Source organism: Papio anubis, chromosome 4, assembly GCF_008728515.1.
Source record: "Papio anubis isolate 15944 chromosome 4, Panubis1.0, whole genome shotgun sequence".
Classification (NCBI taxonomy): domain Eukaryota; kingdom Metazoa; phylum Chordata; class Mammalia; order Primates; family Cercopithecidae; genus Papio; species Papio anubis.
In genome coordinates, this window is record NC_044979.1 from 34,777,344 (window position 1) to 34,899,239 (window position 121,896).

The window sequence follows — 121,896 nt, forward strand, 5'->3', positions numbered from 1 at the left end:
CACAAAATCCTGCCCAAGAAGTTCAAGGTCTAATGTGTGGGGGCCATGTGTGTGTGTGCACACATGGAATGTATGTGTGGTAATGTATGTGATGGGAACGGGAAGAAAGGAAACATATACGTCCTATTTAAAATACCAAGGAGAATAGCATGAGTGCTAACTTTTTCTTTTTTTAAATTAGCTGTTACAAAATTAATGATCATTGCACAAAATACTGAAAAATATAAACAAAATTAAGATTAATTTTATTCTTATTACTCAAAAAGTAATCTTTTTCCTGTATACCCTAAAGTGCTGATTAAATGAGAATCTTTTCCCTCCCTTCCTCTAGGACTCTTCAAGATGAAAACTGAAGAGGACAATCAGGGCAAAAAGCCAGACTTCCATATGAGGGGTCTCAGAGCACTGGAATTTGTAGTATTGTTACACCTGTGAATCAGTAATCCCCAATGGTGGGTAAAGTCAAGAAACATATGTGCATAACCACACCCACCATATACTTCATTACAAAAACAGTGTCACACTATATATGCCATTTGCTACTGTGTTTATTCACATAGGTTGGGTGGCGGCTTGTGAGAATAATCAGCTTTGTTAGAGAGGGGAGAAAAGCTACATTTTCTTAGCATATATAGTATTGTGGGAGTAAATTGCGAACTCTAGTATGAGAATAAGACAATTATATAGATAACCTGTATATTATGTGGAGTAAAATCCGTTCCATAAGCTAGACATACCCAGAATGCCATGTGAGTTCAAAACGTGGAGCTATCAAATGTGGTTTAAAAGATCTGGATAAACTTCAAGCTGGAGGTGGTATTTAAGGCTTGAAACACAAGCAGAATTTCAACAAGCTGAAATTGCAAAGGGACTACAGATGGAGGAAATGGCAAGAGGAAAGATGCAGAAGCAGAAAGACAAAGAGCATGTACAAATGGTAACAGACACTGATTTGCGGGTGTACATATCTTCACATGCAGATCTGCTGCAGGCAGTTAGGAATTTTTCTAGAAGTATAAAATTGGGCATCTTCTGTGTTGAAGTGATGGTTGATGCAAAGGAGGAAAATATCTACAAAGCAGAGATGAGATAGAATTTTGAGAATCACCTACATTTAAATTGAAAAAGGAAAATGTCCAATAATAAAAGGAAAAACAGTCTTGAGAGAATTGGAAGGACAGTACAGTGTACCTAAAGATAAGGAACACAAGCATTTAAGGAAGGCAAGCTGTGGAAGATGAAAACCAAGAAAAGGCAACTTTGCTGAAGCAATTAGATGCTGATTAAAGACATCAGTATACAAGTATTAAAATATTGAAGGGGTTTATGAGTAAATCAGTCTAGTGAAGGTGGCATTCTTTTTTACACTCAAATGATGTCTCTGTGGCCCCCTTCTTAAAAATTTTTTAAAATTTTATTTTACTTTTTAGAGACATTGCCCAGGCTGGCCTCAAACTCCTGGACTAAAGCAATCCTCCTATCTCAGCCTTCCAAATAGCTAGGACTAGAGATGCATGCCACCATGCCCATGGAGTCTGTGGCCTCTTTATCTCTCCCTAGAGATCCTTCAGCTAGAGTAGAGAGAGGATTATTTCTCAAGAAGGGAATGCTTGGATGGTATAGCCTCTCAACTTTGTGGTACTTAACTGAATTTACTCCTGAAAGGCTAAGGGAATAGAACAACACCAGATTTAGAATTGTAGTACATAATCAGGTATATGGAGGCTAGTGTCTTTCAGTCCTGAGACACTAGCAAGGTCAGTCATGACAGATTTTAAGACATAAGGTTGACCTTACACTGTAGTGTAATATAGTAGTATACAATTGCATATGTTTCATAATCTTAAAATATGTATCCTATTTGAAATGGTACTACATCTCTTAAAAATTATTTATTAAGCTGTCTTATGTTTACAAGCAGTTGAAAGTATTTGTTAATACTTAGCTTTTCCTTTAGTATCTTTTGTTTCTGTCTTTAAAATTTAAGATTCAGTGCCATAAAAAGATTTATAGGGTGTTAAAAAGTAACATATACCCAAGCTGTATTCTTTTGTAGGGAAGTCTTCAAAAGAAAAAAGAACAAACAAAAATTTCCCAACTTGGGATCTACAATGTGGGTTAGATATTTAAATTTATATTAATAATAAATGTAGCCAAAGAATACACAAGACAAAGTAAATGGAACTTCATTTGTTGTCTAATACAAGCACTGCTGATGTGTGCCAAAAGGCATAAGTTCCATTTAAATCAAATTATCTTGATTTATTAAAAGTTGAACAGAGGATTGTCAGGAACAGAGAAGTCATCCTTGATATGGAAAAATGAGATGAAATCTCTCCTTTAAAAAGATCATCCTATCGGAAGATTATTAAAAGATTTACAGTAGAGGGGACTATGGTGAGGAAAGGGGTACGTTTAAATTTAACTTTCCAAAAGTCCAAATGGACATTTAAGTTAGAATATGAAGCAAAAAAAAAACCTTTTCATATAATATCAGAAACTTCTGCAACAAGTATCTGGGGAAATCTTTCTTTTTGGAAGCATCAGGCATTACATTGGTTACTTTGGCAACAGTTGTACTTGGAGATTATATGTTCAGTTTCTTCTCATAAACTCATCAATCAGAAAAGTCACTCCTCCTCCCCTGGAGAGGAATAAGAGAAAAGACAAGAAAAGATAAAAGTGTTTTCCATACTATTCTAGAAATTCTCTACCCTCTAGGACCAAAAACCATGGGGGAAAAAAATGCACTCCCCTCACACCTGTTTATAGGTGACCAGGCAGTCTGGTTTGCTGGGGAGAATCACAATTTACACCTGTTGCCCTCGTGTGATAATTAGTAGTGCACATTTTAATCCCCAAACTGTCCCAATTTAGACAAAAAATTATATGAGCAGCCTAAATATGTAGCAACGGTAGACTCAAGAGATATATAATACTGAAAATAGAAGTTTCATAATAACTTCTACTTAGCCTACAAAATGGAGGATGAGGATACTGAAAAAAGATAAAATCAAACATGAAATGAAATTGATGAAATCAAATAAATAAGATACATTTACTTACCTTATTTTTTGTAGAGAACGTTTTAACTGCTTAGAAATAAGAGTAGGTTTTTGTATTTTTTTAATTTAACTTTAGAATTTAAGTCATCTTCAATAAGTCAATTTTCACTTTTTCATCCGTTCTCCTCATGAGAGAAAAAGCCTCAGGCAATTTACGGTTTAAGCTAATGAGTACCTTAAAATAGTTTACTTATTTTTGAGCGAATATTAAAGTACATGGATAGAAAACAGATCAGTATTCCTTTTCTGGATTAATAACTCAATGCTATTCCCACTCCCACTCAATTCTACATAAATTTAAAAGACAATCATTTTTAAACATTTTTAGTAGATTTAACAAGATTTATTTAAGTGCCTCAATAAGAAAACCAAAAGTGAATCAGAAATAATATGAATAATGCCTAAATTGACCATATTCTCATTGGTAATTCTTTGTATTTTTAGTAGAGACAGGGTTTCACCATGTTGCCCAGGTGGTTCTCGAACTCCTCCGCTCAAGCAATCAGCCCACCTCGGTCTCCAAAAGTGCTGCGATTACAGACGTGAGCCACCAAGGCTGGGCAAAACTTCCATTTTTAATTAATAGTGATTTCATGTACCAAATAAAATAAATTTTATTTTGAAATTATATTGAGGCTGGGCACAGTGGTTCATGCCTGTAATCCCAGCACTTTGGGAGGCCAAGGCAGGTGGCTCTCCCGAGGTCAGGAGCTCAAGACCAATCTGGGCAACACAGTAAAACCCCATCTCTGCTAAAAATACAAAAAAAAATTAGCCAGCGTGGGGACAGGTGCCTGTAATCCCAGCTACTCGGGAGGCTGAGCCACGAGAATTGCTTGAACCCGGGAGGCAGAGGTTGCAGTGAGACGAGATCAGACCACTGCACTCCAAACTGGGCGACAGAGCTAGACTGCTTCTAAAAACAAAAACAAAAAACAAAAGACAAAAAAAAAAAAGAGAGAGAGAAATAAATTACATTTAGATTTTAAATGGCTATTACGCTAGATGGAATTGTTAAAGATGCAAGAAAATGAAGGGATTGCATTCTAATTAAATCATAGAAGATGATATACTTATTTGATATTTTAGCTACCAAAAGAAAAACTTCTATTTTTTTATTTTTTATTATTTTTTTAAATTTTGAGACAGAGTCTCTGTTTCCCAAGCTGGAGTGCAGTGGCGTGATCTCGGCTCACTGCAACCTCCACTTCCCCAGTTAAAGCGATCCTTCCACCTCAGCCCCACCTCCAATAGCTGAAACTACAGGCGCGTCACTATGCCTGGTTGATTCTTTGTATTTTTAGTAGAGACGGGGTTTCACCATGTTGCCCAGGTGGGTCTCAAACTCCTGCACTCCAGCAATCGGCCCACCTCAGCCTCCAAGTGCTGGAATTATAGGTGTGAGCCACCAAGCCCAGGCAAGACTTCTATTTTTAATTAATAGTGATTTCATGTACCAAATAATGTATTCAAACAAAAATTCATATTGGAATTGAAGTAAATAAGAGACCTTGTTTAAAATGCAGTCATTCCTTGGTAGAAAAACGTGTGTGATAAAAAGAACAAAAGAAAAAAAAACATGGAATCAAAATGAGTAAATGAAAAATTATTAACAAAAATGTTAGCAAAATGTTGCTAACATTTAAATTTATATATTTTTTATGTTTAGTAGAGAGATGGGGTTTTACCATGTTGCCCAGGCTGGTCTTGAACTCCTGACTTCAGGAGATTCACACGCCTCAGCCTTCCAAAGTGCTGGGAGTACAGGTATGTGCCACTGTGCCCAGCCTCAATATAATATAATATAAATTATTTATATATAAATTATGTATATATAATATGTAAATTAATATATATAAAAATTTAGAAATAAGAATAGGTTTTTGTATTTTTAATTTTTTATTTAATTTAATTTATATAAATTTATACATAATATAAATTATTTTAAATTTATAATTTATATAATTTTAATTTATAATTTTATAAATTTATAAATTACTTTTATAAAATACCATCCATAGTATTATATTTTCAAAAAGATTAGAAAAATGAGCCTACTGATAAAAGAGTAGGGAACTGAAAATATTGGCTTAAAAGGAGCTATGAAATTATTTGTTTTCTGATTGCCTTTTAACCAGAAAAATTAAAGGGAAATCTACAATGAAGAAATAATAATGTCTTTACATAAGGCTATGAGGAGAAGAAAGAGAGGAAAATATATTAAATATGAATCAGTCAGAGAGAAATGACATTACTTTATCAATACTAAAAGAGTTTGTAATGAGTCTACTGATATATACAGTTAACTCTGATAAATGTGGATGCCCTGAATTATTTAATAACCTCTTACAAGTTTCCCTGCTTGTATGATTGCCCCCTTCAGTCTAGTTGCAAGCATAGTGTTCTCTTAAAAACTTAAGTCAGATCATGGCACTCCTTTGCTCAAAGCTCTTCAATGGCTCTCCATTTCCTTCAAGGCCCTATCTAATCTGGTCACAGTTACTTCTCTGACTTCCTTTCCTGTTTCCCTCCCCTAGACCATACTCTAGAGTAATAGAATTTTCTGTTCCACACAGTCACTCAGAGGCTCAGGCTGCTGGAGCTGCCACCATCTTGTAGCTGCTTAATCCTAAACGTGTTGCTTCCTTGGGTATTCTATTAAAGGGAAAGAGAAACTTGAGAAATCTGCATGGATTTTTCACTACTTCAGTCTGGAAAGGACACACTTACATCCACAAACATTCTATTAGTCAGAACTTGCCCTATCCACTCATTTAATTGCAAGAGTGCCAGGAAGGGAGCAAATGGCACGTTTGATCTGTTTCTGTCGGCCCTTTGAACGTGATTCACACACCCAACTACCTGTCCCACTCCTAGTTTCAGCTTTGTCTTTCCTAAGGTTGCTTTTAAGTTCGTGATAATATGATTATCCCTTTTTAGAGATGGCTTTACATTTTGTGGTTTGAAAAGGATAGTGCAAGATCTTTATAAGTCTTTATTTAGGACTAAATTATGGTTCTAAAATCATTGTAGGTTCTCTCTCTCTCTCTTTAAATGAAGCAGTGTTTATGGGATGAAGGAACACACCCACTCTTTCCCTTATTAAGAATAAAGCACTAAGCAAGTAGAAGGGTGGAGGCTCTGATAATTGCATAGTTTCTATAACCACAACTGACCTGTAATCACTTGACCTTACTTCTAGCTTAAATACACAAGAGTGACTTAAAAGTTAAACATCTGACTGTGTTACAACTAGCTCAATAACTACCACTGACAGGTGTCCAATTACAAGATTCCTATTGCATTACAGAGTCTTGAATAACAGAAACTTGCCAATTTGAATATCAACACGGGGTACTTAAAACAATATAAAAATTTCCTTCAGAAGCCAGGACACATCTTTAGGAAATGTAAGGAAGTAGCACCCTCTGGTGGGTAAAATAAAAGGAAAATTTGTGGAATTGCTTATTGAGGAATGTGTAATTGTGGGCACTTTTTAAAATTATTATCATTGCCATAGGTGTAATTAAGTTTTCAAATATAAGCTTTTTGAGAATTTGGAATTGAGACCTGGGGAACAAACTGCTTTTCTTAGAAAACATAGATAAATAGAAAGTATATGACTTTGCAAATTGCCATTTTTGATTGATAGCTACTCATATGAATTCCAGGTGAGTTAAAGCAGAGTCTGGTAATGATGAGAAGGTTATTTATAACCTGAGACTATTATCATCAAGGAGCCATGTGCCTTAGTAATTTTAAAAAGTTTACATATGCTAAGCCCCAGCCTTAGTGTGGGACTCCAGTCTCCAATTTACTTAGTACTTATGATAAGCAGAGACCAACAGGGGGCCCTTTTCATATCTACTTGATCTATTTGCTAGCCAGTTTCAGAAATAATAGTCTTTATTTTTGTTTTGTTTTTGCAAAGGCAAGAAAAGTAAGTTTTTGGCTTTTCAGTTTTCAAGTATCTGGGCCCCATTTACTTAGCTGACATTTTTCTCAGAACTTTAATATTGCTTCCCTGAGCAATTAAGTTTGGAGTTTTATTTGACTAAAAGGTTGCTTAGTTCAACAGAGTAGCAATGTGATGCACCTGTTCTGGAATTTTACCCTGACACTTTATTATAGCTTTTTCTGTGATGTTCAGTAGCAATGAGAGAATAGAAGACCTTTTCCATAAAAAGAGAAGGGTACACGAATAGTCATAGCAAATACATGCTAAAACTTCATAGAATCTGTTACTCATCCATTTATAATTGAGTCTCATTAAGTCAGGCTTCTTTTTAACCTTTTACCTTAAGGATACTTTTTACCTGACTTTGCCCCCATATGAATACCAAAACCATATGTATTTTATGGTATGTGAATATATACAGCAAGAAGTCGTAGTCAGTAGGCTTCTGTGATCAAGAAAGATGAGCATAGCCCAGAGATTGAGAGCACAGACTCTTGATCCAGTTCCTGACTTTTTTTTTTTTGAGATCTTGTTGCCCCCTTAGCTATCACCTCCCCACTTCCAAGAAACCACTGATCTATTTTCTGTCTTTATAGATTTGCCTATCTTGGACATTGTATATGAATGGAATCATACAATATGTGGTCTTTTCTGACTGGCTTCTTTCACTTGATATAATATTTTCAAGGTTCATCCATGCTGTAGTATGTAGTATATATTGGCACTTCATTCTTTTTCATGGCTGAGTAATATTCCATTGCATGTATATACTACATTCTGTTTATCCATTCATCTGTTGGTGGACATTTGGGTTCTTTCTACCTTTTGGCTATTATGAATAGTACTGCTATAAACATTAGTGTACAAGTTTTTATGTGGACACATGTTTTCACTTATCTTGGACATACACCTAGAAGTGGAATTACTAGGTCATATGGTAATTCTGTGTTTAAACAGACTACCTGATTTTTAGGCGTGGTTCTGTTGGTGCTTGCTCTATTGTCTTGGGCAAATTATGCCTCAGTTTTTTAATCTATAAATGGAATTGACAGCATCTCATATAGTTGATTTAAAGATTAAATAATTATAACTTGAAAGGTTCATAGTATACTTATAAACACCATATAAGTGTTTCTTTTAAAAATTTTTTTACAGATTCTCTTCTTTAAAGATTTTGAGAGAATCCCTAAATCCAAGTGACAGAAGGAATTGTCTCAGATTTGGCCAGGTCTGGATGACTCTTCCTGTGAGGCTCCATGGTTTTCTGTTCCCATGATGTCTAATCCACGCTATTCTGTGTTTGAATTGTTGCTTGCCGCCTTCAGTGCCTTCTGGGGATTTGCAAATAGTGCTTATTCTTTGCATTGGCAAAAGTTCAAAGTTCACCTAAATACAAGCTTTACAGAGGCTTCATTTCCTGCAATATAGTTTGCAAACAATTGGCTTCCTGCTTTCTCATAAACCCTGAGGAAGGTTTTTATTTATTTGGTTGACCCTACTCTCTTAAACCAAGCATCCTATCCTATGTGTCTGTGTCAAACAGTGCTCAAGGAACCAGTTTTATTCTGCTCCATTGGGGTAAGAATCTTTCACATGTTGGGCCCAAGCTATATGGATCCCACCATGATGCAGTACTGTGACTATTCCTTGGTAACTAAACACTCCACTAGTAGCATTTCTGATCAACTCAGTCATACTTACAACTACATAGGTTTCATTGATAGTGTATCAGTCTGTTCTCATGCTGCTACTAAAGACATACCCAAGACTGGGTAATTTATAAAGGAAAGAGGTTCAATTGACTTAAGTTCAGCATGGCTACGGAGGCCTCAGGAAACTTACAATCATGGCAGAAGGGAAAGCAAACACACCCTCCTTCACAGGGTGGCAACAAGAAGTGCCGAGCAAAAGGAAGCAAAGCCCCTTATAAAACCATCAGATCTCATAAGAACTCACTATCATAAGAAGAACTTGAGGGTAACTGCCCCATGACTAAATTATCTCTCAACAGGCCCCTCCCATGACACATGGGGATTATGGGAACTACAATTCAACATGTGATTTGGATGGAGACACAGCCAAACCATATTATTCCACCACTGGCCCCTCCCAAATCTCATGCACTTGTGTTTTAAAACACAATCATGCCCTTCCAACAGTCCCCCAAAGTCTTAACTCATTCTAGCAATAACTCAAAAGTCCAAGTCCAAAGTCTCATCTGAGACAAGCAAGTCTCTTCTGCTTAAGAGCCTGGAAAATCAAAAGTAAGTTAGTTACTTCCTAGATACAATGGGGGTACAGGTATTGGGTAAATACACCCATTCCAAATGGAAGAAATTGGTGAAAACAAAGGGGCTACAGGCTACGTGCAAGTCCAAAATTCAGTAGGGTAGTTATTAAACCTTAAAGTTCCAAAATGATCTCCTTTGACTCCATGTCTCACATCCAGGGCATGCTGATGCAACAGGTGGGTTCCCACTGCCTTGGGCAGTTCAGCCTCTGTGGCTTTGCAGGGTACAGCTCCACTCTTGTGTACCTTCAGGGCTGGCATTGAGTCTCTGTGGCCTTTCCAGGCACACAGTGCAAACTATCAGTGGGTCTATCATTCTGGGGTCAGGAGGATAGTGGCCCTCTTCTCACAGCTCCACCAGGCAGAACCCCAGTAGGGACTATGTGTGGGAGCTCTGACCCCACATTTCCCTTTTGCACCGCCCTAGCAGAGGTTCTGCATGAGGGCTTCATCCCTGCAGCAAACTTCTGCCTAGACATCCAGGTGTTTCCATACATCCTCTGACATCTAGGCAGAGGTTTCCAAATCTCAGTTCTTGACTTCTTTGCACCCACAAGCTCAAAACCACATGTAAGCTGCCAAGGCTTGGGGCTTACGTCCTCTGAAGCAACAGCCTGAGCTGTACATTGGCCCCTCTTAGACATGACTGGAGCTGAAGTAGCTGGGACTCAGGGCACCATGTCTCAAGGCTGCATAGAGCAGAATGGGCCTGGTCCAGGAGACCATTTTTCCCTCCTAGGCCTCCAGTCCTGTGATGGGAGGGGCTGCCACAAAGGTCTCCGACATGCCCTGAAGACATTTTCCCCATTGTCTTGGTGATTATCATTCACCTCCTGTTACTTACGCCAATTTCTACAGCTGGCTTGAATTTCTCCCCAGAAAATGGGTTTTTCTTTTCTATCACATTGTCAGGCTGCAAATTTTTCAAACTTTTATGCTCTGCTTTCTCTTGAACACTTTGCCACTTAGATGGTCCTTCCACCAGATACCCTAAATCATCTCTCTCAAGTTCAAAGATCCACAGATCTCTAGGGCAGGGGTAAAGTGCCACCAGTGTCTTTGCTAAAGTCACCTTTGCTCCAGTTCCCAGAAGATTCCTCATCTCCATCTGAGACCACCTCAGCCTGGACTTTGTTGTCCACATCACTATCAGCAGTTTGGTCAAAGCTATTCAACAAGTCTGTAGGAAATTCCAAACCTTCTCACATCTTCCTGCCTTCTGAGTCCTCCAAGTCTCTAGGAAGTTCCAAACTTTTCCAAATTTTCCTGTCTTCTTCTGAGCCCTCCAAATGGTTCCAACTTCTGCCTGTTACCCAGTTCCAAAGTCGCTTCCACATTTTGGGGTATCTTTACAGCAGCACCCCGCTCTCTGTGGTGCTAATTTACTGTATTAGTCCATTCTTGTGTTGCTAATAAAGATATATCTGAGACTGGGTAATTTACAAAGAAAAGAGGTTTAATTGATTCACAGTTCAGTATGGCTGGGGAAGCCTCAGGACACTTACAATCATGGGGGAAGGGGAAATAAACACATCCTTCTTCACAGGGTGGCAACAAGAAGTGTCGAGCAAAAGTGGGGAAAGCCCCTTATAAAACCATCAGATCTCGTGAGCACTCACTATCATGAGAAGAGCATGAGGGTAATGCCTCCCATGATTAAATTGTTTTCCACTAGTTCCCTCCCATGATACCTAGGGATTATGGAAATTACAATTCAAGATAAGATTTGGGTGGGGACACAACCAAACCATATCAGATAGTAATCACCCAAGTCCTGAGATGTTCTATGTAATAACATGACCCAAACAACTTTGGGTCTCAGATTTTATCACTGTAAAAACAGTTAGGCATAAGGGCAAAATATTTACAGACAACTTTATAGCAAATACTTCAAATTGTTCTTAAGCAAAGAAGGCAAAATGGGTAGCTTATTGTGTGGCAAGCACTAGTTGCTTTAAGGAATATTTTGGACCAGGTTAAGTTTGGAGCATGGCATGAGGCCCTGTGTACATCCTGGATAGCACAGCTTACTGTTATACAAAGTTCCAGAGCTTCTTGACCATCATAGAATGCTTTGAAACACCACAACAAATGCCCAGACACATATCTTGTTTTGCATGGTCTTAGGATAGCTGTAGAAGAGAGCTCAGTCTAGGTCCACCAACTGTGTTAAGGCATCCACACACCAGTCTAGGGGACTGGGATTCTCTGAAAAAGGCTGGCCTGAAGGGACCTTAGAGCCTATGAGAGGAGGTCTGGAAGAGCAGGCCTGAGCTGATAGCCTGCCCAAATGTCAGAGAAGCAGTGGACCATGGTAGTAGGAAGCTTGACCTTACCTGATATTATTCCCTTCTCCCTGAGCATCAGTGTGTTATGACAGTAGAAGGCTAGGATGTCAGTTACATCTGTTTCTAGGGCCCTAACTGTTCTGTGAGAACCATCTCTGATCATGAGACTCTAAGGGAGTTTTCCTACTAGCCAGAGAGGGAGAAAAGCAAGAGATCAGCAGTCTGGGGATGAGACAGGACATGAAAATAAAGGAACTTGTGGGCAAACCTCACTCATGGGACCTCCCAGACAGAATAAATTAACAGGAAGGGCTTCTACCGAAAGACCAAGTCAAGCTGGTGTGGGCTCCAAGCCTTGAGATTTGGACTATTATTATATATGTGACTATTCATATGCCCTGGCAGGTAAAGCCTACAGCTATCTGTGTTCAGTGCATTTAACCTTCACAATTAATTTTACAGAGAAAAAGGTGAGGCTCAGCAAGGTAATTTACCTAAGTGCAAAGAGATAAGAGGCAAAGCCAGGAATCAAAACCAGAGCTGTCTGACTCTAAAAGCCAGGCTCTTACTTCCACACCTTAAAGCACCTCAAGAGGTGGAAGATTCAGTGGAGCATAACCAATAAACACGTACAGTGTTCTAAATAATGATAAAAAGCAACCTAAAGTGAGCAATTTCTATGTGCTATGTGATCTGCCTGTGTAACGGTGTGACTTCCTGAGGAATTTGTTGGTATCTTGATTTTTGCCCCCTATTTTCTTCTCATCCATGAAACAACGATATTAGGGCTCTATGCCCTTGAGGTCTAGAGTTCCCTTGTCCTCAGAGTGAGAGTTCATAGGACTCATTTCAAAGCTCTCAGCCAATGAAGAAATTAAACTAGACTGTCCCAAAGAAGATGAGAATAGAGGCTTTGGGAGAGTGGCCCAACCCTGCAGTTGATTTCACAGATGGAAACATTGGGAGAATTGTGAATTTCTTCATGTGCTTGGACTTGGCATTCTGGAGGTTGCAAGTCCTTGTATGGGAACAGGTGTTTGGAATAGATGAGAATTGGCCATTAAATGCTATGTCTTGGGCATCTTTTTAAGACATTTGTGACTAAGCAGTCAGCAGAGAGGAATTTTGAGGAAGTTTTGGGCCAGCTCACCCAAGGAGGCCATCGCCAGTGCATGGCAAAGAAACCATGCTCAACTACTGTTGAACACTTGGAAGACTGAGCTGCCATTCATGTCTGTGAAGGTTGTATACAAAATGGCCCTGTGCATAGCACCCAAGTGAAGCCAAGGGGTAAATGGCTGTCCCTGTGGACCAAGAACCAGGCCCTTCCCCATCTTCCTGGGAATATGTAAGCCCCAGGGGTTTTGTAAGTTCCAGTGAGGATAACTCCAGTTAATCACTGATCGTGGGCTTATCATTGACCCTGATAATTTATGATTTAGAGATGGCTTTATCTAGAAAATAAAGAAGCTACCATCTCTTGTATCTGGAGTGTCAAGAAGCTATTCATAACTTTACAGACAATAAATCATTTTCTATTTACATGATGCATTACTGAAGTTCTATTATCATCCTGTTTTTACAGATAAAGAAATTAGACCTTAAAGTTGAACAACTTGCCCATGTTGACATGACTCATAAGCCCTTTTAAATATAAGGAATTCAGGCCTTTCAGACTTCCCAGCTTTATGAAAAACACTGTGGCACCGCTCCACACGTTGTGAAAACTAATTCAAGGAGCCTATCACCACAAGCTGCATAAACAAATTGTTACCAGCATAAACAGAATATATAGCAGAATTTATTCTTTGAAAAAAATACTGACTGATATTCAGGTCAGGTGCAGTGGCTCATGCCTGTAATCCTAGCACTTTGGGAGGCTGAGGCAGGTGGATCACCTGAGGTCAAGAGTTCCAGACTGGCCAACATGTCGAAACCCTCTCTCTACTAAAAATACAAAAGTCAGCCAGGTGTGGTGGCGGGTGCCTGTATTCCCAGCTACTTGGGAGGCTGAGGCAGGAGAATTGCTTGAACTCGGGGAGCAGAGGTTGCAGTGAGCCAAAGTCATGCCACTTCACTCCAGCCTTGGTGAAAGTGCGAAACTGCATCTCAAAAAAAAAAAAAAATTACTGATATTGAATTATATGTAGTATATAATATGGTTGGCCATAAACAGACATGTCTTTGAATTTAGTTGGACAGATAGAATATATATCAATAAAGGTACTTTGCACTAAGTTTCAAGAGAGGGTTACAGATAATGAATGCTATAGAAATTTGGGTTGGAATTAGTAGATGGCGCAACAGAAAGATCACCAAATAATGAATCTGAAGACATCAGTTCTAACTCTGATGTCAGCTGTGCCACTTCTAGTGCCCTAAACTTCCAGATTATTAATTTCTCTGTGCCTCAGATTTGTCATTTAGAAATTGTTTATAATAATATACTCCCTTCTTTTCTCATGGGATTTTTAATGATTATGTATGCAAAAACATTTACAAAACATAATGAGCTGTGTAAGCAAAGGAAAGACTTTACTGTTTCCCTGTTTTCATTACTGCCATGTCTTCATGATTCATGACAGCTCTGATGGTCAATTTCATGTATCAACTTGAATTGGCTAATGTGAGTGGGCTTCAACCAATCAGTAGAAGGCCTTAAGGGAAAAGACTGAGGTTTCCCCCACCTCAAAGAATTTCTGCCTCCAAACTGCATCAGACTCAAGACTGTGAGATAAACGCCTGCCAGAATTTTCAGCCTACCTAACAGCCCTTCAAATTTCAGACTTGCCAGCCCCCATAATCGTGTGATTAAATTCCTTAAAATCTCTCTCTCTGGCTCACTCATTCTTGCTCTTGCTCTGGCTCTGGCTCTCAGTCTGTCCAACCAATAGGACATATATATACACACACCAACACACACACACACACATATATGTGTTTGTACTTATGTGTATATGGATGTATTCATGTATACGTCCTATTGGTTCTACTTCTCAGGAGAACCCTGACTAATCCAGTAGCTGAGCTAACAGCTTACTTTGACAAGAAAAATGTGGAAAGTAATTAAAAGGACTTCAGAAAGTATTATTTTACTCTCAATATATTTTCTGTTGGTCATTTTTGAGTATTTATGAGGTAGCAAATAACAGAACATATGTTCCATAATTATACCTTTTGATATTTCAATAAAATATGCCCATTTTATATACCCAAGCAGGAAATACAATGACACATGACTATTCACTATTGTTTGGAGCAGCTGATTTGCCTGTCCTGGTCGGAGTGTATGTCATTGTTCAAGGTGTTCCTTGCATCATGTTACCTCCCTCCCCAGTTACCCCTTGTCCAAATGGATTATAGTCCATTCTCTAAGGCATAGTTCAATGACCCTTCTAAACTGAAATGCTCAATTCCTCTAGCTGAAAGTGGTCACTACCTCTTCTAAACTCCATTTCTCTTATACTATTTATCACTTCAGGTTCTAAATTATAGTTATTTGTGTGTTTATGTTGTTTCCACCTCTAGAAATAACAATCTTCTTGAGAGTAGCATTTCCTGATAAATCATAGCTTTTATCAGAGCCCACTATGGCTCCTGGTGAAGATGTCTTCATAAATATGTGCTAGATAAATACACCTTCATGGGTCATTTCAGTCTCCAGAATTCAATCTCTTCTCTCTAATTTGTGCCATAACAAGTCCTATAAGTAATTTCTATCAGAGTGACTGTAATCTTTAATGTATGGTGGTGGTCGGGTGGTGAATATGTATTGGTTAGTGAGAGGATGAAAAGCAGTAGCATGGGGCTTTAGCTATCTAAAGAACAAACTTGAAAATTGGCTTACAATTACATTTTTAATGAAGGAATTTTTTGAACAGAGGTAGTAAAATAGCACAGATTTTGAAGTATGCACTGATAATTGCACAGTAACCAAGGTACTTCCTTGTTCTCACATGAAATGTTCTTGATATTTGTCAGTGATATAAACTAACTGCTAAATATGTAACAAAAGCAAAGTACAAGTGTCTGTGTACCCATCAAATATTTTACTTTCAAAATATTCCCGTACCCTCCATGAACAGTGTGTACTTTTCATCTAAATTCAGAACACTTTAGTAACTTCACAATATGCGAAGAGACACAGTGGCACAAAGAGATAGAATGACTTCTCAGGGGTTAAAAGCAGAGCTGAGATCTATTTTAGATCTCAGAATTTTAAAATTTTAATTTAGCATGTTTGATAACCAATACTCCTTGTTCATTTGGGAGCAAATTTATCAAAATGTTATGGTTGGAGAACAGAGATTTGTTCTTGAGTTCTATTCAAATAATTTCATATTTTAATGCATCTAAAAGTTTCTAAGACCAGAGTTATTCTAGAAGACACAAATAGTAACTGACAATACATTCAGTTCATTGAGCATTTGTTTTTGAGACAAGATCTCACTATGTTGTCCGGGCTGGGCTCAACCTTTCCTCCCAGCTCAGCCTCCTGAGTAGCTCAGACTATAGGTGTACGCTACCATGTCCAGCTTAATTTTTACAATTTTATTTTAGTAGAGATGAGGTCTCACTGTGTTGCCAGGGCTAGTCTCGAACGCCGGGGCTCAAGTGATCCTCCTGCCTTGGCTGCACAAAGTGCTGGGATTACAGACATGAGCCACCTCTCCTGGCCATTGAGCCAATATTTATTGGCTGATAACATGTACTATGTTGAGTGCTGAAGACCCATTTATAAAGAAACAAAGCTCTTACCCTCAAGACCCGTGTCTATTGAGAGGGGGTGGACACACACACCAAACCAACTGGAAAGTTGTATTTGTTCCTTAATGGTATTTTTGATTTCCCTGCTGTTGACTCACCACGGTTAAAAAAATTATCTCTTTTTCTGTCTTTCATCCAAAGAGGCAAAGTTTGCTGTCATTGCAATTGCCCCTCCTCCACTCAATAAACATACACTGAACTCTTTAGAGACAAAGTTAAACTGTTTGGGATTCTGGTCCATTGAGAAAGATTATGCTTCCTCAATCCACTCCTCAGAAGGGGAAGTTATTGTTTGAAATTGATGATGGGGTTGACTGGGCCATAGAGAGGATTTCCTAAGGTGGGTAGGGACTTGGGCTTATTCCCACTCAGAATCCCAATAGGTGGTAGGACTGCTGATAAGAAATGCATATAAATGGCTGGTGACTCAATATTGCCATGGCCTTGCAAGCTTTGGAGAAGGCTGCTAGGGCTGAGTTGGGCATGGAGGAGGGCAGCCTACCTTCAAACAGGCCACACGGGCTTGAGCAATGGGCATGACATTATGCAACTAGAGTGAACTCAAGAATCCTTTCCTCTCCTCAGTCGACCTGTCACAGAAAAAAGAAAAAAAATTTAAAGAATCTTTTCTTCCATGATAACATGGAATGAACTATATAATGTCCCAGGGAATCTTAAACAATGCTAAGGAAGGGCCCTCTAGTAAATCATAGGCATATTGACAAGGAAGTTCAGAGTGAGATACATTTTGGTTTTTCAAAATAAAATAATGTAGCTTTTTTTTTTGGTTTTTTTGTTTGTTTGTTTTTTGAGATGGAGTTTTGCTCCTGTTGCCCAGGCTGGAGAGCAATGGTGCAATCTCGGCTCACTACAACCTCCACCTCCTGGGTTCAAGTGATTCTCCTGCCTCAGCCTCCCAAGTAGCAGGGATTACAGGTGCCCTCCACCATGCCCAGCTAATTTTTGTATTGTTAGTAGAGACGGGTTTTTGCCACATAGGCCAGGCTGATCTTGAACTCCTTACCTCAGGTTATCTGCCCACCTCAGCCTCTCAAAGTGCTGGGAATACAGGCATGAGCCACAGCGCCCAGCCAATAATGCAGCCTTTATTCACCCAAGTCTCATGAACCAAATTCTACCCCTTACAGTTTAGATAGATAGAGTGTGATACACACTAAAATAGAGAATGTATTACGTGCTAGCGTTGCAACACAACAATTGTGGCAGACAAAGTAACTACCCCATTTACTAGATTTTAAAACTTGTTTGATTACTTTAGTGTTTTCCCATTGGAACATGTCTTAAAACTGATGCATACTTTTAATATTCTATTTGTTTTGCTTTGATTTTCAAAAAAAATAAAGCTGATGTTTTGGAATCAAGGAGTCATTGTAATTCCCTATATGGAAATAACAGAGAAAAGAAGGTATCATAGATGAATTGATTTTTCAAATGGCTCAAAAGATAAGTAGTGAACAAAGTGGAGTAAGGATAGTGTGTGTGGTGGTGGAAATATGTAGAAAAATCATAGTGAGTGCAAGAAAACCTCAGCATCCTTGGCAACCAAGTGATTTGACACCTCTTTCACCCATAGAGTATGAAAAATTATATTAATAAAAAGTTTTACATAGAAACAAATTTCTTTGCTGATTGACTTCTGCTGAAAGCGCAGTCTGTATTTTGAAAAAATATGACCACTTAGTTGGACGCATATTCAGAGATTAAAATTTTAAATTAAAAGGTGAATCATGTCCCTATTAAGCAGTATTATGGCCTGCATTTTGGACTTTGGGATTTTGGCTATTTGTAACTGCTTGTGTGCAAGAAAGCTCAGAAAAGAGAGGTGATTCTAGCAAGGAGTTGTAGTTGTTTTTTGTTTGTTTGTTTGTTTTGTTTTCTTGTTTCTACTGAAGGGCTTGCTTCTTTTGCCAGGCAAGGAACTGTAAATTTACATTTTGCCTAGGATAGCAAATCAAAGCCTGCATTATCTGGCAACGTATTTTCAATGGAATCCATTTTTATAGGTTGGCACTCAGCTGAGGCCGTCCATGCGTCCCATGCCTTAATCCAGCTCTGAGTTCAAAGAACTTAAAGAAGCAAAAGGGAAGTAAAAATGTGTTTGTGGAAGGGATGGGAGATGAAGGAGTACAGCAGAGTGCAGCACATTACTATTTTCATGAAATACGTGGCACATACAATCTCTTTTGATAACTTCTTTACATTATAGGTATCATCATCCCCATTCTTAAAGATGGTGAAACTGGGACTAAGAAAGTTAACTTGCCTTAGACAAGGTTAATCAAGTAGTAAATAAGTAGGACATTGAGTGCAGCCCTTCTGAATCTCAACTCATGGACTGTCCACTGCCTCATATAACAGGCGAAGTGGCTAGCTAGCCACGTGAGACATGTTTTATTTGCTTAAAGAAATCCATATACTCAGGCCCAGCACAGTGGCTCATGCCTGTAATCCCAGCACTTTAGGAAGCCAAGGTGGGAGAATCACTTGAGCCCAAAAGTTTGAGAACAACCTGGGCAACATAGGGAGACATTTTCTCCACAGATAATCAAAAAAATTAGCCAGGCATAGTGGCGTGCACCTGTAGTCCCAGCTACTTGAGAGGCTGAGGCCAGAGGATCATTTAAACACAGGATGTAGAGGCTGTAGCCTGGAAAGTGGAGGCTGCAGTGAACCGTAATCATGCCACTGCACTCTTGTCCCGGTGACAGAGCGAGACCCTGTCTCAAAAAATATATATATACTTAATTTTTCAATAATTGTTTATGGTACAAGTATTAAGGCAAATGGAAGAATGAAAATAAATTATCCAACTGGTTTCGATCAGAAAAACACCACTTCTCCCTTTGTTACACTCAGCATACGAATCCCCAATGCAGTAGCAGGATTCTAGTTGCTAGTTCTAGAGGTCACACAACTTGATATCTGACTTACTCTAAGATATGTACAGTAACAAAAGCAACAACCACATAATCCAACTTGTGACTGCCAAGGTCCTTCCCACATCCTGGAAGGCTCCTTGTTTTCAGTGGAATTGGTAGTGGTGGTGAAAACTAGCAAATTCAAATAAAAGCAAATGTGGTTTGTAGAGTTCTTTATAGAGTTAAGGTAAGCAAATTTATTTGTAGCAAAACACATGCAATGAAAGTCCTTTGAGATAAACATTGCTAAATAAAGTTACTGAAACACTGTGGATTTTTAACCACAAAGTAATTCCCTGGTAATCAGTTTTGAATGCTGACAAGCTTGTTTTCTTCCTGGTTTCCTATTTCTGACCTTCTAATTCCTTTCTTTAGCAACAGTAAGAATATTCCAAAATAATTCTTTCCAAGGACTCTGTGTCAGCAGCTGTGAAGCCTCTAAACTTCTGTTTTCCTTTTGCTGGTCATTAAGTGAGGTCAGTGTGAGGCTTATGTCACATTTTCTAGTTGGATTAAGCAACTTCTCAACTGGAGAAAAATGTAAAGTTCTAGATTATCAATATCTCAAGAGTTTTGAAAACGAATTATATTGCTATTATGTAGTATACAAAAACGCTGTGCTAAATTTCTGACTAATATGTTTGTTAGACATAGTTTGAACTCACTTATCTAACATCTTTTTTTAACAAATATACTGAAATTTAGGAGTTTCTTTTTAAATCAAGACTGGACGTACTTTAAAATACCAGGAAAAATGTTTACTATACAGATGGGAAACTAAAGGATATTCAAACAACAGGATTAAACTCTCGTTTACAAATATACTCTGTTGCTATTGCATGAACACACACACACACATACACAGTGACTAAGTACTTTCTGGAGGAAGTTCTTGCTAAAATAGTAAGATTAGATTACAAACACATTTTATGACAATTATTTTATTGAAAGGGAGTGGCCAAAAGCTATTTTATGTGGTGGTAACTTAGCATACTTTTTATTTGTTTGGTAGACATTTAACACGCCTATGAAAGTTTCTCATCAGGCTCTTAAAGAGTTGGCTGTCCAATATTGAAGGGTATTCACCAGAGTCATAAAGTCTAGTAATTCAAATCATAGGTCATTTCTTCATTCTCCTTAAATCATATTTAAAGAGACTTTACATTTGGTTCCCAATTATTTTTTTAAACTTATATTTGCCCCCCTGCCATCACCCTAATCTATTCCCAGCAGCACAGAACATGGGCTTCCATGGTCTCTACCGGAATTGTTTTGAATTATGCAAAAAACTCTCTTGACCTGGAAATATTTATACTCTCTCTGTGTCCGTCAGCATTTTAATTTTTTTTCAAGGCTCTACTCACATAGGACTTCCTCAGTGAATCTTTTTCAATGATTCTGGGGAGAACTGAGTAATTCCTTCTCTGTTTAATTACTACTTCATTTATATCTTGTTATATCACTTAACTATTCATTCTTAATACAATCATGTGTGTTCTACCACTAGATTAATTCTACTAACTTTCATAGACTGTTGGTAATATGATGAGAAGTAGAAATGCAATTATGAAAACAACCAATCAACACAAAATAGGGAAAAAGTCCCAACATAGAGAAGGCAAACTAATCCACATTTTCTATGCAACTTAATCCATAAAGGATCATGTCTGATTCATCTTTGCATTATCAGTACTAGCCCAGGGCTTGATGTGTAGGAAGCATGGGATGAATATTTATTGAAATTAACTGAAATTAGCTGAAACTCGGATTTCCTGATCATGAATTAAAGGAAAAAGTTTCCTTAAGCAGATACCTGCTCATATCAATGCTACACTTTAGAAAAAGTCAAAGGCTTATTATATAAAGATTATATATTTATTTACATAATGATAAAATATTGTTATTCCTCCTATGGTAGAAACCTGTTAGTTAAAAACCTAGCATTGAAAAATTCTGAATATGGTTAAACTAATTTTAAGTGTGTTCCATGGGATGTTATATGTGTCACAGGAAAAAAAGGAGTTTCATAATGAAATAAATTTAGGAAACATTGAGTTACACTAAGTTAAAAACATTTATTATATGACCTCTCAGAAGCTAGTGTGTGTTGTAAATTTCTAAGAGGGAGGTGGAATATGATTTATTTTCCAAGTTTATTGAACGAAGACATCCTACCATCAATGAGGATGTTATGAAAGGTGAACCATGAAACTTACTGTCCAAACTGAAACACTTTTGAAAGTGAAAGGGAGAGCTAGTTAATAATTATGCCAGGACAACAGGTGCAAACTGGGATCCTGCCAGGCAAATCAGGATGTATGGTCACCCTACTTTTACAGGATTTTGTTAATACACTTTGAAAAAAAACTAAATTATTATGGCCAAGAGATAAAACTATTTTATGTCAATACACGTCTGCTATTAGTATATGTGTTGATGATATCAAGAGGAAGATCACTTGCATTTTAAAAATAATGATACATTTTTATTTTTCTAGCTCAAGGATTCTCACCACTCTTACAGATTTTTTTCCTGAAACTATAATTTGAATGATAAGGTTGTATGGTTGGGGAAGAATAATACACAGTGGAATTTCTCATTTAGCAGTTAGGAATATAATTGAAGAATGCTGGCTTCCTGCCTAGAGTCCACCCCACCAAAAATACTAGGATCATATATGTCAACAACCTCTTTTTTCTTTTGTATTATTGATATTGACCACATTGTAAATGATTTCAGCTATGGAAAGGCAGCAGTATCTCAGGCTTTAATGTAAGGGGGAAAAAAGCGTCATATTAGCCCAGGGTGGTGGCGTGCCTATAGTCTTAGTTACTCAGGAGGTTGAGGTGGGAGGATTTCTTGAGCCTCACGAGTCCAAGGCTGCAGTGAGCCAGGAACGTGCCACTGCACTCCAGCCTGGGATACAAAGTGAAACCGTACCCCAGAGAAAAAGCTTCATAAAGGAATTACCATTTATTAAGTAACCCAGGTTCTAGACTAGCACTGTCCATAGAAACATGACAGTCACAATTTGATTTTACAGGTTCTAACAGCCACTTAAAAATTTTTTAATAACAGGTAGAATTAATTTTAATAGTATTTTAACTCAAAATATCCATAGTATTATTATTTCAACATACATGCAATATAAAAATATTAAAGAGATACTTTTCTTTTTCATACTAAATATTTGAAGTCTGGTGTGTATTTTATACATACAGCCCATCATAATTCTGACTAGCCACATTTCAAGTGCATATGTGACCAGTGGCAACCATATTGGAGTGAGAGTTCTAAAACTCCTCTTAGATACTTTGTATTTGGCTGTGCAGATGATTTCATATATTCTTAGGTGATGATTCTAAGGGAGCTATACTACTTGGTGAAGAAAAATGAATAATAAAAATAATCTTAACTGTCATTCCTTATATTCTTATGGGCCAGCCAATGTGTCAAGTCTTTTCTGTATATTATCTGAGGTAATCCTTGTGCCTATGAAGTGGATACTTTTTTTATCCCTATTTTATTAAATAGGGAACTAAGGCTGATAAAGATTAAATAACTTAAGCAAAGTACTTAGCTGATAAAGCAATGTAGTGCAGTGGGTAAGAGCAAGGACGATGATCTGGCATCCTGGTTTCGAAATCCTGATGAAATTCTTAGCGAATATATGATTTTAGGCAACTTATTTACTCACCAAAAGTAACTTGCAGTATGACTTAGCACAAAATCTGTCACATTTCAAGATCAACAAATATTGGATTTGTTAGTATTTCTATTATTATTACTGTTATTACAGGTGTTATAAAGTAGGAGAGCCAGAAATCAAACTCAAATTTAACTGATTTTAGGGCCTACAGTCTTAAGGAGAATTACACGATTTGCATCCAAGCAACATATACTATATTACAGCTAACTCCAAAAGTGCAATAATTTTATTTGTCATTGTATGATAGCTTTTTTATGTGTATTTGATGTGGTTTTTTTTCCTTTGCAAACTTCCCTAAGATGTTTCAAAAGATCAAATAAATAGATGAGTACTCATGTTTTAAAAGTCAGCCAAGATGAATCAGTTTGAACTCTACAGAAGAATGGTATATGTAAATCCAAGAATCCATAATTAACAAAATTTTTTTCTGACGGAGCTTTCATAGATTGATGCTTCATCGTAAGTCACGCCATTTTCTGCCTACCGCCGAGTAGTTGATCACATTGCCATTCCCGCCGTTAGTTTTTGTATTTTTAGAGACGGGTTTCACTGCGATGATGGTTCGGTCTGATCTGTGATCCGCTCGTTTCGCCTCAGTGTTGACAGGTTTGACCGCCACCGCCCAAAATTTTCGCGTCACCAGCCATTTGGGAAAATTGCTTTGATTCTCTCCTAAATTTATACTATTAAAAAGTTTACTGGCCGGAAGCATACCCGCCTGTAATCCCAGCACTTTGGGAGGCCGAGACGGGCGGATCACGAGGTCGTGAGATGGACACCATCCTGGCTAATATGGTGAAACCCCGTCTCTACTAAGAAATACATAAAAAACCTAGTCAAGGAGAGGTGTGTGGGCGCCTGTAATCCCAGCCACTCGGGAGGCTGGAGGCAGGAGAATGGCGTGAACCGTGGAGGCGGAGCTTGCAGTGAGCTGGAGATCCGGCCACTCGCACTCCAGCCTGGTGATGGTAGGAGCAGACTCTGTCTCAAAAAAAAAAAAAAAAAAAAATTACTCTAGAGATGAAACCTTTAAAACTTTTAATTTGAAAATGTACAAACATACTCAAATTGAGAGACTTTATAATGAACTCCTCATGAAACCAATCATGGAAGCTCAATAATTAATGCGGCCAATCTTATTCCATCTATACCCTTACCACCACCATCGCCATTATTACACATACTATTTTAAAACAAAATTGCGCTACCATTTTTCGCACTCTAAATATTACATTATGTACATTATTAAAGATGTGTTCTATGGAAAATCTCAGGCCTTTGGTTAAAGATGTGCTTTTTGTCCAAAGCGACGCCACCTGGAAATCCTCAGTTTCAGTTATCCTTATTGTCACTGCCCCAAGAAATGTCTAGGTTGTAGCATCATACCAGCATTTCATTTGGTCTTGACAGTAGTTTCAACCTTCCCTTTCCTTAAGCCCCTTTATTCCTCAAACTTGTTGAGGACTTTAGAGAGCTTTGGTTTATGTGGGCTGTATCTATTGACGTTTACCGGATAGGAAACACATAAATTTTTTAAAATCTTTATTAATCTATTTCAAAATAACACTAAAGTTTAGTTGAAATGTGGAATCTGAATCTTATATGTTTTTACATATTAACACATGGGTAAACACATTGAAGCAAAATAGATTTGCCTAAAAACAAACAAACCAAAAAAGCTAGTATACAGAGCAGAGCTTGTTTACATTTTACAAATCTCTTCAATGTCTGCTTAATAGGACCATTTGGATTCTCATATCTACTTTCGGCAATTAAACTGGGCTGCAATATATTGCTTTGGCTAAAGAGTATGAGGAAGTATAATTAATTCACGGTGGATTCATTATCTGGGCTAAAAATATAGGCAAAATATATAAACATTTAGATATTTAGGACAATGCTATTCTACCACTATCATGAATTACAAAGGGAAAACCTGGAAATTTTGCAGCCAAAAAATCTGTAGACAATTCATCTTTAATCAAGCTGGCATCACCAAAATGGAAGCTAACATCATGTGCTCCCCTGATAGGCGCCTGAGATCACAGCTTCAATTTCATGTTGTGCTCCTGCCAAAAGATTCATAACCCTGCATCTCATCACTAGGAAACTCACATCAAAAAGACATTGTACAAAACAATGAAAAAATTATTTAAATTCTAGTGAGGTCCATACCAAAAATGTTACTGTCATGAAAGACAAAAAGAGGAAAAAAAGGCCAAAACCGTTCTTGATTAAAGGAAACTAAAAAGATACGGCAATTAAGAAGCGCAAGACACATCTTGAATTGAACCCTGTCAATTGGCAAAATTTAGATATGTATTGTATAATGGATACTTGCACTGAATTAGTGTTAAATGTCATGAAATCGATCGTTTTATTATGATTTTATAAAAGAATACACTGGCCCAGGAAATGCTCATTGATATATTTTGAGTAAAGAAGTATAATGCACAATGCGGCTCAAGCCCGTAATCCCAGCAGACTTCTGCAGTGCCTTCCAGGACGGGCAGATCACGAGGTCAGGAGATCGAGACCATCCTGGCTAACACGGTGAAACCCCCGTCTCTATTAAGAAATACAAAAACTAGCCGGGCTGCAGGTGGTGGCTTCTGCAGTCCCAGCTAATGGGAGGCTGAGGCAGGAGAATGGCGCGGAACCCGGGAGGCGGGCTTGCAGTGAGCTGGAGATCCGCCACTGCACTCCAGCCTGGGCGACAGAGCCGAGACTCCGCCCCAAAAAAAAAAAAAAAAAAAGCATAATGCCTGCAACCTGCCCCCAAAACACCCTAAAATAATACGAAATTAGGTAATAGCGGTGATGTAGATATATGTGATGATGGGATAGATAGATAGATAGATGGATGGATATGGAATGATAAAGCAAATGCGGCAAAAAAAATGATAAATCTGCTTGAAAGGTATATAGGAGTTGTCTTGTGCTGTTCTTACAAGTCTTCTATGAGAAAATTATTTCAAAATAAGTAGTTAAAATAAAAAGAATAATTTAGAATTTTAGAACTTCAGTTAATATTTCTCTCAATTATAAATTAATAAAACCTTATAGAAATAAGCAAAAAAAAAAAAAAAAAAAAAACTAATGAAGAAATTTGCCCTGACTTCTTTCTTAAATATCTTATTTTAGAAGTACAAAACAAGGAGACGGAAAAATAAGTTCATAGTGGAATTAAAATAATTCTGTTATTCATTAGTACATTTTCTGAATTGAATGCTTTTTATAACAATACAAAATTCTGTTTATAATCAAAATGCACTTATCTAGACACCATCTAAAAGTGGTTCACAGTTTTATGGAAATTAAAAAAATCTTTTTAAATTAATTCAAATCAACGAGTACATAGTGAAATCAGGTGCTAACAGTGCTCAAGCATCTGGAATAATGAAAACTAGAAACACAGAACCTATCCTCAAGGAGTTTATAATTTCGTCAAGCCAAAACTTTTTGCACATGTGAATTAAAAAGTAAAATAAGCAGCAAATGATTGAGCACTTAAATGTTAAATATCAGTCATCTCTGTCTAACAAAAGTATAACGCAAGCCACATGTGTAATTTTTAATTTTCTGTGAGCCACATTAAAATGAAGTGGAAAGAATCATATGAATAATTTGTTATATGTTTTATTTAACCAAATATATCCAAGACATTGTTATTTCAATATGTAATCAATACAAAAATGAATATTTTACATTCTTTTTTATACTGTTTCAGAAATCCAGTATATATTTTACACTTATAGCATATCTCAATTCAAATCAGCCACATTTCAAGCAGTCAACAGACACATGTGGCCAGTGGCTATCATTCAGCACAGAGCAAGAATAAATAATGGTAAGAGAATTTCTTCCATAAAAATGGCACAATAGTGGTGGTGTATGGCTTAAAAATGGTCTCATTATCTGGGAGTGCCAAGGAGTTTTATTAACTGTAATTACTTGAATTTGGTGAGCTTCTTATTCTCCTATGTTATTTCCCAGGATAATGATCTGTTGCAAAATTCCCCTTCACCATAATTATTTTTTTGAGAGTTTTCAGGGGTATTTTGCCTGTAGTCACAATCAATCAATCCTTTCACCAACCTTGGTTGAGAAGCCACTTGAAGGGAAGCATCATCACTGTCAAAAGACATGTCTCCTAATACATCCCAAATCTGCAGTGTAAAGATGGAAAGAGCACCTCACAACTCTTTGTGCCAGTGCTGTAGTGTGTGCTGTCCCAAAATGTAGGACATGTCCCTCTCTAAAACTTCATCTTCCCTCATGAAAATGGTGCCTTCAGCCAGGCACAGTGGTTCACACCTACAATCACAGCACTTTGGGAGGCCAACGTGGGAGGACAGCTTGAGGCCAGGAGTTCGCAAGCAGCCTACTGCAACATAGCAAAACAACATCTCTACAAAACATAAAAATAAAAATTAGCCAGGTATGGTGATGCCCACCTGTAGTCCCAACTACTTGGGAAACTGAGGCAGAAAGATCACTTGAGTCCGGAAGTTTGAGGTTACAGTGAGCTATGATCACACCACTGCACTCCAGCTTGTGCAGTGATCCCTCATCTCAAAAAAAACAAAAAACAAAAAAAAACACACACCTGCAGCTTTCATGTAACAAACCTCTCCCCAAAGGGCCTTGATTTAATACAAAATCAAGAAAAAGACAGCATGTCGCCCTTTATTGCATTGATTTCTAGCTTCCAGGCTCCCATGCATAAAGCTTCCTCAGACTTCCTGCAGCCAGAAAGTCTTCATCTCAATCAATCCATGGAAATCACGCTCTTCTTAGGCTTGTCCTACCAGTTCTCAAATGTCACCCAGTCATGCTGAGTCCCAGCAGTAGGCACAGTACAGTTTAAAGCTGAGATCTTTGCTGTATAAGCAGAAGCATACAGAAAGATATCTTACTTTATGTAGTAGACATTTTCTTGAAACTTTTATATAAATTGAAACTGTCTAAATTAATTCCTATTTAAAATGGATTATAGATGGCAAGTGTTGGGTGTGCCTGAGAAAATCTTCTCTAATCCAATTCCTCTGATTTTCCAGATGGCTAAAGTGTCCAGGCAAGTTTGAGCTTGCAAACTTGAAATACACATGGTCTGCTCTATATTTCCAAATAGCTGCAGGTCTTCCAACTTCTGGTTTAGGGGGCTTCCTGTTACACCAGTTGCCAAGGGTAGTGTGTCATTTTAAAGATTCACCTGGAGAATGATCAAAAAAAAGTAGGGAACCCTTTAGGTGTGTCATTTAATGCAGAGGACGAAAAAAAGATAAAACCAAATTCAGAGATCAGAATGAAGAAGGCTACATCAAGTCCATCAAGTCCTTGTCACAAATGGACTGCACTCAGCATTTTATACATGGCACAAAGCAGAGTGACTTTGCTGTAGTTTTTGTCTTATTCTACATGTGGTTGAAGTCGTTTCTGATTTTAAATGTATATAGCTTTAGTATGGAATATAAAATAGGAACTCCCATGGCATTTTTTTACTTTAATTTTAATTTTAATTTTTATTTTTTAAGAGACAGGATCTGGCTCTGTCTCCCAGTATGGAGTGCCATGGCGTAATCACAGCTTATTGCAGCCTCAAACCTCTAGGCTCAAGCAATCCTGTCGCCTCAGCCTCTTGAGTAGCTAGTACTATAGGCATGTGCCACCATACCTAATTTTTAATTTTTTTTGTAGGGATGAGGTCTTGCGATGTTGCCCAGGCTGGTCTCAAACTTCTGGCCTCAAGCAATCCTTCTGCTTTGACCACCCAAAGTGCTGGGATTACAGGCATGAGCCACCATGCCTGACCTCTCCAGGCATTTTTAAAAGACATACAAGTATTCTCTTAAAACATTTCATGAGTGGTCTCATTCAATCAAGTGCTTATTTAGCACCTACGATGCAACAAACTAGACTCCAGGTATCCAGAGTGGAAAGGATATTTTCCCTGCTCTCAAGTTTCTTGTGGAGGGACGTAGAACAAGAAAAGAAGAAATTTTAGTACTGTCTGTGGTAAAGGAACACATAGAAGAAATACCTAACCCAGAGAAAGCATCCTGGAAGTAGTGAGCGCAAAACTGAGACTTAAATTTGGTTGGAATTAGCTAGGAAAAGCATGGCAAAAAAGGTGAGAGATAAAGTATATCGACATGAAGAGTCCGAAGGGAAAGCGCCTCCAGAGACCCAGAGGTGAGAGAACACATGTTCAAGGAACTGAACAGGCAGGTGAGATCTATGTGAGCCAGATCAGAAAAAGCCTTGAAGAACGTTAGTAATCTGGACTTTATAGTTATGGAAATGAAAAAATACTCAAGGATTTTTGAGTGGTTTGAGACAAAGTCTGCTTTGCATTTCAAGGAGATCCTATGACTGCAGCTTTGACCATGAATTAGCGGAAAAAAAGAGATCCATTAATTAGCAGTTGCCGCTATCCCAATTATAATAGATATCTGATCTAGGATGGTAACAGAGGCTGCTAAGAACAGCAAGGGACAGATTTCACAGGAAAAAAAGGGACAGATTTCATAGGAAAAAAAAAAAAAAGCAGAATTGACAAGATTTTGTGAGAAATTGAAGGCCAAGGCAAGGGAGCATACCACATCCAGTGAGCAAAACATAGGAGCAAGAATGAAGCATGTGACCAGGCGTGGTGGCTCATGCCTATAATCCCAGCACTTTGGGAGGCCTAGGTGGGAGGACTGCTTGAAGCCAGGAGTTTAAGACCAGCCTGGGCAACACAGCAAAACCCCATGTCTCTAGAAAGCTTTTAAAAAATTAGCTGCGCCTGGGCGTATGCACCTATAGTCTCAGCTACTTGGGAGGCTGAGGTGGGAGGCTCACTTGAACCCAGGAGTCGAACCTAGGAGTTTGAAGCTGCAGTGAGCTTATGATCAAGCCACCGCACTCCAGCCTGGGCAACAGAACAAGATTCTACCTCTTAAAAAACAGAAATTAAAAATTAAATTAAATTAAACATGCAAGACATGTCTCACTCACACTTGACCCCCCACTGCCTAGCAAACTGCCATGCATAACAGAGTGTAAAACAAATGTTTAATGAATGGATGGATGCATATGGAATTCTTGACTGATTGACTAAATAAATTCATTAAGAAGCAGGAAACTTGAGGGAGAGGTGAAAACAAAGAATGAGCATTGCTTAAGAAGAAGAAAGTTCAATTTGAAAAATTTAAAAATTCCCATTTAGATTGAGGTATTTTTTGAATTCTGAATCATGAGCTTGAGGGATTTAATTAAGCAAACAGTAAAGGTCTGACTCAATGAGTTGGTTGCTATACAGAAAATGCACACAAACGTACATGCACATGCACACATACACCCACCCCAAGGTAAAACTGAATTGTTAACAGCTAATACCATGTAAAAAATGTACATTATGTAAAAACATTCTGTGGGATTAACATCTATCCCTAAAGTATGTAAGTACTCTGTAGTTATTCTTGTTTGAACTAGATTAAATTGAGCTAGTATAAATTAATATGAAATTTTAAAACCAATAATGTAATTTCAGGTAGTAATTAATTTATTCTTATCTTAATCTTCCATAAAAAAGAGGAAATAGTTAAGGAAAATAACAAAGCACACTTATTATTCATAAATAGATAAGTATTAAATAAATGAAATAGTAAATATTTACTTTTTTAAAATGTAGAACTAGGTTAAATCTGACAAACCACAGTTTGTATGTTTTTTCTCATATAAGAGCACAAACAGGAACTCATACAAGAAGAGCACCTGGACTATTTGTTGCATTAACAGCGAAAACTCCTTAATTAACTATAAAATATAAAGAAGCAAAAACTAAGTGTGAATAAGAATCAGGGAAAAGTAAAGACTTCCAGTAGCTTTCATAGGCAAGATTAGACTTAAACCATCAGAAAAATATTCTTAGGGAATACAAGTTCCAATGATATGGGAAAAAAAAAGGAAACAAATCAAGGCCACCACTGAATCTTAGGAGAGACAATGTGGTGTGCCATGAATAGCTGGCACTATCAGTTCTTTTTCATGGGTGTAGTCTGGTCTGACATCAGATTCTGTTTTTTAACTGTAACATCTGCTAACAGTGTCCTTGTTCCTCACTAGGTGGATGGCCCTCTGCAGTCTTTGATCTTTCAGTCCCACCCCACTTCCTTCTGACTTGAGGCAAAAGGCGCAGAAGCAGCTTTCATCAGGAAGAGCTTGGCTTTAAGACAATTTTCTATAATTCCATTTCGAAGATGCTTCACTTTCTACAGGTTTCATTTACTATTCCACAAGTCACAATTTCTACACCACATGTATCAGATAATTGGATCACTGCTTTGTCCCTAATTCTTAGTTTCAGTCTCAGTTTTTTGTGTACTTACTCATTCCTACCACTAAGATGAAGCACCTTTTTGTCTATTTTAACTTTAGCCTCTGCGTTTGAAATTTTGTACCAGAAACATTGTTTTCAATGGTTGGAAATCCTGTTATTTGTGCACAAGCCTCTCAGATGACAAGTCCCATGTGCCACGTGCCTAGATGCCAGAGTGTCACATGCCTCAGATACATGGGCATTATGATTATGCTCTTGCCACCCACTGAGATGCCCACTATTGCCTGAACCACGACTGGATGTTGCTGTTGCCCAGGGAATCTATCCACCAATCACTCTGCTTCCAGCCTTAGTGACTTCTATCCAAATCCAAGTATGTAAGTCAAGGTTCTCCAGAGAAACAGAACCAGTAGGAAATATATATATCAGAGCTTTGAACTTCCTGGGTCTCCACCTTTTGATATATAAAAAAGGAGATTTATTATGAGGAATTGGCTCACATGATTACGGAGGCTGAGAAGTCGCATGATCTGCCATCTGCAAGCTGGAGACTCAGGAAAGCCCATTCAGTCAGTCTGAGTTCAAAGGCCTGAGACCCAGGGGAGCTGGTAGTGTAAATCCCAGTCTGAGGGCTGAGGAAGACGATGTGATGTGTCCCAGCTCAGACAGACAGGCAGGAAGCAAAAGTGGTTAATTTCTCTTCCCTTTCCCTTTTGTTCTACTCAGGCCGGCAACAGATTATATGATGCCCTCCATTTTGGGCAATGTACTTTACTGAGTCCATTAGTTCAAATGCTAATCTCTACATGGATGGGTAAGTTTAAAAAAAAAAAAAAAAAAAGACAAAAACAACAACAAAAAAACACACAACAAAGAAAACCCTCAAACCAACCAAACAAAAAACAAGTAAAGAAAACAAATGCTAATCTCATCCAGAAACACCTTCACAGACACTCTCAGAAATAATGTTTAACCTAGGCACCCTGTGGCCAGTCAAGTTGACACACTAACCAACAAGTCAAATAATTGGTGTTATGTACAAATTACCAATAACAAAAATGCCAAAATATCAAACAACTAAAAGGTTTCAAATTGCAACAAGGTGTTAGTAAGGAGATGAAACACTGTGGAAAAAATATATAAGATTGCCAATGTATGTGAACAATGAGCTGAAGAGAATAACAAGCTGGGTAACTGAAATCAGATACTAGATGCTACTGGCATCTAGTGGGTAGAAGCTAGAGGTTGCTAAACCTCCAATGCACAGACAGTCCTACAACAAAGAATTATGCAGTCTGAAATATCATTCGTGCTAAAATACAGGAACTCGGCCGGACGCGGTGGCTCACGCCTGTAATCCCAGCACTTTGGGAGGCCGAGGTGGGCGGATCATGAGGCCAGGAGATCGCGACCATCCTGGCTAACACGGTGAAATCCCGTCTCTACTAAAAATACAAAAAATTAGCCGGGCGTGAGGTGGGCGCCTGTAATCCCAGCTGCTCGGGAGGCTGAGGCGGGAGAATGGCGTGCACCCGGAAGGCGGAGTTTGCAGTGAGCTGAGATCGCGCCACTGCACTCCAGCCTGGGCGACAGAGGGAGACTCCGTCTCAAAAAAAAAAAAAAAAAAAAAAAAAAAAAAAAAAAAAATATATATATATATATATATATATACACACACACACACAGCAACTTGTACATATAGTTTTTGAAATCTGTATCCCTCATTTTGCATGATACCATGTTGACTGAAATTTGGAATTGGTGAATAATGAGGAAATAATTTCAATAAATACGAGATTCAGTTAACATCGTACCAAGCAAGATGAGGACTGCCTTTATTTATTTGTCAGTTGAAGCTCAACTATCCATGATATTATAGCAGGAAAGGAAAGGTATTTTTAGAAATAGATCTTCTCTTCAGCCTGTTCTTCTCAGGACAGATTATTTAAAGTTAGGATGCTTAGCACTAACTGGACATTTTATCTTCTTCTAAAACCTATCTCTTCCTCACTTTATTTTTCTGTTAATGAAACTACCATTATTTTTTCTCTTTCTTCTCCTTAAGCCCTCCAGTAAATTGCCAAGCTCTGGTTCTATTCCTACCGTATTTACATTCCTTTCCTCCTTCTTATTCTCAGTACCCCATCTCTAATTCACAGACTACGACAATTGCTTCCTTTTGCCTCTCACAGGCTACAACAATTGCTTCATAATGAGACACAGAATCTCGGCCATGTAATCCATTTTAAGCATATGTCATACATAAAACCTTTTTATTGATAAATTACTTTTCTTAAAGCACAACTCGGATTATGTAAATTCTTTGCCCCAAAATCTCTACTACTTCCTATTGTCTGCTGAATAATCTGACCCCAATGTACTCTAGTTTCATTTCTCAACACTCCTCTCCATGACTAATGCTCCCCTGAGCAGGATTACTACACTTCATTGTATGATTACGCCCTGTTCTTCCGCATCTCTGAGCCTTTGTTCACACTGTCCACTCAGCTAGAAACCTCCTCCCTGACTCATCTTGTTACCTATCTTTCCAGGTTTAATGTTACCTTTTCTCCCAGGTCTTCCCTGGAACTTCCAGGCAGGAATTTGTTTTGATTTTTTTGTTTGTTTGTTTGTTTTTTTGAGACGGAGTCTCTCTCTGTCGCCCAGGTTGGAGTGCAGTGGAGTGATCTCCGCTCACTGCAAGCTCCGCCTCCCGGGTTCACTCCATTCTCCTCCCCCAGTCTCCCGAGAAGCTGGGACTACAGGCGCCCACCACCGCGCCCGGCTATTTTTAAAATATTTTTAGTAGAGACGAGGCTTCACGGTGTTAGGCAGGGTGATCCCTATCTCCTGACCTTGTGATCCGCCAGCCTCGGCCTCCCAAAGGGGCTTTTTTTTTTTTTAAATAGCCCACTTACGGGTAATAATTTCCAAAAGCCAGTTCACAAACAAACCATCAGTGACAAACTTTTCTCCTGTCCATGATGAAATGAGGAACAATGTAGGTGAACGTTTTATAAAGGAATATTTATTTGGTTTAAATTTTATTCTGATGTTATGCCCAGCCTTTTATTATTAAAATATCCTCTCTTTTTAAATATTGTTTTTAAAAAAAAAAAAAAAAAAAAAAAAACCTTGGCAAAAATGAAACCTGATAACCACATGTTTGTTATTTCAGTTGTTGAGAGAAATTTCACTGGTCTGTGAAATCCAAGAGTCCTATATCACTTTTTTTTTTCCAAGTCTCTTTCACTTACAGATTTGAGGCAGTTATTATTACTCTATGAGGTTATTTACAAAAGGACTGTTTAAACTGTCGAGCAGACAGATGTTTGCATTGTGTAGTCTCTTGCATTTGATGGTGAATTGCAGTGGACACTGTGATGCATCACCCAGATCCTCCTTCCAGGAGGACTTGTTTCCTCCGTGCTGGAAGGGCTGTTGGCAGAAGCCATCAGCTGCCAGCCTTTTCGGGATTGCTCCAATTGCAGAGAGCCACCTCAGTCAAGGTCATGCCCCTTTCTTGGCAGCTCATACCCAATGACTAATTTACACAATGTCAGGAATACTCTGAAGGGTCATTCTAACCCCAGAGGTTTTCCTTGGATCAGCAAAACTGTTGCTGGGTCTGCTCCAAATTTAACTTTTCCTTCTGCCTACTCCTGCTTCCTCCTTCCCCTCTCTCTAACAGGTACCGGTACCATAAACACTCCTATACACAGCCTAACTGCTAAACTCCATCCCAAAGTTGGCTTCCTATGAAACTCAACCTTCTTTATTAACTCATTGAAATCCAAAACTGTGCTTTTAATCTTTACACCTTCCCAAGAGCCTTACGTTGTGTCTTGAACATGTACTTGACACAATTAGAAAGGTTAATTAAGACAGATCCTCTTGCTTGAACCCATAATTCTACTTAGGAAAAAAAAGAAGACTAAACCTACATAGGTAACGAACTCACTTGTGTTTCTCTCCCTGTGACGATATCATAAAAATTCTACTTCAGTACTGGTAGATTCTTATGTTGAATTTATAAGCTGACATGAGAAACACAATTTAAAATATCAAAATAATGTTACTTTTACTTAGAAATGCTCATGGGCCTCTGAAAACAGAAACAGACTCTGGCGTACAAAAAGGAAATTATTAAAAGGCTCATACAAATCTTAGGACAGAAACAGGGGCAACGTCATTTGCCCGGAATCATAGCAAAAAAAGGAACCAATGGACAATCTCCTCAGCTAGCTCATCCGAATGAATCAGCTCCTTTTTTGGCTCCAAAGTAATTCCTGTTGAAACTCAAAATTCAGGGAGAAATTGTTTGCTAGGCCTGAGTTGTGTCACATGTTCACCTGGTCAAAGATGGCAGGACACTGGACTGACAATACTACCAAGATTACATGCAACAGGAGATGTACCTCCTCAAATGGCAGCTGAAGTGCTGCCATAGGGGTGGTGCAGATGTACAGTGTACACTGACTGAGAATCGGCCTACTTTATACAAGTCTATCAGATGTCATAAGCAAAAAACATCCAGAGACTCTGAGTCTGAGGAGGAATCAAGACAATATTGTAGTAGCCATTGCCCAATAAATGTAATCAAAATGCCCTATAGTTGCACTTTTCAGGAGGGCTAAACAAATGGAAATATCCTAATGAGATAGGTCTTTACCAGATAAACCAGGAAGTACAAAATATAGATACTTCAATTATGTCAACCAAACCTATGTAAATAAAGTGAGGACAGATTGCTGAAATGATTGAGATCAAATTGTTGGTTTTTATTTTAATAATGGAAATTTGATTGTAAATGTTTTTATTTTTACTGCAGTTATGTAGTACGGTGGTTATGTTTCTAGCACCTATGATTCTGGATGGATGAAGTGGCTGCCTTATATGACATTACTTATTTTCCTATTCTTTTAAAGTTAATCTTACATTTTTTAAAAATTAAATTTATTTACATACCTTTGTGATAGGTTTGCCAGATAAAATACAGAATACTCACTTAGATTTGAATTTCAGATAAATAATAAATAATTTTTTAGTATAAGTAGTCTCAAAGGTTGCATGGGACATATTTATACTAAAAGTTATTCATTGTTTATTTGAATTGTAAATGTCCTCAGTTGTCCTGCTTTTTATTTCCCCTCTAAATCTGGCAACACTACTTTGTGATGCATACCTGATGTTTTTTTATTATCTGGCATTCATTTTCCCTACCACTGGTAACCAAACCTCTCTTTTCCTTTAAAGGACTATCCACTCTACTATTAATATATGTATGTGGGTGGAACTGACCCATCTCTTATAGGTACATGATTCAAGCTGTATCAGCCTAACTGCAATGTCATGCCACGGTGATTGGTTCAGTAATGGGGACAGGACTCTGGTCAGGACAATGAGAGCCAGACCTAAGACTTTGCTCTTTGTAGAAAATAGAAGAGTTTTTTTGTTTATTTGTTTTGTCTTGTTTTGCTTGTTTGTTTTTGAAAGTGTTGCTAAGCTTGTTGGTGATATGTCCTGGAGCTGCAGGGAGCCAGCGCATGGAAAGAGTCTGTCCAAAATAGTGACTTCAGAGGGTAAAGCTGAAAGATGAACAATAAAAGACTGAGACTTACTGATGTCATTGAGCCCTGGATCCAGCTAAGCCTGAAGAGGTCTATCTTGGACTTTTCCACTGTTAGAACAGATAGATCCAATTCACACACACAAAAAAACCCATAAGCTAGTGCACTTAAATTGTTGCCACCTGCAGCCAAAAGTTTCTTTTAGCAAAGACATTTTGAGGCAATGAGAGGCATATACAATAAAGTTATTAAATAGAAAAATCAGAACCAAATATATGAGGGCAAAATAAGCCAATCCTAAAAGTTAACATAATTTAATGTTTTCTAATATATATGTACTACCTATAGTAAGAAGATTTTAAACGTATATAAACAATTTTTTATTTTGATAGCTTAATACTATTTCAATGTGAATTAAATACATAGCTAGCACATCATACCCAAATGTTCTTATAAAAGACATTTGCTAAAGTAAAAACATGATTTGATTAAAATTAGAATATAAATTATTCTTATGGAAATATAAGGATATGGCAAACATTATGAAGGTATCATGCAAGGGTCCACAATTTTGAGAGCATTGACATAGTTAATGTGATTGTATATCACATTTTGCTTTGAGTAACCTAGCGGTCAGGGTTGGGGCAGGAAATGGGGAGAAATGTGTTATTTTATAACTATCATCAGAAAAGAAAAATCATGCCAATATTTCTGGAAAACCTATTTATTCTCTGCAGCCAAATTCCAAAACAAATTTCTCATTTAGTGCTTATATGAAGACTGTTAACCTTTATTGCTTAAGAATATCCTCAGCAATAGTTTTATAATCAAATAAAACCATCAATGTAAAAGGAAATTTTTAATGTTTTCTCTTATAACAATCTTCCATTAAAGTCAACAGTTTTAAAGATATACTTTAGTACAGCTGGTTCTATAAAATTTAAGTTAATATGGCACAACCTTGCAGCCTTTCAGGGATCTAATTTAACAAAAAAAAATAATAATAAGCTTAGGTTACCTAGGGGTTTCAATGAAGAAAATTTAGACTGAAAACTTTCATAAACCCCACATCTCTTACTGGGTTTTGAAAGTAGCTGAATACCAAACAATTAGCTATCTGAGGTGGCTTTAGAATCGTGGTGCTATATATTGCTAATGGATTCATATGCTTTGAAAATCAAGAGAACAAAAGACAAGTATTATTAATGAGAAAAAGAAAAAGGCTTTTGGTAATTCAAAGAATTCTGTAGCAATTACAATTAGGAATCTTTCATAATAGGTAAGATACCAGCATAATGTCCCTCAGAACAGAATGTACATTGTTAGAAATCCAAGTGTAGTAGGTCTTTTCTATTAGGAATTATAGGAATAGGAGTTGGCAAGTGGGAAATCAAGAATAGTTTTTGAAGAAAGAACAAGTAATATAATGGAATGACAGCAAGAGAAAAATGAGAGAAAGATATGAAGTTAGGCTTTCTAAAGCATATTTTGGAGAGGAAATTCAAATAGCTTACGGAAGAGTAAAACAATAATAAATGAAACCTAATCTCACACGAGAGAGTGATAGAACACATCCAGAGAATAAACACATCCAGGGAATAAATGTCCTTGGGGCAATGGTTTCTCTTACTAAGGAAGCAGGAAGAGTATATTGTTTGCTATTTTGGGGTATAAAGTAGTTTCAGTCATAGCCTTGGTTTAATAATATGAAGACTAAGATAAAGAGATGCACTCTGTTGGTAGTAGATTAGTTGAAATGCTGACGACAGAAAGGCAGACTACAAAAGCAGATGCTCCTTTAAGTGTTAATTTCTGATAAAGTAAATATTTAAAAGTTATTTTTTCTTTTATTGCATAAATATTTGCCTTCTACTGGATTAATTTTGAAAATACAAAGTATTCATTAGCAGATTTTACTTCTGAAAAGTTTATGAAAACTAAGAAGGGAATTACGGTCAGATTATTAGAGTAACAGACCTTGAAGTCCCTTTCGTACCACATTTCCCATAGAGGTAAGAGATACCTAATATTCTAAAGAGTGAGGATTTCTCTACCTGATTAAAGGTTACATTTTAAACTCTTTACTTGCAAAAATCTCTAATGTATAGTTAATTGTGTACTCTTTTCCTCCTTACCTACACTGACATGAAAACTCTTCCCTAACCCTTCTTAGAAACTTGCTTAGAAAATAAGATTTTTCTATACAGAAAAACCATCTGTCTGTTATCATCTTATCATCTTTCTTCACTCTCAGAGTGGCAATTTATTTTTGTTATTTACCGCTGACAGCCTTGTTAACTCAAAAGAGTTAAAATGCAGAAACTTCCAGAAATATATTTTTCTTTGAGAAACTGACGTTTTTAATTAAAAATTAATACATATTTTGAATGAATAAAATGTCCAAAATAAGTTACTCTTAAGTACTTAATGTTGCGTTTTTTTGTAATAGCAATATCTTTAGACAGACTATTTAATTATAATATGTTATTGCTGTGCAATCTGACACTTTGGTTGAATATATTTCTATCATTAAGCATCATTGTCACTTTCAGAAGAAAATTTTGTTGTCTTTGCTTATCAGATTGTTATGGATCAAGGGTGTCCATAAAAAGGAACTAAAACTGGAGTGGAAGCTGGTAGCTGGCAAAAGATCTTCCAATGAAGGTGGGAGAATTTTCAAGGCACTTACCTGGCTACAAAGGATAACTTTGGCATTTATATCCAAACAGGTGAGAACAGAGGTCTCAGCCATGATTAAAATAAAATATTTAGCATTGGGAGATCCAAGATTATTTAGCAGAAAAAGAGATAGAGAGCTACAAGGAAAGTTTCTTAAAACTCCGAACCATCTTGCCTTTGTCACTCACTCCATTCCTTTCTTTCCTCCCTTCTCCCTACTATATGCTTTAATCATTAGTCAACAAATTCTTTTTTTTTTTTGAGACAGGGTCTCGCTCTGTCACCCAGGCTGGAGTGCAGTGGCCGGATCTCAGCTCACTGCAAGCTCCGCCTCCCGGGTTCACGCCATTCTTCTGCCTCAGCCTCCCAAGTAGCTGGGACTACAGGCGCCCGCCACCACGCCCGGCTAATTTTTTTTTGTATTTTAGTAGAGACGGGTTTTCACCGTGCTAGGATGGTCTCGATCTCCTGACCTCGTGATCCGCCCGTCTCGGCCTCCCAAAGTGCTGGGATTACAGGCTTGAGCCACCGCGCCCAGCCAACAAATTCTTATTGAGACCCCCAGACTCTGTGCTAGGCAGTGGAGGATCATCTTCATGAAAAACACACATATACAGGGACATATACTTGTAAATGTCAGGATCCATCTCCTTAGAGTCAAATGAGGGGACAGATAAGCACAAATAAGTTCAATTCATTTTAAGCTGTGAGGGGATTAGATGCAAGTTGCAACGTGGGCACGGAGGAACAAGGGATGACTCACCCAGGAAATTCAGAGAAGGCGTCTCAAGATGGTAAACACCTGACATAAACACTGAAGGAGGCCAGGCACGATGGCTCACCCATATAATCACAGCACTAGGAGGCTCAGGTGTGAGGATTGCTTGAGCCTGGGGGTGCAAGACTAGCCTGGGCAACACAGTGAGATCCTGTCTCTACAAATAATTAGCCAGGCATGGTGATGCACACCTGTAGTCCCAGCTACTCAGGAGGCTGAGGTGGGAACATCACCTGAGCCCAAAGAGGTCAAGGCTGCATGAGCCATGATCTCACCATTGCATTCCAGCCTGGGCATTGGAGTGAACCTCTGTCTCAAAAAACAACAACAAACTAATTGATTGAAGGAAAGCTTGCCTGACAGACAAACTTGGGGAAACAGGAGAGAAGACATTCCAAGGAGAGGGAATAAAGTGTGAGAAAAGTGTGGCCTGTTCAGGGAACTACAAGTACTGACAGAGTATAAAGTTTGAGTGAGTGGTTGGAGGTGGGAGGAGCAGCTACCAGAGCATGAGTCTTAGGCTGTTGGAAGGAAGAGACATTAAAGGGCCTTATATGTCATGGTAAGGAACTCAAATCTTATATTACAAACAATGAGGAGCCTCTGAATAATTTTGAGGAGAGAGAGTAACATGATCAGATTCTCACTTGCATGCTGGCAATGATGTGCTGGATGAATTGTGAGAATAAAACCAGGGAGAGAAGTGAGGTGGTGAAGGATGCTTGATTTAGGGCACAGGCAGAAGAGATGAAAAGGAAGTGGTGGTGGAGGGCCAATAGGAGGTAAAATTGATGGGAGGTGGCAACTGAAGATTAGAAGGCAGGAACAATGTGAGCAGTAGGAGAACAAGATGGGTTTTGAGGTTTCTAATTGGAAAAGAGAGTGTGGTGGTATTAATCACTAAGATAGGAAACAGAAAAGATTTGGAACAAAGATCATGAGTACAGATGTGTACACAATGACTTTGAGGAAATTACCAGTTGTAGCTATAGTTCCAGGCCTCAGATGAGAGGTTTGGATAAATATTTGGGAATCACAAAGAGGGCAATAAAAGCTATCGACATTAATAGTGTCACTGTTAAGGACATAGGCTCTGCTGTCAAAAGACTCAGATTGGAGTTGGCTCTCTCATTGACCTTGTATAAGTTTCCTAAATCTGAAACGTGCTGTTAATAATATCTCTTACAAACCACTAAAGAATTAAATGGAAGTGTATCTAAAGCATTCAAGATGGTGTTAGGCATGTAGTAAGTGCTCGGTAATGCTACCTTATATTATTCTGATGAATCGGATTAGAAAATCAAAATTCACCTGGCTGGGCGCGGTGGCTCATGCCTGTAATCCCAGCACTTTTGGAGGCCGAGGTGGGCTGATCATGAGTCAGGAGATCGAGACCATCCTGGCTAACACGGAGAAACCCTGTCTCCACTAAAAATACAAAAAAATTAGCTGGGCGTGGTGGCGGGCGCCTGTAGTCCCTCAGGAGGCTGAGGCAGGAGAATGGCGTGAACCCGGGAGGTGGAGCTGGCAGTGAGCCAAGATTGCCTCACTGCACTCCAGCCTGGACAACAGAACCAGACTCTGTCTCAAAAAATAAATAAATAAATAAATAAATAAATGAAAAGAGAGAAAGAAAATTAAAATTCACCTATTCACTAAATTTTCTGGGGACCCCTGCTGTATTCAAGGCCAAATAAATGAGGCAAAATGATAGAACTCTTGGTGGAATTAATATTTAAGATGCAGAGCCATAGAGAAAGGCAAATGAGTGATCATATAAGCGGGATAGAGACACCCAACATAGGACAGATAGACACCATATTGATTGATGGTAGAGAGCTTGCAGAGAAGAAAATGTCCGATTCACATTTAGTTATGGGACACAAATGTCACACAACTAAAGCTTTCAATGTTTTCGGGTGTTTAGTAGTTACTAAGTCATTGGCAACTTTAGTCATTAAAATATTGGGGGTGGAAATGAGCTCACATTACTTGATAAGTGAAAGAGAAAGGAAAAAATGTAGACAATAAGTATAGGTTACTCTTTTCAGAAGCTTGGCTGTGAAGAGGAAAGACACGAATTAGTAACACTCAGGGTATTTATTTATTTATTTATTTAAATTGATTGTTTTAATGAAGGTAGTTTTTATTTTAATTTGAGAGATATCTGAACATACTTCTACAATGACCAGAAAGAGCCAATGGAGAAAACAAAACCATGTATATAGACGAGAATCACTGTTGGAGCAAAAGGAAACAGGGAAACGTAGAGCGCAGCAAAGCAGAAGGCCTTAGGAAGAGCAAAGTGCTTCACTCAGTGACTACAGAGATGCCAGACCTAATGGATGCTTGAGTTACCTTTATTGCCACTTGAAGAATTCCGAGACCATCAAAGAATTACTGAGTTCCACGTTGAGAGAGTGCTAACTACAGTAGGATAGAGAACACTATGAGCATCTGGGAAATAACTGAAAATCAATTCACCGCTGGGAATGAACAGGAACTGGTGGCATGTGCAGCTTCAGGCACTGTGGGAAAGTTCTGGTTCAGAAAGCAGATCTTAGCATTGGGGGAGATGATGATCTTAACAGTGGTCACTATAAAGGAGCTCAACATGAAATAACAGTGTTTAGAATCAGGGCACAGAGGAATTGGAATTACTTGGAAATCTACGAAATCAGCATCAGAAAAGTCCTTCAGCTGGTAGAACTGGAAGAGGAGATCTATCCTCTTAGACCAATATTTTATAGGCACAAAAACCCTTAACAGATTATCAACAAATGGAATTAAGCAATATTTAAAAAGGGATAATATATCATGATCAACTGGGGTTTATCCCAGGAATGCAAGCCTGTTTCAACATTTAAAAATCAGTGTAATTCCAGGAACAGAAAACCAAACACCGCATGTTCTCACTCATAAGTGGGAGTTGAACAATGAGAACATATGGACACAGGGAGGGGAACATCACACACTAGGGCCTGTGGGGGGCAGTGGGGGGGAAGGGGAGGGATAGCATTAAGAGAAATACCTAATGTAGACAACGGGTTGATGGGTGTAGCAAACCACCACAGCACATGTATACCTATGTAACAAACCTGAACATTCTGCACATGTATCCCAGAATTTAAAGTATAATAAAAATAAAAATAAAAATCAGTGTAATTCACTGTATCAACAGACTAAATAGGAGACAAAATATGAGTTTATTTAATACAAACACTGAAAGCATTTGACAAAATTTATGAGGAACATTTCTCAGGAAGATGGAATAGAAAAGAACTTCCTCAATTTAATAAATGGCATCTAGCATCATATTTAATGATCACAGATCAAAGAAATAGAAAACTGAAAACCATAAAGAACATCAATGATACAAAATAAGTTTCTGTAAAATGGCCAATAAAGTAATAGTAAAACAAACAAGACAATTGTTTGCTTGCCCTAAAATATTAAGAAAATAGTTTTTAATGCACACAATGTGATTGAATATGCTCCATAATTTTTGAAAATTTGGCTTAACACTTTCTGACATGGGATCCAAAGGTTTTTCTAAAAGGTGAATTTTATCTATACTATATTTTAGTGGCCATTACTGAAAAGGACACTTTACAAAAAACATGAAGGTACACCCACCTGGGAGAAATATACAAGGGTTTGCTTATTTAAGCACAATACTTATGTTTTTCAATTGTATTCACCTGTTATAAATTTGTTAAAATTTTGCTAGTTATTTTCTTGCAAACTGAGAAGTATTTCATTTCCATATTTTTAGCAAATAAGAAAACACGAAAACTTTTTTACTTGGAAAAATTTTAAACAGGTGTAAAGATTGCTTTTAAGTTTAGAAATACGTTTTTACAAGTGACGTGTTTTATCATTTTGAACTTTAAAGTCACATAATGATCGACAAGATTCCAAATGACTGTTTTCAAAACATGCTTTTGGCAATGTAAGTTTCTTTTGAAAAGTAGTTTCTTTCTCACTATGGTTAAAAATATTGAAGCAATATAGTAAATGTGTACTTCCTTTTTCTTTTTTTCAAAGATATCTACTAACAGTGATTTGTTGTCACTGGAAAGATCAGCACACTTGAACAGTTGTCTGTTTTGTTTTTTTATCCTAAGTTTAATGATTCTTGTAAGAAATTTACACAAAGATAGACTGTATGTCTTTGTTATAAATTATTTTCATGGTCATCTCCTATCTCATTACAACGTATTTAAGATACTTTAATTAATAAATTATTAGTTTAGCAACCCTGGATCAAATCATGGGTTTCACTTTTGGCTATCTCAGTCCTATAACTATCAAGGATATATTTTTTTTTCAGAATTATCATAAAATATCCCTGTAGCAGGTTATCCTCAGAGGTAACATTCACTTATTCTTACTGGTTAATTTATTTAATGCTATCTCACAATTCTTAAATTCCTCACCCTTATATTATTCGATGGCAAAAACTATGCAGTTACCTAAAGCAAGGGTTAGCAAACTTTTTCTGTAAATGGCCAGATAATAAACATTTGAGGCTTTGCAGGTTATAAGGTTTCTGGTACAACTACTCAACTCTGCTGTTGTAGCATGAAAGTGGTCATAGACAATGCTAAAAGAATGAGCATGGCTGTGTCCCCCCAAAAAGCTCTATTTACAAAAACAGGCAACAGGATAGGTAGAGTATAGTTTGCTGATCCTGGCCATACATCTTTCTAGAACCTCAGAATTTTCTAGGTCCTAATAATTAGAGGCAGTAATGTAATTCTCAGTTGTCTGATGCTAGTTTCCCATCTTGGAATATGAATGAGGGTTTCACCACCTCTTGCCTCAGTATAGCCAAGTAAACAGTGCCAAATGACCCAGTTTTCTGAAAGATCTGTTGCCTGTAACCACCTTCCTGGTACAAGTTTTAGAATACCTAAGGTTTCCAGTTCAGAATCACCTAGAGTTTTTGTAAATAACAGAATCTGACCCAGGCTAGTTAAAGCAAAAGGGAATTTATGGGAAGGATATTGTGAGCCTCACAGGTCAACTCATTTTTTAAGCAGAGGTCAATTATCCTAGACCATCTTCCTATTCCATTTGATATCAGACTAGTTCATTGTGCAAAATAACATCATGCTGAAATGACCTCTAGAGCAGGAATTTGCAAGTACACTATGTCCTTGGTCACATAAATGAATGCTGGGGGATATAAATGCCATGAAATATAGGAGCCTGATACCTCACGGATGTTTCTGGGGGCCTGTTATTCTGAGGCATGTAAAAATAGGTCCCTCAAAATGAAGGACATGTTGCTATTCCTTTCGTGCCTTTCCAGCAAGAACAAGGCTTGGTGGGCATCTCTGGATGATAATGACAATAAGGCACAGTTTTGAGTGCGTTGTTTCAATCACACTGTCCAATGTTCACAATGCTGCTATCTCTCAATGGAACTGAGAGCAAAAGAAGACCCTCTAGTAAGTTCAGGCTGAGGTGAGGCAATCTGTGAATTGTCCCTTATAACACAATAAATCCAAGGTTGCTTGGAGAGCCTGAGGAAGATTGGGTTGTTGTATGGACTTGCATTAAAACAGGAAATTGAGACAGGGTAACACATTTTCCTTCTGTGTGTCAGAACATTATAATGTGCATGCATATAGATACCATCATTATGTGGGAACTGAGTCAACATACCAAGTCAGCCCTGATGCTTGTTAGAGCTTTCCTCTTTTATCAGTTCAAAGTCCCAATCTAACAGAACATATCATAAACACACAATAGCTTCAGTATCAAGAGGATCAAGGTGAAAGAAAAGTGCCAATATTCTCTTATATCTTCCTAAAAGGAGGAAAAAATTGAATGTGAGAAAGCGAATATGTAATTTAATTTTTAAACTGATTCTAAGTAAAGATATTGAGCTGCATGACTCCTAAACTAGGAATGAGGAACTTATTGTAATGTGACCATCGACTCTAAGTCATTTGCTTGTTCAATGTGTTTCTTCCTCTATTAAAAAACAAAACAAAAAAATCAATGAATACTACTAACTTTCAGCCACGGGGAACTGAGAATCATGATTGATGTAACAACTATCAAGTATTATACAATCCAGTTTTAAATATAAATGACAAATATTAGATCAATAATTTCATGAAACCATAGTCACTAATTACCCTTCCTTCCTGCTCTGAGGTAACTAAAAGCAGGATTTTTATGTTCAGGGGTTTGTATTCTTACCAACCCCTCTTTCAATAGAGTAGGCTTATGATAAGGCTTATATATTCATTTTCATACCACCAAAAAAGGATTTGTAATAGTGAAAAAACATGAAATTGTTTATATTCCCCTATGCACTGCCTTTTACCCATTGCTTTTTAAAATGCAAGATTTTTTTTTAAATCCAAAAAACATGGGATTGATTATATAATTTTGAGCTGAAAAGGACCTTAGCAATCGTTAAGTAATTCGTTTCATTTTACAAATGAGTAAGGAGAAACATGCTGAAGTTGAGTGATTTTACTAAGATTACATGGCTAGTTACTATCAGAACTCAGATTAGAGAAACTATGGGTGATAAATAAATATCTGCTTGCCCTTGCGGCTGTTTTGCCAGATGTGAAGAATGAAGACATTCTACCTACAGACTCTATCATACTATCTAGGTCTTAAACTGACGAGAATAAATCCAAGTGGTTCATTACCAGTTCCGTCCCCTCAAAAGAATATGATTCAAACATAGTTTGTGTAATGCCATAAGCCTTATATGCTTGGGAAAGGGTGGAAGGTGGCTGGTGGGGGTGGTAAATTTCATCCCCTGGAAGTCGTCTTGAAGGTCTACTTATTGGAATCACCAGGAGGGCTTGTTAAAACATAGACTGATGAGTCCTATCCCCAGAGATTCAGGTTCAGTGGAGCCTGAGAGTGGGGCCTGAGAATGTGCATTTCTAACACGTTCCCAGATGATGCTAATACTGCTATGAGAACTGCTGGTCAGTCTCCCGTAGTCCATTGGGATGCCTGCCTACTTTTTGTCCTGGTCATTTTCACTTCAGTTTCCAAAGCTCTTGGATACTGAGCTTGCTTCCATATGCTTCCAGAGTTGCTTTCTAAGACCAAGTCAAGCCTTGACTTACTGTTTTTGCAATCACATCATGCGAAAAACTATTATTCCCAAAAATTCCTAAAATATGACACACATTTCTTTTCTCAGACTAGGCCCCTCGACACCTGAGCTCACTCAGGAGGAAAAAAAAAAAAATCACTTTATCCTTTGTACTTGAATTAGGTTGCTGGGTCATATCAAGTGGAGGTCATTCCTTTCTATTGCTGTTGTCACAAGCCCTGCTCCTGCTCCCATTAGGTTATATGCAATTTCTTATGTATCATGTTTTCTCTCCAGGTGCTCTCAGAATACCACATGCTTAGTACTGTGTGGAAGAGTTTGGGCAAGACTGTAGTTTCTCTTTATTTGATCTCAGATTCTTTGTACCTGATAAAAAAATTCATATATTTTTATTTGAATCAAAGGTGGTCATTTGATCAACAAATATACGTTGAATAATGCATAGGTTCAATGTTAAGACTAAAGATACAAAGATGAATAAGACATGATACCAGCTCTTAGAGAGCTTTGAGGCTAGTGTAGGAGACAAACATTTTAAAAGTAATTATAATTTACAAATGAAAAGCCTGTATATCACTGACTTTGACAATTTATTATATCAAAATGACTTACTTCAATTTTCTTTAATGAATCAGCTAAATAAGTATTTATAGATAAATGACATCAACGTGTATGAACATATAGTACTAACCCATTCAACCATTACCAACTTTCTAAGGACAAACAACCTAGTTAATGTGGGGGAAAAAACAATGTTAGTTCTTATTAAAGGCTTTGTATGGAGCCAAAAGTCAACAAATACTGCCTACTTCCTAGATACAGAGTTTTACAATTTTATTATATATGTAATATGCATGTAATTCAGTACACAAAAATGCTATCATCTTGATAAAATTGGAAAGCATTAATATTTCATATTATTGCTTTTTTTTAAACAAAATCCCTCTCCCCAGTCATCAAATGTCCTGAAGTTTCAACTGTCCCCAGTTGAATTCACTAGCTGCTGAGTACCTTTTGAATACCTTTTCTGTGTTCATGGAATTTCTGACCTTATGAATCTGCAGATCCTTAACACTGAGCCTGAAATGTACAGGTCTTTTGCAGCTAGGGTACAGGTATGTGACCTTTCCCTAATCAGACACACCCATGGGCAACTATGATTTGAAAACACATAAAGTCAAGAAGCCTGTGGCATAGGGCAGCAAGGGTGGCAGCAGAAACACCTCGCTTTTAGAATCTCAGAAGAGATTCTAGTTTCCAATTCCCAATGTTAGCAGTAAATTTATAGTATCTCTGCCCAGAGATGACAACAGTCAAGGACTCACTGGAGTAGTTCCACAGTGAAACTTGGGTATAGTTCTTAATTGTATAGAGTGAGTACGGAAATCTGACATTTGACCAACAGGCATTACAGAAAGAGAAAAGAAAAAAAATTAAGGGGAAGAAAAATATGAAAATAACAAAAGAAGAGTTTCTAGCACTAAAGTACATGAGTTTTTGGATAAAAAAAGGGCCTTTGGAATACCCAGTACAATAAATGTAAAAGTATTCCACTATGGTACATCATCAACTTTCAGAATTCCATAAACAAACAGAAGATTCTAAAAACCTTTAGAGGTCATAGAGTCACATACAAAAGATCAGAATCAGAATAACTTCAGATTTCGACAGCAATGTTGAAAGTTCGAAATCAATAAAATAACACCTTCAAATTCTGAAGAAAACTGGTATTCAACCTGAAATATTCTACCTTGTTAAACTAATCAAGGGTGAGATTAGAATAAAACTATCAGATATGCAAGGTCTCAAAATTTTACTACCTATTCACTTTTTCTTAGGAAGCCACTAAAGGATATACACTATCAAAACAAGGGAGTACATCAAGATGGATGACATAGATTCCAAGAAACAGAGGGTCTAACACAGAAAGATGAAGGGAAATCCCAGGATAGTAACTCAATAAAATTCCAGACAATAGCCGTGTTGCAACAGTACAGATTAACATGGGATGATGGATGGCTTTGGGAGACAGGTCTCTGATTAAAATTAGTGAGTCTAATAGATTCCTGATACACTTGATTATGTGGAAAATAATATGAGGAAGGACTTTATAGTTGTTAATATAGAAGAAATAAAAGAAAGAAAATTTAAGCAAATTATTGAGGGGGGAAAATCCAATAAAGTTAAAGTGTACAAGAATGTAACTTCTGTTTTATGCTGTTTTAAGTTTTGTACTACTATTTGATTTTTTAAATTATGTGCATTTATCATTTGCATAAAAATAATTGATTTTAAAAACATTATGTGGTAGCAGAGACCATATCCTTGACCCCAATAATGTCAATGTGGTAATGGGGACATGTGGCATCTTCAAATTTTCCGAAGTATCCAACCTGCCTACTCATTTATAACGTAGATTGACCTTGAGCACATTACAATAAAGGAATCAATGTTGTTCCTGTCTCATTTGGAATAATAATAAGCCAGTGAATATTCATTAAAGTTAAAGAGCAGCCAGAAAACCAGTAAGCAGCATCCTGGAAACTATAACATACTTAGCTCTTCAAATCATTTCTTGATTACAGGTAAGTACTAGATATTTGGAGACTAGGTCATATAATGGTAGTAACTATCACTGGTAATTTTGTAGCATGAATAAATGTTCAATTTTCCACTAACTTCAATAAGAAATCAGAATGATTTGTAAATAAACTGTTTATTCCTAAAAAAGAAAGCCCCAAAGAGGTTTGTAGTTAAAATGAATTTAAAAACGAGAGGCAGAAAAAAAAAATGGTGTGCTAGCTTCCTTTTCAGATTTTAGTTGATGAAAAAGAAAACAATTAACATTTAACTTGGGATAACATGTACTAGAACAAATTCTTGTAAGCATTGCTATATGCAACATTTACATAAAGATGTGCAGAGATATTTTACAAGATGAACATTTTAAACACATGACATTTGTGGAGGTTGAATGGGAGAAGTAGCACTCATTGTCCCTGCACTTGGTCTGCAAATCCAGATTTGCAATATTCAGATTTGCTGTTGTTCTGTCTCTACAAATCAGTTCTGCCATAGCCAAGCAGCAATTATGCCTACAATGGCTGCTGAATGCCGTGTGCATTCAGCCACCTTTATATTCCCCCACAGTAAAGGGTGTCACTACATTTTAAATTATTAACATTAGCAAGGGGAATAGGGTGTTTCAGAGGACTTGTAACAGTACATAAACAAAGACATTTGTGAAGAAATATATATAACAAAGAACCATAACAAGAGAAGCTTGCAAAGTACCCATAAGGATAACAGCAGGAATGTATCTGAAAATATGCCCTCATTTCCATAATGAGCTACCCTAATGTTTTCTGTTGAAATGAGGGCTTTACCTTAAAAGATCATACCAAAGAAAGAAAGAAGAAAATGAAGTACTAGATTAGATTCTAGCTGAGGTAAGGGAAGTCGAATGGAAGAAATGAAATGTATGAATTGCCTTTTTTTTTTTTGGTTATATTCATATACACCTTAATAAAGCTTTTTTTTTTTTTTCCCCCCACAGCCCTCTCCCACTACTCTTTCCTGTCTTCAAAATAGTTTGGTGGTCTACAAGTTCTAAAAGCTGGTATTTCTAGCATATGCATTTTATATGTATATTAAGAGAAAATCCCTAGTCTTCTTAACTGAGCTTACAAACTTCAAGATACTCTGTTGAAGGGAAACAGAATGCTTATGTCCTGGATAAAATCCAATCTCTCAAACTGGGTAAAAAGAATTTGAGATAAGGAAATAACTTGCCAAAGAAAACAGACAGAAAAGATGTCTTGTGTTCTGCCAAACAGCGGATATGCTATCAAAAATGAAAGAAAGGACTTGCTAAAACTTTTGAAACAAAAACAGCTAGTACTGCTTGGTTTCAGGATGAATATGGAAAAATAGAATCCTTTATGTATGGTAAGGGGGGAATCCCCAAATATTGCTTGTTCACAGGCTTAAATGAGTAAGGAAGTCATATTTCCAGTGAAATGTTCATGCTTACATTTTCCACATCAAGAGCTGGAAAAAGCCCAGAGAAAAACAAAAATAACAATAGAGGGTAGAAGACAAGAACTTAAATTGCAATTTTGTGGACAAAGGATTATATTAAAAATTTGGAGAAAATTAAAGAAAGGTTGGACCTGAGGAAAAAAGTCTACTGTGGTCATAATTTTCCAAGTCTAAAGGAAACAGAACAAGGGCAAATAGTAAAAGAAAAATTGCATTTAGATAAGTCATAAAATTTCCTGAAAGAAAAGAAAATCAATAAAACAATAGATAGTCTAGGCTAGTAAGAGGTTGTGAAATGATTGGAACTCAGTGATTCTCAGAATGAGATAGATTCTTCAAGGCAGCTACTGTCCATTCACCTATCATCACATGGCCTTTTTTTTTTTTCCCCCACAGCCCTCTCCCACTACTCTTTCCTGTCTTCAAAATAGTTTGGTGGTCTACAAGTTCTAAAAGCTGGTATTTCTAACATAAAATTTGCTAATCTTTCAGTTTTTATTAATTAGAAGCTAATAGGATTCTATCTCTGGATTTACAGTTTTAAAAAGTTTTATTTTGGCATACTGGGATATCTGTAACTTATTTGGCATAATATATGGCCTAATCAGAAATTCTGCTATTAAGTTCTTCACTATATTTTTGAAAAATTATGTACAATTGTAAATTTGAAGTACAGTTTTTGAAGAGACAGACTTAAAACAAGGTAAGAATACATATATTAAGTCTTGATCCCTTAGCTCAGGGAAAGCAGAACAGACCATAGGCAAGGACTGTCAGTGGCCGACAACTAATACTTGAGTAATCATTATGTATCAGGTACTTTACATATGATATCTTTTTTTAATGTCTTATAATTTTAGTTTAAAAAAATTTTAATAGACAATAACTGCACATATTTATGGGGGTACACAGTGATGTTGCAATACATATAACGTATAGTGATTAGATCAGGGTAATTAGCATATCTATCATCTCAGAAACTTATTATGTCTTTGTTTTGGGAACATGCAATATCCTTCTAGCTATTTGAAACTATATAGTATTGTTAACTACAGTCATCCTACAGTGCTACAGAACACTAGAACTTACACCTATCTAGTTGTAATTTTGTATTTTACAACTTCGAAGTAGGTGTAATTATCCCTATTTAGATTATACTTGTATGAAACAGAAATTATTTTCATTTTACAGATGAGGAAACTGAGACGCAGAGAAGTAATCTGTCCAAAGTCCACTGGGTTATAAGATTCATAACAAGAACTACAACTTGGGTTTATCTGAATCTTAAACTTCTGGCACTATACTTGCTCACAGGTTTGAAAAGGAGAGCTTTAATTTCTACTATTTCTCAAGAATTTGTAATGCTTTCTCTTGTCACTGTGCTTTCAACTTACAGGGGTTGCAGTTTTGATAAAAGACAAACTGATTTAGATTCTAGCTTTGTTAGATCTGTAATTCAGAAGCAACTCCAGGCTTCCATTTCTACTAATGCTTTCTAAATCTAATTATTTTATAAATAGTCCTGTTGCTTTAATTCACTTTTTACCCTAACGTTATTAATCAAGTTTAACTTTGAAATCTCCATATTTTATGTGAGACCTCCCAAGGCTATCCAATCTTATTTTCCTTTGTAAATTTATTGTTGCTCAGCCTATTTCATTAAGGACAGCTTTAATTTTAATACTTTATAATTATTTTCAAAGTGCATGATAATGGTTTATCAGTCTGGTTAGTACATCAGAGATTTCTATTGGCGCTATCAGAGATGTTAACATCCAACAGTTTTACCAAAGTGTAATTGTTATAGATGTCTTGTTTAACATATAACTTTTTTGTTTATTGGAATTAAGCAATTACCAGACATGAATTTATGCAACAAAAATGTTTAATGTGAACAGTGACATGCATATTTGATAGCTCACTGCAGTCTGCATCATTGTCTCTAGATTCCAAAATTTCATTTTAAGCCGTTTAGTACTTACAGAACAAAGGGGGTTATCTTAGATAACTTTTAATATCCTGGGCTATTTTCCAATTCACGATACAGGGGAAAAAAAATGTGTCCAGGGCCCTTAAAAGAAAATACTTTGAATTTAAATATGACACATACATTAAGCCCACGTGACACGCCAGGGAGGCGGTGGAAGTCAAGTGCATTTGTTTTTGTTACATCCATCAGGGCGATCTCTTTCACAATTCTGGGAGAGGCCTGTTTGTTCCTCCACTCCCACAGTTGAAGTTTGGACAAAGTTTGAGAAAATCCCAGGCACCTGCGGCTCCTAGCGAAGCCCGCGAGGAGCATAGGGGAAAGCACCTCTTCCCCAGTTTTCAGTCTTCAGATCGCAGGCCTCTCGGACCCGCAAAGCGAGCGTCACGCTGCCGCGCCTGAGAAATAAGAGCTATTTCAAGGACGGGCCCTGGGTCCTCACTGAGGCTTCGCAAAGGTGTGCGTCCGCCCAAGGAAGGCCGGCGGCGCGGCGGCGCAGCGACGGCGAGGAGTCTCCACCCATCTTCTCTTCAAGCAGCAGTAGCTGAGTCTGGGTACCCAACCGACGAGCCGAGACGCCAGAAGCCAGAGGACGAAGTTGAAAGCCTGCGCCCCGAGCCAACCGGAATTCCACTTAGCTCCGCGCGGTCCGCGCCTCGGCCGGAAGGGGGCGTGGCTTCGGGCCGGCGCGGCGAGGCCCGCCGCCGAGTTGGGGGGGTTCCTCCCGGGCCCCGGCCGCGCGTTTCCGGTGCGCTCCCCCGCGCCCTCCGTCCTGTGGTCTCGCCCGTCCCCGCTGCCATGTTGGATTGTGCGGCCGCCGCCGCCGCTGCGGGAGGGTTCGGGGAGGAGTTGGGAGTTTAGCGCAGTCGCTGGAGTGCGAGGACAACGACCATCCGGTCCTATCCTGGCCGGGCGGGAGCTGGGAGCTTCCCTTTCTCAGCGCGGCCCGAAGGTGGCTCGCCGTCGGCGCCTGCGTCGCTCGACCTCCTCCTCCTCCGCGCTCCGGAGGAGCTGCGAGATGTGGCGCCTCTGACTCCGCTTCTCCCCGCCCCTGTCACCGAGAGGGGTAACGAGCTCTCGCCCACTCGCGGGAGGAGACGGCCCTGGACTCCCAACCCTGCCGGCGAAACCATGAGCTCCGTCCAGCAGCAGCCGCCGCGGAGGGTCACCAACGTGGGGTCCCTGCTGCTCACCCCGCAGGAGAACGAGTCCCTCTTCACTTTCCTCGGCAAGAAATGTGTGGTCAGTGGACAAGAACCGCGTCGCCACCCCTGACATTACCTCACGGGCCCGGACTTGGGGGCCGGGAAGTGGGAGTGGGGAAGGAGGCGGGAGCGGCGCGGGGAGGGTCCCGCTTGTCGGCCAGGCCTCCCGCCAGCCCCGGCCCCTCGTCGGCGCCCTCGCCCTGCTCCCTGGGTGCGGGCTGTGGCGGTCGGGCGCCGCCTCCCCGAGCTTTGGGGAACAAGGGAGTGTCACCTCCGCAGGCCTGTCCTCCAGCCTGGCCGGGCCTCGGTCCGCGCCCTGGCTGCTGGTTAAAACTTTACTCTCAGGCCACAAGGGGATTTTCTTGCAAGAGTCGCTTGGTCCCAGAATCTGGGCCCTTGTTCTAGCTCTCGCGTCACCTCCTCCTGCTGGATCTGGGGGTACCTTCCTTAACAATGCCAGGTTTGAGGAGTGGATAGGTCGGGGAAGGAAGGTGGTTTTCACTCTCCCATTAGGATTCCAGGAGGGAATGAAGTCGAGTGCAAGAGCCTGGGCTCTCTTCAGATTAGAGAGGGTAAAAAAATGTTACTGCTCTTCGTTAAAGAGAAACAAGATTTATTTCTCCAGCAACCTTGTCTAGGCCTGGTTTCTACTCTCCTTCCCACTGATTTTTTCCCCCATTGGTGGGAGGGGGTGCTGCTCTTCCCGCAGCCATGCGCAGGGAAACCTCAATCTCTGGTAGTTCTTGGTTTTTGGGGCCGAGAATGATTCTTAGTTTGGTGCTGTGCGGCCAATTCCAACCCCAGATGGCCGGTTGGGAGCGAGCAGTTCTGCTGTGGGAAGGGGAATGTGTGTTGTTGACGGAAGCATTCGTTACATTGGCTGCTGGCACTTCTGGGGGTGGGGAGGTTCTGCTCTGTGGTATAGGCCTTGTCGGAATCATACTGCGGTGCTGGGTTGAAGTGTGGTTTGTTGAAATCCTGGCTGGGTCTCTTTCTCTCCACTTTGTTTGCTAGCACCTGCAGAGTATGTGCCACTGGAATCCAGAAAACACGGAAATTTACAGAGCAATACCATTTTATAACTCCTTTAATGTTAGGTATGCCAAACCAGATTTCACCTGCTTCTTTACGAAGTTAGGGTTAGACAATTTCTGGAAAGTTCTTGGATTAATTGTTAACTTCGTAGGAGTCCACCCTTTGTATCTTGTGCCATCCGGTTGGAGATTGAATCGTTCCATTCAATTTCAGATGTGTTTCAAATTTCGGAACTTAGACCTTAGGGAACATTGAGTTTCGTGATTAGAAGGATGAAACGAGAGGAGTGGCTCAAAACGAGAATTTTGGGTAACAACTTTAAGCCCCTACCCATACACACACTTTTTTCAACAAATGAGAAAACTGATCCAGTGAGCCCAAGTCATACAACAGTTTAACGATGTAACCAGAACCAGAAAACCGGGACTCCTCATGCCTAGTCCTATCCCATGGTACTTTCCACTACATCATGTTGTTTTAGAAGGGTGTTTTTTTTTTTCTTGTTACCGATTTATTTCCAAAAGTGGTGTTAAAGGAATAACCACTTTGCCTTTTTCACCAAAAACTAATTAAAATACAAGATTCTTAAAGCACCACTAATGTTTGCATATGTTCAGTTTAGGAAAATCTCCAGCACTTTGAATGTTACCTCCAATGAAAAAAAAATTCAGTTGTTGGTTTAGTAGATTAGCTGTGTAACCTGTATCAAAAAGGAAGTAGTCGTACTGTGTTCTACATACCACACACATTAACTTTACGCAGAAAGAACATTACATTTATACACAAGTATAGTAATTGTCCTGTGCTTACCTATAGTTTTACTGGTTTCAAAAAATGGCAGATGGGGAAAAATACTGTGATGGGGAAAAATGATGTTGCACGTTGGTTAGTGTAAGTGGATTGCTGAATAGGCTGTCAGTATTCAGTGCTTAATTTCTTTATGCCATCTTTTATTAATTAACTTTACCTTTTGCATTTCTGTCATTTAAAAACCACACTGTGTCAGTTGCCTGCTTTTGTAGGATAAGTCGTTGCATATACTAATTTCAAAATTTGAAGTCCCTAGTTAATAGAGAGTTGAGTGATATTTTAATTTTTGAAATAATCTTTTCCTCCCTTTGCTGATTATGCAGGTGTTTTTTTTTGTCTTTTAAAACATTACCGAAATACATTGTCTCATAATAAATCCAGCAGTAAGTTTTACAGGTCAGACCAAATGTGTTAGGCAGAAGAGTACTCAGAGCTCTATTTAAGAATTCAAGAAATGAAACAGAAGCAGTTACAGTCTTAGCTCTGGAGGAGCTTCGTATCTTCTTTCATTCAACAAACATGCATTGATTAAATGTTGAGGTCAAAAATCTAGAAGGGCTGAAATTTGTCCTCAGGGAGCTTACTAGGTCTAAAAAGGGAAACGTGTAAACTGATAAATAAGTCAGTGCTTCAGAGTGATGTGTAAGAGGCTACTTTTCACAATAGAAAATGTCTTGGCTTTGTAATAGCAAATATGGGTTCAAACTGGGGGTCACTTTGGATAAGTTTCTTAAGCTTCCTATCCTAGATTTGGTTTTCTCATGTGTAAAAGAAGGATACTATCTCATGGGTGGTTGTGTGGATTAAGATTGTGTGTAAATATGTGGAAACTATTTTTATAAAGGTTTAGGGGATTAAAGGAGAGAATGGGGGGAGAGAGGTTGAGTAAAAGCTTGTTAAAATGGGTAACTGAATATTTATATTTAAACAGGTACTCCCTAGGCTGATGAGAGGTATGAAACAACTTGAAAAGTTAGGAGACCTACTAATAAGTTTATTAGGTTTCTTAGGGAGCAAGGAGGGCTTCTGCTTGGGCTCTCAGATTTAGGTATGCATTGGAATCATTGTGGAGATTATGAGAAATGGATATGCCTAGACCCAATTCCTAGATAATATTCAGAATCACTGGATATGAGGTGAAGCTTGGACATGTCTATTTTTAACAATTTTAACAGAAGATTTTAAAGTATATCACAGTTTGAAAACCACTGCTGAAGACCACGTCTGATAGGATAATCCTTGAGCACATTGGAAATCTTAATAGATTTTTCTTCAATTTTTGGTCTATATTTTGCAAATTGAAGCTCAATTAAGTTAAATCAAATTCTTTTAGTACAGCATTTCTCTGACCGCTTAAGATATCAGTGTACATTTCACAACTAAGAAGGAGATACAGTTGAGGAAGTATTGCACTCTTTAAGGGGGACTCACAAGATCATATTTGACTTAGAAAATTTTCAGGGGAAAGGTGGAGGCAGTATAGAACGTGGATTGAGGATTGTGAGGGAAAGACAAGGGAAATCAGATAGTTGTTTTATAGTAGTGCAGGTGAAATATGATGAGGGCCCAAATTAAGAGAGTACTTTGGGAATTCAAGAACAATTAAAGTCTCCAGCAGAAATTAGTCCCAGTTATATATAGAAGGTGAGGGAAGGGAGTTTCAATAAAGGCAGGCATTATAACCACCAGCAGAAAGAAACATATTTTTATTTTCATTCACTGCAAATATGCCTAAATGTTAATGAGACTCTGGATTGGTGATTGGCTTCATGAAGGAGGCAAATCATCAGTAAATCTTTTGTTTTACCACAAAATTCATTTTGTGGAAGTTGAGATTTCATTGTGATATGTAAATACATGATATGTACTTTTACATAAATAGTTCTGATGCCATTCATTAGCTGGTAGTATTATGAAGGGAGAACTATTTAAGAAGGTTATAAATAAGATTACTAGGTCTTGTTTTGTAATTATATCTGTTGCCTTTCATGTAGTGTGATTCAATTAATTTTATATAAAGAGTATGTGCAATTTTGCTAAGTGGAGTTCAGCATGTATAGTCCTGAATAAGTGAGAAACTAAGGATTAGGGAAAAGTAAAACATTAAAGTACATCTCTACAGCCATTTCTGGTCTATATGGATTGGGGTTGATAATGTTATTGAGCATTATCTTTCCCTGCCATACTCACCTGGTTGGTTTTTTCAAGATTTAGTGATACTTAAGCCATTTTTTAAAATCAACTTTAATCTTTATTTCCTTTATTTCCTCAGCACTTGTTTTAACTTGCTTATTTTCTTTAGTTTTTTGTTTCCTCATTCTCTATATATAATTCTTAGAGATAGATTTTATGCCTCGGTAGTCTTCTGTGATTTTTATAAGTTCTAGCACACAGATCAGTGAATACTTATTGATTGATTGAACAATTTTAATTGCTCACTTGTTTATTTTTTAGGAGCTTGTTCTGCATTTCTCATTGCTTGATTAGGTTGTTAAGGCCTTCAGTTTTGAATGTACATGGTATCTGGACTTTAGTCTTCATTTATTATGTGACCAAAATGGTTTAGTTCTGCTGCTGAACTAATATAGGTGGTAACAGTTGTCTAACAGTAGTTTGTTTCTGTTCTGAATCAGACCTTTTGGGTAGGGATTCTTAAATAGGCATAGAGGGAAGGATATGCTTAGCAGGATCATTGTGTTGATGATGGCCTGAGTAAGGCACTACTGGTGGAAAGGTTAGGCTGGGAATGTATTTCACCTTGAGTAGTAAGGAAAAATAAAAGTTAAAATTCACTGGATTTGGAATATACAAAGATGACAAGATACCCTTGTCTAGTATAGAGGAAAAAGATTAGCACAAAAATGTATGTGAGGCAGCGTAGCTATAAGCACAAGAAGAGATTCAGAAAAGTCCAACAGTTGGATTTTGAATTTTGTTTCTGTTTATTCTTAGCTCTATAATACAGGCAAATTTCTTAACTAGTCTCAGCCTTCATGTCTAGATTTGTAAAATGGGCTTAGTCAAGGATTTCAAAGAGTATACAATAATTATGGAAGATGCTTAGAGTCCATGACACAAAGTATTCGGGGAGTTTGGAGGAGCATATGAAAGAAGGTTGTTATTAATACTATTTAGTGCTCAGTTTAGATTTCCTGTTACTGGCAGGGAGGATTTAGAGTAAAATTTTCAACTCTGTGTTGTATTTGTTTTGACTTAGGTACATTAACAATTTTAAAGCCAGTTAATTATAGAGTGTGTAAATTAAAAGTTAAGAAACAGCTTGAATGTATCTCTTTGGGGAGTGTCTGGGCAGCCTAAGTCTCCCTGGCTGCTAATTGAAGAGGAAGAAAGGAGTCCTGATGAAAAAGTTAGGAGTTCCTGTATTTTAGTCCATGCTCTGCTACTATACATTGTGAATGTGAACAGGAATTTCTGACCTTTTTTTTTTTTTTTGAGGCAGAGTTTTGCTTTGTTGCCCAGGCTAGAGTGCAGTGGCACAATCTCGGCTCACTGTAACCTCCGCCTCCAGGTTCAAGTTAATCTCCTCCCTCAGCCTCCCAAGCAGCTGGGACTACAGGCATGTGCCACTACCCACAGCTAATTTTTGTATTTTTAATAGAGACAAGGTTTCACCATGCTGGCCAGGGTGGTCTTGAACTCCTGACCTCAGGTAATCTGTCCGCTTCAACCTCCCAAAGTGCCGGGATTACAGGTGTGAGCCACCGTGCCTGGTCATTTCTCCCTTCCTGAACTTCACTTTTCTAATTTGAAAATGAGCAGTTGGACAAGATAACTCCACAGTCTTTCCAGCTTTAATGCTTAATCAGTTTAACTATTCTAGATAACAGGGACTCCAGCAGGGAGAGAACAGGCCTAATGTTAACTCTAGCATATATTTGTTTCGCACAGCAGAGACTAATATAGCATATATCTAAGCAGAAGGTAGATAATCCTGAATTATTTCACTGAAAATTCCCATTTTTAATTCACCTTTTTCTAAGCATTGTAATTTAATAGGCATTTCACTTTTAAAATAGCAGAGTGAACAGGATAAAAAGGCATTAGTAATAGAATTATCAACTTTTATCTAACTTAGAATTATTATTTGTAATTATAATGTATTTTTGGGTTGTTAGAAACTGCTTTTTTGATTAAGATGGAATTATTTTTAAGAATTTCCCTTTTGTTAACCAATTCCGTCTAGAATCCTAAATCTGGATGAAATTGTATTAGTGATATGATAGGTGTTGCACGTTACTGCTTATTTTCCAACATTAAAAACGTAGGTTTTTAGTTTAAGTAGTAGACTGAATAGTTATAGTGAATTGACTTGGTTATTTTAGAGACTGGTTCAAAATTGAGATTACCATGGGGATTCATTCGTGTAATTAAAATAATCTTGCCTTTCTTAAATTTTTTTTTAATGCACTAGACAACATGCTGAAATTACGGCTTATTTTATTAGTGAATTTTATATTCCTGAAACCGCATACCAAGAGACACTAGAACCTTTGACAGAACTTTTCTGAAACCCAAATGAATGCCTAAATTAGGCATCCTTTTAAGATGCGAAGGACTGGGTTTTATCTTTTACTGTCTTTCTTGCTTATTTAACTTCTGTTCTTGGCTGTACTCTGGGTATTAGAAAGCACAGCTCTTGAGGGAAAGATGTGACTGGGCCCTCTGAACAGTGTCTCCTACACCAAGTTCTGCCAGTCACTCTTTGGCCATCTTTCTGTTGTGGACAGTTGTAGGGATTTTATTTAAAATATCCATTTTTTAAAAAAGTTATCTTTGAATGTAAAAATTGTATCTGTGAGTAAAATCAAATTGTAAAGTCTAGAAATAAAGTCTTGATTAGAGAGCAGGTTTGATTAGGACATTCAAGATTCCTCATAACATACAGAATTGGAGCTGCTTAAGTGTTGGCCAAAGTACAGAGTAGCCGGGTTCTACTTGTTTTGCTGCTGAGCAACTCCTACCATGTACATCAGTATTCTAGTCTTCTATAGTAAGATTTTTTATAAGTCTTTGTAAAAACTGGTAAGAACAAGATTTTCCTAAGGAAATGCATGCATGTAATAGTCTCGTTTATTTCACTTTTGTCCATATTCTGTAGATTTTTAAAATAAATGATGGAAGTATAATGGTAGCCCATTCTAGTTTTGAGTAGAAAAACAAATTTTAAAAGAGCAGGTAAGAGTTGAGCTTTGTTACAATTTATTCTGTCTGGAAGTCATAGTTTTGTTAATAGAGTTCACTCTTACTCTAAAGGTTCTAGAAACAAAACAAGTTATACATTCATAGTCACAGTAATAGGATATACTATAAATGTAATTCTCATAGGTCACCTAGCATCATTCATAGATTCTTGGAAACTGTGACTTTAGGTGAAACAACACATAATGAAACCAGTTTTACCATAGGGTAATTGATATAAACAAGAGTTAAGTTTCTATAGCATATTTATGGTCACAGAAATATCACCAAGTATCTAAATAAAGACAAAAACACTTCTAATATTAATTAATGAAATAAATGTAAGCTGTAACACATTTAAGAAAGAGTAATAAAAACAAGACAATTATCTACCCAGTTACTTCACTTCAGTCTCCTGGCAGCTCAGGGTACAAGGTAAGAACCAGCCCCGGACAGGACATCATCCCATCGCAGGGTGCACTCATACCTATACCCACACCTCACTTGTACACTCACTCATCCTGGGATAATGTAGACACACCAGTGAACCTAATATGCACATTTTTGGGATGTGGGAGGAAATCCAAGTACCCAGAGAACCCAGTAAATATGGAGGGTACCTGCAAACTCCACACAGATAGTGGCCCAGCTGGAAATTGATTTTCTTTTCTCATCAAAGTTAATAATGGGCTGTGTGTGGTGGTTCACACCTTTAATCGCAGCACTTTGGGAGGCTGGGGCAGAAAGATCACTTGAGGCCAGGAGTTTGAGACCACCGTGGGCAACATAGACCTAATCTCTACAAGAAAAAGTAGCTGGTAGTGGTGGGCTCATGTCTGTAGTCCCAGCTACTCCAGAGGCTGAGGCAGGAGGTTCACTTGAGCCCAGGAATTCAGGGATGCAATGAGCCATGATGAGGGCATTGCACTCCAGCCAGGGCAACATAGCGAGACCTGGTCTCTTAAAAAAAAAAAAAAAAAGTTACGATGAAAGGACATTGAACAAAATGATGTTGAACAAAAGGATGTTATTTGAGGACCAGCTGTATTAAGTATTTAGTAATTAGGAGACATTTGGCATACTTAACCATATTCATAAATATAGTATAATACAAAATCTTATTTATTGTGTCTATGTTAGTAGTCTCAGAAGTATTAGAGATTTATATAATAGCATATAGGAGAGTAAAACTAATTAGGAAACACTTTGGAGTTAATGCATGGTAGAGGAATTGTAACCCTTTTTTATAGAGACCAAATAATTGAATATAGAGTAATGTTAAAGAGGTAAATACAGAAAAGCCCCTTAAGAAAATGTGATCAAATGAAAGATATATATATAAGATAATATATATGAGATATATCTGACATATGTATGAGATATATATGTCTTATCAATCAACTCCTTTACTAATACATGCAATACATGCGCTAGTTAGAAACTGAAATGATTTTTATTAGTGAAACATAGTCAAGTCTTGAGGACTTACTGAGCACATGACACCCTCCCAGTATCTTGGATTATGAGGGAGCGGTAAGGAAAATCCAGGTTTTACCCCTCAGTTATTCACTGTATAGCTGAGGAAGACAAAAATTATGCACAAAAAGATATATGCTCTAAACCAGCATACATACACACACACACACACATATGTATAAAAGATTTGAATAATAGAGAGGAGAGATAGGTATATCATTGTGGGACTTGAGTATAAAAAACCTTAAATAACCTAGAGAATTGATGTCAGAAACAAGGAAGCAACTTATCAGGTACAGATGCTCTTCTACTTATGATGGATTATGTCCTGATAAGTTGAAAATATTGTAGTCAAAAATGCATTTAACACACCTAACCTACCAAACATTATAGCTTAGCGTAGCCTTCCTTAAATGTGCTCAGAACATTTACAATAACCTACATTTGGGCAACATCATGTAACACAAAGCCCATTTTATAATAAAGTGTTGAATATTTTACATAATTTATTGAACTCCATACTGAAAGTACAAAACTAAATGGTTGCATGAGTACTCAAAGTATGGATTCTATTGAATGCATATTGCTTTTGCACCATTGTAAAGCTGAAAAATTTTAAGTAGAACCATCATTAATTGGGGAGTATTTATATCGAGAAATGTGTAAACCAAAGTTTGGGGTAGAAAATATGTATATAATTGTAGGAGGTATTGAGGAGACTGGTTGGCTAGAATTGAGAATGATATTTGCTTGGGCAGATAGTGGATGGTAAGTTTGAAGAGTAAATTGAGGCTAGATTTTGGAAGACCTTTGAACTTCAAAGGATTGAACTTTATTCCCTAGACAGTAAGGAAACACTAAGATTCCTTCAAGAAATTTCAAGATAGGAAGGATCTGGAGAAGGAAAATTGGAAATTATTATTCATAATAGAAATAATTGAGTAGTAGTTTATTGTTTACTAAATTTCTTTCTTACTACTTTAGCACATCAGATCTGACTAAGAAACCTGGATTGTGGCAGCTTCTAGAGCAAGCTTGTCCAACCCACGGCCCAGGATAGCTTTGAAGGTGGCCCAACCCAAATTCATAAACTTTCTTAAAACATTGTGAGATTTTTTTTTTTTTTGGTGGTTTTTTGTTTTTGTTTGTTTTTTGGTTTTTTTTTTTTTTTTTTTTTTTTTTTGCTCATCAGCTATCGTTAGTATTACTGTATTTCGTGTGTGACTCAAGACAATTCTTCTTCCAATGTGGCCCAGGGAAACCAAAAGATTGGACCTGATGTATAGCAAAAATAAAAGGACTAAGTCCTTGATCTGTGTATAGCAAAAATAAAAGGACTAAGTCCTTGATCTGTGTGTCCATGGCAGATACCAACAATCACAGCATTTTTTTCCTACTGAGTCCAGACATGGTCTCTGACTGCCTGTTGTATTCCTAGAGGTGACCACTATCAATTGTCCAGATTCACGATAGATGAAATCTAGTTGTCATTCCAAGGCTAAATACCAGAAACATGTGAAGAAAAAATTGGCAATATTTAATTGGCAGTATTTAATTGGCTTGTGAATTCTGGATGACAACAGAACCTCATAGTAGGAACTAGAGCTTTGGACTCTAGTGTTGATTATTGCGGCTGTGGCAGTGGAATTAGATCTGTGAAGGTGAACAGTCTAGCTAATGTTTTACTTGGCCAGCATTGGAAAAGGATGGCTTTGGCTAAGTGCTAAAGTGTTACTCTCTTTAATTTACTAGAAACATGGTATACATATTGTTCTGCAACTTAACTTTTTCACTTTTATTAATATATATAATATATTTCCATGTTTATATCTGTTGCATCCTTTTTATTAATATATTATTGCCTGTATCAAGTTATATTTATGTGTAATTTATTTACCTCTATTAACGGGTGTAATAGTTTTCCCTGTAGACAGTCTCACACTGGTGAAAACATCTTTTTGTTAAATTCATAGTTTTTGGTGAAGTTCAATATCTTTTCATGTCATTTGGCCATTTATATTTCTTCTGTGAATTGCTGCTTCTTGTCCTTAGACCAATTTTCTATTGGATCATTTGTTTTTGTCTTAATGACTTGGAGGAGCACTTTATATGTTAAAGATAATAATTCTATATTATAGTATTTTTTGTGGTTTGTCATTTATCTTTTAACAGGTATTTGGTTTTGGTCATTGTACAGGTTTAACAATTTTTGTAGTTAAGTGGAGTAATCTTTCTATTATAATATCAAGTTCCCTAACTCAGAAGTGCAAAAATATTTACTCACATTTTTCTGGTATTTTTATGGTTTTATTTGAACGTTTAATCTTTAATCTTTCTGGAAGTGAATTTGGAAAGTGAATATAATAGAAATCCAGCTTTTTAGTTTTGTAAATGGCTGGTTGTCCCAACACCATTTATTGAGAAATTTATTTTCTCTCACCCATATGAAATGCTTTTTTTTTTTTTTTTTTTTTTTTTTGAGACGGAGTTTTGCTTTGTCACCCAGGATGGAGGGCAGTGGCGCGATCTCTGCTCACTGCAAGCTCCGCCTCCTGGGTCAAGCGATTCTCCTGCCTCAGCCTCCTGAGTAGCTGGGACTACAGTCATGCACCACCATGCCCAGCTAACTTTTGCATTTTTAGTAGAGACAGGGTTCACCATGTTGGCCAGGGTGGTCTTGATCTCTTCACCTCATGATCTGCCCACCTCAGCCTCCCAAAGTGCTGGGATTACAGGCATGAGGCACTGCGCCTGGCTGAAATGCTGCTTTTATAATTTACTAAATTACTAGGAGTACATAGACCAAGCTTTTCCAACCTGTGGCCCATGGGCTGCATGTGGCCCAGGACGGTTTTGAATGCAGCCCAAGACAAATTCATGTACAGTCTTAAAACATACAAAAAAACTAGCCGGGCGAGGTGGCGGGCGCCTGTAGTCCCAGCTACTCGGGAGGCTGAGGCAGGAGAATTGCGTCAACCCGGGAGGCGGAGCTTGCAGTGAGCTGAGATCCGGCCACTGCACTCCAGCCTGAACGGCAGAGTGAGACTCCGTCTCAAAAAAAAAAAAAAACAAAAACAAAAACATGAGGGTTTTTTTGCAATTTTTAAAAAGTTCATCAGCTGTTGTTAATGTATTTTGTGTGAGGCCCAAGACAATTCTTCTTTGAATGTGGCCCAGGGAAGCCAAAAGATTAGACAGCCCTAAGTCTTAGACTTACTTTTGAAGTTTCTTCTGTTTCTGTCATTTGTTTATTTCTTGGCCAGTACACTGGATTTTAATTAGTGTCGCTTCATAATCATGCTACAGTTTGATTAGAGTCTCTCATTACTCTTCAATATTTTCTGGCTATTTTAATATGCATATGCTTAGTGTTTTTTTTTTAAGGCTTTATCCTCTACCAAAAAAACATTCGATTTGACTTGGAGTAACATTGGATTTGTAGATTAATTTAGGAAGAATTGACATATTGAGGCTTTCCATTGGAAAGCAAGATTTTATTTTATTATTTTCTTGTTTTCTTCTATAGTTTTATACTTTTCTTATATATACACTACCCATTTCTTTAACATTGTTTTTTGAAGTACAAAATAATACCCAGTTACAGTCACATATCACATAATGGTGTTTTAGTCAGTGATGGACCACATATATAATAAGGTCCCATAAGATTACAGTGGAGCCGAAAAATACCTATCATCCAGTGATGTACCCTACCGGCTATTATGCTGTATTGTTGCCATGTATTTTACTTCTACAAATGTTATAAATTCCATGATACATTTTTATAGTTTTTCCTGTAAAGATTCAGTTATCTTTTAGAAACATTTAAATAGTAAGGGAAAAAACCTTATATTTATTCACTTGGTTATCATTTCTGGTACCCTTAATTCTTCTGTCTAGATCTAGGTATTTCTCTGGTATCATTTTCTTTCAGTGAGAAGGATAACTATTTTTTTCTTTCCTTGTTTTAAAATGTTTCTTGTAGTGCAGGTCTGCTACTTATAAATTCTTTCAGGTTGACATAACTTAAAAGTCTATATTTTATCTCAATTCTTGAAAGTAGTTTTCTCTGGGTATAGAATTATAGGTTGATAGGTTTTTCTTTCTGTTCTTTAAAGATACTGCTCCAGTATCTTCTGGTTTGCATTATTTCTGGCAAGAAATCTGCTGTTGTTTTTTTCTTTAATCTTCCGTACATAATGTATCTTTTTTTCTCTGACTGCTTTTCTGATTTTTCTCTTTACTACTAGTTTGAAGGGATCCAATTATGATGTGCCTTCGTGCAGTTTTATTATTCTTTATCATGCTGGATTTTAGCTAAGTTTACATCAGATTTGGAAACTTCAGATATGATTTTTTCAAGTATCTACTTCTCTTTCCCTGGCCCTATTGGGCTTGAGTTTCAGATATATTAGACTGCTTGAAGTTGTCCCATACGTTACTGCTGTACAGCATTTTTTTCCTCCCTCTCCTCCTCATCTTCCTCCTCCTCCTCACTTTTTCCTTTTCTGTGTTTTTTTGGATAGCAGCTGTTGCTATGCCTTTAAATTCACAAATATTTTGGCTACAATATCTGCCATTAAAACCATCCACTGTATTTTTCATTTCAGACATTGTGGTTTTCATTTCTAGAAGTTTGATTTGTGTGTTTTTTAAATACATGTTCAGTCTTTGCTCTAGCTACATTTTTAAATCTATGGACTACAGATACAACAACTGTTCTAATGTCCTGTCTGCTATCATCTGAGTCAGTTTTTGTTTTACTCCTATTTTCACTATTGATCATCTTTTCCTGTTTTTGTTTTTGTTTTTTTTTTTTTGGCAATTTTTGATTGAATGCCAGATTTTGTAAAATTTACCTTGACTCTTTTTATCAGTCTTGAATTTTTGATGGTAAGAAGTTACTTTTTTTATTTTCCATGAAATCATTTGTATAATTGCTAATTGATCTATTTTAATAGCAACCTGCTCTTTTGTGTGCTCTTTACAATAATACTTAACATTTCTGAAGATGCAGATAGATTTTTTTAAATTCCCATTAATTTTTTCTTTTCTTTGGTCAAGTCACTTGCACTGTGTATTCATTGTAGTCCCTCTACTCTTTGCTGCTGGTTTTCCTCAGTTGTCTTATTATTCTTGGTTGTTTGTTTATATTTATATTTGAAGGACTGCTTGCTCAATATGGATAGCTGGCTTGCATTTTTTAAAAATGAAATAGTCGTATTTTTTAGAGCAGTTTTACATTTACAGGAAAATTGTGCGGAAAGTGCAGAGGGTTCCCATATATTCCGTCTCCTTCCCTACTCCCTCTTCAGTTTTTCCTATTAATAACACTTTGTATTAGGTAAATTTGTTACAACTGATGATCCAGTATTGATACATTATTATTAACTAAAGTTTGTAGTTGACGTTAGGTTTTAGTCTTCCTTTTGTACAGATCATTGGGTTTTGGTTTCACAAGTACATAACATCATGTCCACCATTACAGTGTCACACCAGAATAGTGTAACTGCCCCAAAAATACGTTGCACTGCGCATATTCCTCCTGCCCCTCCCTGCCGAAATCCTAGCACCCACTGAATTTTTTTTTTTTTAACATTTTCTATAGTTTTGCCTTTCCCAGAATGTCGTATAGTTGGAATCATACAGTATGTAGCCTTTACAGACTGCCTCCCTATTTCTGTTGCTCCACATTCACACCAGCATTTGGTTTTACCAGTGTTTTGGATTTTTAGTTATTTTAATAGTTTTACTGTCATATCTCAATTTCCTAATGCCATATGATGTTGACCGTCTTTTCGTTTGACTATTTGCCATTTGTATGTCTTCTTTGGTGAGATGTCCAAGTCCTTTGTCAGATTTTTTATTGGGTGTGTTTATGTCTTACTGATGAGCTTTAAGAGTTCTTTATCTGTTTCAGAATCAATTCCTGTGTCAGCTGTGTGTTTCACATGTATTTTTATCTGAGTCTATGGCTTACCTTTTCATTCTTTTATCAATGTCTCACAGAAAGAAGTTTTTGATTGTAATGAAGTCCATCCAGTTCATCAGCTTTTTCTTTCATGGATTGATTATGTTTTTGGTATTATATCTAAAAAGTCATCACCGACCCCCAGGTCACCCAAGTTTTGTCTTATGTTCTCTTCTAGAACTCTTAATAGTTTTGCAATTGACATTTAGATCTTTCATCCATTTTGAGTTAATTTCTGTGTAAGTTGTAAGGTCAGTGCCTAGATTTGATTTTTTTTTTTTTTTGGCATGTTGATGTCTAGTTTTTTACCACTTGTTGAGAAGATTGTTATCAGTTCTTTATTGGATTGCTTTTGCTCCTTTGTCAAAGATCGTATGACTGTGTTTGTATGGGTCTACTTCTGGGCCACCAGTCTATTTTGTCTATTTGTGTTTTCTCTCAACAAGGCCACACTGCCTGATTACTGCAGCTTTATAGTAAGTCTTGAAGACAGGTAGTGTCAGTCCTGTGATGTTACTCTTACTCTTCAGCATTGTGTTGACTATTCTGAGTCTTTTTCCTTTCCCTATCTTTCAGTTTTTTGATATCCACAAAATAACTAGGATTTTGACTGGGGTTCTATTGAATCTATAGATCCATTTGTGGAAAATTGACATTTGAGCAGTTATTTTTTTCCTATGTGAACCTGAAATACCTCTTGTTTAGGTCATCTTTGATTTCTTTCATCAAAATTTTGTAGTCATGTAGATCCTGTACTTTTTTATTAGATTTATACAGAAATTTTTTTTGGTACTAATGTAAGTAGTGCTGTGTTTTTAATTTCAGGTGTTAATTGTTCATTCCTGGTACACAGGCAAGCAATTGACTTAGCGTATTAACTTCGGTTATGCTGCAACCTTGCTTGATATAAAAGCTTATTGGTTTCCAGAAGTTTTTTGTTTCTTTGGTTCTTTAGGATTTTCTACATTGATAACTGTGTCATCTGCAAACAAAGACAGTTTTATTTCTTCCTTCTCAATCCATATACCGTTTATTGTGTTGCATTAGCTAGAACTTCTAGAATAATATGGAATAGGAGTGGTGAGAGGAAACGTTTTTACTTTGTTCCCAGTATTAGGGGAGGAATAATCTACTTTTTCTCCATTAAGTATGGGGTTAGCTGCAGGTTATTGATGGATATGCTTTTATCAAGTTGAGGAAGTTCCCTGCTATTCTTGATTTTTTTTTTTATTATGAAGGAGTATGCTTTTACTGTATCTGTTCATATGATCATTTGGTTTTTCTTTAGCCTGTTGATATGATAGATTACATTTTTTGAGTGAGTGTTGAGCCAACCTTGCATACCTAGAATAAATTTCACTTGGTTTTGATGTATAATTCTTATATATTGTTGGGTTCAATTTGCTAATATGTTGTTGATTTTTTTCCATCTTTGTTCATGAGAAATACTGGTTTGCAGTTTTCCTTTTTTGTTAAGTCTTTGTCTGGTGTTGGTATTAGCTTAATGCTGGCTTTACAAAATAGTTACGAAGTAGTCCTTCTGCTTCTATTTCTAGAGAAATTTGTATCATGTATTCCTCATATGTTTAGAATTCACCAGTGAAACCATCTGCTATGGTGTTTTTTGCTTTGGAAAGTTATTAATAATCCAATTTTCAAATAGTCGTAGGCCTATTCAGATTGGCTAGTTTTTGTGTAAATTTTGATAGATTGTGTCTTCCAGGAATTGACCCATTTAATCTAGATTACTAAAATTTGTAGGCATAGAGTTTTTCAAAATATTCCTTGTTAGTCTTTTAATGTCTGGAAGATCAGTAGTGATAGGCCTCTTCTTTTGTTTAATTATTTTTTATTTTTTTATTTTTTGAGACGGAGTCTTTCTTGCTCTGTCACCCAGGCTGGAGTGCAGTGGCAAGCTCCGCCTCCCGGGTTCATGCCATTCTCCTGCCTCAGCCTCCCAAGTAGCCAGGACTACAGGCACCCGCCACCACGCCTGGCTATTTTTTTTTTTTTTTGTATTTTTAATGCAAAATTAAAATTTTGGTTTCAACATGTTAGCCAGGATGGTCTCGATCTCCTGACCTTGTGATCTGCCTGCCTTGGCCTCCCAAAGTGCTGATATTCAGGTGTGAGCCACCACGCCCGGCCGCCTCATCTGTTTTTATGTTAGTGATTTGTGTCTTTTCTCTTTTTTGTTGATTAAGCTGGTTAGAAGCTTATCAGTTTTATTGACTTTCATTTCTGTATTGATTTCCTATTTTCAGTTGCATTGATTTCTGCTATAATTCTTTTTTTTCTTTTCATCTGCTAACGTTGGGTTTAATTTGGTCTTTTCTAGTTTTGTAAGTTAGATGCTTAGGTTATTGATTTTAAATCCTTTTTCTTTTCTAGCACATTACTGCTTTTGCTGCGTTGTACTCATTTTCAGGAGTTATATATTCATCTTAATTTAGTTTAGAATATTTTAAAATTTCTCTTGAGACTTCTTTGACTCATGAATTATTTAGAAGTATGTTTAGAAATATTTCCGAATTTTCCTGTCTGTTACTAATTTATGGTTCAATTCCATTTTGATCTGGGAGCATACTTTGTGTGATTTCTGTGCTTTTAAATTTGTTAAGGTGTGTTTTATGGCCCAAAATGTGGTCTTTCTTGATGATTGTTCCATATGTGCTTGAGAAGAATGTGTGTTGTGCTGTCGTTAGATGCTGCATTCTATAAATGTCAACTAGATCCAGTTGATTGGTGCTGTGCAGTTCAGTTCTATCCTTCCTGATTTTTTGCCCACTTGTCAATTACTGATAGAGGGGTGTCGAAGTCTCTAAAATAGAGGATCTATCTATATTTGTCCTTGTAGTTATGTGGGCTTTTGCCTCATGTATTTTGACACTGTATTGTTAACTGCATACATATTACAGATTGTTATGTCTTTTTGTATAATTGACCCTTTATCATTAGGTGCTTTCCCTTTTTATCCTTGATGTGTGTGTGCATATATATATATATGTATGTGTGTGTATACATATTTACTCTGAAGCATACTTTGCCTGAAATTAATATAGCTGCTCCAACTTTCCTTCAGTTAGTGTTAGCAAGGTCTGTCTTTCTCTATCCCTTTGCTTTTAATTAATCTCTGTGTTTTTATATTTAAAATGGGTGTCTTCATTGAGTACACATGGATGCAAAGAAGACAACAGCAGACACCGAGGCCTACTTGAGGGTGGCAGGGTGGGAGAAGGATGAAGGTTTAAAAACTACCAGTGGGATACTATGCTGATTACCTGGGTTACAATCACCTGTACACCAAACCCCTGTGACATGAAATTACCCATGTAACAAACCTGCACATGTACTCCCTGAACCTAAAATAAAAATTGGAAATGAATAAAATAGGTTTCTTGTAGACTATATAGAGTTGGGTTGTTATTTTTTAACCCATTCTGACAGTCTTTTTTTAATTGGTGTATTTAGACCATTCACATATGATTATTGACAGTTGGATTAATATCAACTGGAACTGTTTTTGTTGTCCTTAGTCTTTTTTCTTCTTCCATTCTTCAGTTTTAATTGAGCATTTTATGTGATTCCATTGTCTCTCTTTTTCTAACAGCAGTTATACTTATGTTTACAATTTTTTAAGTGATTGCAACCCTGTAGTTTGCAATATGTATGTACAACTAATCTTGGTCTAGTTTCAAATTATACTCTAGTGCTTTTTGAATAGTGGAGGTACCTTAGAACACAATATTCCCATTTTCTTCCTCCCATCCCTCCCCACTGTCATTAATTTTATTTATCTAAAAGCTGTAATCACTGAATACATTGTATCTATTCTTATTTTAATCAAACCATTATCTGTTAGATCAATTAAAAAGAAAAAAATATATTTACCATTTATCCCTTCTCTAACAATATTTTTTCTGTATGTATGTGTATTCAAGTTTCTGACCTCTATATAATTTTCTTTCTCTAAAGAACTTTAAACATTTTTTGCTAGACATATCGGTAACAAATTTCTTCAATTTTCAATTGAAAAATTATTTCTCTTTCATGTTTGAAGGATAATTGTGCTGGATACAGAATTTTAGGTTGTTGTATTTTTTTTCTTTCAGGACTTTAAATATTTCACTCCACTCTTTCGCTCCACTCTCTCCTTGTTTGCATGATTTCTAAAGCGAAATCCAAGATAATTCTTGACTTTTTTCCTCCACAGGAGAGAAAATTCCTCCAATAGGAATTTTTAGGTTTATTGAAGGCACACAGAATGAATTCTTAATTTTTTAAGCCTTGTTTAATGCTACTAATTATTATCTTTTTCCTATTTTTGAGAAAGACCTAAGAAAGTTTGAGAAGCTTTTAACTTTATTTGATTAAACATACACCTAATTATCATAATTTCATATTAAGGGAGCTCAAAGTAATGCTCATAGTATGGTCAGTAACTATTGAATTTAACTGTCAGAAATTCACTGTTAGAAAATCTGAAAGTTAGGGATTGGCTTCATGTGTACACCCACATACATATCTGTAGGAAGACTTATTTTAGTACTACATTGTAGTTTGATTTTTATGTTGTATCTCTTTATTCCATAACTTTACATCAACCTGTTCATTTCCAAAAACAAGAATCTTCCATGGAATGCTAGGAACAGTTTGGAGTAATCCAAAACATTATGTAATACACAGCTGTGAGACTTTGGAAAAAGCTCTGATAGCCGTCAAGTGACTTATTTAAAAAATACTGTGTCTTACTCATTAAAAATACAGTGCTGATTATTAAAGACTTAGTCCTGCACTGTCCATTACGGTACTTGGTAGCCACTAGTCACATGGGCTATTGAGCAGTTGAAATGTAATTAATTCAGATTAAGATGTTGAGTAAGTGTGAAATACACACTGGATTTCTAAGACCTAGTACAAAAAAAAAAGTAAACTATTTCGTTTAATATTGATTACATGTTGAAATGGTATAATTTTAATATATTCAGTATATAAAATTTATTTAAATTAATTTCACTTTTTGATTTACAATTTGGCTGCAAAATAATTGAAACTGGTTATTAGTTTGCATTATATTTCCAACAGATACTGCAGACGTAGGCAGTTCACAGAGTAATAATGATGACAGTGCAAATCATCTATAAACCTTACCACCCAGAAATAACACTTATTAACATTTTTGTCCAAATCCTCCTAGGTTTTGTCTTACATGAATTATTGAATAACTACACGTGTATGTACTTACTCTCAGCAAACACACATCCACAGGCACAGACATTAATGGTTTGGGTTTTTGTTGTTTGTTTTTTGAGACAGAGTCTCCAGACGACTAACACCAGTTATATATAATGGAGTCCCCCAGGCTAGGAGTGCAGTGGTACGATTTCGGCTCACTGCAACCTCTGCCTCCCAGGTTCAAGTGATTCTCCTGCCTCAGCCTAAGTAGCTGGGATTACAGGCGCTCACCACCACCATAATTTTTTGTATTTTTAGTAGAGACAGGGTTTCAAATATGTTGGACAGGCTGGTCTCGAACTCCTTACCTCGTGAGCCACCTGCCTTGGCCTCCTAAAGTGCTGGGATTACAGGTGTGAGCCACTGCGCCCGGCCGACGTTAATGTTTCATAGACCTTGTTTCTTGTCAGTAAGTATACCATTATCAGTGGACACATTTATGGAATTAGGAATTTCTTAGAGATGGACAGTTGTTGGGTTGTTGTTTTCCCTTTCTACCTTTTTACTCCCTAACATAATATTGCAGGCCACACACACATGCTCTTCATCTGTCTTCACCAGACTTGATCTATTCTTTTATGACAATTTCTAAGAAATATATTTGCTCGGTTTTAAATTTAATTTTTGCCTTGCCAAATTGCATTTTCCAATAATCTGTACCTTTTATAATGACAGTCTAGTGTTTTCTTTGTAGTTCTTGAAAGTGTCCAGTCCCCAGGTAATGTTAAACAAATGTGTTGAGTTTTTTTTTATATTATTTAATTCCATTAAGTACTCTGAATTTTAAAATGCCATCTTTCTGAATGCTGTCCACGCTTTTTGTAAGAGTCTTAGAGACATATCACTTTGAAAATGAAAGTGGATGCCTGAGATGATGAATACAGCAGTAAATTTTACAATTAAGCTTTCTTGTCTCCCTTGTAAAGTGAGATACATTTCTTTTCAAATAAAGCAAGTAAGGTTACATTAATATTTATTGTTAATAAGAACTTTCTTTCTAATTTATCTAGCTACCATGAAATGAAGTGTGTCAAACATAAGTCGTTAGTGTTTTTGGTGTTTTGCCTTAATGCTTCATCTTAAGATTCTTTTTTTCGCTTAAGAAATTATGGTATAATTTATGTATAATAAAATACATGGATCTTAAATATTAACTTTCATGAATTTTGACAAATGATAGAGAGTATGACCATAGCCCCAAAGTAAGTTTAGAATATCTGTAATACCTCAAAAAAGTTCCCTTGGGACTCTAACCAGTTAGGTTCTTTCTAATTCCTGCCTCTCTCCCATCTTCATCCACCTTTTGCAATCACTTTCTGATTTCTCTCATGATGGCTTAGTTTTGTCTGTTTTGGCCTCTTCCCTCAGTATGTTTCTGAGATTCATCTCTGTTATTGCACACGTTTATTCTTTTTTTATTAGTCAGCTGGTCAGTGTTGACTATGAATATACCACAATTTGTCTGTTCTTCTATTAACGGATATTTGAGTTTCCTGTTTTTGACTATTAGGAATAAGTCTCCTATGTTCTTGTATACTTTTTTGTGCGTGTGTGTGTGTCACATATTTTCATTTCTTTTGGGCAAATAGCTCGGGAATTATATTGTCATTGGGAAGATGTGTGTTTATTTTTATAAGAAACTTTCAGATAGTTCCCTAAGTGGTTGTGCAATCTTTGCACTTCCACCAACTATGTATGAGACTTCCCATTGCTCCACATCTCCAGTATTTTATGTGGGCAGTCCTTTTGTTTTTGGTCATTTTAGTGGATGTAAAATGGCATCTCAGTGTGACTTTTGATTATATTTCCTTGATGACTAATGGTATTCTTTCTCCCTTTCATGTGCTTATTGGCTATTTGTGTATCTTTGTTTTTTGTGTAGCACTTCAGGTCTTTTACCCATAGATTTCGTGGGTTGTTTGCTCTTTATTAATGATTTGTAGGGATGTTTTATATATTCTGGACACAAGATTATTGTTAGAGATATGTACTTCAGATATTTTCTCCCAGTCTGTGGCTTGCCTAATTATTATTATTATTGTTGTTGTTGTTGTTATTTGAGATGAAGTCTCACTCTGTCGCCCAAGCTGGAGTGCAGTGTCACAGTCTCAGCTCACTGCAACCTCCGCCTCCCAGGTTCAAGCGATTCTCTTGCTTCAGCCTCCCGAGTAGCTGGGATTACAGGTACGTGCCACCACACTTGGCTGATTTATCAATTTTGAGTAGGGATGAGAGTTTCACCATGTTGGCCAGACTGGTCTTGAACTCCTGACCTCAGGTAATCCACCTGCCTTGGCCTCCCAAAGTACTAGGACTACAGGCAGCCACCATGCCTGGCCCTAATTAATTTTTAATAATGTTTTTTGATGGGCTGGGTTTTTTAGTTTTGATGAGGCTAATTTATCTTTTTTTTTTTTTTTTTTCTAGCACATACATTTGTGGTCTGAGAAATCTTGGCCTATGCCAAGGGGTCACAGTCGGAGTCTTTTGCTTCTTCTAGGAGCTTTGTGGTTCTAACTTGAGGTTTATGATCCGTCTCAAATTTTATGTGTTATGTAAAGTGCAAAAAAGGTCATATGAGGTGGTCATATGAATTTCTTCTTTACAGGTTCATTTTTTTCCCTGTGTAGTTAATTTGATACAGCACCATTTGGTAAAAAAGCCTTATCTTTTGTCATTGAATTGACTTGGAACCCTTTCTAATAATAATTGGCGTTATGTGTTTGGATCTGTTTCTGGAGTCTGACCTGTTGCATTAATTTGTTTTTCCATCCTTATATAATATATTATTGATATGATTGTATTTAGATTGATTTTTCACATTCATATGCATGAAGAATATTGGTCTAAACATTGGTCTGTAACATTAACAGAGTTAATGCTGGCTTTGCAATACTTTTAAAAAATATTCTTCAGATCTCTAGGTAATATTTAACAGGGAACTTATGTTTGCTTTAAAACACTGATCTGTTTATCTTCTTTTCTTGTGACCAAAATTTAACTGTTAGGGATTCTTACAGACTTAGTGTTGAATAAAAATTTTTTGTTTAGGGAAGGAATTGAAATCCCACCTCCCCCTCTAGAAGCCAGTGGGACATTTAATTTAAATGTTTTCTGCACTGAGACACATGATTCACAGCATGGGGTCTGCAGTAAAGCAGATCTAAATTTATAACCCTGTTCTTTGAGTTTCTATCTCTGTGACAATAGGCAAGTTACTAAATCTGTCTCAATTTTAATTTCCTCATATATGAACTTGGTTCCTTCTAGGATTGATATTAAATAGGAAAATACAAGTATAAGTTCTTAGCAATCTGCTTTATACAAGTATCAGTTCTAGACAGTTGTTATTAATATTTTTATTTGGGATTCTAATGAGGAAAAAGGCATATTTCAAGAAATTTTTTAAAAATATAACCTAATGTAAATTAAAATAGAAATAGGTTTCAGAGGCATAAATTCTGTGTAAAATTACATGTGTTTTAATTTTATATTGGCATAGCTTTACAGTTTTCAAATTATATCCCTCCTTTTTTAAAAAAATAGATTATTAACATCTTGAGTTTAAAAGTCCGTTCTGTATTTTCACAGCATAGTAATGATGGGTGTACGTAATATTTATTGGGTAATTTAATAGAACATTAAATTTATATACAGTTTGTGTACCACAACAATGTGTAAAAGATAGAACACCATCTGTTTTTAAGACCATCTTGAAAACCACAAAGTTGTTCAGCTAACAAAATGTACTGAAAATTATTTCGTGCTTCTGTGCTCATCTGACTCACAGCCTTGTTGTACTTTGAGAATTAGTGGGAAAAGTACATTCTTTTTAAAAATGTATGTTGACTTTGGTATGCTGTTTTTTTGCCTCAGAACTCTCACTACCTTCTATTGGGGAAGCTTTGAGAATCGGTAGGAAAAGTACATTCTTTTTAAAAAATGTGTGTTGACTTTGATATGCTTTTTTTTGCCCCCAAACTCTCACTGCTTCGTTCTATCGGGGAAGCTGTTGTGGAAGCAAATTGTTACGGCATTTAAAACAGTATGAAGGGGATGCATTAACTGAGGTTTTTCACTATGTCATGTAAATGCTTATGATTAGTTATGAAGTGCCAAGAAGAAAAGTGTCATCATTCTTCTAAAATTAATTTTAATACCACAGATTAACAGTTTGTAATATTCTGAAAAAATATTTAAGACAATTTTGATAGCACAGCAGTAATCAATAAGATTCTAAGAAAGGCACCCCTTTCAGTTCAATCTAGCAAATGAATACATGCAAAACACATATAAAATACTGTGTTGGAGGCTAAAGGTAATAATAGTTCAGGAGCATGTAGCCCTTGTCTTTAGAGGGTGAACAGTGTTTTGGTGAAGCAGATCCCACATAGGAACTTATAGTCATTCAATAAGTGCTTTATTGGATGTATAAATGAAATATTATGAGAATATAGAAAGGGAGAAATATTTGCCTGAGGAAATTGAAAAAAACTTGATCGAGTGTGATATTTGAACTACATATATGGAGTCTGAAAAGTTTTCAACATTGTATTTCAGCAGAGTGAACATTATAAGCTGAGAAGTATGATATGTTTGGGGGTCTGCAGATTATTTGGGTGCTATCTCTGATGTATATTGGGTTCATAACAAGATAGTGTCAAAATGTTGATTGCCGCAGACTAAGAAATAGCTTGAATTCTTGAAGAAGAGTTTGGACTTTATTTTTATTAAATAGGAACCTGTTATGTTTTTGAATATTGATCTGGGTACGAAAAGATAATTGGCAAACACTTAATGAAAGAATAAAATAGAGGCGGTATCTCCTCTTGGGAGCGGGGAGCCATTACAATACTTCAGACCAAAACGAGGTATAAATTTCAGATCTCACTTACACACTTGCATATAATAGCATATACATATGATGAAAAAGTGTGTCATTTCTCATTGAATTTCATTAAGATTTCAGAGATATGAGAATACACACAATCTTTAAGAAGTGTATTGTTAGCTAAGCTTCTTTTTGTACAAATAAAATGAACTGATTTCTGGCTGGCTCAACCAAAAAGGAATTTTTTGGCTACCAGAGGATCCCATGGAATTCAAAACAGAATTGAACAAGGAAGTTTCAGGAACAGCAGGAAGCTGGGAAGCTCTGAGAAAAACAGCAGGAGTTATTGGAACTTCTCTGAACTCCAAACCTCTCTGCTTCCTTACTAAACCCATCAGTCCTGGGTCCCAGTTGAGAATTCTAAATTCCTGAGAGGGGATCTTAATTTAATTGATTGAGCTTAGCACAAGTACTTGTCCCTGGAGAGAGGCATTGAGTCTCTAACACTTGGAAGTATTGGGTTTGGGTAACGGGTGGTGCTGGCAAGGTAGATTTGTCATATTTATACAAGCCAGCAAAAATCCCATTAAAATACACTGCATGATGATTAATTTGGTTTCTCACTGACCTAAACTTGCTTTAGATGCCATTGTTCAAAATGTTTACTCTACTGTACTGAAGTGCTTTTTTAGTTACAGCTACAATCTGAGATTTGCACATAGTAAGGGTATGAATATTATCTTTCTTATTTTTGGAAGCCTGGGCGTTTTTTAGATTCTCTTTAATTGACCAACATACTGAAAATAAAAGAAGTATTAGTCTTTTCATTACTAACTTCTGTTGGTTAGTAATAGAGCCTTAAAATGATCTGATTAGAAATGTCACAACTGATGCATCTGATAATATGAATATCATAATTAGCATTTAATAATGCATACAATGCCAATGTTTTAAGTACTTTATGTGTATTAACCCTGTAATAAGGAACTTTACATGTATTAACTAAAGTTAGTTCCATTTTATAGATGGGAAAACAGAAATAGGGTAATTTAGTAAATTGCTTAAATCCACATTGCTAATAAGTGGTGGGATCCATCGCGGAGTCTGTGCTTTAAGTCGTAACACTGTTCTTCCCTGGAACATTCCTGATGCTTTGCCCTCACTTGTGTCCAGTTAGAATTCAGGGCTCCCTTCTTAGCCTTCCCAGAACACGTCTATTCTTGCTTTCATACTTATATCATACTTTGTTATAATTATTATTATTTTCGTTATATTTTTTGAGACACAGTATCCCTCTGTCACCCAGGCTGGAGTGCAGTGGCGATCTTGGCTCACTGCAACCTCTGCTTCCCAGGTTTAAGAGATTCTCATGCCTCTGGGATTACAGCCGCCCACCACCACGCCTGGCTAATTTTTGTATTTTTAATAGAGGCACGGGGTTTCGCCATGTTGTCCATGCTGGTGTTGAACTCCTGGCCTCGAGTGATCCACCTGCCTCAGCCTCCCAATGTGCTAAGATTACAGGTGTGAGCCACCATGCCCAGCCTACAATTATTTTTCTAAACATATCTCCTTTTCTAGGTTATTAACATCTTGGAGACAGAGACCTTCTCTTAATCATCTAAGATGATAAATAATTGTTAATTGAATTAATGCTCTGTTCAGATTTAGTCTCTAGGTTAGCCAGGCATTTTATGAGTAAATATGATTTTTAAAATTATTTTTATTAGGAACATTCCTTTGTGTAGTTATTCCAGCTTTGACCTTCTCTTGACCTTATAAATTCCGTATCTTGTTCTAATAAGGTATTTGCGTAAGATTATCCCTAGGACTTCCCAGAGCATTATTGTCCAATAGAACTTTTTATGATGCTGTCCAATATGGTAGACATCTGATTATTGCACCCTTGAAATGTATCAGGTGTGACTGAGAGACTACATTTTTAACTTTTATTTGAATAGCCATTTGTGGCTAGTGGTGACCTTATTAAACAGTACAGCTCCAGAGGGCAAAAGCAAGATGAGTCCAAAAACTAACGGTACCCTCCCGCCTGCCCCTGCCCCGCAAGCCACCCAGCTTTGGAACTTACCTAGAGAGGACAGTAACAGTGTAAAAGATCTGTGTGGACTCAAAGTGAAATCATTCCCAATTAATTTATACATTCTAAAAAATAGAGAACATTTAAGTTATTAATTCTCAATCTCAGCTGACTGCAACCTCTGTCTGCTGGGTTCAAGCATTTCTCCTGCCTCATCCTCCTGAGTAGCTGGGACTGGGACTACAGGTGCCCACCACCTCACCTGGCCAAATTTCGTATTTTTAGTAGAGACGGGGTTTCATCATGTTGGACAGGGTGGTCCTCAGGTGATCCACTCTCTTTGGCCTCCCAAAGTGCTGAAATTACAGATGTGAGCCACCATACCCAGCCTTAAGTCTCTTAAATTGTGAATACAATGTATATCTTAAAAACAAAACTTGAGAAACGTTTTTGGGTTCTTCAGTGGGTTTTTTGTTATTGTTGTTGTTTGTTTGTTTTTTGGTGGGGAAGGTATCTAGCTCTGGTATATAATGTACAGGAGTGTCTCAAATGTTGTAGTCTAAGTTATTAGGTTGTATGTTGAATTTAAACTGTTACTTGTTACAAAGTTCCTTACCTTTACTTCATGCCTTCAAAAGCGCATATTTAAATAAAATGTCTCGCAAATTAACCTACCTTTTGCATGTTTTTTGCCCACCTTGATTGTACATGTCAAAGTCAAACAAACTAAAAGTGCTAATTTCTATAAAATATATGTACATCCCTGTGACTGTCCTTAAATGCTTATTAGATCATTGAATTGCTGAATATAGAATAACAAATACGGAAGACAAAAATTTTTAATTTGCTTATTTTTATTAATCATGTTTAAGAGTTTGAAAGTCTGCAAGTTTGTAAAAGAAATCAAAGACTTTGTCCTTCATTATAGACCGGCTATCTCCCTATTGTAACCAAAGTTTGCTTTTTATTACTTTAAGTCCCTGTAGGCCCTGTAGTATGTTATTCAGCAATGTTTATGTTTAATTTTTTAGGGGGAAGCTAAAGAGCTACTCAAAATTCTTCCTAGGTTACTGTTTCTAGGTCAGAAAGGTGATTTTGTTGTGGTTGTTGTTGTTTCAGACTTGCACCATATTGTGATTTGAGTGTCTTTTTTTACGTGTATTTTTTAAAATCAATTTTTAATTTTTGGAAAGCTAAAATATCCACATGGTTTAAAAATCCCACAGTGTGCAAGCGTCTGTAGTCCCAGCTACCGGGAGGCTGAGGCAGGAGAATGGTGTGAACCTGGGAGGCGGAGCTTGCAGTGAGCCAAGATTGTGCCACTGCACTCCAGCCTGGGTGACAGAGCAAGACTCCATCTCAAAAAAAAAAAAAAAAGAAAAATCCCACAGTGTGAAAAGAAAGTGATGTTTCTCATTGATCCAGTCCTTCATTTGCCTAGTCATTTGTTCTCTGACAAAATACATGCCCACACACAGAACGTCTAAACAACTGTTACTAGTTTTGTCTCTTTGTCAGAAGGTTCTGTGCATACATAGGCAAATGTAAGTTATTTATTCTTGTTTGTGGTATTGTGTACAGATGTTAGTATGTGCTACCCTTCCTTTTACATCTTGCCTTTTATTCAGATACCAGTGTATCTTATTCATCTTATCATTACTTGAAGAACAACTTGGTTGTTTTGGTTTGTTTGTTTTTGTTTTTTGCAGCTGTATTGGTATCCTATTTGTATAGCTAAACTGTGCTTTATTTAATAATTGGGTATTTTTCTTGATGACCAAAAAAATTCCAGTAATTTTGGATAATTTTAAGATTCTGAAGATTTGAATTAATGATTTAAAATAATGATTTTGGTAGAAGTCATTGTAAAGTGTGTTACCCTTTTACCCTGGTTTAGTTAAATAGATCAAACACGTAACTGAACTGATTTTAATTCTTATAAACTGGTTGTTGGGAAACGGGTTTTGGGGTAACCATATATTTTGTGCTAGGTGAATATAGAAATAATTCAGGGCCCTATCTTCAAGGAGTTGACAGTCTGCTGAGAATACCTAAGTGAACAGATTATAATACAGTAACTGGTATAGTGAAGGTTCCTAGGCACTATGGGAACCCGTACTGAGGGGAAGGTGGACTGGGAGGTTCTTGTCACAGGTGAGCAGTGGCTAGTGACTATCTGGGGGTAAAAAGAATTTACCAAGACAGTTGTAGGTACAGAAAGGCAGATTTCTTAGAGACAGTATGAAAATATGTTGCAAGGGTGCAACAGACAGGCAAGAGAGGAGCTGACTGCCAGGATACAAAGGCTTGCTGGAGATTTTATAGAATGGTGCTTGTGCTCTGTACTGAAGAGGGCTTTGTGCGGCACTGATAACAAGGTTGCAGTGAGCTAATTTCTATCAGCCAAGGGTCTGCTAATAGCTGAGCTCAGGAAGATCGTGAGTTATTTGTGCAGAAGGACTGTGTGTCCTAGACCGTGAAGAAAGGCAGACTTACAGCTTATCTGCTTTCTCTTTTTGCTTTCCCTGGGTCATCTTGCCAGCTTGACGCCCCTCCCAAATTAGGACTTCACAGTTCCCATGGGCAACATCATACCTGAAGTTTGAACGGTGACCAAGTAAAAGGAGAGTCAGAGAGGGTACTTCACTTTTGGGAGCCTGGATTTCGACATAAAGGATCAGGATATGAGACAGGGTAATGACTTCTAAGACAGTCCCATGTGACTTCAGCATATGATGTGGTAGATGACAATGAGGCTGCACGTTTCTTTTTATGATCAGAAGCATTATTTCACCAATATTTTGCACTGATCAGACCACATGTAAAATATTGACTTCATTTTAACAAGGGTGACCAAACTACTAAAGGGATTCATAAAAACCAGGTCAGATGAGGTGTGATCAAAATAAATTTTACCTTAAAAAGAGATGATGTGACAAGTAGAGTTTTAGTGGAACATTGCTGTGGAAGTGAAAATATTGCTGCCACTACACAGAAATAAGTATGCTGTAACTGGAGGACACGGTATATACCTTCAAGTTTTTTGCATTATTGTAGCTACAGTACCTAGCATTATGCCTGCCACATAACAAATGCTGAACAGATGCTTGAATGATAAAAAAAAAAATCAAAACCTATGGGTGGCAATTGCCAGGAAAACAGGTTTCGATTAAGTGTTTAAAATTTTCTAACAGTCAGATGTTCTTACTGCTAAAACAATAAGACAGTTTTTCCCTCAAGTTGTGAGTACCCCATTACAGCAAGCATTTAAGCAAATGTTATGTAATCATCTGTTAAAAATGGGACTGGGCATGGTGGTATGCCTGTAATCCCAGCACTTTGGGAGATCATTGCAGGAGGATCACTTGAGGCTAGGAGCTGGAGACCAGCTTGGACCACATAGTGAGACCCTATCTCTTAAAAAATAATAATAGTAATGTTATATGAAGGATTCTTAAAACATTGAATATAGAAGACTCTCCTCCTTCCACATACACACTCATTGTCATTACCCACCTATCTTAGTGTTTTTGTGTTTTTTTGAAGTTGCTTGGCTTTAGTTTTCTTAAGTGGATAAGATCACTATATGTTCAAAAGTTGTTTCATTAAGTGTAGTTTGGCAAAATGAATATATTGGCTTAGTTGTTTGCTTTCTTCATATACAAAATTCTGTTGTTCTGATTGATGCATCATTTTCTCACCCCAAGCAAGGCTAATCCAGGTTTTGAGGCCTGAAGCTTATAATTTGGAGGGGCTCTCCTTAAGAAAATAATCCAAAATTAAGTATAAAAGTGAATGTTTATTTGGTATGAGAAAAGATCACAACAAATAAATGCCATAAACTTCACAAAATGTAGACAAATAGCTTATTGTTATTATAACTTACTGTGTTTACTATTAATTAACAGCCCAATATATTATACCTCTTTGGTACTTTTTTTTCTACCTATTGTGGCCATATATTCATTCAACTCTTCTTTACATGACAGTTTTATATTTTCTATAGGAAGAATCTTTTCCTCTTGCACAAGGCTTGACAGAGTACCAACCATGGACCAAATTCAGCCTGCTTGTTTTTATAAATAAAATTTTTTGTAGCACAGGCATCTCCATATTATCTATGGCTGCGTTTGTGTGCAACAATGGATGAGTTGAAAGAGATCATATGGTCCACAAAGCCTAAAGTATTAAATATCTGGCTTTTTACAGAAAAAGACCCCTGCTCTAACATATTTGCTCAAAATTTATTACCTACTGATAGTTGTGAAGCTGAAAAAAAAAGTTTTGAAACCAGTTACTAGTAATGTAATAGCACATCTGTAATTTCCTTCCCTTTATGTAAAACGTGTTTCTTGCCTGGGGAGAACTTTATATCTCCTTTATTTGGACTACTGCGCCTGACCCCAGAAGTGTCCATGTAGTTGAATCATAGTATGTCACACCCAGCAGGAGCTGGGCAACACTCATGCAAATCTTTGGGTTAAAGATTGAGTCTGGATGCATTATGTGGTCCAAGAGGGACAGGGCATCACTGCTAGGAGCTGGGCAGATACAGAGATAGTGCATCCTTGATTTAAGTACCACGATCATCTTCAGGAATAGTTAAAGAGGAGCCCCTAGGCATGAGGCTACAGTTGATGCTGGTCCTGTGTCCCAAAGGAGAGTAATCCAAGCCTTGTAAGGGACTCTACCAAGTAAAATATCCTGAAACTTAAACTTAATTAGCTTTATCGTAAGTTCACCTCTTTTCCCCAGGACAAACAACTTAATGTCTGTTTGGAGATTTTCCCTTCATAAACACCTTTTTTTTCTCATGCATCAGCAGTCCTTTACTTTCTACAACCACTAACACAAGCTCTCCCTCCCTGCCATTTTCCCTGCCCCAAAATTAAGGTGAAAAAACAAACCAAAAGGGAACGTTAGAGGAATACAACTATATTAAGGATATATCATTCTTGGAGGACCATTTAGCTGGCACAGGGCAAAAATATGACAAATTAGGAATTGGGATGAATCACTGATTATGTAGTATATGTTGAGTATAGAATTAGCAGCTGATTGGGAAATGCATCCAAAGCTGTATAATATGTGACCTCTGACAAATAGATTGAGCTCATCTGTAAAATGAGGGGATTAAATTATATGATTGATAAAATATATGGTGAAATGGTATTAAGTGCTATTTGGCTCTAGCGTTCAGGAACACCCACATCACACCAGCCACTGCAGTAACTACTTTTCACACTCTCATCCCAAACTGTTCCCACAGAAGAATAGTAGCAAAGTTAAAAAACAAATATCTTTTTCTCCCCCTTCCTTCCTGCCTCCCTCTGTCTCTCTCCCTCTCTCTCTTTCCCTCTTTCTCTCTCTATCCTGCAGTCGCACTCTCCCTCCCTTCCTGTATTCTTTCTCTATTTTTTCCCCTTATTATCAGGACTTGGGACTCCACTAGTAATGCTAAACTTTGGGCCGAGCACAGTGGCTCATGCCTGTAATCCCAGCACTTTGGGAGGGTAAGGCAAGCGGATTGCCTGAGGTCAGGAGTTCAAGACCAGCCTGGCCAGCATGCTGAAACCCCATCTCTACAAAAATACAAAAATTAGCTGGACATGATGCTGAGTTCCTGTAATCCCAGCTACTTGGGCAGCTGAGGTGGGAAAAGCTCTTGAACCTGGGTGGCGGAGGTTATAGTGAGCCAAAATCGTGCTATTGCACTCCTCCACCCTGGGTGACACCGTGAGCCTCCATCTAAAAAAAAATTAAAATTAAAATTTAAAAAAACTTAATTGGTGAGCTGGGACTCCTAGGGTACCTCCTTTCCAACTTCATTCCCTGAAAATCCAGAACCAAATTTCAAGTTTTACCATAATCCAACTGAATTTGCAAGAAACAGAAGGAAAAGGAGACAGAAGAAAAGAGAGAGGAAAAACTCCTTTTAAGTAGATCCACTTAAGTTACAGAGTAGGGCAGAAGAGAATAAGCCACACCTATGAGCTACCCTTTAACACAGTGTCCTCACCCGTTTGCAAATATAACCCAGTCTATAAAGAGATCGGCATTCCTCTCACCTTTATCTATATATGATTATCCTTCCAGTAGTAGAAAGTTAAGGAGAATACAGTAAGACTTGCCATTTTTAGTTTTAATATCTAATTTTGATTGTTTACTGGTAATGCTAGAGGTCTATGCCACATAATAATTTGCAATTTTCTGGATATATGAATTTAAATCATAGGCAGTATATAAGATTGGTGTGTGATTGTGAATGACCTAAGCCTGCTGTCTAGCACACACCTTTCCATATGGCTTTTGTATATTAAGTTATTTTTTAAATGGTTCCAAGCAGGAATGTGCACTGATAATGAAGGGAGGTCTAAAACTTTTATGATTTGTAACCAAAAATTTATCCTAACTATACTGGTAGAAATGGAATGGAGGAAGATGTAGAGCCATTTCTTATAGGTCATATGTCTTTTAGTATATTAAAACAATCCCCTACATCTGTTATCTGTTATTGCAAACAAACCACCTAATGACTTTGTGACTTAATGGCAGTATCAACATATTTCTCATTCTGTAGATTGAGTGATTGGTCTGCTGGTGACTAATGTCGCCAGAATGTAGGGACTGGGCTCAGAAAGGACAGTTGAAATGAGCTAGGGCCTTGCACTCCATGTGGTCTTTCTGCTTCCAGGTTTTAGGGCAGCTCTTCCAAAAGGGCAAGGCTATAGGGTACAAGTATTCCCGCTTCTCCTTCCATTTACCAGTGTCTTTTTGGTCAAAACAAGTCACATAGATAAATCCAGCATAAGTGGAGGAAGAGAATATATAAGAACTTGAATCAAGGGCCATTACAGGAATGATGTGCTACTATACCAAATCTCCAGTCAAAGTTTCCAAACCGTATGTGGCTGTTTATCTCTTTAAATCACAGAATTGAGCTGTGTTTTGTATTACTTTAACATTAAATCTGTGTCTTCATTCCATGCCACTCTTCTCTTTCTTATTCCCTACTCCACACAGTTCACCAAACTATCCTATGGTAGGATGTTTTTTGATGAGTCTGATTAGAATGCCATTTCCTCCATACTTGCCCCCCACCAACCCTTTGGTCACTTAACTCACCCTTTTTCATTCTTCAGGTAAGATATCACCTCAGGGAAGCCTTCCTACACTAGTTAGATTTTAATTTTTCTTGCATATTAATTTTTCCTAGTAGCATTTTAATAGTTACTAATGCCAGTCTTCCCATTAACTAGATGTTTTATGAGGACCCTGTCTAATTCATTTTTGTATTTGCTCTCATTTTCATTCCTGTCCTTACCCCCAGTTATCCCAGTCCTTTGAACATAGTAGGTTCTTCATAAACATTTGGTGAACAAATATGTCTGGCTTAGAAATGTTTTTGAAAAGCTGCTAAGATCTAAAAGACTCTTTGTGTTTGGTCCCTGAGATAGCAGCTCTTTTTATCTGGCTCCATTTTTCTTCACTGTTGAGATTCTGTTGGTTACTTTTTGCTTTTGTGGTTTTCCTCCTTCATTCTTCCAGCTTTGCTTTTTTAAAAAATTATTTCTTGTGGAGTCTTTTGTCATTGCCATATTCTTTATAAATTCTGTACTGTTTTTGTTTGTTTTCTCTTTTCTTTTCTGGTTACTTCTCATTGTAGAAATTACCAGGTGATAAGATCCCTTCTCTCCAAAGTGAATTTTTATGTTTTCTTTTCCTGGATAGTTCTTACTGATACCACTAAGTTGTTGTTCCCTGCCAGATACATTATTATTATTATTTTTTAATTTATTATTTCAGTATTGGGTTTTTAAGGTGGGCATATAACAGGTGTTGCTACTTTAATTATTTAGAGCATTGCTTCGTGAGATCACTGCATAATAAACTATAAGAATTCAACTAAATTCTTTGCATTTCTTTACTTTTATACTACTTTTTATAATGTATAGATTAAAATTTTACAGTCATCTCCTAGTATCCATGGGGGATTGGTTCTAGGACCACCTACGGATACCAAAGTTCACACATACTGAGGTCCTTCAGAACCCACCCATGTGAAAAGTTTGCCCTCCTGTTTTGTGTGTGTCTCATCCTGCTAATAACCATATTTTTCAATCGACATTTGGTTGTGGATGCAGAACCCTGTAATATGGAGTCCTGACTATTTAGTGAAAAAGACCTGCATGTAAGTGGACCCACACAGTTCAAACCTGTGTTGTTCAAGGGCCAATTGTATATTCAGAGTAATAATAGGTCATTTCATTTAAATATAGCATCAGAACATCTAGGAATGTGTTTAAATCTTAGCTTTTATATAATGAGAAAACTTAGAATGGATTTTCCAATGTTAGTTTTCAGACATTTGAGGCCAAATACACATTAGGATACATGCGTACATATAAAAGTTGGAGTATTTGACTGCTAATCTGGGCCAACATGATCATAGAAAATGCTTTATTTTCTTAAGTCATATGATTTTCCCCCACATTTAGTGTATTTTGAATATTTATTGAAAAAATATTTTTGGCCAGACCCAGTGGCTCACATCTGTAATCCCAACACTTTAGGAGGCCAAGGTAGGAGGATCACTTGGGGTGAGGAGTTCGAGACTAGCCTGCACAACATAGTTAGACCGCATCTCTACAAAAAAATTAGAAAATTGGCCAGTCATGGTGGTGTGTGCTGGTAGTCCCAGCTACTCAGAAGGCTGGGTGAGGTAGGAGGATCACTTGAACCTAGGGGCTTGATGCTGTGGTGAGCAGTTTCACTCACCAGTGCACTCCTGCATGGGTAACAGAGCAAGACCTTGTCTCAAAAAGAAAAAGAGAAAATATTTTTAAATATTTTCTTTAACAACATTGTATATTTATTAGATTATTAAAATAATTGTAGACAGTTATTCAGTGTTAAGTCATCTTAGTGTTTGTTGTAGGCAGTTGATGGCTAAACTCAAGGATCCCTGTGACTCGTAGTATTTTCTAGTCTTTTCCTTGTCTAGCTGATTCTTTAGTCAAAGAAATACCTATTTTCCTGATCTAAAATTCTTATTCTGACCTGTTACATAATGTGGTTGTTCTGAAAATGTGAAAGGAATTTAAACAGTAGAAATGCTGAATGTTTGTGGTTTAATTCTTACTCGGATAGAACTTTCAAGAAAGTTGGTATACATGTAGAGGAAATAGGAGGAAGTGGGAGTTTTCTTAGTTTTGGGCCATTGCAGCAGTGGCTAACATATATAGAGGTAGTAATGGCTCTGGGGAGAGGATCACCTTCTCAGGATTGCTGTGGTTGTGAAAGAGAGCTAAGAGTCATACATTTTAATAAATCATTTGTGCTTGTTAAAGTTAGAAATAATTTCATACTTTCAGATACAGTACAAAGAGCTTCTATATATCCTTCATCCAGATTTGCCAAATGTTTATTACATTTACCATGTTTTTTTTCTATGTGTGTATACATGCATGTTATTTTTTTTCTGAATAACGTGAGAATAAGTTGCAGACATAATGCCTCTTTATAATATTTCAGGCTTACATATCCTAAAATCAGAGTCATTCTCTTATTACTGTAGTATTATTATCAAAATCAGAACATGTAGTTTTTAACAAATACTTGTTCACTTGGGGATAAAGTATAGGTGGAGTGGAAGTATAAGCTTGCAGAACTAATTTAAGTGCTTATGGGAATTACAGTCTTTTTAGTGGTTAAGAAATCAATACAGAAAATTATTCTGATTTAGAATAAGACCAATGGAATAACAGTAACACAAGGTACACAAACAAGTACTTCAGAAATGTGCCCCCCCAAAAAAAGTCATTTCAACCTAAGGAATCAGAGAAATACTTCAAGTAGACTGTTGCAGAGTCAACCTCAAAAGAGGTGGAAGTGCCAGGCAGAAGGACAGTGGGAGGGAATTCACTTCCTAGAATACATCCCCCATATTCTTCCTGCCCTTGATCATCAAAGTTCTAAGAATGAATATGTTATTACAGTTATTCAGTACTGAAATATCAGGAATACACAAGAGACGACAGGTTCTGTTTCTACCAAAGTTGATACAGTACTTTTTTTCCTTTTAATTAGCAGATTTTAACCTTAACATTATTAGGGTAATAAGAAATAGATTTTCCTTCCTAAGCACTTGTTCTTAGGTTGTTTTTCATTAATATCTTCTTAATTACAAAAGACAAGAAGGAATGGAATTGATTCATTGTAATTACCTAAAGGAATGGAAGGAATGTCTTTAAAAACTTAATTAAGTCACTGTCAATCTAGAGTGTGGGGATTATTATTTTTATATTGTCTAGCATTAATATACTGTATTAAATGTATGCTAGTTATTCTCATATTCACTGTAATTATTCTGAATTAGAAAAGGCTTTACAAGGTACCGTGGTGTGTCATTTTCAGACTGAAGGTAAGAATTAATGAAATAGACACGTAGACTGATAATAAGAGTGTAGCAAATATTTGAAAATCCAGTTACTGAAAATTGCTTTCGAATAGTTGTGTTTTTTTTTAGTTTTAATGTTTATAATGCAATATCCTGTCTGTGAAAAATTATAGCATTGTTAGCCTTTATTTCTTAAGCAGGTGTTTTAAGAATTAAATTTATCTAAAAGTTTAAATGTTTTTTAGTTTGGGTTTTTTTGTTTTGTTTTGTTCTTTAAAGTTCACATATATAGCCGCGTGGTGTTTTACAACATGAATATTTATAACATCATGAATATTTAGTCCTTTGGCTAGCAAGGGGATTTTCTTAAGGAATTTCAGACCCTATTGAATAAATTTTTTTTTTTTTTTCTTTTTTTTTTTTGGTGAGCTGTTACTTCTTGATTTCTGGTAAAAAGTAGGGAGATTTTTAGATCTTCATTTTGGTACATCTAATTTCCTAATTGCTTTCCTTTTTAGAAATGAATGTCTTTTGATAGTACCATACTAAAAAAGACTTTATATGAATTCTCCTCAGAACTAACAAATTTGCTTGTTTGATTTTTGAATTATTCAGCCTGGTATTTGATACCTTTAGATAGTGTATGCAAGACCCATTTTTCTGAAGTTTTCAGTGCTGGCAGCAGGATGCCTATGATGCTGTCATCCTGAGATTGTACACTTGCAAACACAAGTGTGTTTTGAGCAGGCCAAAAAATGTCCCACATTCTTCAGTCTTCTCTTTGAAACCCAGTGTCCCAGTATACACATTTTTTGTTTTTAAGTTATCGTAATTTTTAGTGACTCTTGTAGAAATTTTTCTGTTCCTTTGTGTCCTGCTCAGTACTGTGTGTGAAGTTCAAGGTTGAGTTTGGTCTGTAATGTTAAAAACATAACATTGAGGGGAGGGGGGAGGGATTGCATTGGGAGTTATACCTGATGTAAATGACGAGTTGATGGGTGCTGACGAGTTGATGGGTGCAGCACACCATCATGGCACAAATATACATATGTAACAAACCTGCACGTTATGCACATGTACCCTAGAACTTAAAGTATAATAATAATAATAAAAAACATAACATTGAACATTGTTATATGAGCAAGTCTTTATGGACTTTTGATCCTCACAGTATACTGATCTTACATTTCTGACTTTAGTATCCAGTTATAAAAGGTTTGTGCATACAATTGTTCTTTAGAATTCCTCTTACCAAAAGAGGGCGGCACCCCTCAGGCATAGTTAAGTAAACCTTAAACAGCGTATCTCCAAATCTTAATGTAGTCTATTTTTCACATAATTACTTAATCAGCTCCTATTTTAGGTTATTTCAGTTCTTCCTCTTTAAAAAAATACATATTTATGTGAAATACTTTATTTTTATATTTACATTAAAATGCAAAGTATATTCTAAATGATTTTCTTAATTTTTAGTTTAGAAGTGAAATTACTGGATCAGAAAACATAATTACAGCTTTCAGAGGATTTGTAAGTGCTTTATCAGTATATATATGTATCACTTTCATAGTAACTGAAGGTTGAATAGTTACATTCTAGTTATAAAATAAACTTAGGATAAAATTAGTTTATACCTTTTCATGATACAGTCTTGAGACAGAAGGTGGCAACATGGTGTACTGGAAAATCCTAATGCCCTAAAGTGTCCATTGCATGTAACCAGTTGGCTTCCCTCTTATACATCTGAAAGGGTTCTATTTAGGGACTATCCTTGGTAAAATTGAGACAGTAGTCTTTCAGATCTTTTTCGTATCCTCAGTATAGCATTAAAACTATGTGGCCCCTTCTGCAAATCACTTAAAATCTTAAACTCACTTTAGAAAGAAGATATTATAATCTGCCTTCCAGGGTGGTAATACTGCTTTCACGTTTGACTCAGTCCTTATCTAGATAAGTGCTTAACTGCTTTATAGAAGTTAGCTGTTACTACTACTTCATTGCCTAAATGTTCACTTTATTGGGAAACTGTATAATAGGGGGAATAAGAATGCTAGGTTTGAAGTCGCAAATTGCCTGGATTTGGAATTTCAGCTCTGCCATTTAGCTGTGTGGTATTGGGCAAATTACCCTCTTTAGTGTCGGGTTTCTGAGGTATAAAATGAGGTTATCATAGTAATAAAAATTAAATGAGGCTATATTTAAAAGTGATTAACACATTTTCTAACACATTTTAAGCATCAGTAAATGTTTTCAGTAATTATTGTTATGTGAGTGTTATATTAGTTCTTTATTACTACATAAGAAATCACTTCAAAAACTAGTGGCTTAAAATAACAATACATGTTTATTATCTCCTTGTTTCTGTGAATCAGGAATTTAGGAGCTGCTTAGCTGGGTGGCTGCAGTCAAGCTGTCAGCAGGGGCTGTGATCATCTACATACTATTTTGAACCTAATGGTTATAAATTTTATATTTTGCAGACTATGTCTTCAGCAGTGGTGCAGTTATATGCAGCAGATCGGAACTGTATGTGGTCAAAGAAGTGCAGTGGTGTTGCTTGTCTTGTTAAGGACAATCCACAGAGATCTTATTTTTTAAGAATATTTGACATTAAGGTGAGCTTTGATTTGCTTTCACTTTAAACTAGGTGATTAGGTTTTTTTTTTTTTTTTTTTTTTTTTTTTTTTTTTTGAGACGGAGTCTTGCTTTGTCGCCCAGGCTGGAGTGCAGTGGCACCATCTCGGCTCACTGCAAGCTCCGCCTCCTGGGTTCACACCATTCTCCTGCCTCAGCCTCCGAGTAGCTGGGACTACAGGCACACACCACCATGCCTGGCTAATATTTTGTATTTTTAGTAGAGACGGGGTTTCACCGTGTTAGCCAGGATGGTCTCGATCTCCTGACCTTGTGATCCGCCCGCCTCGGCCTCCCAAAGTGCTGAGATTACAGGCATGAGGCACCGCGCCCGGCTAGGTTTTCTATATCAATTACAATTCAGTTTAGATTTGATTATCCTACATGTGATATTTAAATTTGTACATAAACTGATATTAGAAGAGCGAAGCTTGGTTTTTAGATATTGACATATGGAAATCATGACCAAATGGGAACATGTCTGAAGCCAGAATGTGAATAGTTTCCTATTTTATCTTTCTACTGCTACCATGCATTAAGCCTTTTTTTTTTTTTTTTAATTATGCCTGTTGGTTCTTGGGCTTTCTCTACACTCTGTATTTTTTTAATGATACTCTTTTATTCTGTCTTGTTCATTATAGAATAGCATACATAGTCTATTCAGGGAACAACAAAATAATATTTTAGCTCAGTATGTACTATTATTTAGCCCAGGTTTAAAACATTTCAATATCTATAAAAATCTGTTTACTACTCATTTTTCCTTATGTTGTTTCTCGTGATAGAATATATTCAGATTTTCATAGCTTTATGTCCCTCACTCCCAATCATAAATCACATTGCTATAGATTGGATACCCTTTGTTAGATATTCATTTCTTACAGTTGTCATAAAAACATCATTTTGCTAAGATGAAGTCTCCATTATTTTTTAAAAACCTTTCTGTAAGTAAGCCTCCATGGTTAATATTTATATGTGACAGTAAGTGCAATGAGATTTTAATTACAAAATACTAAAACTACCTCTAAACTATTGGGCACTAATATGACCTGATAGATAACAGTCAAGAGATTTTTACACCCCTGGTCTCAGCTTTATTTGTAAAATCAGATAACCATCTTGGTCTGTTTTGAAGTATTTCACTGAGTTTAAATGAGATCTTAGTTATGGTATTTGGTAAATTGGTGCATCTTTTGTTGTTGTTGTTTTGAGACAGGGTCTTGCTCTTGCTCTGTCACCAGCCTGGAGTGCACAGCTTACTGCAACCTTGATCTCCTTGGCTCAAGCAATCTTCCCACCTCAGCCTCCTGAGTAGCTGTGACTACAGGCACATGCCACCACACCTGGCTAATTTTTGTATTTTTTTGTAGAGATGGGTTCTGCTGTTTTGCCCAGGCTGGTTTCAAACTCCTGGACTCAAGTGATCCTCCTGCCTCAGGCTCCCAAAGTGCTGGGATTACAGGCCTGAGCCACCAGTCCCGGGCTAAATTAGTGCTTCTTAAAGTCTGCTTCCAAGACAGCTGAGAGATATGACATGCTTCTGTCACTAGCAGTGGCTTACTATGGCAGTGATTCTGGAGGGTGGGGAACACATACATAATTTGAAAGAAACCCCCAAGTGCTTTGACATATTTATCATAACTGTTGAGAAGCACTATTTAGAAATGGCTTATGCATACTACTCCACTAAGAAGAAAGGAATTCTATTGCAGTGGTTATCATGGGTGAACAGTGTATTGTACATATTTTTAAATTGTGGTCTGGGTAGAACCTTGCATTTCTGAATAGGGCAATGACTATGTTTCTCTAACCGCTTATTTCCAATTGCTGAACGTTCATGATTCTTCACCTTTGGTATTAAGGTTAAACCTATTTTTTATACTATGACAATAGATATGGCAGTCATCATGGCACTCTTATCCATAGTTTAACCTTGATACATTTTAATTATCAGTCTCTTTCTGCATCATGATTAATACTACTTATACCAGTATGTAATTAGAAAGGTACTCTGCAAAAGTTAAGAATTTGAAGATGGTTAATGAGCAGTACAAGGAAGGTATATTTGACCCTCCCACATCTATAAAATTGAGGAAAAGAACATAAAATATTCCTGCAGTGTTTGATAGTACATTGTCTAAATATTGCTGGTAGAACTGTGCTTTGATAATCAGTTCATGTACAAAAGTGTCCTATTCCCTCTATGTAACATTGATGACCTAGTAATTATTCTGGTTATGTATTTGACCAAGTAACTGAATTTGGAAATGGTTGGCTAGGGAGATTATATCTTAGCTGAATTAAACTGACTTGATATGTAGGTTTTATGAAAGACACGTTATCCAGTGTTTACAGTTTTAAGAAATTACTGATTAGATTATGTGACACTATTTATATATTATAAATATGTTGCATGTGTGCATGTAAAAGTTATTTTTAATATAAACAGTTATCTTAATATGAGTCATCTGCTTTGTTTTATTCCTAGAGATTATGTTTTGGTAGTTCTTATTTTAATTTTTGACTTTTTTCTAGGATGGGAAACTATTGTGGGAACAAGAGCTATACAATAACTTTGTATATAATAGTCCTAGAGGATATTTTCATACCTTTGCTGGAGATGTAAGTCATATTTTTCTTTATTACCATCTTTTTTCATTCCTTGCCTTTTCTAATCCAAATTATTTATAGAGCCTTATTGAAAGATCAAATTCAATTTACTGTTTTATTTTTTTGCTGAAGGTGAAATAATGTCTTATCTGCTAGTAAAATTAACCTTTCATTCTTTAGAAATATACTTCTTTTGCTCATTATTTTTATGATATAAAGCTGTTATATAAAACATGATTCTGTTGTTTCTGCTTTATGATGAAAATATTTCAGACTTGTCAAGTTGCTCTTAATTTTGCCAATGAAGAAGAAGCAAAAAAATTCCGAAAAGCAGTTACAGACCTGTTGGGCCGCCGACAAAGGAAATCTGGTAACCCTTTTTTTAATTAAATTGGACCAGCAAACTAATGCTCATGGGACAAGTGTGGGCCACTTCCTGTTTTTGTAAATAAAAGTTTACTGAAACTTAGCTATATTCATTGGTTTACATGTTGTGTTTGGCTACTTTTTTGCCACAACACAGTTCAATAGTGATGACAGTGATTATGTGGTCCTCAAAGCCTAAACTATTACCTAAAATATTTACTATTTACAAAAAAATTTGGTGGTCTTTACCTTAAAATAATATTTTTCTTGAGAACTGTTTTTTTTAGATTTACTGAAGGACCCATTCCAATAACATTTTTTGTTGATAAAATGTCATATGTATTGTCTTTTAATTTTGCATTTGTGATAGCATTGTTTGTTAAGTTTTAAAAGTATTTTATACTTTGTAAACAAAGACTTTAGGTAAACTTAGAAGCAAATAAGCAGAGTTGCTAACAAGATCTATAAACATTGCCTTGTCTCTCTATTTTGTTCCTAATACTATATACTATAAAACCCATAAGGAACCTGTTTATTGTGTAACACATATAAAACAATTACAGAACAATGCAGGATAGTATAAAGCTTTAAATTAATTGGTATAGAACTATTGTTTGACAACAGTGTACCAGGCCTTTCTCTTGTAAAGTGGAGAAGGGTGACTAGGAAAGGGGAACCTTTCCAAAATCATCTTAAGCAGATCAGTTTCAGGAGAATGAACATGTGCTTTCATCCAGTCCTATGGTTCCAAAAACTGTATGCTGATGACTCTCAAAGTTTTGTCTTCAGTACTGACACATCTTCCCTGAGCTTCAGACTCTGTCTGCTCAAGTTAAGTGACACAATAGCCTTTAGACTTAACACGTCTGAGCAGAATATTTGATCCATGTCCTGTATCCCGAACCCTAGCCCCACTCAGACCTGTTCCTATTCTTCTACTAATCTTCCTTGTTTCAGCAAAAGGCATTTGTTCCATCTTATCCCTCAGGCTCACCATGGTCCCTCATAAATCCTATCAGAGTCCTATCAGATTGGCTCTGCCTTCAAAAACTTGTCCTGTCTGACTATTTCTTACCATTTCTGCTGCTACCATTCTAATCCAGGCCGCCATGATCTGTCAGTTGGACTGCTACACTAGCTTTCTGACTAGTCTCCCTGCTGCTACTCAATCGTTTTTACTATCACTTTTCTATACAGTAGCCAGAGTAAACTTGTAGATTAGGTTATATCACTTTCTCTATTTAAAATTCTGTAAGAGCTTCCTATCATATACACATATAATCTATAGTCCTTAACCATGGCCTACGGAATCCTACATGATCTAGTCCTGTTCTTTCCTTCTTACTTGTTTCCTTTCACTGTGCCTTTTGCTCACTACAGTCCAGCCTTCATGATGTTCTTTCATGATGCACCCTCCTTGGAGCCTTTGAATATATTGTTCCCTTCCTTATTTTATTTAGATCTCTGCTTAAATGTCGGGTCTTCTGAAAAATCTTCCTTAGTCACACATACATCAATTTAGGAATAAGACAGTTTAGTGAATTAATTTTTTATGTTGATGTTGTCTTACATATATTTAATAATATTCTTCTAATTTATTTTCTAACAGAGAAAAGACGAGATCCCCCAAATGGTAAGCTTTTTGACAATTATTAATCGTTTAAGATTTTAGATGACAGTTTAATCCTTGTGGAAACGTGTACCATACATTAGTAATATTTAGTATCTATTGCATCTTAATCCTTGTGAAAACATGTACCATACATTAATAAGTAATATTTAGTATCTATGATCAAATTATACGGTTTATTGTGTTCTTTTTAATTAATGACTGACAGATGAGACTTAGGAAACAATATTCTTCGATATTTTTCTGACATGAAGAAAGAATACATAGTGTGGAGATCACTAATACTTATATCTTAATTCTGGATTCACAGTTGACTGAGTATACAATCTAGCCTTAACATTTTTCCTAGAGGCAGTAAATTTTGTCTAGCATATTTGTTAATTTCCTACTTTAAGATTTATCTTTCATTCTTATTTCAAAGTATTATTTCACACTGGTTATGTGTTACATGAAGCCCCTTTCAGAATGAACACCTACTGTTATGGTGTATTTAGAACTAATTTAGCTGCATATAATGCTCTTTAATTTGATAATGACAACTTGAAGTATTATGAATTCATTTTTAAAAAAATATTAAATACCAGAGAGTAAAAGCAGTAAAAGATAAAGTCCAGGAGTAGAAATTCTTACCCTAGACTTCATAAAGTCCCTGAAATTATGTGCTAAATACGTTCTTTTCTCTGGAGAGAAAGGATCCATGGCTTTCATCTGTTTAAATGAGGTCCCTGACTCTGTGAAGGTAAAGAACCATTCTCCAGGACCCTTTATTATGATAGAGAAAATGGCTGCTTCTTTTTAAAATCACATCTCAAATCCTTTTATCAGAACCTAGAATGATTATTCAAGGAAAACTTACATAATACAAAGTTCTTAATATCTGACAGCTATTGGTGATTGTTGGGGTTTATTTCTTTTAAACAGGTATGTTGCTTTTTGATTTTGTCCTTACATTTCTTTTCCTGATACAGAAACATGAACCAAATTTTGCTGTACTAGATTCTGGGTTATTTACCTTATTAATTTTTTAAATGCCTGACTACCTTCAGTAGTGCTTAACAGGTAACAAATATTGTATACTTTCGCTTTCTCTTTTGAATAGAAACATTAATACTTTTTAGGGCTGTTACAGGGATTGAAGTAATCAAAGCTTAGCATAGTGCTTAATAAATACTAGTTATTCTGATGAAGATGATGACAACTATAATAATAGCAACTAGTATTTAATGATCTTTTACTATCTGCCAGGCACTGTTCAGCAACCTTCTGAAGTAGCTCCTGTTATCTCTTTTATAGATAAGGAAACTGAGGCACAGATAGGTAACTTGCTCAAGATCTCATAACTAGTAAGTAGTGAAGCAAGATTCAGCATCAGATGATTTGACTCTAGAGCCTGGCCCCTTAACCACTATGTTATGTCCAAATGATTTTGAAGGCAAAACTGAGACACAGGGTAAATAATCATGTCTCAGAATATATAAGCTAGTACTTGGCAGAGGCAAAAGAAACAGAAGCAGCTGAGTTACAAGTTGCTCATCTGTGAACTTTCAATGTAGTATTGGAAATTTTCCTTGATATAAGTCTAGTATTTCAACCTTTCTGAATTTGTTACATTATTTTGAGTTTGGAGAGTATATACAGTATTGAGTACCAATGGAGAAGACTTTCTAGTGGTGCCATGGAAACACTTTGGGGAAAGTAACCACAGATTTTAAAGTGTAGATGCTGTAGAAACAATATAATTAAAGTTGTAAATACATATATCCATGTTGGATCAGTTCCAGGATCCCCCCATGGATAGGAAACTTCACTGATACTCAAGTCTGTGATACAAAATGACATAGTATTTGCATATAACCACAGATTCTCCTATATGCTTTAAATCCTCCTTAGAGTACTCATAAAACCTAATACAATGTAAATGCTAGGTACATTTGATCTTAGCCAAAACGCTGAGAAGCAGTGCTGGGTAAATAGTTGTTATACTGTATTGTCTAGGAAATAATAGCAAGAATAGTCTGTACATGCTCGGAACAGATGGACCCATCCATTTTTATTTTTAATCCACAGTTGGTCGAATCCATGGATGTGGAATGCATGGACATGGAACTGTGAATATGGAGGGGTGAATATTTATAAAATGAATTTCTGAAGAGGCACCTAGTTTCCATGAATAGATAGAATTTGAAAACTCTTTATGTAACAGTGGTGTTTCATAATTTTATTATCCCTACTAAGAGACCCACTTAGAATTAAATGTAGTTTCTTTCTCTGAGTTGGCTGTTGGTTTTTAATCTTTAGTTTTAATCATTTGGCTCAGTGGTTTCAGACTTCTTTTATCAAATAAGTGGAGGGGTTTTTTTTTAATAGTGTTGTTAAAGGGCAAAATTATACAGCATGTGTTGCCCATACTTGTATACTTATAAAATATACATATAATATGGAATTAATATATTAATACACAATAAAAAATGAAATAAATAATTATCAATACAAGTTGTAATATTTTAAAACTGCTTTGCTTTCAACTACCTTGCTTTCACCTCTAAGTGGAGACCACTGTTTGGGAGGCAGCATTATTACTTGACTGTATTTGGTGCACCACCACTAGGTGGCAGTGGGCCCCTGTGCCATGTCCTCCAGTAGCCATGCAGGTGCTTTGTCTCAGATCCTTACTTAGATTAGATTATCAGTTTACCACACCTTTTCAAATTTTAATTATTAAAAAGATACTTTCTGTGGAATTTACATACATTCCTAAAATGCAATTCAGTATCTTCCTCACTCCTAATTTCTTTATTGGTCAATTTCACATTTTAGCATATATGCTTTCCAATGATTTGTTCCCAGCTTCGTGACTGCTTGACATCAGAGGCCTCTAGGCCACCTGTTTTTCGACTGTTTTATACCTTGATGAGGCTTCTTTGCTTTTTATGTAATTAATGGGAAACTTGAGTTCTTTTAGATTTAAAATTAGACATGTCTGTTCACAGGAACATTTAAAAACATTTTCCTGCAACAGTTGTCCTTAATCAGGAGATAATTTGTCATTTGTTTTTTGAAAAAAGAAGGAAAACAACCCCCCTTCATTATATGTTTACATAGTAGTTCTTAGGATGAGTGTAATTTCATAAATGGAATAAACTTTATTAGAAATGACTTGAGTACATATTTCTGTTACTAAATCTTTCATATACTTTACATTATTTTAAAAATGACTCTATACCTTAAACAGGTATTCACTTTTTTTAGTGTGTCACTTGAAACAGGTATTTAATTTGGCTTTAGAATACCATTTTAAACTTATTTCCTAACACTTCAAACCCTAAAGTAGTAAATAACCATTGTCAACAGAAATAACCAAGTACCTAACCTCTTGAATGTGTAGAATTCCATTTTTTTCTAAATTCTGTGAGTTGTTAGTACATATTTATTGAATAATGAATTGTTGGACTATAGACCAAGAAAACTGATAAATTGGTAAACAAAGAGTGTATTATGGCATTTGTAAAATTAGCAATGTCATCCACCTTGTAGTTCGACTTTTGTGTAAGAGGTAGAATAGTTGGCCAGGCACGATGGCTCACACATGTAATCCCAACACTTGGGGAGGCCGAGGCAGGTGGATCACAAGGTCAGGAGATCAAGACCATCCTAGCTAATACGATGAAACCCCATCTCTACTAAAAATACAAAACATTAGCCAGGCTAGGTGGCATGCACCTGTAGTCCCAGCTATCCGGAAAGCTGAGACAGGAGAATCGCTTGAACCCAGGAGGTGGAGGTTGCAGTGAGCCGAGATGGCGCCATTGCACTCCAGCCTGGGTGAGAGAGCGAGACTCCATCTCAAAAATAAAAGAGGTAAAATAGTTAATTGGAAGGGTAGTGGACTAGGAACCAAGATACCAGAGTACGTGTTTGCTTCTGTCACTAATCGTGTGACTTTATAAAGATCCCCTGACTCTTACTGTCCTTCATTTTCATTAATAAAATGAAAGGTGATTTTGAAAAGAAACTCTTAATTTCCCATCTAATACTAATTTTCTATATATCTCCATTATATGGATTTTTCTTTATAGGTTTACTTAAAATAATGTTTTAACTACTACTAACGAAATTCATTTATAGTGACTTAAAGAGATAATGTTGATGCATAATAATATATCCATACCTGATTTTTGGGTAGAGGAAGAGGGAAAACACAGTCTGATTACGGTATGAGTTAAACATTGTTATTCGTTTCACATATCACTTATATTTTGTTCCTATCTTCATTCTTGAATCTTCTTCAGAGACAGCTGAATTACTTTCTCTAGTGAGTTATAAATCAAGGTTATAAGAAACTGATTTTCCAAAAATGTACTAGCTTGGATAATTTAAATCATTAAACTTAACTTTATCCAACTCTGTTTCCATTGCTAATCATCTATAGTATAATAGATGGCTTTTACATAAGCTAAAGTGGCAGAAAATATTTTTGTTGTTTTCTGTTTTTATATTTTACTGGTGAGTCTGATTGTAGTTGCTGTTTGAATACTTAGTTCAGGAAAAGTCATATGAATAAAGAGAGTGCCTAAATCTTTTTTTTTTTTTTTTTTTTTCTTTTTTGAGACAGAGTCTTGCTCTGTTACCCAGGCTGGAGTCAGTGGCGCAATCTCAGCCTCCCAGGTTCAAGTGATTCTCCTGCCTCAGCCTCCTGAATAGATGGGATTATAGGCGCGTACCATCACGCCCAGCTAATTTTTGTATTTTATTAGAGACGGGGTTTCACCGTATTGGCCAGGCTGGTCTGGAACTCCTGACCTCGTGATCCGCCTGCCTTGGCCTCCCAAAGTGTTGATTACAGGCGTGAGCCACTGTGCCTGGCCAGGGAGTACCTAATTCTGATACTCCTAATTTTGTCTTAATTCTTAAATTTTATTAAGATATAAAGATAAGAAGCTAAAAGTAATTTGTAGCATCCTTATTGTGGATGGTGTTGCTGATACTGACTGGTAAAGATAAGCGAGAGGGCAGAAAGGGAAGAATGAGAAGTGAAAGCAGACCACCAGGTAAGTCTGTGAAGGTCTGAGTGTAATCCCAATTCAACCCTCTAGCCCCCACATTCTGGGTATTCTCAGTAAGTCCTTATTTTGTACAACTGTGTAAATGCCAAAATCTGATGCCTGAGCAAATTTGAAAATTCATATCCTATATTCCTAATAAGCCTTTCAGGTCATTCTGTACTGCTTAACTCACCTTTACTCACTGATCTAGTTATTTTTCAGATTATTCCTGGGCACTGAAAAAGCTTTTAATGGTTTTATGCATATTATTCACTAGCTCTCATTTTTTCCAAAAATTATTTCTTATCAATATCAGCAACTTCCTATGGAATTTTTGAATAAAATTATAACTAAAACTTTAGGATTATTAACATACTATATATAAATAGGATTTGAATATTAAGGGAAAATAGTTGAATTTTGGTGATATTAAAAATATACCTTTTTAGACTATTTACTTTTTTGATAAGGTGATATGGCTTTCATAAATTTGTTTTAGCTTTGTTTTATCTTTAATAGTAGAGTTGGGAGAAAATAGGGTATATACAATTTACCCATGTAAATAAACTTCTTTTTTTTTTTTTTCCAGATAATTTTAGTAAGTAGGATACATTGGTGGTTTGGGGCATAATTAAAGAATTACAGTCAAATTGGATTTTAAGAATCACCTAATATACATTATCCTTGAGATTTCTGTTTGCCATTTATTGATTATGTTGGGGATCCTCAAGACTATCCTCAGAGGTGGCGATTCACCAGAAGGATTTACAGGACTCAATATATAAGTGTACTCATGGCAAACATTTATTACAGTGAAAACACATATAAAACAAAATCCGCAAAGGAAAAGATACATGGGATGAAGTTCATAAAAAAAACCACACACAAGTTTCCAAGAGTTCTCCCAGTAGAGTCACAAAGGTTGCACCTAATTCCTCCAATAATGAATTGTGACAACATGTGAAATGTTGTCTAAAGGAAAAGCTTGAGACTTGGTGCTCAGGGTTTTTGTTGGGGGCTGGTTACATAGGTCTCCCCTGCCTTGCACTTACCAAGATTCCAGACTCCCAGAAGGAAAGTAGATGTTCAACATAAAATGCAATGTTAGCACAAACAATTTAGACACAAAAAGCCCACCTTATCAGGGAATAGTGGAAACCCTCTTGAAATCCAACTTCCCAAATGGTCAACTGAGGGCCAACCTTGCAAGTGGTCCTTTCTAAGAAGAGCAGTCTCAAGTGTGCTGTGTTAAATTATTTTCTACACAACGATGATAGTATTTCATATGTTTTGGAAGTGGTCGTTAATGTAGTCACCTCAGAGGAACTTGGCCTCATAGGAGGATTTGTCAGAGAAACATATAAAAATAGGATCTCTAAGGAACATGCGTTGCCCTTTAGTTGAATTTTTAATAAATTTTTCAGTTGAATGCTTCACAATCAAACTTTCATACTTTTAAGGTCAAGAATTTTATTTTGAATTGTAAGACAAGTTTTGTGCTACATTTAGTACCACTTCTGAAGATACTGTTAATAATATGGAAAGATGCCTTTGATATTTTTACTGTTGATTCTTGCACAAGATGAGTGCTTTAAGAATTTTTGCATTTTAAGTTTTTGAATTCTATACTTCTGATAGTGAAGGTGTATGCGTACTGGTGGGGAAAAGATCATTTGACTTAAGTATGTCAGTTTTGGAACAAATGGTAGTAATAATTTTAAGTATCCTTTTTCCTCTTGACTAACAGAGTTGAAACAAAGAGTTAAGCCTATATTTCTTTGTTAAATTTAAAACAAAATAGACACTTACTTTACTTTCTTTATCCTTGTTATAAGATACGTTTCACTTTACCATTGAGCGATGTGTTGGGTATGAGGCTATCATAATCAAAATTTAAGAGATTAGACTAATTGTATTTAAATTCTAGCTGGAAGTTCATATTCTTTATGAAATTTAATGGTATAAAAATGTAAGTTTGCTTTGAAATAGTGCATCTACACTAATGTCTTTAAGAACTTACAGATTTTAGAAATTTAGGCAGCACTTTATGGAAAAATATAGAAGTTTAAAATATAAATAATTTATAATGAAGTGATCCTATTTCAGAAAAAAAATTTAAATTGTAAATTATGATTTTATATCATTGTTAAATTATATCCTTTCTACATAATTTGGTTTTATTTGCAGGTCCTAATCTACCCATGGCTACAGTTGACATAAAAAATCCAGAAATCACAACAAATAGATTTTATGGTCCACAAGTCAACAACATCTCCCATACCAAAGAAAAGAAAAAAGGAAAAGCTAAAAAGAAGAGATTAACCAAGGCAGATATAGGAACACCAAGCAATTTCCAGTAAGACAGTTCTTTTGTTGTTTTTATCTTCACTTTTGATTTATTCATTGCTGTTCTTGATTTTTAACTTGTTAGAAAATTTTCTTTTCTTTTTGGGAGGGTGTGTACATTCATCACTTGGATACTGTTTTAACTATGCACTTTATTGGAGTTTTTTTTTTTTTTTTTTTTTTTTTAAGGCAGCTGCTCAATAGATGTTCTTGGAATCTTACAGTTTATTTACTTTTTCAACTATGAGAAAAGAAAAATAAGATAAAGTTGCTTCTTCAACTAATTATTGAACATAAAAACGATTTCTCACTTTGCTCTAAAAATAGCATTTAGGAATTGTGTACAGATACTCCCTAGGGCCAGTAAAAACATTTGGTATTTATATAACATATTTCAAACATTTTCATATGCATTATTTTATTAGCTCATTATGAAACCCTATCCGGTCATATATATAATGCTTGGACTCTTACGCTAATTTGACAGTTCAGTAAATAGATGCTGAGAGAGACTGTACAAAGATTTTAAGTTTCAGTTAGTAGCAGAGTCAGGGCTAGAATCCTGTTCTTCTGACTCTTTGTACATAGTTTTTATCATAATATGGTTATGTCTGTGAGAACTATTAGTTCAGGCCAAAAATTCAAAGCCAAATGTTGATTGGATTTCATATATATTGTGTTTATAATGCCCTTTATGCATTTTGTTTTTTCTGTTGTTTTTTTTCTATTTTCTACTTTAGGCACATTGGACATGTTGGTTGGGATCCAAATACAGGCTTTGATGTAAGTATGTTTTCAAATCATGTACATTATAGCTCTGTGGAAATGTATTGGCCTATTTTAGATTTTTTTAAATTCATTTTTGTGGTGTCTAGTATATGTTTGAATGTGCTTGTGTTTTATGTACGTATGCGACTAAGGTTTAAAACCATATTATTGTTCCGTCATTCATGACTAAGTTGCTAAAGACTTAGACCAAGGTTTGTGTACCTTGGCTTTATACGCTGTATAAATAAAATCCTTGTGCTTTGAAAGCCAAGAGAAGAAAATCATTTCTGCCAAGTGATAATTTCAGGGGAATGTATACCAAATTACTAAAAAGTAGTATCTGAATATTCAGTTGTTGAATTCTCTAGATCTTTTCATTCTCCTGTTCTTTTTGGCAGTTTTGCCATTGTTTTGTAGCACTGTGAAATTGCTGGCAAAAATTAATCAGTGTTTGGATACGTTATTTTAAAGAGGTATTATTTATGATTGGAGTAAAGAATCTTTTTGGTTATTTTTGTCATAGCTGCAGTGTTAACTCTACAAACATACTGAGCACCTCCTTGTGCTGGGCATTATGCTTGGAATTACAGGAAGATCCTTGCTCTCAGATTTTCAAATTAATTTACTTTTTTTGTCTGTGTATTCCTGGTTTTACATACATACTTAGGACAAGGTAGATCACATGAGCATTGGAGATGTCTGAATCATGAATAGGCTAATAGAAATCTAGATGAGATGCCCTCTTTTTGAAGGCAGGGAACAAAAAAGAAGAAGAAGAAAATAGGAAATCTATCTGTTCAGTTTTTTTTAAGTAAAATTGTTTAGTTAGCATGTAAGTAATATAAGCATGTTAAAAGTTTAAAAAGGCAAAATAATTTCAGAAGGACACAGATGAGCCTTAAAATTAATGTTTTTTTTTTAATTGGGATATATTTTTATAGTTAGCAGTTACTTTGTTTTGTAGCTGAATAATTTGGATCCAGAATTGAAGAATCTTTTTGATATGTGTGGAATCTCAGAGGCACAACTTAAAGACAGAGAAACATCAAAAGTTATATATGACTTTATTGAAAAAACAGGAGGTGTTGAAGCTGTTAAAAATGAACTGCGAAGGCAAGGTAACTTTTATCTCTATTCAGCGTTCTGTTTTGTTTTAATCTTTTGAGGTCAGTTTCATGGAAAACAGGTACATTCATACATGTGAACTCTTCCTTGAGCAGAGTGTTGAAGTGTCTGGACAACAAATGTGGCCCATCATACTACGTCTTAACATTATTTTATTTTAACTAAAAACTTTACAAGATTTTGTTTATTAAGTCTTTATTCATAAAAATCCATACAAAATCTTCCAGCTATTCTATTTTAAAGTAAAAACTTATAGTTGCCTAAATGTTTTACTTAAGGAGTCCTATAAATCGCCAGATTTTATTGTAATTCAGAAGTAGTAATTTAAATATAATCACTTTCTAATTAGTAATATATTTTCAGAATATAAATAATGTAAACTTTCTATTAATTTTGAAATACAAATCCTTTTTCTTGGATAAAGTATAAAATTTTCTTTTGTACCTGAGAGCACAATTTATAACCTTTTAAGATTTGATATTTCTTTTAAAGGACCTTGTATTTTAGTTTTGTCTTAATAATTAGCACAGTAAAATGCAGATAAAATACTCTAAATTTTCCAATGTAACAGTCATCTCTTTGCTACCTTGTTCATTTAGGACTGCTTTCTTTCCTTCTTCCTAGCTTTTGCGTACTCATAATAGTGTAGTCAAGCAAAAGCTCCAGTTAAAACATTCTTCTGAAGAACTTAACAGTCATTTTAGATTAGGCATTCGGTTTACTTGTGTCTTTTTCACTGCCAGTGTTCATTTCAACTTTGATTGATTGATTCATATAGTTCATAAACATTATGCCAGTACTGGTCTCAGTATATTTAGATGTAAAGGAGTCTCATGCCTCAGCCACCCAGGTAGCTGGGATTACAGGCATGCACCACTACACCCTGCTAATTTTTATAGTTTTAATAGAAACGGGGTTTTTCCATGTCAGCCAGGTTGGTCTCAAACTCTTGGCCTCAAGTGATCCTCCCGCTTTGCTCTCCCAAAGTGCTAGGATTACAGGCATGAGCCACCATGCTCAGCCATGTTATATCTTTCATTTTTACTGATGTAGAATAAGAATGCTAACATCCTGACTGCTAGAATAATAGTAATTTTTGTTAATAACTTCAATTTTGCAGTATATAGAAATTCTCAGTTAATTTGTTAATAACCCGTTAGTTTATGTCTCTGGAATAAGTAATTGAGCATTTCAGCGTAGCAACCAACCTCCCATAATGCCATTACTAGAATTGTAGACTATTTTTAGAGATACAGACATTATACTATGAAAGTACAAATGTAAATTAGATGACAAAGGCTTACATTTTGAAAGGAAAGCATTATATTTGGACTTTAGCGCAGATTAATGTGAATGAATTCTGTTAAGCTATACTACACTGTAATTCTGAATGTGAATTGATTTTATTTAAAAAAAATAAGTGTACTTGATTCTTTTTTAAAGAGGGAAGGTATTCATTTATTTTTATTAAAATGTAAAATAATGCGAATTAACAAAATGTTTAATTTCATTGGTATATTTTGTTATTATTTTGTAAAGTAGAAATTTATTCCCCTTACTTTCGGAACTGTACTAATTCCTAAAAAGTGAACTATTCTGTTTTAGCTCATATTTTTTTAAGAACCAATAAGAAAGTGATCTTTAGGCTGACAATTTTCAAAAAAATTTGTGAGATATCATCTGTGCTCAGGTATCTTTGTAAAATAAAATGCAAAGATGAGGCCCTTTTTTGATATTTGATTTTTATACATGTTAAAATGAATTACTTTTCAATATGATGTTTATGAAAAGAAAAAAGCATGCCTTCTGTTTTTCTGTTTGCATTTCAGCACCACCACCTCCACCACCATCAAGGGGAGGGCCACCTCCTCCTCCTCCCCCTCCACACAACTCAGGTCCTCCTCCTCCTCCTGCCAGGGGAAGAGGCGCTCCTCCCCCACCACCTTCAAGAGCTCCCACAGCTGCACCTCCACCACCGCCTCCTTCCAGGCCAAGTGTAGCAGTCCCTCCACCACCGCCAAATAGGATGTACCCTCCTCCACCTCCAGCCCTTCCCTCCTCAGCACCTTCAGGGCCTCCACCACCACCTCCATCTGTGTTGGGGGTAGGGCCAGTGGCACCACCCCCACCGCCTCCACCTCCGCCTCCACCTGGGCCACCGCCCCCCACTGGCCTGCCTTCTGACGGGGACCATCAGGTTCCAACTACTGCAGGAAACAAAGCAGCTCTTTTAGATCAAATTAGAGAGGGTGCTCAGCTAAAAAAAGTGGAGCAGAACAGTCGGCCAGTGTCCTGCTCTGGACGAGATGCACTGTTAGACCAGATACGACAGGGTATCCAACTAAAGTCTGTAAGTAAGCTTTTTTTTTTCATTTTAGATCCTCTATCATGATGAAATTTTAAAGTAATTTATTGAAAGACATTTTTGAAAAGTGTATTCGTTCTTTTTTTTCTCTTGCTAATTCATTCTTAACCCTATAAATTTAAAAATACTTTTACATGCAATGACATGCACAAGTTTTAATTCAGCTTTGATACATCTCTATAGCCATGTAACCCCTATCTCTATATGCAAATGTAGGGCATTTCTGTCACCCCGAAGGTTTTGCATACCTCTTCCCAGTTAATTTTTCCATAAACAATCACTGATCTAATCACCGTAGATTAGTTTTACCTGTTCTAGAACTTCATATGAATGGAATTTTACAGTATGTTTGCAATTCCTTGTTCTAGACTTTACTTTCAAATAAAAGACACTTTAAAGAAAAATCCTTATTAAGCTATGAGAATTAAAAATAGCCCTACTTGAAACCAATTTCCTTAGGAAATCTAAACTAGTAGCTCTATGAAAATTAAATCATGTTCCAGAGTTTTCATGTTCTAAAATTTAGATTAGTAGAGAATCAGACTCAAAAAAATTGAAAGAGTTGTAATAGAATTTCTGACAGTGATGGCAAATAAATTTAGGAGTATCTGATTTGGATGAGGTAATCATTTAATCTTACAGGTCATTTAATCTTAGAGTTAAGCAAACATTTTTCCATAAAGGATCAGGTAGTAAAATTTTAGGCTTATATAGGCAATATGGCCTCTTGTCGTGACCACTCAGCTCTGCTGTTTTACCACAGAAGCACCACAGACAATACATAAATGAATGGTCATGCTTGTGTTCTAAAACTGTATTTGGACACTGAAATTTGAATTTTATATAACTTTCACATATCAAAAATACTCTTATTTTCTATCAGCCATTTAAAAATGTAAAAATCAAGCTTAGTTTTTAGATAGTTTAAAAAAAAAATACAAGAACAGACTGGATTTGGCCCATGGGCTGTAGTTTGCTTACTCCTATCCTTGAGCCTGACCTGTCTACATTTACATACGTCTTTTGGAGCCTTTTATAACACGTTCTCCAGGACTTCAGGCGGGTCATGGATGATAGGTTTTTTTTCTGTGAAGTAAACGGAGACGACAGAGGATGTTTTAATTGAAAATTATTTCCCAGTATAGGAATTAAAGTAGCTTTCTAGATCTCAGAAACTGTCTAAAAGGAGAGTAATAGATAGGAAGCACAACTAATTGAATGAAAACGTGTAAACATTAGCATAGATTTAAGAAGACTCTGATCTTTAAAATATATCTAACTCTTTTCTTTATATGTATTCAGGATGACACTTAAACCTATGAGCAATCATCTCTATTCTCTTTCCCCGTTTAGATCAGACTAAAGATCTGTCAGAAGCAGTTGAAGAACTTTAAAGAGTGGTTAGTGGGGAGAGTTAATGTCAAAATGACCACAGCCCAGCTTTTGCCTTGGAATCTCTGCTAGTTCCTGTGTCACTCTCATTCCCGTAACTCCCACTCCTAACCTACCTTTTTGTTTTCCCTTTTCTATTTCCTTTTCACAAACCAACTTTTGTTTCTTTCTCTCATTTAGCTATAATAAGGTGATTTTAAATTTTTAATGAATAAAGTTGTATCCTCATTTATTTTAAAAAGTTAGAGTTAAATTTTCTATTTACTTTCTCCATAACTTTCTCCCATCCCAACGCTCCCTTTCTTTCCAAAAAGAAAAACCCGTTAATTGATGTGTAAGTACCTTTTAGAAAGAAAAATATTTTCTATTCTAAGTGTTGAATGGGGGCCATTTTTATCCTAAATAATCACTTTCCTTTTGATTGCATTTATTGCAATCATAGAGTGCATAGTCAGTGAACTATTGGCATGTTATACATGTAATCTGAGTTTGTTATTTTTTTAAAAAAGACCATTTTGTGGTTGAAATTTCTATGGCTGTGTTTCTTTAAATTTTTTGAGTAAATCATCAGTTTATTCTGTGATGAATATGATTAACATAAAACCATGGATTTACTTTACAGAGCTAGTAGGAAGTATTCAATACTCACATATATTTTGAATTCCATGGTTTCAGTACCTCAAATAGTACCTTGTTCAAGTAAGCACTTCAAAAAATGTGTTTGATGACAGTGTGCTCACTTCTGCTTTGTGCTCTCTACTTTACATTGTCACATTGCTTAAAGGTAGTCTAAATGTCCCTACTGCTGTTGTACCTCTGAGAGCCTTGTACAGAAATACAAAGCTCTGAAACTCTGTGTTATCTTTTTTCATTTGTGGTACTTCTATACTGGAAATAATTAATACATAATGTTTAAAGCCAAAATACTAAGGAATGAATCTGTATCTTAGGGGGAACCACTGTGAATTTTTTTTAAAAAAGGTGTTTACTCCAGGAAGAAAAAGCAGCATTAGAGGAAGAATTATACAGATCAAAAATGGGAAGTTTGTCTTAATAAAATAATTGTCTTTGGGAAATGATTAAGAATTTCAAAAATATATATTTTATATATATATATGTATTAAAACATAAGTAATATTTAGTACAGCTGTGCTGTTTCATCTTTAGTGATAATTTTTTTTTTTTTTTCCTGAATGCACTTTGGCACAGATGGAAGTACTTCAGTTAGGGATTGTTACTTGCCTAGTGAGGCAGGTACATTTTGAAAGTTGTTCAACTCATCTCCTTAAAAAGAAATTATATACTATGAGAAAAGAGGTTCATTTTGAAGGTATAAATATAACATAAAGGTGTAAAGCTGAATTTTTGTAGGCAAACATAAGTTTCTACAGTTGTTTTTCAATATCTTCAGTGTGCTTCCCACGTAACAACTTGAGTCTAAATATTACCCTCTGTTTATAACTTGAAGTCCCTTGATAATAGCTTTAAAGTTGATCGTCTAAGTCTGTGTGTGCTGGAATAAACAGAAGTAACCCAGCAAGTATTATTCAGGAGAGGGTTTGTTATCTGAATATAAACATAGATTTAGAAATGTATTGTTGGCTTATACATTAAGATGGAAAGGAAATATTTTTGAATAATATCTTTAAGGCAGCAGTTTGTTTCTTGTTAATTTAATTAATCTTGTCCTGGACTTGCCAGTTTAATATCTTTTTTGTCTTTTACGATAATAAGTCATTCTAAGAAAGTAGGACTTTCTGGAGACAAAGATTCTTTGCTAAAGATTTATTACTGAGTTTTGCTAACTTTCTTTTCCAAGGTGTCTGATGGCCAAGAGTCTACACCACCAACACCTGCACCCACTTCAGGAATTGTGGGTGCATTAATGGAAGTGATGCAGAAAAGGAGCAAAGCCATTCATTCTTCAGGTAGAGAGAGAGAGTGAGACAGAGAGTGTGTGTGTTTAATAAATTTGAATGACATTCTGTTATTTTTATTTTATGACTGTCTTTGCTAGCTTTCTCTCTGCTAATTGAGTAACTACTGATATGGGCTCTAGGGTGTATTTTAAAAAGTTGTTGCCTCTGTGACTAGTCTGAGACTTAACAAATGCAACACCACCACAGCCATAGCCATAAATTGAAAGAACAGCTTTGGGAATATTGACCGTTTTGTTTCCTATATCAGGAAATGCTGATAGACTTCCTAGCAAACAACCTCTAAACAAAGCTTGAGATTTTCAGATCTTATTACTGTGACATAAAAGATTCAGGGCCGGGTGCAGTGACTCATGCCTGTAATCCCAGCAGTTTGGGAGGCCGAGACGGGTGGATCACCTGAGGTTGGGAGTTCGAGACCAGCCCAGCCAGCATGGAGAAATTCCGTCTCTACTAAAAATACAAAAAAGTTAGCCGGCGTGGTGGCACATGCCTGTAATTCCAGCTACTCGGGAGCCTGAGGCAGGAGAATCACTTGAACCCGGGAGGTGGAGGTCACGATGAGCCAGGATCGCACCATTGCACTCCAGCCTGGGCAACAAGAGCAAAACTTCGTCTCAAAAAAATAAAATTAATTAAATAATAATAAAAATAATAATAATAAATCAGGCTATTTACCTCATCTGTGAGGATTAGGACTAAGAATTTTAAGTAATTTTTACTGTTTCTAGAGTTTGCTAAAGAATACTGACCTTTTTTAAACCTTTATCATTTTCTAAAAGGTTGATTTGAATAAACCAGTACCTATTCTGAGGTTATTGTTAAACATATACATACCACCATATAAATGAATATTGCTTTAAAGAAAGGACAAGAATATGAGTTTTGCTGATTGGAGTGGTTAAGGTTTGCTAAGTAGCTTCTCTAACATAATGTGCTAGAATCAGATCTTTCTTCTTATTAGATTTATTTAATCTCTGAGCCTCAGTTTCTTGTTTGTTACATTCAGAGAATTCACAAAGCATATAGATGTGAGAATTAAATAGTATATCACTAATCAGCAGATTGCCTAGCACATGGTAGGTGCTCAATAAATGTTATCTTCCTTTTGTTTCTCTGTAAGGATGTGCATGTCTTAAGATCCTTGAGCAATGTTTGTTTTCCTTAAATAGGCATATTTGTTCCATTACAGAGATAGAGATAAATATTTATTGTGGAATAGTAATAAAATTTTGACAAAACAACAGAAGTCCCTTCCTTCATCGACATGCATTAGGTCTAATGAGAGAGAGAGAGACAAGCAGTAAACAAAGCAAACTAGAAAAATGTATAGTATGTTAAATGGTGACGTGAACTAAGGACAAAAGTCTAACAGGAAAGGGAAATAGGGAGCAGGCTGTTGAGAGAGAGAGAGAGGTTCATTTTGAAATGATAAAGAATGATAAGGGACGATAAAGCCTAACTGAGGTGACATTTAAGAAAAGACCAGCAGTTCAGGAAGTGAACCATGTAGAAAACTAGGGAAAGTGTATCCGATGGAAAGAACAGAAAATATAAAGTCTGTTAGGTTGAGAAACAATGAGGAGATCAGGGAGCTTGCAAGAGACGGAGGGAAAGAATAGTAAGGAATGAAATACAAGAAGTCGTCGGAGACCCCTTGAAGTACACTAGCTTTTATTCTGAATGTGATGGGAAGCCATTGGAGGATTTTTAGCAGAGGTATAGTAATGATCCAAGCAAGAGATCATGGAGACTTGAACCAGGTTTATAGCACCAATGAGAAGTGGTTAAATACTAGTTATATTTTGAATGTGGAGATCACTGGGTTTGCTGATGGTTTGAAAAAGTTGAAGAAAAATAAGAGTGCAAGATAACTCCAAGGTTTTTGACTTGAACAACTGGAAAGGGGAAAGACTTAGGAAGAAAAAGTTTGAAAGGGAAGATTAGGAGTTTGGTTTTACATATTAAATTTGAGATACCTGTTAATTCAACTATAGATCTGGAGTAGGCATTTGGTTATGAGTCTGGAAGTCACAGGAGAGGTCTGAATTGTTAAATTACACGTCAGTAGGATATACATAGACACATGGTATTTAAAGTTAAGGTTATATCTATGGTATAGTCTTCTTTAGCAAACTCTAAAAACAGTGAAAATTGCCTAAATTCTTAGCCCTAATCCTCACAGATGAGGTAAACTGCCTGAATTTTTTATGTCATAGTAATGTCACAGGAATGAGATTAAAAATCTCAAGCTTTTGTTTAGAGGTTGTTTGCTAGGAAGAGATAAAGAAAGGTCTTCATTCATTCATAAGAAATGTAAGGCTTCTGTGAGATACATGATTCTGAAAATGCATTTATTCTATGCTGGTATCTGTGAGTTCTGCTAATTATTTCCCTACAATACGTTTTTTTTTTTTTTTTAAATAATATATAATAGTCATGCTAATATAATGAAAATATAGGATGGTTTTTACTTATTTTCAGACCCATTTCTTTTAACTATTAGTATTTCTGTGGTAGTACATGATGATGGAATTATTAGCTACATCTTCCTCTTCACCATAGATACTGATAAGTTTCTGTCTTTTGTCACTCTGTAATGCCAGCATAGTTGGGTGTCTTTGATGCTTTTCATCCAGGTAAATTTTGTGAAGCATGTCTAGCATAAGCTAGTAGCAAATTATTTCCCTTGCTAGAAAGTAAACACAAAAATTAACGTGAAGTCAATTGAACTCCTTTCCAAATAAATTCTGTAACAATTTAGAGCTGACCATCAGACTTAAATAAATAAATAATAATTATTGTTGTAAAAGTAACAACTTAGTTTAGGGCTAAGAGAAGATAACGTTGCCTCTCTCAGGCTTCTGTTATTCAAGTTCTAATACTACAACTCCAGTACTTCTTCAAATACTACCTTCACACAATCAATTTTATATGGAGAAAAATAGAAGAAAAAGATGGTTCTGTGTTCTGTACATGTAACCCACACATATGTCACGCAGTCTTACTGGCTCTTTATCATTACCAAGTACAATTACTCAGCTACTGTCTCACTTTATATACTTGGCCTTCATGGGTCCTGTATGTATAGATATATAAATGTATATATATTTATATATAGCATATATATTTATACATATTTTATATATAGGTATATAAAGAGGTTAAATATGGAAAGTCAGTATAATATAGAAGTATGCTTATAAAATCTGATGACATCTAAATATTCCTTCAACAAATATTTATTGAACAACTGATGCGTAGCGCTGTTTTGGTGTTGAGGATACAGTGAAAAATAAGGTAGGCAAGGTACCCGCTGTCATGGAACTTAATAGATAAAGTATAATAATTTTAGATATTAGTTAAGTGATATGAGGAAAATAAAATGGGATAGGCAGTTACTGATTGTGGGGAAGGGCTGTACTTTACATATGATGGTCAGGAAAGGCCTCTCTGAGGAAGTAGTTTTTGAATGGTTCCTAAATGATGAAAAGATTCAGTTTAACAAAAGAAATAGCTACTGCAGAAGTTCTAAAGCCAGAATAAGATTGGTAAGTTTAAGAGATAGAAAGGAGACCATCTTACTAGAGAGAGTGACTTGAATGGAGAGTGCATTATGAGAAAAGTTTGGGGAGAGGGAGAGACTATATCTGGGCAAATCATGTAGGATCTTGTGGAGGGAGATAACGTCAGACGTCATTCAGATAGCAGTGGTAGCCACAGGAGGACTTTAAGAAGGGTAGCAACATATTTTTTAAACTTGGAATTTAAATAATATCACTCCATTTGCTCTGAGTCAGATAGACTCTAGAGTTACAATAATCCAGGCAGGATGTGATGGTGGTGTGGAGAGTAGCAGTGAAAGAGGTGAAAAAGAGCAGGGTTGATAATTGGATCGTGAAAAAGGAGGAAGTAGTAATAATTTCTAGGTTTTTGGCCTGATGATGTGACAGGATGGTGATGCCATTTATTGTAATGGAGCGGACCAGGATGGAGCAGGAAAAGAAGATTGGGGAAGGAAATAAAAGTTAGAAGTTTTGAGTTTGAGAATCCACGTGAAGAGTACAAGAAGGCAGTTGGATTTGTGACAGGTCAACCCAGATGTGATTTTATACATTAACAGGTTGAAATTTGTCACATAGATGTTAAGGAACTAGAACCGTTGTCTTCTGAGGCCTGTTTTAATCTTTAGTTTACTATCATACTCTATAAATATTTTTCTTTAGATTCACTTTAAACTGTTTTAGTAACTGGATTCTTCTGGGAGTCACGTTATCTGTGTTTCAGGAGTTAAATAATTGGAGAAACCACCCAAGAATTATGTAATGTCATTTTATTTATGCATATGTTTTAATTGTCTTGATTATTTTCTTCTAGATGAAGATGAAGATGAAGATGATGAAGAAGATTTTGAGGATGATGATGAGTGGGAAGACTGATCTATATATTATATATATATATATATATTTTTAAGGTGAAATACTAAACTCTACTTTCTGTCTGTGGATTCTGTAAAATTATCATGTAAATGTTCTACCAATTTGCTGTATATTTTTGTTGCCTTTTTTGCTTTTTTTTAATCTGTGCAATACCTCATTTAATCTGTAAAGGTTTGTCGTAATCCTCTACAAAGCTACTCCCTGTTATTGTGTGCAAGTTTACACCAGGATGCTCACTTGATTTGTGAATATTTTTCATTCCATCAACAAGGGAGTTTAAATATTATATGTGAGACTGACAAAAACCTTAATGTAATTTACTTATAACGCCAGAAGGAAAACACTATTTTCATACCCTACTTTTTCTGTACCTAAATTTTCTTAAAAAAAAAAAATCTAGTATAGCACTACATTCTTTTTTAAGTGATGCAAACCTTAGTTTCTTTAGCCCCTTTATTTTGAATACAACGCTACATATGAATGTTGAAGCTGATACATTGCACAGTTCTGTAGATATCACTACACCGATGCAGTTTCTCAAATTTTAGCAATATGCTCTACGTAAAATCACTACAGAGATACTAGTGGGGAAGATGAATAACACACCTCTTACAGCAATACTGCCTGTTATTGGTATAGCAGTGGTATTTGCAGACTGGGATCATAAGGAGCCCTTACATACTTGTTATTGACTGAGTTTTATGCTGTAGCAAATGTGGCAGGCTCTTTTTGGCAAAATTTGTGAAAATTTTTTTGGTATTACTCTGAAACAAAATTTAAGTTGGAGTTTGGGGGATTTAGGGAGTAGTTTTCATTCTACATGAACTGAAATAATATGATTACTCCAATATTTGGTTAAAAATACTGTACAAATCAGAATAGTACTAAAATACTGTGGAATTTTAGCATTTTTATTTTGCACTTTGTGTGGATTGAGGTATTCAGAAATACCAACCATAAAAATCTAATCTAGTTGGCAAAGATATGCATCAAAGCACAGAACCTAACATGCATTTATTTTGATAATTTTTGAGGGTTTTTGTCAAATAGCATGTGAAGGGTTACATTTTTCTTAAGATTGGTGGTCCCAATGTCAAATTTCTTGGAACACATAACTGAATGATAGATTTTTTTTTTAAAGATAAAACTTTACAACCTGCACATTTGTTATGCATACTAAATGGTGTGTTAAAAGTAGGGTTTCTTTGCCTCTCTACAGTACACTAATCTGCCTAAAGGTGGTTGTTTCATATTTATAATGCTAATTGTCATACCTACCTACTTTAAATTTTAGGTAGAAAATTATCTGATTTAAATACAGACACATATTTTTCTCACATTGAGTCATATGCATAATGTAGTTCCAAATGTATTTCATTACTATAGTCACAATATCCAACTAAAAATTACGCTATCTAGAATTGTACCGACCAAAATCTAGTATTGGCAGATCTTGACAGGCTGGACCTGCAAGATATGGCTTGAATTTTAACCATTTATTACATAATCTCTAGTGATCATGCATCTAGTTATCATAAGAAATAATTTAAAAGGTTTTGTTGCTGAAAGCAGTAAGTGGTGCAGTAAAATAGTTAAGTTATTCAAAGAATGTTATCTTTCTTGCAAGAGTAATTTAAGCACATGGGAAAGATTCTAGACTTTTTGTTTCTTGCAACAACAGTGCCCTCTGCTGCTAGAAACCTTTTTCTACTTACTATCATTTTTATTGTGGCTTGAGCTCAGTGAATCTGGTGCAGATGAGGCTGGACAACTACTAACCAATAAAATCAGGAATTTGTACAAAAGTTAAATGGGATATTATACTTATTTCAAGTAATGTTAATTAAAAATTTTTTTTTCTTTTTGACAATATAAAAAACATTTTAAATTTCCTAGAAATGTCTTCAGGGTAAGGCCAGTTTAAGATCTTAACTTTTGGCCAATAAATCCTAGATTTTCCAGCTAACTTTGGTGGTAATAAATATTTATCAGGAGCTTCTCTCAGCAGAGAGTATCCATTCTTTGAATTCGAAGCACAATTTTAAACATGTAAAATGGACATATAATTTGCCAAAGGTAATTGGTTTACTCTTTTTTTCTTAAAGAAAAAAAAGACATTGGTTGTTGTTGCAAAAAGTCTAAATTACTATCGGTTGAAACACAGCAGCTGTGGAGTTCAGTCCAGGCATGAAGACTAAATCTGCTTTACCAAGTAAGGCGTAAGGTTGCATGTTTCAGTCCTCTACCATCCTGCACTGTGAGCAGCACTATACCTGTGCGTTGTCTGAAAGCCTCCTGTATATTCTCCAGCTAAATGGTCGTCTGGTAGCCTTTGCATTTAACAAACTAGCATGAGGCTTTTTATATCTAAATGCTACGTGATAGACAATTTCAGCTAGCCACATATTGTATGTATGAGATTCATAAAGACTTTCAATCATTTCATTTTCAAACAACTGAAATTTTGTTTAGTATGTGAATTCTTTTTTTGAAATGTATAGTGAATAGGATGTTGCACTGGTGGCAATTCATCATGGAGCATAATAAAATTAATTTGACCCAAATAGTATAAAATAATGTGTTTTATTTATTGTCAAAAGAGTCAAATAGGTTTAAATGTTTTTTAACTGTATAGCGAAGGGTACACAGCAATCAATGATAATGGTTGATGTTTTCAGCAGACTGCATGCCCTGAGAGTTAGAGTGTGCCATTAAATAAACATGGTAAGCAGAAGAATGTTACACCCTGTTCTGTTGGGAAACATGACAGCTGCTCAGCAGCTCCCCTAGAAGCCACTGCTGTGGTTTACAGAGCATTCACATTGCAAGGTCAAACTGTTTGGAACTCTGCCACATACCAAAAATGTTGAAGATTTCTAAATCATAATGATATTGGAGTTTACTGGTAGTTTCAATAAATGCCAAATATAGCAGCTTGTAATGGGACATAAGTAGCTTTTAATAAATTATATCAAAGAGGGTGCTCATTTTAAACAGGAAACTGTGTTTTTGATAAATAGAATTTTCTGTTTCACTGACTGGAACAAGTGGGTGTCTGAAGATTAAACTGAGTTGCGGAATTCAGAGTGTAGGATGCTACAAAATTACTTAAGAGCTTTGGCCAAATTTAACAACTATTTCAAGAGTAATACATTCTGTTAAATAAAAGTTGTTTCTGTTGTGCAAATGTGAACACTTAAGAATATATTAGACTTTTAAAAGAATTTTTTAAAGAGAAGTGAAATATGCCTAAGAATTGTTTCTGTCACATCATTTTTATCTAATGAACAAAGGGGATTCCCAAGATAACTCTTGTTTTAGAAACAGAGTTCCTAAAGGACAAGTATAGAGATAAGGCTTATTTATAGTACACTAGAAAAACCTTTATGGAAATGTTGGGAAATTTTACTTTCCACATTTATTGACATTGTCACGTCTCACCTCCAAAACACAGCATTCATTTATTCATGGATTAAAAAAAAAAACAACTTTGCTTTCTAAGGAAGCCTCTGGGAAAGGTATAGTACACTGTTATGAATATGTTAGG

The 121,896-nt window shown here is 36.3% G+C and overlaps 1 protein-coding gene across 2 annotated transcripts; it reads left to right on the top strand.

The window, feature by feature from the left end:
- The first annotated feature begins 54,026 nt into the window (after positions 1 to 54,026).
- Positions 54,027 to 120,918, top strand: WASL (WASP like actin nucleation promoting factor). 2 transcript variants are annotated; one of them, XM_031665211.1, is made up of 12 exons: positions 54,027 to 54,741; positions 93,172 to 93,225; positions 94,176 to 94,310; positions 96,865 to 96,951; positions 97,213 to 97,309; positions 98,915 to 98,938; positions 106,165 to 106,333; positions 107,064 to 107,106; positions 108,056 to 108,209; positions 110,046 to 110,566; positions 113,793 to 113,901; positions 118,288 to 120,918. In XM_031665211.1, the coding sequence occupies exons 1-12, from the start codon at positions 54,631 to 54,633 to the stop codon at positions 118,347 to 118,349; spliced, it is 1,566 nt and encodes a 521-aa protein (XP_031521071.1). In that variant the 5' UTR covers positions 54,027 to 54,630; the 3' UTR covers positions 118,350 to 120,918. The 2 variants fall into 2 exon arrangements, with proteins under 2 accessions (XP_031521071.1, XP_031521072.1); XM_031665212.1 differs by lacking the exon at positions 93,172 to 93,225.
- Positions 120,919 to 121,896: the final 978 nt, after the last annotated feature.

What these genes read in the sequence shown, in the direction of transcription:
- WASL (XM_031665211.1), top strand. Translation starts at nt 54,631, where the DNA reads ATGAGCTCCGTCCAGCAGCAGCCGCCGCGGAGGGTCACCAACGTGGGG. An exon ending in TTACAGCTTTCAGAGGATTT is followed by an intron (nt 93,226 to 94,175) that starts GTAAGTGCTTTA and finishes TATATTTTGCAG; the next exon opens with ACTATGTCTTCAGCAGTGGT. An exon ending in AGGGTATCCAACTAAAGTCT is followed by an intron (nt 110,567 to 113,792) that starts GTAAGTAAGCTT and finishes TTCTTTTCCAAG; the next exon opens with GTGTCTGATGGCCAAGAGTC.